Genomic DNA, 122,044 nt, shown 5'->3' with positions numbered 1-122,044 from the left:
TGTAGGTCCTTTCATCTTCCTGTCATCAGCTGTGGCACCTGGCAGACACTGGATACCACAGCTTGTAGACAAAGACCTGGTAACTCAAGAAGCTGCCTGGCCTCCCTGCCCAGTCCCATCCCAGAAAAGCTGTAGGCCTCTGATTTCTTTAAGGGGCCCTGTGTGGAAGTGTCTTTTGTCTCCCTGGCGTCAGGAATACCATCACGTGCCTGTTGGTTAGGTGAGCCGGGCGCCTTAGTCTCTTAGGGAGGGGTGGCAATGTCCCCTAAGCAGAACAGGGTAGCGGCGGGTAAAGTCCCTGACTGGGTGCGGGGGGGATTTTCGGACCAACCCCTTTCCTTTAGAGTTGGCCTCAGCCTATGGGCCCTATGACAGCGTTCAGGGGGCATCCCATACAAGAGTTCTGTCCGGGCTGCAGCCTGGCTGTCGGGCTCACGGCCGAATCCCCAGCCCTGTGCCTCGCGCACACACGGGGCTCAACACGCGTCTGCTGAACGACTTGGGGTTTCCCTGCAACAATAGTTGTTTTAGGCCTGGAAGCCTCTTCGGAAATCGATGGTAAGAAATATGGGTTAAGAGCACCAAACTGTAGTAAGGATCACGTCCTGGCTCTCTCTGCCACTGAACCGTTGGGAACCTGTTCCTTCACATCTAAAAGAGAAAAGGGGTAATGTCCTCATGGGTTATTGCGGACAGTGAGCTAACTCATGTTAGGTTCAGTGGAGGACAATGAGGCCCTGAGTAGACTCTTAGAGCAGTGACTGCAAAACCCAGCTACCTTCTTTCTTTGAGCCCCAATACACCATCTTGGAAAGCGAGCCGCAGCCCCTCCAAGGACCAACCCTACGCTCTGCGCACACACTAACAGTTTCTAGCCTTGTCAGGACTGGGGTCTTTCATTTGGCTTAGGACAGCCCCTGCCTGAAGGACCCTGGCAGGCCGCGGAGTACCCCACCCATCCAATACCCCGTTCCCTATGAGAACCGCAAGCAGCTCTTTTGAGAGTGGCGGTAAGAATCAAGTCCCTCCCCCTCCCCGCCGTGCCCGCCGCCCCTCCGCCCGGCCCCGCCCCTCCGGCGCCCTGGGCCCGCCCCCCCACCTTTTCCTCCGCCTGCCGTCAGGCGAACTCCGCGGCCAGCTTCGCCGGCTCTGTGACGCCACGGGCCCCGGGGTCCTTGGCGCCTGCGCCGCTCCTATAAAGGCCGACGCCGCGCCGCGCCGCTGGAGTGGCCTTGTTCTCTACCTTTTTTCTTTCGTGTGTCTGCTGACGCCGCCCCGCTCTCGTCAGCCTACGGCCCGCTGTCTCGTAGAGACCGAGCATCGTGAGTAGCCGCTCACCGAGCTTGAATGGGTGGTGGCGTCGCGAATTGCCAGCTGAGTGGCCGCACCGCTGCGGCTTTGACCTGCCCGAGGCGGGAGGCACCTGGGCCTGGCCCTCAGGCCCGGTGGAACCCGTTTCTGATCTGGTTCTCTGGGAGCTGCCGGCGGGCCCCGTTCTTTCACCCCTCCCCTCGGCGAGGTCTCTTCTGGCCGCGCGTCGTCACGACTCCCTTTGGGCGCCCGGGCGGGCGGGCGGGCGGGCGGGAGAAGTGCGAGCTGAGCCCGGGATTGGGCCTTTTTAGCACAGAGCAAGCGTCGGCCGGCGCGGAGCTCGGCTGCAAGGCCCAGACTGCGGCCCGGGGCCTCCCTTGGCTTTGAGCCTGTCGGCCCCGGGGACCCAGGTTGGGGGTGGCGGTGGGGTTTTTAGTGGAAGGTCCCCTGGCTGTCGTGAGCATGGGTGCGTCTGTGTTTGTTTTGGTGTCGGAGGGAGTGTGGCGGTGGTAGTCCCGGGGATTTTGAATCTGGCTCCCATCTTCTTTCCCTTGTCTCTGGCGCCACTAGTCCTCGGTCCTCGATAACTGATCTGGGGCCGAATATTTGCAGATAGCCGCCTGCTCCTTCTGAATATTTCTATTATTTTGCCACAGGCTGGCTTTGCTGAAGCAGCTATTAAAATAGTAGATACCATCGTGTAGTATGGTGTGACTTTTAGGGGCTCTAACTCTGTAAAACGTAACTCCAGGTGTCCTGCTTTGGTTCTCTTTTATGGAGACTTAAGGTTTGGGTTTTGGGGTCATGAATTTTTTATCAGAGCGTCACAATAGAACGTATCTGTGTCATAGAGCAATGCAGGCTTCTCCACTGCCTTCTGAAAGGTGTCAGAATTTCGGGTCACTTAAAACACAGTTTTTTTCTTTATGATGTTGATAGAATCCACTTCATGCCAGCCATGGAGGGTGATTTAATTTCCAAGACCAGGAGTCTAAAGAATTGAAGGAATGGTCTTGGAAGCATGTCAATCAAAATTTCGTCTATTGCTACCTAAAAATTTTGCGCTGAATTCCAGCTGTATAACACTAAAAAAGTTCTTTTTGAATATTAAGTTTAGGGTTACAAAGTGCATCAAATTACAGATGAGCCGATTGCCTCCGTGCTATTTAATAAGATCTCAACTCCCTTAAGAGTAACCTAATACACAAATTTAACTATGACTAAGCAGATCTTGCTATTTATTGAGTTTGAAAGAAATATGAAATGGTCGTCTTGCTTAAAGGTAATTTTATCACCTGCATTGCCAGACTTGTGATTCTGGAATGTTCATTCCAGTACTATAGAACATAAAAAGAACAGAATATTTTGTGATTAAAAATTGGGCTCACATTAAAATATTTGTTTTGGGAATATCTTTTGTTATTGCCTTGTCATGGGGAAGGTCCTCTGCTCTGGGCCCTCTGCGTTATTGGCGAGCACTGGACAACATGGAGAAGCAGACATATTTGTGAACTGAAAAGTGAAATTCGATTCTTTCCAACCATGGATGAGTGAAAGCAGGATATTTCAACCCCTAGTTTTAAAACATAGCTTTACCTTTTTGCTTCCTTTCCCTAACAGCTTGTCTGTTGGGGGATGGAGATCATTGTCTGGGAAAAGCTGAATGAATATTTTAACTGATTTAATGAGTCTTAAGTCTTTGAACCTAAAATTGGTGCCATGGATGTTTTAAATGCCAAATGCTCCACTTTGAAGTTAATGGTGGCATCACAGGATTATGAATACCTCAGGAGCACAGGCCTTTAAAATCTATACTTGAAATTTGAAAAGGTTTTGAATTAACCTTTTTAGTCAGGTATTGCTGCCCTACCCCCCTCCCCTAACCTCCCCAAGAATCTGAAGATGGTTAAGAAGTTGCTGGCTTAGAACTGTTAAGTTTAAAGAGGTGTTTTTGTTTTTGTTTTTTCCCAGAACTCAGGTCCTTTGAAGTTAATTGCTTAATTAACTTTTATATAAGGTGTCTTTTTGCCAATGATTCATAATTGATCTGAGTTAATAAATACACTTTTGGAGCAAGTAATAGGTTATTACTATGAGGATTTTGGCAGATCTTAAACTTGGACACCTGGACAGTCAGTAATGAAAGATAAAAAGGACTCTGAAATTTAAGTTCCATATTTGGTTTAGGGAATTAGATTGGCATCTGCTTCTTCTTAAATCTTTTATTTTCTAGTATGTGGTCTTGCATTGAACCAACCATAAATAAGTATATCCTGATCTATTTGGATCGGAACTCAATTTTCACTGGTAGGTCTTAGTAGGAGAAAATTGTTATCTTATTTGATAGCTTTGTTTTTTTTTGGACTGATCTCCCTCGGGTTTGCAGGTGGTAAGTTGTGGCAGTTAACTGTTCAAATGGGAGTAGTCAGTATTCAGTGAGAGCAGAAAGACAGGCAAAAAGAGTAAATAAGTCCATTGTACATATATTTTGCACCAAAAGTATGGAATGTAACTCTTAAGTTTATACCAGTAATGAGTTCAGTAGGGCAAACCTTAAAAGCTTCTGTTTCTAGGAATTATACTTTGAAAAAATGTTATAAGAATACTTGTATGCTAGTTAGCCTGTGAATAACCACTTATAGTGTTTTACAGGGCTATATACTACAGGTCCTTAGGATTTGATAGTTTATTAACTATAACTTATAGAGGGCTTCTAACAGACTGTTATAGAAATGCCATATAGAACTAATCTCTTATATTTCAAATTCAATATAATTCCTTTTTTTAGATGCCTTCGATTAAGTTGCAGAGTTCTGATGGAGAGATATTTGAAGTTGATGTTGAAATTGCCAAACAATCTGTGACTATCAAGACCATGTTGGAAGGTAAGTTTATTTAAAAACCTGGGTCAGGGGAAAGGGGAAGAAATAAGCAGTTTGAGATAACCTGTGAACATCAACTTTATACAAGTAACAAAGCGCTCAAGAGTATGAAGGGGTGAAATGTACCTTTTTTAAATTCGAAATATTAATTGCATTTTTTGATACAGGCCATCCTTTTTGCATTGTCTGAATTAATGAAGTTTTTTTCCTTATTAAATAAATAAGACCATAAGCTAACATTAAAATGATTCCCAAGCTTCAGACAATGGCCAATTTCTGTTTCAAGTAGAATAGATTCACCATTTCTAATGACAAAAATTAAGCCTTTGGAAAGGAGATCCCTTCTATATGTAGCTAAATAGAGCACCTTGTTTCAACAGAGGGAGTAAACTGAGTAGATTGTAAACTGAGTAGATATCTGTTTTTTTTAACCAAGTTTTCCCTTTTGTCTATTTTGTCATTCCTCTGAAACTGCTGCAAAGTGTACGTGCAGCACAACAAAGAAGTAAGGTACAAAAACAGGCTCTTAAACATTTTGCACCTTTTATTAGTTAACATTGATCTTTTAATATTATCAATGGACATAAATAGTGTATGGAGACATACAAATCAGTTTCTAGAATTGGTTAAAAAAAAAAAAAGACCCCAAAACAAAAAACTTTGTAAGAATGTTCTTCAGTACTCAAATATCAAATGTTTTTATGTAGGCAAGATCTGTAGCTTATAGATGCCTAAGTGATACTTAAGAGTTATGTGCCAAGCGCTAGCTACGAGGTGTGATAGAAAAATGCAATAAATGTTTAAATGAAAAAAGTTATTACAGTAAAAGACATTGTTTTTAATCCCCCTCAAAATACTCCCCCTTGCTTTGAACATTTACCCCATCGTTCTTGCCACTTTCTGAAGCAGTTCTGGAAGTGCTCTTTCGTGTCTTTACTTCATCCTCCATCATGACGATGCTCCGTGTCGCATAGCACTTAGAGTACGGCAATTTCTGTCAAATCAAAACATTACGGTGTGTTCTCCTCCACCCTATTCACCGGATCTGGCACCGTGTGACTTCTGGCTCTTCCCCAAAGTCAAAATGATTCAGGACATCGAGGCAGTGCAACTAAAGACACTCCCGAAGAGGAATTCCAGCACTGTTTCAGAAAGTAGCAAGAACGTTGTCATAAGTGTTTGAAACAAGGGGGCGTATTTTGGGAGGAATTAATGGCAATGTGTTTTTTACTGTGATAAATTTTTTTTAAATTGAAACGTTCACTGTATTTTTTAATCATATCTCGTATATATGCCGGTGAAAAGTTGAGTGAGAAATGGTCTTTGCCCTTGAAGGATTTACAAAGTAGAAATACAGACACCAAGCAAGGCAAGCTGTCACATGGTATAATTACTGCGTTAATAAAGTTGTGTGCCAAGTGGCGCTGTGGGAGCGTCTTGGCTGATGTTATTCTTCAGGCTTGTTGAGAGATTGCAGTGCGTAGTCCTAATGAGGTGATATTTCAAATCTAGTAGAATTAGGATGTTTTGAGAGATCATTCTGAGGTAGAGAGGACTAGAGAAAAGTAAAATTGAAGTTGTTAGTTGGGGTTTTTGGGTGGAATGAGATTGTGATGCTGTAGTTGGTAGAGCTAAAGAAAGGGTTTGAGAAGAATGGAAAGAAAATGGCTTTGAGCTTAAATGTGTTGTTTGTGTTTGAGATCCCTTCAAAAGCTCTTTGTAACAGTCTATAGGCAGTTGACTATGTGGGTCTTGGTCCCTGAGTTGTAGACTCCTAGAGATAAATACACTTAACTTTGTATGGTGGGTTATGAGAATATGTATCTGTGGAAGTAAGTGAGGTTGGCAGGTGGCCATGTTGGGGCAGGAGTGTAGAAGTCAGAAGTGGAGAGTCAGTGGAGTAGGATTTTTGGAAGCCAAGGGAAGAGGGAGGCATTTTGAGGTGACCAAAGTGATTGTCAGATTTATATACTGCAGACTGGTCACTTAGGATTTCACAGTTAATAATTTAGAGGACTTCAGGCAGCAGATATTAGGTGTGTTAGAAGCAGAAGCTGAATTGTAGAGAGTGTGTCTTCTGTTTTCGTAGTTTGCTGACAGAAGCTAAACATATCATTCTTTTTGGTAGTTAATACCAATCATGTGGCACTTGCAGTCCTGTATCCTGGTAACTTACATAGGTCATTTCTATTAAGTTGTAAACCCCTTGGTACATCCCACAGTCACTGTTCGTTCGTCAAGTACCTGTTGAATGAAGACCTATGGTATGGTCACTTATAAAAGAGTGTGAAAGCAATCCAAGAGTCCCTAAAGGCAGGTGAGTAAGGCTTTATCTAGAAGATTTAGAAACTGATAGCACAGTTGCTGCCTGAATACTTTCTTTGGCAATGAAAGTGTTCTTTATTTCATCTTAGTAGGTGCCTGGCACACTAATCTGTCCTGTGCTGCTTCAAAGAAGCATTTGCCAACGTAAGAACATAGGGCTTCTTGAAGGTTTTCCACACCAACTTTGATCACGTAATCAAGTGCACTGATAGACAGCAACAGTTAAATGATTCATTTCCTCCACAGCATTTGGGCCTTATCTTAAGTACCAATGGTTTATACAGAATTTTAGCCTCTTGAGAACTGGAGTCTATTGAATTTGGCAACTTACTGCTTTCCTTGTTTTGCATCTGCAGTATCTCTAGTTATGGTGCGCGCGTGCGTGTGTGTGTGTGTGTGTGTGTGTGTGTGTGTGTGTGTGAGACTTAGAAAACAAAAATAAAACCCTTATAGGACAATCAGAAGTGGAAATCTTGGCTTGTGTACAGGTGGACTGACTGATTTGTTCAGGTCCAGGGTGTGGTATCAGGATACGGGTGTTTTTCAGAAGTCCTTGAAACTAAATAGCTTAAAGGAACGACTGTTGTACATTCAGCCTAAAAGAAAAAAGAAAAAGAAAAAGCAAATCCTTAGTTTAAATGTTAGAGGAGTAATCCTTTACAACCATAAGGCACTTATTTTTCATGTGACTTAAGCCTTCTTCCAAATAACATTTGGGATCTAAACAAACTGGTCTTTTGTATTATGTTTCCTCTAAATCTTCCCCAAACCCAAGTATTTTGCATAGTGTAACTTTTTTCTCTCCCCTCTGATTAAAAATATACTAATTCAGGAAAACATAAGTAAGTGGGTTGATCGAAGTTGAGATATTACCATTTTATAGTTTTACTCTAGGCAAGAGATGGGATCAGGGCAAGACCTTGGTGGGAAGGAGGAGAGGGGAGACAGGTGACTCCATCCATACTGGAAAATAATAAGATACTTTTTGAATCTATACTCCCTTGAAGCTGCATGTTAAGTTCATTGACCTCCATGTTGTATCATCTGTTTCATTTCTTGTTTAGACCTGTTGACATCATTTGAGAGTTGATCATTCTCTTCTACTTTTGGCTTCCAGGATACTTATTAGTTACCTCACAGCCTTCTGTCTCCCTATCTTTAAAGCTTGCAGTTCCCCAGGGCTTGCTTAATCATTAGACCTCTTCACTGTTCATCTCCTCGGTCGTTTCCTTGGTCATCTCGTCTAGACTCATAGTGTTACAAATCACCTATACACTAATTCCCAAACTTACCTACAGTTCTGATCTCTTCTTTTGATTTTTAGGTTTGCGTATTTAACCACTTGGTCTACCCTTCAATATCTAATTGATATATCAAACTTAGGAAACTAGAGTTCTTGATTCCCTGCCCTCCAAAATCATAGTTCTGTGACAGCCTTCCCCCATCTCAGTTAATGGCAGCTCCATCCATCTTGTTCCTCATGTCATAAACCTTAGTCTTCCCTGACTCCTTTCACATTCTACTTCCCATCTATTGGCAGGTCATATTGCCTCTATCTTTAAAGTGCTTATTGAATTGGGCTGTTTCTTTCCTCTTCCATAGCTATAAACCTTGTCTAGGCCACCATCTCGTACCTGGATTATTGCTAGCCCCATAATTGGTTTCCCTCTTTACCCCGTGCTCTGTACCATCTCTTCCTAATACAGTAGCTAAAATGCAGTAATAGAAGGACCTATTACTATTGGCCCCATTATTGATCTTATCTGTCTATTCACCCTTGCTAATCCTACTCTAGCAACACTAGGTTCCTTAGTGTTTTTAGAATATGCCCGACACTCCTGTTAGAAGGCATTTGCATTTGCCATTTCCTTTAATTATGTATTCTCTCCTCTTTTAAGATTTCACTAAAATGCTACCTTCTCATTGAGGCACCCTGATCAACTCTATCTAAATTTGCAACAGTTCTTCCCGTCCTTCTGTATTCCTTCCTGAGTCTCCACGGCCTAGGACAGTACCTGGATATATCAAGGACTCAAATGTTTGACTCAACACTGACCATGTCAATATAACTGATAGTCTGCTACAGTCAGTATAGCACTGTAGTAACTTTTGACCTCCAGTCTTGGTACATGCTAACTTAACTATTAAGTAACTTTCTTTGGCAGCGCTTTGTAGTCTTGTAGAAACTGAAGGATGGGCCCATTTGGTTTGAAAAAATATTATTTAGAATCTTTAAGTAGCAATGGATTTTTATGTTAAGTTTTATCTTTGGAGTTCATCAACTACTATGAGAATCTGGAAGTGAGGCCTTTTTACCAGAAAAACCTGTAGATTCAAAATTTTAGGTAATATGTGTGTGATGAATAACACTAAAGGGTATATGCCCTGATACTAAGTCTCAACCCACATTCTTTAACTTCCCTAGACATAATATTGTTAACAGTTCCTTATGTATCTTTCTGGAGCGTTTTTAAATATAAATATATAAGTATATCCCATTTTTGTTCAGATAACATCTTTTATATCTGGCTTTAAAAAACTTTAATCTTGAAATTATACAAGTATGTGTGGAACTGCCTGCTTTGTTTTCGTCAGTGGCTGCATGATCTGTTGTGTGAGGTTCTATTACTTGTAATATACTTTGTCATTGTTTTATTTTTCTAAATGCAATCCATCTAGAGAGTTTAGTATAAAGAATAAGGATGAAGGTCCGGCTTTATTTCTTTTTCCAAATGGCTGCCCAGTCATCTCAATTACACTTATTAAATCATTTTTCTCACAGTTACGAACTCTTTGATACCATATTCCCATATTTGTCTACTCAAAACTTTATCTAATTTTGGGTGGTTCATGGACTTGTTAGGAACCACCAATTTTTAAATGCTGTTAAAAGAACTAAACTTAATAAAGTACGTTTTATGTAGTCCTTCAGACAACATGTCTTGCAAGTTACTTGTTTGAGAAATAGCCTGGTTGGTATAAATTGTTATAATGGAGTTAGGAAATAATGGCAGCTCTCTTCTGGTTTTCCTAGATTTGGGAATGGATGATGAAGGTGATGATGACCCAGTTCCTCTACCGAATGTTAATGCAGCGATATTAAAAAAGGTGAGGTAGCAAGCTACATACGTACATGTATTGTTTTCACGTAACAACATCCTGGCGATCTTTCTGTATTGATACAGAGGTAGTTTCCTTTTTAAAGAAAGAAACAAAACTCTACGTAGTATAATTAGGACGCTAAATGTTTGTTGTAGTTTATTTAACAAGGCTCTGTGAATATTTGAGTTGTCTAGTCTTTTTCATTAACACATTTAAATTAATGAAATATAATAGTATGTGCTTAGCAAAAAGGACATGTTTTTGTATTGTTTGTCCACTGAATGGGTGTGGCTCAAAGGGAGCTTGAGAATAAGAGATGTACTTTCGTTTTTGTTTTTTCAGTTGATCACCTTACTTTGTGTCTAAGCATACACAGCTCTCCACATTGAATAGGATTTTAGTGGTTCAGGGCACCTGGCTCCTTAACAGAGCCAGCTATTTCAGTTGGGTTCTCATCTGAAGAAACAGCAACCAGTTTCCACATTGGGAAGAAAACTTGCTAGGCTTAGAGATGGAATGGTTAACTCCAGTTGGCTCCTTCCTAAAGGGTGTTTCAGAGGTCATTGACCATGTACAGTTTCATCTTCTGCTTTCTTTTGACCCTGGTATGAGATGCAACTGCACTGCATGTTTCTATACTCTTGCCACGATTGGCATTTTACCAGTCTGTTTAATTGCCCTAGATTTACGCGATTCTTCCTCTAAGCTTAAACATTTTTTATATGTGTTATTTGCCATTTATATTTTCTGCATTGTCAGTTTTCCTTTGCCCATCTTTCTAATGTGCTTTTTTTTTTTTTTGTAAATTGTGGTAAGATATACACAACATAAAATTTACCATTTTAAGTGTATAATTCAGTGGCCTAAATGAAGTACATTTACTTAATGTTGTGCAATCACCACCATTAACCATCTCCAGAACTGAAGGTATTCTGGAGATCTTTTCATCATTTCATGCTAAAACTACGCGCCCATTAAATAATAAACTCCCGATTACCCCCTCCCTCCAGCCCCTTGTAACCACTATTCTGTTTTCTGTCTCTGAATTTGACTATTCTGGGTATCTCATATAAATGGGATCATACAATATTTGTCCTTTTTTGTCTGGCTTATATCACTTAGCATAATGTTTTCAAGGTTCATCCGTTTTGTAGTCTAGTAGGCTTTTTATAGGAGTTTTATGTAGAGTTTCTTCCAGTTTGCTTGTCTCATGTCAATTCATAGTATTTTATGGCTTTGAAACTTTATATTTTATCTAGTTAGTGCTGCTTTCTGGCTTCTGGGTGTTGTCTTGCCATTAACATTCTATTTTATAGTACTAATGTAAAATGCTTCTAAAAGGACTTTGGCTTGCAATCATTCAAATACCAGGCAATCCCCCCCCTTCCGCCGCCTCCTCAGGCAAGTTTTAGGTGAGGGAGGTACAGCGATGAACCAAAGAGACAAAAATCTCTGTCCTTACGGAGTTTACATTGTAAAGGTGTGCCGGAAACTTACAAGATAAAGAATATATCAGATGGAAGAGCTGTGACGTAAAAGTGGGTTGGTAGGTGGAGAGTTAATTATTATAAAGAGAAAGATGGGCAGGAAATGCTTTACTGAGAGGATGATCTTTGAACAAAGACTATGTGGGGGAAAAGAATTCTGGCAGTAGGAGCAAGTATATTGACTCTAAGACAAGATCATGCCCTACCTTTTGAGGCGGCTAGAGCATAGTGAACAAGCAAAGAGATAGTAAAGAAGGTCAGAGTTGATGGTCTGGGTGATACACGGCCACTTCTGAGAATAATTCTTTTTAACCTATTTGCACTATTACTTACGAATATTTAAAGGAAGTGTATTGAATAATCACATGATCCCAAAACTAAAAAGATATGAAATCTCGTCTCTTATCTGACCAGAAACCTCCATAAATAATAATCAGCATTAATTTCTTACATATCCTTGAGTTTTTTCATGCCTACATAAACAAATACTAATTGCTGTTTCTTTCTTACACAACTGAAATACTTCTTAAAAAGCTCTTGTTTATTTCATTAAAGCCCCTTTATGCTTGGCTTTTCCTTCTAGAAATAGTTCTTTCCCCTTTTTTGCATCCTGGAGGTATAATTCCTTGGCTCTGCCATTATCTCTCAGCATTGTTAGTAACCCCCAACGTTATACTATGAAAAAATTTTGATGATCCAGAAGAGTTGAATTATACAGCAAACAACGATTTACCTACTACCTAGATTGTACAGCTTAACACTTTTGTTGTTGATTTTGGTCTTTGTGATGGGACACATAGACTAGCTGATCAGCTTCCTGACACTTTAACTATAATGTATTCAGTCCCCTAGTAAGAGAATATTTGAGCTTTTTCTGCTTTGGTATTACATTGAATAGTCTTGTGCATGTGTGTGGGTATTTAGAATTGCTTGGTCATAATGTATGTACATACTCAGCTTCACTAGATTATAGTAGATTACTTTTCAAAGGAGTTACTCTAATTTACACTCTCCAGTAGAAGAGTTTGTTACTCTCACACTATTGCCAATAATTTGTTGGTTTTTAAGATTAATTAATCTAATTTGGTAGTCTAAAGTAGTTGCATCTGACCATAGTGTTAGTTTTGCATCTAATGATGCTGAGCATTTCTTCCAATTTGACTATTTGGATTTCTTGTGTAAATTGCCTGTTCATAGCTTTAGTTTATTTCTTTCTAGTGAGTTTTAATTTTATAGGGTAATCCATTGCTGGTTGTACATGTTGTAGGTATTTTCCAGTCCTTGTCCTATCTGACTCGATGTATCTTTTTGCACAGGAGCTTTTTAATGGGGTCAAATACAGTAATCTGTCTGCAGGGTTCACGGTTATCTAAGATCTCCCACTGTCTAGAGTTGTGAAGATTCAAGCTTCATTTTTGCTTTTCAAGCTTGGCTACAAACTTGATTATTCAAGTCAACTTCTAGCTAGTTCTTAGCTTGGTGTAGGAATAACCTGGCCCCAGCCCTGGAATGAGTACCGTGTGAATAAAATGCCACAGAGGAATGAATTTTTGTTGTTATTGTAGGTCATTCAGTGGTGCACCCACCATAAGGATGACCCTCCACCTCCTGAGGATGATGAAAACAAAGAGAAGCGAACAGATGATATCCCTGTTTGGGACCAAGAATTCCTGAAAGTTGACCAAGGAACACTTTTTGAGCTTATTCTGGTATGTTTTTAATGCATACTATAAGATTTCTCTAGTTCAGAGCCTTTGGCACTTCTTATAGAGTTAAATTTATTAAATTGATTAATATTGAATTTTAACACTCTATGAACTCAAATTGCAGTGCTGTATTTAAATCTACATATCAATAATCACATTACATGTAAATGGTCTAAATACCACAATTAAAAGGTAGAGATTATCACATTGGATAAATAAATCAAGACCACTATACTGTCTACAAAAAGTTCTCTTTAAAGATAATGACAGAACTAGGTTTAAAGGGTGGAAAAATATATATTATTCTAACATTAATTAAAAGAAAACTGGAGTGACTATATTATAAAGTAGATTTCAGAGGAAAGAATATTACCAGGATTAAAGAGGGGCATTACATAATGATAAAGGGATCAGTTCATTACTAATTTTATCTGCCTAAAAGCAGAACTTCCAAAAAGTTAAACAGAAAAAACAATAGAACTCAAAGGATAATAGATAAGCAAATCCACAATGATAGTTGGAAATTTCAACACCTGTTTCTAAATAATTGATAAAACAAGTGGACAGAGAAATCAGTAAGGATATCGAAGACTTGAATAACACTATCTACCAACTTGTCCTAATTGATATTTATAGAACATTACATCTAATGACAACAGAATACTTTTTTTTTTCAAGTGTATACAACAAAGGTACACATGTTCTGTGCCATAAAACAAATCTCTAAGTTTGAAATGATTCAAGTCACACAAAGTACAGTAGTACCTCGGTTTTCAAACGTCTCCATTGACGAATATTTTGGTAAAGCAAATGATTCGGTTTTCGAACACGCCTCGGAAGTTGAACGTGTCACGCGGCTTCCACTGAGTGCAACATCCTGAGGCCTAGCTGTCAGCTGTTTTCGAATGTTTCAGAACTTGAACGGTCTTCCAGAACTGATTATGTTCGAAAACCGAGGTACCACTGTATGTGTTTTCTGATCACAAATTACTAATTTTAACAGTCAGTAACAGAAAGCTATCTGGAAAATCTGCAGATATTTAAAAACTAACATCTTCTCAGTAACCGTCCAGTCAAAGAAGAAATCAAAATAAAAATTAGTGTTTTGAACTGAATGGAATTAAACAACACATGAAAATCTGTGAGATGTAGCTATAGTAGTATTAGAAAGGAATTGATAACTAAACACTTACATTGGAAAAGAAGAAAAGTCTCAAATCAGTCATCTAAGCTTTTGCCTTAAGAAACCTCAAAAGATGAAATTAAACCTGAAGCGAATGGTAAAGAGCAGAAATCAATAGAAAATGGGAAAACAGAAAAATCAAAGAAAGCAAAAGCTGATTTTTTCAGAAGATCAATAAAAGGTAATGCTATAACTGCTTATGTTTTAATTATTTAAATATTTTTGTCAGGATTTGGCATGTGCTTATGTACACTCAAACACACACAGCAGTAGTGGCCATTCTTTAACATATGAGGTAGTGTATATAGTTTGCCTAAGGTAGCACAAGGGCTCCGTATTATAGAGCTATAACAAAGGACGTACAGATATCTTTCAGAGAATAACTTGTACGATTAATTCTTCTCCATTTAATTTCTTAAAATTAACTAGCATTTTAAGTTTAATTAGATATGGATTGTCAGTCACTAACTTTGGATTTACTTTAAAACATCAAGTGTACTTTAATGAAAACAATCACTTTACAGGCTGCAAACTACTTAGACATCAAAGGTTTGCTTGATGTTACATGCAAGACTGTTGCCAATATGATCAAGGGGAAAACTCCTGAGGAGATTCGCAAGACCTTCAATATCAAAAATGACTTCACTGAAGAAGAGGAAGCCCAGGTAGGTAGCAGCTACCCACAGCTTGTTCTGGATCACATGCTTTTTAAAAGAGAATAAAACCTTACCATGACAGGAAAAGAAGTACCTGTATCAAGGAGTCTTGACTTTACTTGAGGTATAATAGGTACCTTTTGTATCCCTAAAATACTCTTTATTTAGAGACGGGACTGTCTCTGTGAGTCTCAACACTTAAATGATACTGCTTTTTTATAAGCATAAGAACAATTAGTTTTCAACCAAAGGTGCTCTTTGATACTTACTTCTTAGCAGTTACTAGTTTTGTCACCTGGTACCTTACATGTAAGCCGTAAGTAACTTCAGAAAAGCAGGACCTATGGTGGTTGTATGCTAGGGTACTTCTGAGCAACTTAGTGAATGGGGAAGAAGGGAATGACTAGGTCAGAATGATTTGGTTGACACAGCTACAGCTGAAATAATGTGAATGAACTATTTGAATTTGCTCTGTTGGCTCTGGTGACTGAAGCTGTAATTGCCCCACTTGCTTTGCTTTTTTTCCAGTTCTCCATCTGACCCACCTTGTAGGTTATTGAATTATTAGGTAGCAGTCTTAGGAAAGACTCCTTAAGGCACTTCCTTATGTCCATCTCTTCTTCTAGGTACGCAAAGAGAACCAGTGGTGTGAAGAGAAGTGAAAAGTTGTGCCTGACACTGTAACACTGTAAGGATTGTTCCAAATACTAGTTGCACTGCTCTGTTTATAATTGTTAATATTAGATAAACAGTAGACAAATGCAGCAGCAAATCAATTGTATTAGCAGAATGTTGTCCTCATTGCATGTGTAGTTTGGGTACAGATTCCAAACCTATGGCTGAGTTTCTTCCAGTATGATCAAAAGTTTCTTTTTCCTTTGCTCTGAATAAAACTGAACTGTGGGTTCGCTATAGAAAGTGGCATTTTGGGCTTTCCCTCTTTCTGTAAAGCGATTTCTGCCTAGTTTGTTGTCCAGTTAACTTTAGTTTAGTGACCTTTTAAAAGTTGGCATTGTAAATAAAACAACTTGCAAAAGTTTTCTGAAATAGAATTAACAACGTATTATCTTTATTCATGAGTTTGGAAGCTGGAAAAAGCCTTCTTGAGGTAAATGTTCTGACGGGGGGTTATTAGGATGTCATCCAGCTTCCTGGAGTCAGGGAGCACCACTGGTATTGGTTAGCGCGTATGTAGTAGGACTCCCCTAATTGGACCTGAGGACTTGTTTTTGCATTTTTAATTCTCTCAGCTTTGAATGTGTTGGCTAGAGACTCAGTTACTACTCAGTTTGTAGTTTAGGGGGAAATATAACTAGACAGCTTTTCAATTAAAAAAAGACAACCCTTGTGGTATGTCATCTTTTTATCATCAGTGATCCCATGTGGGGAAAACTATTTACACTACTTGCATGTAAAGAAAATTTAACTTTTAACATTAACGTGTTGCAAAACCCAGAAAGCATCCATCATGAATGCAAGATACTTTCAATAAAAAGTAAGTTACATAGTAGGTAGTAAATGGTTTGCTTTTGTGTATTAAATGTGTCTCTTCACTTAATATTAAATGAGTTAAATTTATGTATGGTTCTTCAACTGCAAAAGACTTGTCAACAGTTCCTGTCCTATCTCACTGGAGGCTGCTGACAACAATAGGGTTCTGACAGACTTTTGTCTCTTCTCATTGTCATTGAAAGGTTCACTGGAGCCATTGCTTCCGTGCTTAACTGGTGTACTTAGGCACCCGAAACTGCACTGCCATTGTTTCCAGCCTCTCCCCTGCAGTACAGTGGAGTTTTCTTGATGGCTTGAGATACTGTGTTTCCCCGAAAATAAGACCTAACTGGAAAGTAAGCCCTAATGCGTCTTTTAGAGCAAAAATTAATATAAGACCTGGTCTTATTTTCGGGGAAACACGGTAGCTCACAATTTATTTTTGTTTTTTCCTCCTTGTGCTTCCTTTTTTCTTCCTTTCTCAGCCTCATCTGTATTCACATGTAGCCTTATTGTGTTCTCTTCATGTTTACTGTTGAGATGTTATGGCTCAGGTTATTACTTGACAGTAGTTTGCCTTTACTTCACCCCTTATTTGCCCCAAATCTACCTTATTTCATAAAGTCCCATATGCTGTCTCACAGGAATTCCCATTTGTTGTCTACACCAGAAATGGCAAACTATGTACAGCCTGTGTATGGGTGAAATCTAGCCCGCAGCCTGTTTTTTGCAGTCTAAAAATGGTTTTTACATTTTAAAAGGATTGTTAAAAAATATACACACAGAGACTGTATTTGACCAAAAGCCTAAAATGTTTACTCTGGCCTTTCACACAAAAAGTTTGCCAACCCCTGTGACTACTTGTGGATCCCAGATTCCCTTTATGCTCAGGAAGTAAGCTTGTTTTCCATTTGTCCTGGTTTTAGTGGGGAAGGTAGCAAGAGTTCAGTCCTAGCTGGAGTGTCTCATAAGCTAATTCCTGTTATAATGGTCAGCTCTTGCAAAAAGCTTAACCACCTCAATTGTATCCTTAGCAATATCGTGACAATCACAGCTCTTGACTGAAAGTCCAAGATTATTAGCATATGCTATGTTTAGTTTGGAAAGAAGGCATCAGCTTCTAGGAAACGAGCGTATTAGCTCTTTTTTTTTTTTTTTAATTAAAGTTTACTGGGGTGACAATTGTTAGTAAAGTTACATAGATTTCGGGTGTACAATTCTGTAATACATCATCTATATCTCACATTGTGTGTTTACCACAAGGAGTCAGTTCTCCTTCTGTCACCGTATATTTGATCCCTTTTACCCTCATCTCCCACCCCCCACCCCCTTCCCCTCTGGTAACCACTAAACTATTGTCTGTGTCTATGAGTTTTTGTTTCTTCATTTGTTTGTCTTGTTCTTTTGTTGTTTTCAGTTTTATATACCACATATCAGTGAAATCATATGGTTCTCGACTTTTTCTGACTTATTTCGCTCAGCATAATCTCAAGATCCATCCATGTTGTCACAAATGGCACTATTTCATCTTTTCTTATGGCAGAATAGTATTCCATTGTGTATATATATACCATATCTTCTTTATCCATTCATCTATCGAAGGACATTTTGGTTGTTTCCATGTCTTGGCCACCGTAAATAAAGCTGCAGTGAACATTGAAGCACATACATCTTTACAGATAAATGTTTTCAGATTTTTTGGGTAGATACCCAGGAGAGGGATTGCTGGGTCATATGGTAATTCTATTCTTAATTTTGTGAGGAACCTCCACGCTACTATTAGCTCTTGATTTGTATAATCCCTAAGAATTGTTAGAATTATAAACCTTACTACCCATATTTAAAGGCTACTGGGATCTTTAGGTAAGATTGAGTGGACAGACAATATAGTAGTTCAAATTTTTGTTCCCTTCCTGGCTTTACAGACTATGGCCCTAGTCTTTATTTATTTATTTATTTATTTATTTATTTATTTATTTTAGTTTCAGCAACATAATAGTTAGACATTTATACCCCTCACAAAGTGGTAGCTCCCCCATCTGCTACCCCTCTGACATCATATATAGCTGTTACAATTCCATTCTCTGTGATTTACTTTACATCCCGTGATGATACACACACACACACACACACACACACACACACACACAATTATAGTTGACATTCCACATTATTGTACTTCAGCTTCGGGTGTACAGCACAGTGGTCAGGCATCTACACATCTATGACGTGATCCCCTGATAAGTCCAGTGCCCCTCTGGCACCTTACATGATCTTTACAGCATTATTGATTATATTCCCCATACTGTATTTCATATCCCCGTGACTATATTGTGACTACCAATTTGTACTTTCTAATCCCTTCACCTTCTCCCCCGTCCCCGCCCCTCGCATCTAGTAACCATCATTTTTTTCTCTATACCTCTGAGTCTGTTTCTGTTTTGTTTGCTTTTTATTCTGTTCTTTAGATTCCACATATAAGAGATCAGGTGGTATTTGTCTTTCTCAGTCTGACTTATTTCACTTAGCATAATATTCTCTAGGTTTATCCATGTTTTACAAATGATAAGATTTCATTCTTTTTTATGGCTGAGTAATACGCCATTGTATAAATGTACCACAGTGTCTTTATCCACTCGTCTACTGATGGGCGTTTCGGTTTCCATATCTTGGCTATTGTGAATAGTGCTGCAATATGTGGCCCCAGCCTTTAAACAAGCAACCTGATAATCTAAACAAAAGTCCTGATAATGTTAAACTCTCTCATGTTTAATAGAGATCTGACAGCTCATCCAAGAGTAAGTAGGCTATTTGTGATACGGTGTACCCAAATAAATCATAGGCATGGTGTTAGGAGGCCCTTCAAGCTGGCTGCCATACCGTATTCCCTCTTCCTGGCTGTATGCTCACTATTTCTTTAATGTCTACCAAGAGTTTTCATGCTCTCACCCAGGAAAAGTGAGTAGCCAAACCTGTCTTCAAAGGTATCCACCGTCTCATTTCCCAACTATTCTCAACTAATACTGTGGCATGAAGTCATGCTGCGAGACTGGAGTCCTGCCACTGCCTCTCAGTGCCTACACGGACTGGACAAGTTGGAAATAGTAGCTGCCTATAGTGTGGGGCTGCTGGTGATGAAGACTCCTCTGTGATAGGCCTTTGGCTTCTCAGCTTTTCATTGACTATGTCGCTTGTGATCAGAAAGTAAACAAAACCCCTTTACTTCCTCCCTAACATTGTCATGGACTAAGGATGTGCCCCCTCAAATAGATTCTAATCATTCTTAAATTGTTGAAGCAAGTTACTTCTTTTGAAGTGGTTACACAGCATACCTTGTTTGCTTGCGCTTCACTTTATTGCACTTCACAAATGTTGCGTGTTTTCAAAATGAAAGCAAGGTCCTTCCACCAACAGAGAGACTACAGCTTGCTTTATTGCATTACTTGATTTATTGTGGTACTCTGGAACCAAATCTGCAGTATCTCCAAGATATGCTTGTATTTCATTAGCTTGCCTTCATAAATCTACCTTTAACACACAAAGTAGGTATTGATTTACAATTTTTATATTTTTCCAAAGAGTCACAAAGGCATCCCTTTAAGTTACAGATGCCTGAGTGACATTATAGCTGTGATTGGTTTATTCTACAATTGTTTGAACACGCCAGCTGCTGGAATTAAGCAAGCTCTATATTGTAACTTGGTGGATTGCCAGGGCTATAGCCCCGTAACATGATGTCATGGTAACACTGAGCTTAGCTGGGAGCTAGCTGGAGGAGGGGAACAACAGTGAGTCACTATGGCTGTCATGTGACTCAGGGCAGGCAGATATTCCAAACCACATAGTCTCTTCATTTACTTAAAAATTGACCAATTCTGTAGTCTTTTTTGATTCAAGTAAATTAAGAAAAAATTATAGGTTGCCGAGGCTCTTCATAGGGCAGTTTGAACAGGCATAAGGTGGCTTTCACCAGGAAGGAGAGAGCTGAGAGCAGCGGACCTCTTGCTCTGAGTGCCCTTTACATATCCACTGCCATCAGAATCTTACTCATCTTTTGAGGCTTAACTTCTGCTTGCCACCACTGCCATTTGAAGATCTGTGTTATTTTTCTCTTTCTGAAGCTCAGTATACATTCCGGTGGGAAGAAATGAAACAAATGTTTTCCCTACAAAGTTGCGTGAGCTTTAAAAAGATGATAGTTTTCAGTCATGTGGATTTGTATTAAAACTGATTTTTAGACAGGGAAGAAGAGAGTAAGGGAGAAGAAATGAAGTACAGGGAAAACACATGAAATGGTTGAATACCTAAAGTGTAGCTCCTGGCTTCTCCTTGGTAGGAGATAGAAGACATGGTTAAGGAGGCAAAGCATAAATACTGCTGGGATGGGATGAGTAACTCTTAGTAAAAATGTTCCTGGACCAAACAAGACTAATGAGCACATGGGGGCTATAGGGCTGGAAGGGTCTAGGAGAAACTGATTTGGTTTCAAAAGTCAAATTGGATTTGGTTTGGAGTGAAGGGATACCAAGTGAGGCGGGGAAGCAGTGCTCAGCCTGGAATTGGCAGCAGAAGGTTAGGTGTTGGTAGGTCTGCCGACAAATACAGGCTGGAAAGAGACATTAGGCCAGATTGGTGATAGAATTTTGGTGATGCTCTAGGAAGAGTATTCATTAGACTAGACCCATGTCAAGCATTGCAATTTTTGAGTGTTTGGACTAAAACGTTTTCTTTTTTAAAGTACTGGACTGAAGTATTCTGAATATTGGAGGTTTTACAACTAGAGTCCTGATGTCTTTTTCTTGTTTACGGTTAAAAATCACTATCTCCAAAGGGTAGAGAGAATGAGAGAACTGGATGTAAATATCAAGAAAAAGAATGATATAAGTAGTTTAGAACGTGTCCCTTGGCCCAAGATTGAGCCATTTGGACAAATAAAGAGGATTTGGGCATTCAGTCCTCCTGTAGAGTGATCAGTGGTTATGAGCAGTTTTGGTGACAGAAGGTGTTGAAGGTGTTTGGGTTTTTTTTCTTTTTTAAGGAAGGCGCAGCTCAGAGTGGCTCATATGGGGATTGAACTGGCAACCTTGGTGCTACCAACACCACACTCTAACCAACTGAGCTAACCAGCCACCCCTTGAATGTGTTCTTGTTTGACAGATTTCCATTGTGGGACTTTGAGGATAGTTTAACTCATGGATGACTGCTGTTTTGCAGTATTTTGCACTGATGGCTGCATCTGGTCTGTGCACCAATACTGACAGGCATTTTGTCGGAGGAATATAGTTGCTCACAGTAATGCCTGCTTCCACGTCTCTAGTTCTCATGACCTTCTGATACCACTCAACTTGACATTTTCACGAAGTATTCACTGAGCTTCTAACCTGCTATATGCCAATCTCTTTCACTCAGAGGATCAGCCTATTCCATAAAAGTGCTCTCACTTGCAATGCTTCCCATGTATGATGCAAATTCATATTTGTTTTTTCTGTGCTGAGTGTACCATTTCATAGCAGCAACCTCTAACTCTTACCTGCTTCAAATGGTTTGCAGATAGTTGTGTCCCATCAGGCTTACAGGATGGGTGGAAATACAGAGAGCAACACTCTCAGAAATCTGTATCCAAGAGGAGTGTCCAGAGTGTCTTTTTTTCTCTTTGGGGAGTGGAACCTGATTCCTACTCCTCTGTATTTCTTTCCCTACCCGACATTAATTGCACATGCTTGAAAGAACAACACTTCAGATAAAGGAATGAGAGAATACCTGGATGAAAAAGTAAGCCCGGGTCCATAGTCCAGAACTTCTGGTGAACTTGAAGTATCACCCTGAACTAGTTAACTGTCTCCCATATAATTCCTAGCTGCTGAAATACTGCTTACCTTGTATTGCTAATGACCTCATTCATGAGGACTACTAGGGACAGGGACAGGATAGTTCCAGCCCAGGACAGAATGGGCCCTTTTCAGTTCTCTGCCCAATCCCGTCCTTAACCTCATAATCTCTCCTGACCTGAGTTAGGCTTTTATTCCAGGGAACTAACTATGGAAATATCCCCATCTGTGTTCTGTCTTAAAAGTCCCTGTTTGAGTACATGCAGTTAGGGCTCCTCTCAGACCACCTTGCCCATTGTGGACAAGTAGACCAGTGAAAGTCTGTTAGCTGCTCCTGACCAGTGGGGAGCCCAGGAGCCTGAGGTAGAGTCCTACAGTTATTGGAGATCCGAGATAGATTGGAATCATTGGGATTGGGGGAGTTGACACAACCTAGGAACTAGCGTCTGCTTGCACGGTCGGCGCTGTTCAAGGACCCATGGTGAACAAAGTTCTCAGGAGACCTGAGAAACAGCCAAATGCTAAAGCAGCCTTTTCAATCCAAAAAGCCAATTCAGTTGTTTTATGTTATGAATGAGTTTTTGGTCTCGTCTACTTTGATGCACAGGCCTGGCAAGTCCTTGTTACCCGTGTCCCTTCCGTGCTGTTTTTCTAGAAATGCATGCAGGAACCCAGTCCTTTGGAACAACGTAAAGGACCATTTTCTTTGCCTCCACTTGTGGCCTTCCTGTCCAGGTTTATTGTACACTGACAGGCTGTGCTTCTGGGCCATTCAGAAGATGGTTATAGCTCAGAAGACAGCCTAGCCATGGGGCTGCCTGTGAAAGGGGACAACACGTTGGCAGACTTGGGAAGGCCTGCTAACTTGCTGGGCTGAGCCGTCACCAAGTCCTCTGAGCACAGGACGGCAGCGGGAGCCGCTGCAGCAGGGGGTCAAGATCTGTATTTCAAGCGAATCTTGCAATTGTCTGGGAATGTGTAAGGGAGGTTGGGTTATCTTATGTCTCAGAAAACGGGACTGGTTCTTGGCTGGCAGTGAGGTGGGACTGAGGTGGTATTTGAAGTTGAATTGGGGGCTGCCCTCTCAAGTCACCCTGCGACCTCACAGGAATGTGCTGCTGTGATCTGGGCGAGTTTCAGTTTCCTCTTTGAAGTCAGTGTTTTTTTTAAAGGCTGGTTTGATTTTGACAATGATGCCAAAGCCCCCCTTCTCTACTCACACACACAAAGGCTGCATTGTCCCTGTACCCAGTGTGCTCTAAATAAGACACCAGATCAGATGCAGCAGCCTAGTCTTGCATAAGCCTTGGTTAGAATGTAGTTTTTTGAAACAACTAGGCCAGTAGCCAGAGCGGGATTCTTTAAATGGGACAGATGTCAAGAGAAATGGCTCGTCTCCTCTAGCACTCTTCCAGAAAAAAAGCAAGTCTGGGATTACAACTTCCAGTGCCCTACTTTAAATAGACACTACTCTGGAAGATGACTTTATTTATAAATATTTGAAAAAATCCAAAAAATACCTGTGAAAATTACAATGCGTGATGGTGGCCCAGTGGCTGCTTGTTGTATACAGTTCTTGCCCAACATTTGTACCTAATGGTTGACTGACCTATTGAGGTGGCTTTATGACACCTTTTGCATTCATGATGGGTCTCAAGAAATTAACAGTGTATTTTAACAAGCTGCTGTGTGAAAAGTGGGTTGTAGATCTATCAAACTTCACAGGCTTTGTATAAAAATATGAAGATACTTCAAGCATTAATCAATACCTTTGGGAGGGAAGGGTACTTTAAAACACCTTTTGGGTTTTATACCAGGTTATAAGACTTGTTTGCTCATTTTCCTCATAATAGTATACTTACGGAGTATTTTCTTTTCTCTCAGCCCAGAGAAAATGGAGCCTAGTGGTCATGTGCACTTTGTCTGGTTGGATTGTCTTAGGGTCTGTGGGTGGCAGTTTCCAACCCATTGTCATGAGCAGTGGATGGGGGGGGGGGGGGCGGGTAGACTGGGCCTGTGCCTGCACCAGTTGAGGTCAGGATTGGCGGGGGAGGAGGGTAAGAGCAAGGCTTGGGATGGGAGCTTATTCCCTGCATGAGCCTGGCTGGGGCGGGGAGGGGGTTGGGGCAGGGATAGTAGTAACCGACTTTTGTAGGTTGAAAGTCTTGAGAACATGTGTACCAGTATAGAGAATAAACCCCAAGTTTTGCGGTTGCAGAGGAAAGTGTCATGCTGTTGTTGAACAGCTTGCTCCCCAGGGTCAAGCTTTGAAAAAGAAACCCAGTAAAAAGTATCTTTATTCTCATATTAAAGTTTTTCTATGACGACGCATTAACAATACAAAAATATTTGAACACTACAATGGTCTTTTTCTCAAGACTTCCTGCATCACTACCTTAGAATATATCTTTGGATTCTGAGAAGCCAGTGGGTCAAGAACTAAACAGGCTTTTGTCGATGGGGGTGGGTGTAGGGACAGCCCTTCTTCCTTGGATTCACACTATGTACAGTGAGGAGGAAAAAACAAGTTAAATTAAAAAAGAGTTTAAGGCTCAGGGTTGAAGCTTGGCTCAGAAAGGGGTTGAAGTTGGCTGTGGTGAACACCCACGGGCTGCCACTAGAGGTGTTCTGGGCTCCTCGCTTTGGTTGTCATGGTCTTCCTGCCTGCAGCCCCATAGGGAAACTAACGCTGGCCTGGTTTCATGCGGGAAATCAGACACTGGCTCTGTGAGGTTTGGTTTGCCCTCTTGCAACTGCCCAAGAGCTGGCTGACTGAGGTGGGTAAGCTGGAAATGGAGCTGTGGAAAGGGTTCTCAGAACGGGAGGGGTGCACACTGGATTTAGGGCCACGCCTTTTTTGAACTGTTGAGTCTAGCCACGTGGGACAGGCCTGGGGCTTTGGTATCGGGGCTTCTTAGGTGGTGTCTCAGGATTTCCAAGATGAACTACAGCCAGATACCCCCACCACCCACACTTGCCTGATAAGGTAGTGTCAGGTTATTTCTGTCGCCTAGGGTGATAGGCCTAAACTTAATCTATTCCATCCCCTCCTTACAAGGTCCTGAGAATGTGGCAGGATTCCTTTGGTCCAGCTTCCAAATGGTAGCTGGTTTTCTGTAGAACAGCTTCTCTAGGCCCTTAGGAGAAGCAGCACTGTCTTGAGCTTTGTGGTTGTGACCATGCTCCCATTTGATAAACCAGCTCATTCTTGGTCCATGAAGTATCTGCTATGGGGACGATGTGGTAATGGTGGGGGTAGGGAGGCAGGGTAGGGAAAACAGCTGGGCTCAGTCCAGCCCATCTGTGATCTACAGCAGGAAAGCAGAGAGAGGCAGGAGCACCTGCCTAGCAGGAGAGATGCTCAGAACAGATGCAGGCTGCCATAGGCACAGGGACAGACACCCTTAATCAGGTAACACAGATCTGATGCACCACTTGGAGCAGTTTGAATTGATGGCTGCAGGTTCAGGCAGATGTTGTGCAGCCTCTACAATCTCCAGGGCCTGGACCCTGAGAGGGAGTCAACAGGCCCCCTGGCCGGTTTCCAGGTGTTTTGGGGCTCTGTCGCTTCTTTTCAGAGGGTGGGCTCCTGGAGGCCAGGTGTCCTGTGCACGCTAGGCTCCCTGGCTCCAAGACTGCTGTTGCTGTATCTGTGTATTCTGCAGGGCATTGCGGGGGGCCTGTGGGGGCCCAAGGGGCTGCGAGGCTGAGAGCGGCCGAGAGACCTGGTGACGTAGGCCCTGGCTCTGCAGGGCTAGCAAGTAGTGCTGTGGGGAAGTGGGGCAGCAGGAGGTATGAGGGCGAGTCCTGGGGGGCTGGGGACCCAGGGCAGCCTAGAGCACTGTCATCGGAAGGAACGGGGCTGGGGCAGCGGCCTTCTCCGGGTAAGTACCGAATGCATTTCTTTTTCCTCCTAGGAATAGTGAAGAGAGTTATCTGTAAATAGAGGGTGAATTCATAGTCATACACCACAACCGAAAACTGCTGTCCTTGCACTGGCCTAGCTAAAGTCTTGTCCCCTCCCCAGGACTTGGTGATGTGCTTGTGCCTTCAGGCCTGAATCAGCACTGCAACTCTGCTTGGCCTGGCCCTGACGTGGGACAGGTGCAGTTCCCAGCACAGCCACACGGTGGCATAGGGACCTTTTGGAGCTAGGCCTGGGGTTGCCTCCTGTTTTCCAGGGAAGCCATCTCCTAATCTGGGCCTTTGAGTCTTGGTTCCACCTGTGTTTGTGGGGCTCAGATCTGCATTAATGCAAGGGTCTGCAAGGTTTGTGGCTTATTGAACTGAGCAATCCCAATGCGCAAAAGTAGGTTAGAGGCAGAGAAGGGGAAGAAATGGATGGTGATTCTTCTCGTCCATTCTTACCATCTAGAGTTTTCTAGACAATTTGTCTGAATAGCAGGGCCTGGGTGGAATTAGAGCCTCCTCTGAGAACAGGGTTACCTCCCATCATGTATACACACATTTGCTCCCCTGCCCCCCCAAATTCCTCTTTGCCTTTGTACGGGGGAGCATGGAGGGTACTCTGAGGGGCTGGACAAGTAAGTATTCCTTGGAGTCAGTGAACTAACTGCCTGGAGCAGCCTCAGCCTTGGCCCTACCAGGCCTTGGCCTGAACCTAAAACAGGCAGCTTTTAGCCATTTGGTAGATAAGCCTTCTTTTCGCATACACCAGCATTTTCCCGTTGTATGGTGAAACATACATGTTTAAAGCTCCAGCGCCTGAGGAGGGCCCCTTGCTAGGCCAGCCCTGCTCCTCTCCCTCTCCAATCATCTGGCCTCATAGTCATGAGTCCCGTGATCACTTGATGTTGAGGTTATTCAGGGTATCTCTATACTAGTCACCTTGTTTTACCTAGATTTAAGGGCTCAAGCAGGGCTCCCAACTTGAAGTGATGGAGCTGGTGGGCCATGATGACATTGAGACCTGGGAGCAGAGGCTTGGGCCACCTGAATGGTGTGTGAGATTTGTCTGCTGAGGACCAGCTAGGCCTGGTTAATACCAGAGGAGCCTAGGCACAAGAACTATATATATTCCTGAGTCTGCCTTTCCCCTCTAGAACATTCTCTCCCCACCTCCTTTCACCTAGACCCAAGAGATCTTCCCCACAAGCTGTGTTCAGTATTCATTCCCCTTCTTAGGAGGCATTGACCCCCAGTCTGCAGGTGTGCTGGGGTGGGGGTGGGGTGCAAAGGAGGGCTGCAGGCCCAGCAGAACATGTGCAGAGTCAGGGAAGCAGCTTAAAGCAAAGGGAGGCTGGTGGTGGGGACAAACCCACCTGCACGGACCACACCAATCCGTCTGCTGGTTGAGGCCAAAGCGAGCACGGCATTTCTTAGGCGAGCCGGGTTCTGCTCACGGCCATGCCAGAGGGGCAGAGCAGGGCAGAGGGCGAGCAGGCAGGCAGCAGGGCAGAGCAGGGCCCAGAAAGAAGAGGTAACATCAGTGTTAGCCAGTCACAGATACTCCACAGCCCCCACAGGCAGAGAGCCTCTCCATGGCACAGCCAGCCCCAGGGGGAGCCCTAGGGCCCAGAGCCAAGGTATCAGGAAAGGTGGACACCCAGCTGGGCAGTAGAGGCAGTGGGAAGAATGGTGGAGATGGGAGGGAGGGGACCCTGTCAGGCTCGTTCCTCTCTGGCTTGTGGGGCCCCTCGCTGCCCATGCGGAAGGGCCCAGGGAGGCCTGTGGGATCCAGCCTCTTCTGCCTTAGGGCTGCCTACCAACTCCCTGCCATTTTATCCAGGTGTTTGTTTTGCTTTTTGCATTTTGGCCAACGTCCAATCTGTCTTACCCACATCCCCTCATGCTGTAGCTTAAGCCTGTTCCACACACTTCCAGATGGAAAGTAAGGTCCATTCCTCAACCTCAGAAAAAGGGCTGAGGACTCTACCCTGCCCCAGTCCTAGCCTCCAGCTTCTATGTGTGGGGGTGGCATAACAAAGTCCTTCATGAATGTGGATCAGGGTTGGGGCAGAAATTCACCCACAGGAAGACTTGCAGTAGTGTGTGTGTTTCCTGGGTCTTCTACGGAGGACTTGGCACTGCCATGAAAAGCGGATGGGGGGCGGTGAGAGGCTGTGTGACTGATGGGCCTCGGCCCAGACAGCCTGCCGACCACCGCAGAACTAACCAGGTGCAGTGTCTGGCTTAGCACTGGGTCAGTCAGGTCCTCGCTGCGTTTCTCTGACCGGCCGGCTATGAGCAGAGCTCGCTAAGGTGGGGCAGGTGCGGGAGGCCCGCAGGCCACTGCTGTGATTGAGCCTTCCCAGGGACTCAGTATAGCTGTTCCTCCTGTGGGCATTTGACTTAGGAGATGCAGGCCTTATTTCCAGACGGCCCAGGCCCTGAAGTTTCGTGGCTGAGTATCTGCCCCGCCGCCCTTTGGGCCAGAGAGGTGCTGCCCATGAAATGGCCTGGAGAGGAGCGTCCACTACTGCTAACTAAGGGAAAGTCTCACCTGTGGTGGATTCTTGGTGCTTTTCTCTAGACCGCCTCTTCTTCTTCCCCTGCAGGGAACAACGGGAGGGATGCTCAGGTCTGGGAGCAGACGCTATAACTCCCGTGAGCCAGTAGCTGGGACACCGTAAGCCTAACGCCTAGCCTGGCTGCTGCTGGGCTTTCCAGGCTCATGGTCCCTTCTTACCTGGGGGCCCTGGGGTATTTTTTTTATTTTATTTAGATTTTATTTCAATTATAGTTGACATACAACATTGGCGCTGCTGTTTCTTGATAATTTTTGCTAGGTAACCATCACAGTTAGGGGCTCCCCCTCCCTCCCTTTCCCATGCTGGTCTCTGTTTTGAATGGAGGAGGTAAATTCCAGGCTCCTTCCTCCCCTTCTGCCCATGTGGCCCAATCAAATACTGGGCAACAGCCCTGCGTGGGAGTGTATCCTGGGTGGAAAACGGGACCTGGGCCGGCTGCCTTCAGGGGCAACTCCGCTTGCCAGCCCTCTGCTGAGCCAGCCATGGGAGCCTTAGACCCTCCACTGCACCACTGCCCCTCATCTGTGCCTTCGGGAGAGGAGTCCTGCCTGCCTGCCCTGCTGAGACTGGCCTGGGGCACGGCATCTTGAAGGCGCCCACCCGCCCGTCCCTGCGGTGCTGCCCACTCACATAGTTGTCCCGCGCCGACCAGCCTGGGTAGAGCTGCATGTGCAGCTGCCTCTCCTTGCGGGCCAGCTCGTAATACTTGGCCTGCTCTTCCCGCGACAGTGCGTGCCACTGCAGAGGGAAGGAGGGGCAGACGGGCCATCGGTGTCGGCAGGCTGCACTGGGGGGAAGGAGCCCGGGCCACCCCTGCCAGCCCGCCAGCCCGCGGCCTCACCCTGCGGCCCAGGATCTGGTTGATGGCGGCGCTCTCCTTGAGTGTGCACTCCGCGATGACCTTGGCTCTCATCTCCTTCATGTACAGCATGAAGGCGTTGAGCGGCTTCTTGATGGTTGGCTTCTTGGCCTCCTTCTCTGCCTTGGATTCTGCCTGTGTCTTCCTGAGGGGCACATGTCCAGACCACTCGGGAGCGGCCACAGTGCCTAGCTAATGCGACCACCCTCCTCTAGTGTGTGGAAGTGCATGCATGCTTGGGTTTTGCACATGGAATCTTTCTCAGCAGCCCCAAAATGCATGAGAAGAGTTAAGTAATTGTTCCTCACAGGAATATTGTAGCTGAGTGAGAAAAGCCTGGGTAAGAACCTCTCAGCCCCTCCTGTCCTGGCTTAAACTAAATCCTTGTTCCCTACTCCACCCTCTCCCTCCTGCTTCTGAGGATCAAACAACAGTGATCAGTGGCAAGAGCCACAAGACAGTTTGACCAGAGGCCTCTGGCCATTCTTGGAGCTTCCAGGCAGCAGCCTTGGGCGGGTGGAAGGAATGTGTATCCTGGCTGACCAACAGACGGGAGCCTGAGGCCTGCTCCCCTGTCCCCGCCCTCCCCATGGCCCTTCTACTCACAGGCTGCGATCGTAGGGCTGCAGCTCCTGCTTCCCTGAGGGAGGCACAATGGCCGGGTGGGGGATGGCTGCAGGGTGACCAGGTACGCCAGAACCTAGCATCAGGGATGGGTGGGTGAACCTAGAGGCAGGAGGAGAGGAACATGAGCCGGGTGTGTCCAGGCCAGACCTGTGGACACGCGCAGGCCCTCGTAGTACACACGGACAGGTCAGCAGGCCTGCATACAAGGACAGAGACGCATACAAATACCTGCTCCCAACACACTGCACAAACACTGCAAAAACCCACATGCCATTCCGGTGGTTACTAAGTCCTAAGTAGCTTTCAAATCTGTCCCCTTGTCACCTCCTGCCCTCACGAGCTCAGCCTCATGAGCTTGTGACTGCCCTGTGGGCTTCCGCACTCTTCTGCTTGCCTCCTCCAGGACTCTCCACACGGCAGCCAGTGACCTTTTATAAACACCCGAGTAGTGCTGGTTGAAACTGCCCCACGGCCCCCAGACCTGCATGACCATCCCTGCTGACATTTCTCGCCCCACCTTTTCCCATTTCCCAGCACTTCCCACCCACAGCCATCCCCAACTGATGCTGTTCCCTCTGCTTTCCCTGACCCGTCAGGTCTGGCTGGGGCCTCCTTGGGCTTCATCACCCACATGGCCCATTCAGCTGCTGGTGTGGTGTGTGTACCGCCTGCCCTGGGCAGGGAACGGCTGCTGAATGCCTCCTCCCATACTTAGCACGGGAGTGAGCTAAGGGAAGGGACACGTGTACACACACCTCCCACTTTACTTTCTTGTTGTTCTATGGACACCACTCTGCCCCAGGCTGCTTACACAGGTGTGGGGTCAGCCCCTAAGGGCCAGACATTGGAGACACCTGTAAAAGATGATGCCTCAGCTTGCGTGGAGCTCGGGATGCCCAGTAGAGTCCTGACTGGCCCTGCCCTCAGCAGGGATGCAAAACAGGTGAGTGCATACACACCTGCACACAGACTGACACATGGACAGAGGCAGGAGCTCAAGCACACGTGTGCGTGCACTGCCCCTGGCTGCTCTGCTGCACAGTGTGGCCTGGGCTTAGGCCTCTTGCACTCCCACTGGCTTCGTTCTCAGGCACAGGGCAGCACAGGGCTGCAGAATGACAGACGGACGGATGGACAAACGACTAGCACAGGGCAAGCACTGGCCTGGGCGTGGCCCTGTGTGGGCACTAAAGCCTGGGCAACAGGAAGCAGGAGCCTGGCTGCAGGGCAGGGGACTCACCTGGGGTAAGGGGCGCCAGGGGCTGCAGTGGGGGCAGGGAAGTGCTGTCTATATCCGCAGGAAGGGGACAAGGGGTAGAGAGGAGGGCTGGGCCTGTGGTTGGGAGAGACAGCTGTTAGCAGTCTGGCTACTAGCCAGATGTGGGGAAGGACTTCCCCAGAATGCTTAGGCCTGAAGCAGAGAAGAGGCAAATCGGCCTCTGCTTGGACCACTGCTGTGTGTGTTCTACACATCTGCCACCAGAGGGCAACCTGTGCTACATTATTTCCCTCTACAGGCTTGTACCAGTGCTTAAGGGGTAGAAATGGCAGCATTCTCTGGGGACCCAGCTTAGCAGGCCCCAGGTCCCCTCCAGCCTGCCTCCTGAAATGTCCTCGAAGTACAGGCTTGAAACCTGCCCTAGGGCCTTTGCACCCATTGCTAACACTGTCGGGACTGTTCTTCTGCAGCTCCGGTCATCCTTCAGGGCTTGCTTGGCTCGACCCTTTCTCCTGAGAGCCCCTGAGATCCCAAGCTGCATGTGGTGCCCCTCAGGGCTCCCACAGCCCCAGTCAAAGCACTGGTAACGGTGCCCTGTAATCGGCTCTCCTCTTGCCTGGGTTGTGCACGAGGCGGACTGAGCTCTGAGGGTGGGGACCTGAGGATTGCTCAGCGTCAGCAGTGCTGCTCTGTGCTCCGACCCCCACCTGGCACACGTCAGTCCTGGGGGTACTGGTGGGGGTGGTCCTGATTTGTATTCAGAGTGGAGCTTTGTCCAAAGAGAATCCAGAAATGGTGGGACGAGCTGAACATGGATATAGGGTAAGTGGAATGGGGCAGGTGGGCCTGAAGTTGGGCCTCTGGCCTGCCCTGCCTTCCTGGGAAACCAAGCTTTTCTGCTGTTGAGTGACTGCCCCAGGCCAGAGAGGCTAGAGACCTTCCCAGGTCACACTGCAGTTGATGAGCAAAAGGCCAAGTAGCCTGCCCTGCCGAGCCCCAACTCCAGACGAAGACAGGACTACTGACTCGAGGTCCAAGCAGACTGGCCAGGGGCTGGGGCTCAAGCAGGTACCATCGGGGCAAGGAGGGACCCTGCCCCTCAAACAGCTCAGCCAAGGAAGGGACCAGCCAGCAGTAGGCACTGGGGCTAGTGGGACGTATCCCTCTACCCATCAGGTGGCTGAGAATCAACAGCGTCTCCTGGCCGTTCATGCTGTCACCTCCTTGCTCAGGCCTACCTTGTCTTCCTTACGTACTCAGATGGCCCTGAGCAGCCCAAGGTTCTCCCATTCAAGTCTCTCAGACACTGAGACAGAGTTCAGGTGCGGCAGGGCTGGAACCAGGAGCCCAAAGGGAATGTGTCAGGCTTCCTGGGGAGTGGCTAGAGGCTGGCCCTCCCTGCTACCTACAAAGCCGGCAGCGGGGTGCTCGGCACAGGACAGAGAGGAGAGAGTTGGGGGATGCCATGGGCAGGCTGACTGGCCTTACTGTGCTAGGAGGAACACGAAGGGCAGGTATATGGGCTCAACCAGTGCAAGGTGCCCCTTCCCACTGGGCCCACACTCACCAGCTCACAGTGTGGGGGAGCTGTCCCATGCTGCCTGAGGTCAGAGAGTAGAAGCCGGAGAGGTCCGGAGTCTGCAGAGTCCTGTGCACTGCAGGAGGGGCCGGGTAAGTGAACCAGTGTGACCCGGAGGCCACAACCGCTGACGACTGCGTCCCAGAGCCTCCCCGCGCTGCGCTGGAGGACCAGACATGCTGCTTTGTGCAGGACTATCCCGCTGTGATAACAGCGCCCCATTTACAGGCTAGGGAACCAGGGCACAGGGCTTGGGTGCCTCCTGAGGACACTGGCTGGCCAGCGGCGGAGTGGGAGTCATTCAGGAACGGGACAAGGCCTCACCACGTCCTTGGCCTCTGCTAGTCTGCAACTGGGGCCTCTCTGCTGGGGGCTTTGGCCTGGCTTTCTGGGCAGGAGGCAGGCCCCCTAGTCTGGGGGAACCTGGCCTGTGGAGCCAGGGTTCTGCCCCCTCCCCCCACTTTTGAGTCAGCAGGTTTCCCACAGTCGACATTGGCTGATTTCAGAATGACTGCCTGAGGCTGAGGTGAATCAGCCATCACAACCACCACTTTCCATTTTCTCACTGGGGGGGAGGGAAAGGCTCTAAGTTTTATAGCTACCAGCTTTACACAGATGGCTGCTCCCGGACTGGCACCGGGAGGTCACTCAGAATGAGCTTCCTACCTCCAAAGGAAGCCTTCAGACTGACTTGGCACCAATTTCCTCAGCCCTCTGGTCCACTCAGGCCCCCCACACTCCCTCTCTCTGGCATGTTGGGGGGCCTGATTCTGTACAGTTCCAGGTTCTCAATTTGTAAAAAAGGGCCCTGCCCCCTGGCACCAGAAGCCAGGGACTTGGCACCTAGGCGCTAGGTCTCCTTGGGCGCGTCCCCATCCCAGGTCGGTACCTTGCTTCTGGTTGATGTCAGCAGGTGCAGATGTGGGGTGTGGGCTGCTGAAATGTTCATAGAGAGGAGAGAGTTGGGGGACGCCATGGGCAGGCTGACTGGCCTTATTGTGCTGAAAAACAAGAAGGGTGGGTGAATGTGGGGAGACCTGAGGAAGACAGAGCTGGGGCTATGCACACAGGCAGAGCTCGATGAACTGTGTGGGCAGCCCAACTGTCAAAGGAAAATGGGGGCAGTCAAAACCACAGACCTCACAGGAGGGGGCACACTCAAGGCAGCCTGTGTCCAGTGGTGCAGCTCTCCCGCCCCCCCCCGCCCCCACCCCCGTGACTTTGACCAAGCAGCCCCACCTCACAGACAGCCTCTCAGTTTTTCTGTGCACTCAGGTGCAAGAGGCACATCTCCCCCGTCCAGGAAAATCTTCCTGCCTCCCAGTCTCAGAGATCCCTGATTTCTCGGAGTACTGTGGCTTGCTCACAACCTCTAGCCCCAAGCATCTGAGGACATGTCCTACCCAAGCACAGCCTGGAGAGCTTTCCTATCCGGTCCCCAGACTGGAGGTCTTGAAGCTGACCCTCTGTCCATCCCCTCAGGCTTAATAGGATTTGTTGACACAAGGAAGAGCCCCCTCAGGGAAGGTGGGGCCAGGCTCCCCCTAGGGCCAACCCACCCAGCCCCCGCACTTCCTGTTTCCTTAGCACCGCAGGACTCTTACTTTTCACACCAGTCACATGGATCTGTCATGAGATGACTCAGGCAGAGAAGGGGGCTCCCCACGACCCAGCCACGGGGAGTTGCTACTCGGAGCCAAAGACCAGCTCTGCCTGTCCTCAGCGCACACCTGGAGACGTCAGCTACCACTGAGGTTCAGCTTCTACTCAGAAAAGTCTATCTTCTGTGGGGATGCTGCTGGCTGGGAGCAGAGCCCAGTGACTTCCGCACCACGGCACAGAAGAAACGGGGTGTCTTTGGGGCAAGACAGTAATGGCAGGCTGTGGCCTGGGCGCCTTCCATCCTTCGCAGTGGGTGAAGTTTCCCACTGGGTGACTTCAGCCAGACTCTTGAACATCTCTGGGCTTCAGTTTCCTCTCCTGGGTAATGGCTGGGGTTCATGACCCCCTATCACCAGGTGTAGGGAAGGTTAGGGGCAGCTCATGGTGGCAGACCTGGCACAGGTCCCTTGGCACTGGCTGTCAGGACCCCCTGCTGCCATCTTTCCCACATTCCTGCCTCCAGGGGAGCTGAGGCTAGGCTACAAACTGCACCCTTCCCCTCAGGGCCTGGGGAGGGTGCTGACACTGCGTCCTCTGTCCTCTGCTAGTCCGTCTGCCCAGCAGGAGCAACCTTACAGTGATACCAGGGCCAGTCAGCCTGCCTTGGGCCTCAGGTGGACGGCCTGCAGTCTCAATAGCGGTGCTCCTCTGCAGCTGGTCTCCACCTGGCTGGGAGCACAGCTCCGTCCTAAGCCTGAGGCCTCCCTTCTGACTAGAGCCCCCGCCCCGCCTGGCGGCCTCCTGGGGCAGGGCAGGCTGGCAGCCCTGTGGGCCCTGGGCAGGGCAGGGCTCCCCACCATGAGCTTGAGGAAGAGCGGGCCGACCACGTGCAGACCCTAGTTCGAAGTGTGGCCTTCAAGGACTTCATACGTGAGCATCCATTTCCTTGTCAAACAATCACAAGGTGGTTGTGAGGATAAAGCAGGCAAGTGCGAAAGAGCTCAGCTACTCAGATTAGGGGATGAAGGAGGAGCACGTCAGAGCCCCTCACGCACAGGTGTGGGGGAAGCGCCGCCGTGCTCCCCGCCTCCGGTGCCGGCCGCACAGGAGTACGCTGCGGGTGTTGCCGGGAGGTGGCAGGCACTCCTGGCAGCATCACCTGGGGAGGACGAGGACAGGACCACGGCGTCCCCAGGCCCTGGGTGCTGTGGCTTCCCTGTTGCCTGAGCAAGCTGGGGAGGCTCATGCCACTCGCAGGCTTTTCCTTTATCCCCAGCACTAACGCCAGATGCCACGGTGACAGGCTGAGAGTGCGTGGGAGTGGCAGGTGGGGTGTAGGATCCTCAGGCCTGCAGGTGGCTGGCAGGCAGAGCGGGCTCGTGAATCCGTCACATACCGAGGACCTGCCACATGCCAGGCACGGCGCCCTGCACTGTAAGCCCAGGCTCATTCCCACCAGGGTCCCAACAGGCTGCCATCTGTCTCCCCTGTAAATGCCCCCGAGCTACCACCTCATGTTTCACCCCCTTGACTACAGACCCCAGCAGAGCTGCCCCCACTCACTGCCTGCAGTTCTCGGCTCTCGTCCTCCCACCAACCCAGCCAGTCTCTGCCCTTTCATTTCACCGGCTGACTTGTCAAGGAGCCCAGTGACTCGTACATTGTTGCTGAACAACGTGGGCAATTCTGTCTTCCTTTTACTTGACATCTCGGCAGCCTTGGACACAATGGATTTCTCCCTCCTCCTTGAAAAAGTTTCTTCCTTAGCTTCCAGAATGCTACACTCTCCTGATTTTCCTCCAACCTCACAGGCTACTCCTTTCTCAGCTTCTTCTCTCCTCATCCTCTTGCTGACTTGACCTGAAATTGGCTCTCGGATCTTTACCTACCCTTACTCCCATCCAAGCTCACGTCTTTAAGTGTCTTCATCAGAAGACTGTACATTTGTATCTCCAGCCCCCACTTCTCCCAGAACTCCTCTCCAAATGCCCACGCAGAAACTCGCCTGAAAGGTCTAAAATACTACTCGAACTCAGCGTGTCCAAAGCAGAACCTCTGACCTCTGGCCTCAAACGCTCCTCTCCACCTTCCTCAGTGAATGGCAGCTCCATCCTTCCAGTTGCTCAAAGGTTTGGGAGTCATCCTTGACTTTTCTTTCTCTCTCACACCATTCAATTTGTCAGCAAATCTTAATGGCTCCACTTTCAAAATGTATCTAGAATCCACCCACTTCCTCCTCCCTCCCGGTCCCCCCCCCCCAGGCCAAGGCAGTTGCTTCTCACCTGGATGAAGCAGCGCCCCCTGCCCCGCCATCAGGCCTCCATCCGCCAACCTCATCAATCAGACCATGTCATTCCTCCGCCTGGAGGCACCAGCAGCCTCACCGGGGCCTCCAATGCTCTACATGCTCAGGCCCCCACTCCACTTCGAACCCCGTTACCCTGCCCTCTGCTCCGTGCTCGCTATGCCCAGGACTTCCCATGGGTGCTTCAGCCTCCAGCCTCCTTCTCCAGTCACTCCAGGAATCATTTTTAAGTGTGCCATGATGTGAAGTCGGTTGGGAAGCCCAGCTCTAGGCTTGCTGACCTTTGCATTGACCTTGTCACTACAGGCTCCGGGGCCAGTCTGCCCCTTGTAAACTGAGGATGAGAATATCAGCCATGCCTACCTCACTGATCACAGAGGCAAAACTTCTGCTGTAATCCTAGAATTTGGGGGAGCAGGAGACGAGGGCCTATGAAGGTGGGAAGCTTTCTGGAAACCTCGGGGGCCTTTTCATCCTGATAGGTTCCCAGCACAGTGGCAGCCCTGCCCAGGCTTCATGGCAGCCAGAGACGGACTCCCTTAGAAACCTGCGACCCTGGTAGCAGGCATCCCACCATTCCCCACCTGAAGGCACAAACACCTGGAGCCACAGCCCAATAGGTAGAATGAACACCCTCCACAGGTCCCTCCAGACCAGGGGACTTTCGAGTCTAATCTGCTTCAGAGAAGGCCTTGCCATCTAGCCCTGGCTCTGGCTCACTGGACCTCAGGGCTGTAAGACTGGCTGCAGCTCTGTCCCTGGAAAGTCTTAGTAGCAGAGCCTGGGGTCCAAGGTGCCAGCTCTAGGAAGGCAGTCCAGAGTCCCACTCTGCCCACAGCGAGGTTTCTCAGCAAACCACCCTCCCTGAGGAGGGCTAGCTTTGGCCAGGAAGCCCTGAGAGAGGGCTAGAGCTGACCCTCTTGGCCGTAATAGTTAGTCCCAGGTTGCAGCACAGCTCAGGCCAGGCCTAGGAGACCGCAGAATCCAGCTGAGACTAGACTCTGGCCTAGTACGTATGGGCATGACAGGCAGTGGGGAGGGGCGGGGGCACTGCCTGGTGGACAAAGGGCTCATCCTGCAAACAGGAGTCTGCAGCCAAACCACAGGAAAGGTGCCAGGTGGGCAAGGGTTGGGCAGAGAGCCTGCCGGCAGCTGGAGGCCCCGAGGTGGCCAGGCCTCCAGGCCAGGGGGCCGAGGGCCTGACCAGTCAGTCCTTCTCACGTTCATGCAGGCTGCCCTTCGGCCTCCCTCCCCGCTGCCTCCGTGCCTGGGGATGGCAGCCAGGGGGAACCGTCTATTCAGCCAGTGGAACGTCCCGCTCTACGGCCTCAGCACAAGGCTGTCCAGGGCCAGGTTGCCCAGACAACAAAGAGGGGTCGCTTAAGGCTTGGTCGTGTGTGGGAGCCCAGTGACGGAGCTCCCTTCCGCTCCTTCCCGCTGGTGACTGTGCCCGGCCTCCAAGGAAAGGACCCTGAGCATCTCGATGGCACCGCGTCATCTTCCTTCCCTCTGAGTGCCGAGTGCTGAGCAGAGTGGACACTCAGTGCCCACAGCTTAGTGGAGGGAGTGTATACATGCAAGAAGGACACAACAGCTGTCCATGCTCCTTGATCAGACACCCCGGGGCCCCGTCCCCGTCCCCCTGCCCCCCCGACTCCAGGATGGGTCCCGGACTCCGAGACCCTGGGGCCATGTGGCTAGTCTCAGCAGAGCTGCCCTTCCTGCTCTTCCCCAAGCCGACCCAAAAGCGACTGTCCCAAAGATGGGCCTCCTCCGCCTGGGGTATGTTCGTTAGCCCATGCCCGGAACCCCCTCACTCTGGTGCCCCAGCATGCCCTCTTGCTGAGCAGACTGGACCCAGGAAGGGGCCCAAGGGCAGGGCTGGGCCAGCAGAGGTGGAAACGAGGGACTCCTGAGGTAGGTCTCCTCTGCTCTGAAGTTGAGCCTGGGCCTGGCTGGGCTGCCCCCGCCTCCCCTCCTCACCCCCTCCTCCACTTCCTGCAGGCTCAGGTGAAAAATAAACACAGTCTGCATTTTCCCTGCAGACCGCAGCAGCGGTCTGCTTGCAGGCTGTGTGCACCGAGAGCCCTTGCCACCGCCAACAGAGAAACTCCCTTGCCTCCGACGGTTGACTCTGAAAACCCCCAAGCGCTTGAGCCCCACAACACTTTCCCAGCGAAGAAAGTTGCTGCTTCCTCTGGCCTCAAGCCTGAGGTTGGGGGAGCATGTCAGGCCTGACCAGGCTTTCCCGAGAAGGCCTCCTGTGGTAGGGGGCTGTGCCAGGAGAAACCCATCCATCCGCTCCCACCCGCCACACATGCACCAGGATTCTCCTTGATCGCTGTTGGCAGACACATTCAATCAGGAGGTATTTACTGAGCTCCTACTATGTGTCAGGCTGAGAGCAGCATCTGCTAATGACAGCTGCGTGTTTACCATGTGCTAAGCATAGTTCTGAGCACCTTACAGTTTAACTCACATACCCTTAAACTGAACCTATGGAATAGGTACAACTACTATCCCCATTTGATAGATGAGGAAAGTGAGGCACAGAGAGGTTATATAGCTTGCCCACGGTCACACAGCTAGTAAGTGGCAGAGCTGGGATTCCACCCACTCTACTGCAAAGGTCCTGTGGTTCTCATAAACTGAACAAGGGGAACAGGGGAGGGGGTTCCCGTCCTAAACCCAGTCTCTTCCTTTCTTCAGCCTAGCTGGTCAGAGTTACCAGAACCAGTGCTTCTCTGACCCTAAAAATGCTCCAGCAGGTTCTGGGACCCCTGGGATGGGGCTTCTGGCCACACCCCCTGCCTGCCAGGGCTGCTGGCACCAGGAGCCCGCCTGATGGCGACCATTGGACGCGGCCCCCAGGGCCTTAGGCCACATCTCCCCTGCTCACCATCGCACAGCTACACCCCTGCCATGCTCAGCCTCAGGCCTGCTCTTCTCCTGCCCAGGTGCCCAGCTCTTGTTTCTTAGCACCTCTACCCAGCCCTTTCTCCCTCTCCTCACAACTTTCCATACTTCCTCCTGCTGTCTGCAGACTGGCTTCTCATTCTGACTTCAGTCTAACAGTCACTTCCTTGGGAAGGACTGTGACCCGAGTGGGGTTCCACCAGCCCAGCAGGCAGAGATGCCCCCTTGCGCAGAGGTCAGCCTGGGGGTCCCGGAAAGCAGACTCGGCTTGTGAGTCACTGCTGCCTGTCCAGATTCTGTCCTCAGCACGTTCACTACGACTCGTGGAATAAAGGCCCCTAGGACTCCTGCATGCCTCACCCACTCATCTGCCACAGAGCTGACTCCAGTGTCTCAGCTACTGGCTCCTGGGGGTTTCCGATGCCTTCTCTGGAGCTGGGGCGAGGCTCTTGGAGACAAGCCCACAGAAGGAGTGGCAGACCCACACCTCAAGCCTCACGTTCCTTCTGGGGCAGAGGCTGACTAGACAGGAAGGTGGACTATTGATAGTTATTGTTCTGCCACGTGCGGAGGTGGCAAACTGAATCCTGTAAGTGCCACATGTGACAACCAATTCGAGGCTGGCATTACCCTTCCCATTGTACCATGATAGAAGTGAGGTTGAGAAAGTTGTCTGTAGTCACACAGCCCCCCAACAAGTCAGTGCTGGGGGCCCCTTTATGGGCTCTTGGGGTCTTCAGCGACGCCAGGGAACCAATCTCATTTTTCCCCTCCTCTCACTCTGTGCTTCAGCCAGTGAGGGCTGCTGGCCGAGGGCCATGTTCCCTCTGCCTGGAGAACTCGCCCCCGCTTGGCTTAGCCAATTCCCATCCATCTTCCAGGCATCATCCTAGATGAGACTTCCTTCTGGAATCCTTTCCTGCCCTCCCTGTTCGAGCAGGGGGTCCCCTGCTAAGGACCGCTGGCTCTAACACTGACCTGGCTTTGCTGTACTGTACACCTGTCTTCATGCCCTCCCTGAGGTGTCTGCGATTGTACCCTGAACTGTTTTTTACATAAATTAAAGCCGGGCTCTCAAAATTGGGTGTGTAGTAGTACAGGTGGGTGGGGCCCTCCCAGTGTGAGCCAGCGTTTAGGGAAAATGTGGCAGCACTGGACAGCACCCGGGCTGGGGTGGGGGCTGGGCACAGGGTCACAGCAGCACACAGGCGGGGAGGAGGGGACACTGCTTGGACTCAGGGACATCCTGCCTGGCACCTGACATCCCAGGTCTCCTCCTACCCCATCTTCTCCTGCCTGTAAAGTTTGGGAGTCAGCATAACCAGGCAGGGGTGGCTGGTTAGCTCCGTTGGTTAGAGCGTGGGGCTCGTAACATCAGGGCTGCCGGTTCGATCCCCGCATGGGCCGCTGTGAGCTGCGCCCTCTACAACTAGATTGAAACAACTATTTGACTTGGAGGTGATGGGTCCTGGAAAAACACACTTAAAATAAATAAAAATTAACAAAAAAAGAATGACCAGGCACAGTCAAAGCCAGGTCCACCACTAGTTCATATGCTGCCCTTGTGCTAATGAGAAAAAGTGCCCCTTCTTCTAGACAGACACCCAGGCCCATGCCAGCACACATGGATGGGGGAGGAGCATAATGCAGGCTGGGTGTCATCTCCTTGGCCCAGGGGCCCTCTACCCCCGCTTAGTGGCCCTGCTCAAAAGGTCCCCACATTGCCAGGCTCCATCCAGAGCCCAGCCCTGGCCGTCTACTCTGCCCTCGATGCGTTCCTCCAGGCTCCTCCCTGAAACAGGGCCCATCAGGCAGCCCCACAGCTCCCTCGGACCTCTGTGTCTGGAGCTGACGTCTACTGTCCATCACCATTAAGCACCACTTGCTTAAGTGCTAAGGAATCTGTCCCATTGCTGAGTGGGAAGCTTCCCTAAGGCCTGAGACCATGAGGATGAACTTCCCAGAGGGGAGCAGGCCCCCAGACCTTTCAAAAGGGACTCGCCTGTCTGTCAGGCAGGCCTCGATTTATGGGCTCCTGCAGATCTACCGCAGCGAGGTGCATGCCCTTTTATCCCCAACCCCCGCTCTGGGCCCTGCTGCCCAGGACATGGTGCTCTCCTGAGGATGGCCCGCCAGCTCCCCGCCCACAGTGTGCTGGACACCTTGTGCCAGACGCCCACCACAGAGCACGGAGCTGCGGCGGGATGGCCCGGTGAGCTGGAGGGCTGGGGGATGGCTGGACTACACCCTTGTGGACCAGGAGGCTTTGGTCCCGCCTGCCAGCAGAGCTGTTGCCATGGTTGTGCAGAGCCCTGCCAGGTGCGTGTGGCCAGTCCATCAGATAACAGGGCCCTGCCACAGCAGAGGTGAGGACCGGAGTCCCTGCATGCAGCCTTGGCAAACCACAGGCCTGCTCTAGACCCACCCAGCCCCGAGGCACCCTCGGAGCTGGCTGAGCCTCACTGAGCTGAGTGGCCTGGCCCACGGCCTCCCGTGGTTTCTATGCATTCGTTTGTGTTTTCCTTCCTCCTCTTTGAGGTGAACGCCCCTCAGGACAGGATGTTTTTAGAGGAAAATATAAGCTTCCGGGAGCTGTTGCAGCTGAGCTGCGAGCTGATGCTACAACACACTGTCTGGGGACTCTGCAGCAGCCTGGGGGAGCCCCCCGCTGAGACAGTCACTCACCCAGCTCGCCCGCAGTGCCCGGCCAACCAGGAGCCCGCCGTGGGCTGAGGCAGTCCAGGACACGTCAGAGCAGTAGGGCAAGCAAGGCTCTGGGGAAGGAAGCATTGGAGGGACTTAGAGGCTTTATTCCCCTGGGAGCAGAGTCATGTGGCTTTGTAGAAAAGGCAAGAAGAAAACGGCAGAGGTGCAGACTCAGAGATGGCAGCCCCCACCCACCCCAGCCTGCTGTGTGCCTAGCACGCAGCGGTCCCTCCCCCACAGGAATCCCACCAGCCTTCCCCACCGCTGTGTCGTGTGTGTGCAGACTTCGCAGAGGAAGAAATGGAAGCTCGGAGAGGTTCAAGGACTCGTTCGAGGTCTCCCGGCAAGTAGTGCCAGATCCGGGTTTGCATCCAGCCCTTGGGTTCCTGGGCAGAGATCTTGACCCCTCAGTGACAGACCTCCCAGGCCAGCTGGCAGTGTGCCAACATGGACACAGGTGAGGCCCGGGAGCCACGTGGTCTCCCGATTCCTTTCTCCCCTACACTGGCTCTCCAGGCCACTGGGGAGTTGGGAGCACCAATTTTGCCAGCAACACCCTGCCAAGAACGTGGCTCTGATCCCCACCTAGCCCTATGTGAAGGGAGCCTTCACCCCGTCCTCGTAGGAGGGGATTTGGGTTCTCAGTCCTAAATGACTAAAGGAAACCTGAGAGGTCATCTTCCTGCACGGTCTGGCCCGTGCTCTCCCCTTCCATGTGTGAGAAGCAGGGATGGGACAGCCACTGGCAGCAGGGGTGGCTCTCCCCAGGGCTTGTCTAAAAGGGTAAGAGTGCCACCTAGGAATGAGAGCTGGGACAGCCCTGCCAGGGCCCAGAGGGGTGGAGGCTAATGGTCAGCAGTGGTGCGAGGGTGGGAGGGAGCAACTTGGAGATCTCATCCCCCGTCTGGGCACTGCATTCCTGCCAGCCTCGGGGGAGCAAAGACAAGACGGGGTCCCAGAGCCACCTGGTCTGTCCAGCTGCCTGCACCAGCCCCAGGAGGACGCTTCTGGCTCGGGGTCATGGATGCTCACACGGATCTAACCCGTGCAGCTACTGCCAGCTAAGGCCCTGGGGGCTCGGCCTGGACTCAGGCCAATGGTTTAGCTGAAGGGAATGAAGGCAAGAAGTGGAAAGGAGCTGCTGGAGGCTTCAGGCCCCAGCGAGCTCCCAGCCAAGCCCCTCAGCGTTGTGTAAGCGGGGAGGGCAGGGCTGCTCCAACTGCCACAGGGGCCCTCTTGCTAGAGTAGAGCCTCCTAACGAGGCTGAGTTAAGGGGTCCCCAAACCACACCAAACAGCTCTTACAGATATACACCTGGGTGTAACAGTATAAAAATACAAGGGAGAGGGCAAAATGCCAAATTCCTAGGGGTGAGGTGTGGGGAGGGATGAGGCGGGGAAGCCAAAGGGACCCAGCTGTAGCTCTAAAACCCCTTTTATCAAAAACGAGTGGACACATGTTGCCTAAGCAGCAAGGTAGCCTGGTGGTAAAGGCAGGGAACAGAGGTAAATGCCTGGGTTCAAGTCTCTCGAACAGTCCTTAGAAGGTGCCAGTTTCTCCGTGCCTCAGGGGCCCCATCTGCACAATGTCCACATCTCATGGCACTGATGTCAGGATTAAGTGAGTTCATAATGACAAAGGCAAGCATGTCCCTAGACCAAGGCTTTTCAGGAAAGCCAGCCTTTCTGTCAAGCTGGGGCCGCCGGCCCCCGGTTTCCTCTGGACTGCTGCCCGACTGCTGTTGGGCCTGACTGCTGAGCTCCTGACTGGCCCTCGATGACCAGAGGCAGGGAGCAGGAGGCAGAGGAGGACAGTGATACAAAGAGAAACTGCTCTCGAAATGCCCAGGGGCCTGGCAGGCAGCTCTGATTCCCAGCTTTCCAGTTGGTGGGAGCGCGGCAGGGGGCACACTCGGGGGAGCCCTGGGCTTCCCCAGTCCAGCCGTTCTCAGTGACTCAGGGCCTAGAAAACCCTCTAACCCCACCCCAGACCACACAGAGGAGGGCACCTTCCCCAGAGAGGTCCAACAGTGAGCTCTGAGCTAAGCTAGGACCAGGCGCTGTCCTTGTCATGTATCAAACCTGATTCAATCTTAAATGTCATTTATAAACACTTTTCCAGGTAACGTTTATTCTGGAAGCCCTGGTTCCTGCCTCCAACCAAGAAACACAAACTTTCTGGCCCTGGGATGGCTCTCACTAGGGCCAGGCGTCCAGTGAGGAAGGGTCCAGCCCTGACCCAGACCCAGAACTATGAGGCCACACCCAGCGGGGGCCGTGAGGGCTGAGTCTTTCCTTGGAGCCAGAGGATTCCAGCTGGTTCCAGATCATAAGCCCAACAGGAGTGGGGTAACGCTCAGCTTCTCCGCCTGCAGTGCCCGTCTCCACACATTCAAGAGCAAAGGGCCAGAGCAGTGAGGAGCATGGGCTTTGAGATCAAAGAGACCTGAGTCCAAGTCCTGACTCTGCCAGGTACTCGCACATTCTAGATTAACCGCTCTAAGCCTCAGTTTCCCCGTCTGCAAAATAAGAGAACTACAAGTATCTCCTTCCTTGGCTTCTTGTAAGGATCTTGATATTGGAATTAAAAACCCCTGGCACAGGAGGCCTGGCACTCGAAGTTCTAGACACATGCGCTCCTGCTGTGGCTGTGCCTCTTTCAACAGCTGTTTACTGAGCACCTACCGTGTGCCGTGCCCTATGCTGGGCACTGCGATTCCAGCACTGAAGAGGACACATGTGGGGACACATGTGGCCCAGGCCCTGCACATCCTCGCCAGCCCTTTTGATCTGAAACAGCATCCCTGAAACCACACCTCAACATTGCCATCAACCCTGCGGCCAAAGCCATCCCAGCTTCATCTGTCCCCACACCCTGTGGACTGTGGTCACCCCCCAGCCCCACCCATGGGGTTGCCCACCACAGCTGGGTGGCTCCTGGGCTGCACATTGATTCAAACCCTGCCAGCAAGCTCTGGGGTGGCTGCCGCAGCCTGGCACACACTCAGTGGCCACGCCGCCTGGACCCCCGGCTGTCCCCACCAGAGACCTCAGTACTGCTGCAAAGCTCTCCCCGGGCTGCCTCTCTCAGCGTCCCCGAGGGCCCACCCACCCTCTGCCTGCCTGGCCACCGGGCAGCCACAGAGCCATCTGATTTGAATGAAACTTCAAACTTAATGACTTTCATGCTGGTTATTTAAAACGCAATGTAATTTTCTTAAACACCCTATTATTTCCTTTGATAGCTACAAAGCTTCCCCCAATCCCATAAGCATGTTTATTTTTAGGGAAAAGAGTGGTTTGCAGTTGGTCATGGAGACCATAGGGAGAAGGAACCCACAGAAAGCAGGGCAAAGAGTCAAGCCTAGCAGCCTGGCCGCCCACAGCCGCCCTCCCTTCCTGCTGGGCGGGCGCTCCACCACCAGCACTGGGTCCTGGGCAAGCCCCTGCCCTTCTCACACCAGCACATTAGCCAGTGGCCCTGCTGTCCAGCATCTGACCGGAGCCAAGGCCGCTTTTCCTGCTCCCCCTCCACAGGGCCCTGTGTCCTCATGGTAAGATGGCTTCAGTGGCTTCCCATGAGCTTCTGTCCCCTGGGCATTCCAGGCTTGGATGGTGCTGGGAAGACAGTCCTTGGGGCCACCAATCACCCTCGGCTGCCTCCTCCTGGCTCCTCCAGACAGGCTGCCCTGGGTAAGGCCTTGGGGCCTGAAGCTCTGACCAGCTAGATGAGATCTGTGCTCAGATAAAGTGCCCCCAGGCAGTGGCTGCCCACGCTGGGAGGGTGGGTGGGTGTGGTGCTGCCAGTTGGGGCTCCCTGGCAAGGGAGATGGCCTAGTGGTGGGTGTGCGTGCAGAGGTCAGTTGAGCCTCACCAATGCGGGGCGTCTTCTGGGAGTGACTATTTTTAGATCCCAGGCTTTCATGTGGCCGAATGATGTGGAGTTTACAAAGCATCTGTAATGCGTTTCAGATGGCGGCCCAGCAGACAGAGAGGCTGGGCCTGCTGCCACCAGAGCCAGGTCAGAGTTAGTCAGAATACCCTGAGCCTGGACTCCTGTCACCTGTCCCTCATTCCCCACCATCCCTTCTTGCCTGATGAGGAGGATGGCCCTGAAGCAGCCCTTGCAATGCCCAGCAAGCCCACCTGAGGCCCAGCCAAGCGGCAGGCCCCTGCAGCCAATACTAACTGAACCCGAGACCCTTCAGGGCCAGGGGGCCCCACCCCCACTTTAGAGGAGGAAACTGGGACCTAGAGAGGTTAACAGATTTGCTCAAGGTCATACAGCCAGAGAGGTGGCCCTGGTGCCCTGGCTTCCTTCTCCATCATGACCCTGGCCTCAGAGGCAAACAGGGTTTTCAAGGAAGAGACAACCTGCCACCCCCGGCTAGGCCAGCGCAGACGTGCAGCCCTACGTGTGCCAACCCCACTGCCCACTGCTCCCTGGGGCCACAGCCTGCCCACCCATGCCTGCAGCCACCGCCGTACACCCGTCCTTTGGAAGCAAATAGTGCGGGGCCCAGACAGCTCTTGTCCTGGGAGAAAGAGTTGGTCGCTCTAATGGGGGGTGAGGGGGACAGAGGAGCTTCTTTGGCTTCCTCGGATCTCGGGGGAGCTCTGGCTGTGGAGGTGGCCATGGCATGAAGGCTGTGTGTCACCAGCCTCCCTCTGGGCTTGAAAGCCATGTCTGCTGACAGAGCTCAGGCAGGCAGTCACCATGGGTGGGACAGGCTACCCGGGCCGCCTCCCCAGAGGAGAGGGCCGGACTCACGCCCTTCTCAGCCCCACACCAGGTCAGGGCCCCTATCCAGCAAGGGACAGTCTCTCCACCCACCAGGGGACTGAGCCAAGAGGAGCCCCATGTTCCACAGGATCAGAAAGGGCCAAACCCTCTGATCAGAACAAACCCACCCAGCTGCAGCTCAGAGACTTCCTGTGAGCCAAGGATGATGGGGGCCACACCTTTTTAAGGGAGGGAGGCGGCACCCAGGTCCGAAACCCAAGCACCATAGGTCAGCGAGCCAAGGCAGCAAACGGCCTGAAGGAAGAAGCTAACAAGGTCCTGGGTTCTCAGAGCTGCCCCTCCCCAGACTCCTGGGAGCTGGGAGTCCTGCTAGAGACACGCTCATGAGAGGCGCTCTCTGCACCCTGGCTGACTGCTGGGGTTCAGTTCCCCTCAGTAAACAGGGGGCTAAAACCCTGGACTTAGGACCCTGGAGAGAGAGAGACTGCGAGTCAAATGAAATTATACGCAATGGAAACTTCCATTTCTGAGGCCCTCCTGCCTTGCGCTCGCCAGCGCGCTTAGGTCTCCCCGAAGCCTACCCCCTTGTACTGCTCCAATCACCCCTGTACTTTCTAGCGCCCACCCTGTTCCAGCCGCAAGCTCTGCCTGCCTGGCCCTCCATGTCCAACTCAAACCATCTGCTGGTGGGCACCCCCTGCCCATCGTGCTGCCCACACCCCGCATGTGCCCACGAGCCCCTCCCAGGCTCCGGAACCAGCAGGGCCTGTGCACGAAGGTCACATGCTGGGCCCCGGTGTTGGCCCCCTCTCTCCAGCCTCACCTCGTGCCCCTCATAGACCTGCGCTTCAGGCCGCCCTTCCAGTGACCAAGAACATACTGATATCTGCCTCACCCCTCAGCTCAAGCTGTTCCCGCACACCTAGAGCATTCTACCACTCGCACCTGCACAGACCTCCCTTTCAGGAAGCCTTCCTGGCTGCCCCCCCCCCCCCACTGGCCTCTCTCCCTCCTCAGCGCCTTTATCAAACTTGGGCAGAACCTCCAAGTCAATTCTGAGCCTCCAGGAGTCTCTGCCTCACCTGCCAGGATAGCCCTGGGAGGGCAAAGGCGGTCGCCCTCTCTGCGCTGAGCCAAGGCCAAGCATCCCAGTGCGCGTGGGGAGCTCAGTAAACGCCAGCAGGATCTGGACCCAGGATTCTGGGTTTAGCAGGCAAAGGGCGCTGACTGGCTGAGGGAGGGGGCGCGTGACGGGCTCCAGTTCAGCCTCGGCTTCAGGAGCACCCCGCCCACTTGGCTCGGCATCCTTCACAAGGGCCACTTTCATAGGGGCTTCCACTCAGGAAGCACCTACTATGTGCCAGGGACTTCACATACACTATCGCAGTCCATTCCACAGTAACCAAGGAGGAAAGAACCCTCATTAGCCTCAGTTTTAGATGGGTAAGGAAACTAAGGCCCACAGGGCTTAAGAAACTTACCCAGGGCCACTCAGCCAAGGACGGGCAGATATGGTGTTTGAGGGTGGACCTTCCACCCCTCTAAGGGGCCTTGGACAAGTCCCTTTCCTGAACTAGTCTTACTGTCCCCACCTGCAGAAAGAGGGCTGTTACCCGAGGATCTGGGCACTGCCGTTGGGGGAGGAGGGCCCTGTGACCTGATAAAACACCTGTTTCCTCCAACGGAGTCTTGTTTGTACACAGCGGCAGGAAGCAGCCAGTCACAAGGTACGAGGGAGTGTGACTGCATGGCTTCAGGACTGCAGTGCCGGGGGGGCTCAGCAGACTGGCTCCCCTGCCCCTCCACGGGGCTCTCTGCCCACCCTGGTCGAGCTTCACCTCGTTGGTTATTCGACGTGAAGACAGTGCCTCTGTAGTCCATTCTTAAAGCTCAGCTAAACCTCGTTTCTTGCAGGGGTCGGGTGGGGTCTCAGGAGACCCAGGAGGGCATGGGCGGCTGGCAGCCTTGGGGAGGGGCCACCAAGCCCTCCCCAACTTCACACCTGCCTCTTGGGGCACCTGGGAAGGTGGGCAGAGATGGTATGAATGCCCCCATTTGACAGCTGTGGAAGCTGGCCTGGTGAAACCCTGGTAGGGCCAGGGGAAGAATACCTGGGTCCTAGTGACCAACCCAGGGCTTTCAGCCCTTCTACCCTGCTGAGTTAGAGAAGTGGGCAGGTGGCCCGAAAACTGCAGCCCCTGGGGACAGGGTGGGACAGAGGTCTGCAGGACGAGCCTCCCTCCTGGTGCTTTCCCGGCCCTGTAAGGCATCGAGGGGGCACTCATACCCCACCTGGGGCGCTGCTGAGGCGGGCTGCAGACTTTCCAAATATTGCAGCCAGTATCACGCAGCCTCCCAAGTCAAAAAAGAATGCAAGTCAAAGGAACTTCTAAGCCCCACTGCCACCACAAACCTACTAAATGAACAACAAGAGAGGGAAGTCCACGTTGGCCAGGCTCAGGCTTGCACAGACCCAGCAGGAAACTGGGCCCGCAGGGAAGCAAACGCCGGAATTCTTCCTCCCTCCTGACCCCGTAATTCTCCTTGAACACTGTGCTCCAGGAAAATGGCAGCTGAGGAGTGATTTGTACCGAGCATCATTCCCACTGGTAAAGAAGGCAAACTATGAGCAAACTTGAAGCCACATGAGGGACACAGTCCACAAGAGGGATAAACCCAGACGCTGTCCATGGGCAGTCAGGGGGGCACTGCAAACACGCACCCTCACACCCAAGGAAGCACGGGGCAAGACACGAGGGCTGCGTACAGGCTGCGTGAGCAAAGGTCTTAGGATGGCTCAGAGGCCAATGACCACATGGGTCTCTTCCCTTTTTTTTCTTACAAAACAGCTTAAGCCCCCAGTATGGGAGTCCACGCGGGCCTACCAATGGCCCCAGAGGAGCCAGGACAGCAAGGGAGAAAGGATCAGCCATGGCCAAAGCCCCACCCCGAGTCCAGGCCACGCCAGCACCTTCCTGGGCACCTCCTGTCCTCACTCAGACTCTGGAAGGAGGGCTCACCACTCCCCGTGTAGATGAGGACACTACAGCTCACAGGTAACTTCTGACAGACGGGCTACCTTTGGTCTAAGCATGGCAAGTGCATCATAAAGCAGTGCCAACTGCTTGGCCTGAAGAGCTGCCAGGGCGGCCAGGCAGCCAAGGCCCAAGGGCACGACAGAGGGCACCACTCGAATGGTCAGAGGTCTCGCTGAGGAAGTGACATGTGAATTAAGCCCTGAATAAGGAATGAGAAGGTGGCGGCCAAGTGAAGAGCTGGGGAAGAGACTTCCCAGCTGAGGAGACGAGGGCAAAGGCACTGAGGGAGGGAAGACACTCGTTGGCTGTAAAGCACATCACGGCACTGGCGGCTGCTATCGAGGGAGCGAGGATGAGTATGGTGCCGACAGGGAGGGCTGGCCACCCAGGCACTCGGGCTGTGCTGAGTGGCTTGGACTTCACTCCAAGAGCAATGGGAAGCCATTGCAGGAGTTAAGCAGCAGAGAGATGGGATCTGAGTTATGCTTTTACAGGACCCATTTGGCTGCTCCGTGGAGCCTGGATTGGGGGTTAGGGTCGGGGTTCGGATGCAGAACAAGGCAGGGGCAGGGGGAGCCTAGAGGAGGCTGTAACTGCCATCTGGGTGAGGGATGGCGATGCTTGGGTTTGGGGGTGCTGACTGAAGTGCAGAAGTGGATGACTTGGGATGTCTGGAGGGGAGCCCAGTGCCTGCCAGGCCCGTCTGCACCTGTCGGACAGCTGCACCTTCAGGAGCTGCTCAGCAGACCCGCTTCCACAGCCCAGGCCCAGGCCAGCTCTGCCCAGGACACCCCCAGCCAGACCTTCTGCAACTCCACTCCTCTGGCCAGGAAGGCATCTGAGGCAGAGGCTGGTTCTGGTCCAGCTGGGTGCCCAGCCTGTGCCAGCCTCCCTTCTAACAAGCTTCACTCCAACCAGTGCTGGGGAGCAACCATCACCAACCCTCGTCAGCAAGGCTGTGCAGCGCTCTCTGAGGGTGGAGGACGGTGGAGGCTGGGTGGTGCATCTCTGCAGAGCTCCCTGGATAGGCTGCCCATGCGTCAGCAGCACTTCCTTCCTCTGAGTCTTGCTCAGACCCTCACCTCCTGTCCTCCAGGGCTTGGTGGTACAGGCTTACCTGGACCTCACACCTTGGAGTCAGGTGACATAAGCCCATGGCTAGGAGCCCCAGCATGAGTCCAACGATTCATTCAACTGGTCTCCCCTACCCTGTAGCTGATGCCTGACCCCTCGCTTGGGGCGCACCCCGGGCAGCAGGAAGGCTGTCAGACAAAGGGAACAGTCCCAAGTGCCTACAAGAGTCAAAGACTCAGCCTTTTCTTTTTTTAAATACTGAGATGTAATTCACATACTATAAAATTCACCATTATAAAGTGTACAATACAGTGGCTTTCAGTATATTTACAAGCTTGTACAACTGTCCCCACTGTTCTCCAGAACCTATTCGTCACCCGAAAAAGAAACCCTATAGACAGCAGCAGTCACTCCCCAGTCCCCTCTTCTCTCAGCCCCTGGCATCCACTCATCTGTGACCTGTCTCTATGGATTTGCCGATCCTGGACATTTCATCTAAATGGCAAAAGGCTCAGCAGCCTTCCAGGCCACAGGTTCCAAGTGGAGCCCAAAAGAGGGACCAAAAGAGCGACGTGGCCTCATATTCTTTTTGAGATGAGGATTTGCAGACCGCCAGTCCTGCATATCCAAGAGCCTGGGTTTCCCTAAGGAGCGATGTCTTACTCATCCCTAAAGCCCCTCAAAGTCTTGCCCAGAACCAGCCCACTGCCCACCTCCCCACCCCATCCCCACCCAGGTTTCAGAGCGAACAAAACAAAACAAAACCAAAATAAGCAGGGGCTACTGCTCTAGACGAGTAACTGTCTGCAAGCCCACATTAGATGCCTGACAAACATCAGTCATAAAATAAACTTTGACCTAATTCCCCTTCCCCAAAGGGAGTTTACAAGAAGCCAAGTACCAAAAAGAAACAAACTTTTTGGAAAAGGAAACCTGCCTCTGCCTAGTGGCGGTTGTGAGGTTGTCACTTGGCCCATTGCTCCTGGCTGTTTGAGTATGGCCGTTCTGAGGGGCCCAACGTGGTCGCCACATGGGGGCATTCCACCCATACGTGGACAGAGCGGACAGAGTCCGTCCGCGCCATGGATTTCCCTCAATGTCTAGGGAAGCGATTGGCCTTGAGTTCCTCAGCATAACTGCTGACCATTTGGATTTTCTCAGAGGCCCAGTTCTTAAGGCCCACGGCCAGGGGCTGGGCAGCAAATCATCTGTGCCCTGAAGATGGGCTCAGGAAAGCCCAGCTTTTGGAGAAAACCTCCTCAGGGCCGCTGCAAGGGGCTTCTGACCCATGTTAAGAGTACCTTTTTTGATTTCAGACACATGAACCTTGAATCCCATGATAAATGTGCTCCCAAAGCAAGGGATCAATCAATTTTGCTTTTTAAAACCCAACCGTATTTTAAATGTTGTTACAACTCTTCGCATAACACAAGCAACCGTTCTTACTTGCTATTTGCTTATAACTATCGAGTTTGCTTAAAAGAGGCTCTACTACATTCATGCATATCTTCCGCACCCAGTGTCACCCCAACTTAGGCCCTTGCCTCTGTCCTTGTCACCACCCACTGGAGCAGCTGGCACCAGGGCACAGAAAGTCAGCGCCAGAGCCTGTCCTGTGTTCCCAGAAGCCAGCAGTGGGAGGCTGCAGCTGGCTGGGGAGGAGGATCGGGGGATTCATCCTAAGAGATGGTGCAACACGTAGAAATGCACCCGCTGTAGTGTGAGCAAGACCCCAAAGCTAAGAAAAAATAAATGATCCAGGCCAGGGGAATGGTGCTGGGGCCGTGTCGCTGCCCCCCTCCCCTTTCCTGACTGCTAGAGTTGGTCCTCCATCCGCCTCCTCTTTGACCAGTGTGAGTGAAGACACCAAATGGTCCCATCACCACACCCCTAGAGAACGAGGCCGTCCCTCTCTGGGCTCTCTCCCACCACTTGCCCACGCCATGAAAGGAACTCAGAAACACTGCTTTTCCTGCAGCACTGTGAAGTCACAAGAAGCTGGAAGGGAGCCCGCCCTGCTCAGCCTGTTCTCAGGCCCAGGCCTTTTGTCTAGTCACGGCTACCACAGTGCTCTCAGCCCCTGACCAGCAAGCAACTCACCTGCCAGTAGTTTGGCAGTGGTGGGGCCTGTCAACTTGGCCCCAAATAGAAGGGTTTACTCTTTGGAGGGGGCCCAAGAAGCATCTTTGTTAAGCATCTGGAGTGGAGGTCTCTGGGGAGAGCTACTCCATTAGGTGGAAAGGTCAGTGGACAAACCCTCTCCCAACAGACTTGGAAGGAAGCAAACACCTCATAGATGGAGCCAACCAAAAGCAGAAAATCAGATAGATAGAACACTCATTCAACATGCTCCTTCTACGAATGAGAAAATGAGGGTCCAAAGGGCAAGGCCCTCATTTCCTGAGTCAGCAGTCTACCAGGCTTTCCATCCTGGGTTTCTGGAGAGAAGCCTCAATGTCTTCTCACTTTCCACTAAATTCGGCATGAAACAGCTCTCAGAACCAACCCTCCTCATTCTGGATTGGAAACAGTCTGGCAGTCACCCTCCTCCCTCTGGGTGACCCCACCACTAGCCATGTGAGTCTCCTACCTGCACTGGGCCTACATTTGCATCCAACACCACCCACCAGAGTCCCCCAAACCTTTTATGTACTCTAGGAGCTCTCACCTCACCCCCAACTTGGGCCACCGAAGGACAATCTGAAACACTAATCTGAATTTTGTTTCAGTGCAGCTTTACTGCTCCAAAGCACTCAGAATAGGCCCTTCACATTTGAGGTCAACTGCACCAATGGGCAGAAAAACATGGTTTGTAACGATCACGACATCTTTACAAAGCACTGGGTACTTAAAACATACTTAATTTGCAAATTCATTCAACAGGCTCCTTAACAACACTACTGATTTGAAACACCTCTGCAAACCCTTCCTGGTGCGTTTGAGACCAAGCCAGCTTCATAAAAACCCACTTTCCATACATGTTCAGCATCTTTCTCTGACAAGGAAGGGTGCAGTCATGCCAATAAGGACAGGACAAGTAGAGCATGTTTCTCACCACCACCACCCCAGGAGAGCTGAAGCCCATCAGCTTTTCTGGCGGTTCCTCTAAGCACCAACGCTTGGGGCATTGGGCTTTTGGGAGAAGGCTAACTACAAAACTCAGAGCTGGGACCACACTACCCACGGCCACCCTCGGGAGCGTGGGGGTGGTGTGGTTTCAGCTCAAAAGTTCTCCGAGAAGACCCCACCCCAGCATCACCTAGCACCAGGACAGGGCCTGCACCTGCTTGTAAGAAAGCAAGGAAGACAAGAGCCGACAGCTGGCGGGTACCCTGGGCCATCCCTCCTGCCTTCAGCCAAGTACTCTGGTTCAGCTCCCCTTGCGCACCAATGGGAAGAGAGACCAGAGCAGAGTTCTCACCCATCTATTTTGTTGTAGGCAAAAGTCACTTCGTGCCCACGCCTCACGTACCTGGTCAAGGAGGCAGCAGGCACAAGGCGGGCTGGGCTGCAGGGGCCACTTACCAGTGGGGGTTGCGGCTGGGGGTGCTGCCCTGCTCCGGAGGGGGGTGGGTAGTGCATGAGCAGATTGAAGGCAGAGTAGACGGTGTCTTTGTACATGCCGCTGGCGCACTCAGGGGCCTTCAGGCCTGGAAAAACCACAGCTGGGTCAGACACGCCAGCCCGGGCGACTCGGGCTAGACTGTCTGCTCTCGGGAGAAAAAAATAAGAATTGCTAAGGGGACGCCTTCAAGTTCGCGACTTGAGAAGGTACGGGCTGGGGGTGCAAGCAGTGCCAGGTTTTGTCCCAAGAACCCTGAGTCCAGGCCTCCCCCAAGCGGCCCCTACTTGACTCCCACCCTGCCTGGCGGCCAAGGAACCTCTGCCAACGCTTTCTCCTCAAGACAGGGGATTAGTCAGTCACCTGGGCAGGAGGGGAGGCGGAGATGGCGGGGGTCTGTTTACTCCTATAAAGGTCAGGGCACCGGAAGTGACTCGAGCCCGGCGGCGCCCGGGAAACCCGCCCCCCACACTCCCACCCCCTCGGTTTTACCGCCTCCTGGAGCTGTAGTTGTTGGGGAGGCAGCACCTCGGCCCCCTCCCTCCCATGGAGGCCGGGGCCTTGGGGGTGGAGGGGAGCCAAGCGGTGCAGAAACTCACCGTCCTCCAGAGGTTCTGGAAGTTTGTCGGGGAAAAGTCTCTGCGAAGTATGTTCCCGCCCGAGAGCCTGCGGGGAGATACACAGGGGCCGTGAGGGGCGCAGGGAGAGCTGGGGGCCAGGGACAGGAGGGGTTCTGAGGGATGGAGACTCCGAGAGCCGCGGGAGGGAAGGGTGGGTCAGCGCGAGCCGAGGCCCGATCGGCGGCCAGAGGGGAGGAGCGGTGCGCAGGCCGGCGCTCACCTCCGCCCCGACCTCGGCCTCGCCGCGGGCCCCTGCGCCGGACCCCGGGACCCCGGCGCCGCCGGCCGCACCCTCGGACTCATTGACTAGCGACGACTTGAGCTCGGCCAGGTCGCGCTCGGGGCCCGCGGCGTTATCGCGGCTCTTGTCGTCCTGCTCCTCGCCCTCGTCCTGGAAGGCCAGCAGCTCGTCCGGCGCGCCGAGGTCGTCGCCGCCGCCCGCGCCGCCCCCGCCCGAGTCCAGCTGCGGCATGGTGCGCTCCGCCCGCGGAGGCGCGGGGCACGGGAGTGAGGGGCGCGAAGCCGGCCCAGGAGGCGGCGAGCCCGGAGTCCGGACCTCCGAGCCCGGAGCGCGGGCTGACTCCGCCGGGGCGGGCTGCGGGCGCGGGGCGCGGGCTCCAAGCTGAGCGGCTCCCAGAGCTGGCGAACATCAAAGGCACCGCCGGCTGAGTCGGGGGGCGGGGCGGGGACGCCGGGGGCGGGTCTGGACGGGGGGCGGGGCCAAGTCGCCCCGCCCCTCCTCTCTGGGGAGAAGCCACGACGCGCCCAGTGGGCATAGTCTTAAAGGGCTCGCTCTCCCTTGCGTTACCCCAGTGATGTGTTGGACGAGCCTAAAAAGCATCACCTTTTTCCTGAAATGCTGGGACTTTAAAGGAGATAGCGAATCCCCTTCCTCACCTAGTGATTCCCGCCCCGCGCCCAGGTTTCAACCCCAACTGCGGAGAGTGCAGGTCCCCTAGGCTCTTGAGGTGATTTGGAACAGGAGACAAGGTGTGAACTGTGTCTATCTCCGGGCCCAGTACGTCCTGGGCTGGGAGCTGGAAGCCTCCTAGAGCTTGGGGCTGCTCGGAGGCTGTGCCCAAACCACAGATTGGCAGGTTAGGCCCCCTCAAAGTCCTATTCTCCAGCTTTAAGCCAATCTAAGACCTCTTTCCAGGCTGCCCACTCACAGCGCGAACACAAGCGTATACTCGTCACACATTTATTGAGCGCTTGTTGCATGCCGGGCTCATACAGCACACATCCATGAGGGCCTCTCAGCCATGTGACGGCTCCGAGGCGCGAACAGCCAAGTGGACTAGGAGGAAGGACCCCGCCGCCCCATGGGGTCACGCCCTTCCCGTCCCACGACTCTCCCAACTCAATTCCACACCTAGAACCTGTGGCCCCGGGATTCCAGGCTTCAAGCAGACAGGTGGGCTGCGGGTTTCGGAAGAGATGTGGGTCGTGCGAAGCAACAATACGGGAAGTCGCATTCCCGAAGAGCCCATTGACTCCAAACCTGGTGCGGGGGGTGGGGGGTGGGGGCTCGCAAGATCCGGGATGCAGGGTGGACAGCCGGCGGAGCGCGGGAACCTGGGCCAGCTTCCACTGCATCTCTAAGGCACCTGGGGTCAAGTCCACGCAGGCCTCCACGGCATGCTTGGCCTCGTCTCAGCATCTAGGAGAGACACCCGCCCCTCTGGATCGCAGTGCAGCAAACCGCAGCCCCCAGCAGGTTTCTGTGCTGGATTCTGTGTAGACGTTCCCTTCTCTCACGAGAGCAATTGGGGCAGAAGGTATTTGGGAAGGGACAGTGTCTTGGATGCTTCTCCGGCTCAGAGTAGCACAAGGACCCCTGGCTGCGGCGCAAAGCCAAACGGAAGAGGGCCACGCCGCCCCTCTGGGTCCAGGTCCAGCCTGGCTGGCTGCGGATCAAAGAGCCAAGGCCGTCCTTCTCCGCGTTCAGATCCTATCTGCGCCAGCCCAGCGGGGCGCCTCGGCCCCCCACCTCAGGGCTGGAGTGCCCTCTTTTCCTCCCTTCCGGGAGTTGAGGGGGGTGGTGAGCACAAACACTCAATATGGTGATGGAGATGTGGGGAAGACCCTGCCTGTTAGGTCCCCCCCCATACCCCGTCTCCTTTCATGGTGTCAGCTTGCTGCTCAGTCTTACCTCAGCCCTTGGGGAGGGGGGAGGACTCCTGCTAGACTTGGCAGAGTCGGGAGGGAAGAGGGTACAGGAGGAGGGACCCACGACCTTTCCCCACCTAAACCCCAGAGGTTTTAAGTTCTGGCTTCCAGATGAGCCTCCTCTGGGAAAGCTGAGTGGGAATGGGGAGCTGCCTAATCCAAAGGTTTTGGGGGTCCTCCTGCATTTGAGGGTGACCCCAGCTGAGCAGGAACCTCCTCCAGGACAAAGTTCCCCAGATTCATGACACTCCAGGGGACTCAGACCAATGCGGGCTGAAGTTTTCTCCAGCCCATGGACAAAGGAAAGAAGTCAGGGTGACTGAGGTTTGTTTTTCTCAAGAAGGCTAAATTTTCTCAGGATAAAGTATTAACCTTTAATCAGACATTATGAACTTTCTGTTTTATTGGTGTGAAAACAGCTTTACTGCAATGATGGTGAGAATTGATTTGTTTTTTTGTTTTTTTTTTTTAACGTTCTTATTTGGCTAAAGAAAAACTTGGCCACTCTCTGTTCATTCTCCAACCCCCAAATTTCTTTGGACATTTTATAGGACTGAAATTCCAAAGTCTGGGAACCACTGCCCTATGGAGTCATGGCTCCTACCTCTTGCCCTCCTGGGTGGAATCACAGATGGGGGGGGGCAGGTGAGTCAGGAGAATAGGAGTGTGAGGAGGGGACAGGGAGAGAGACAGGCTGAGTCTCAGACATCCACAGCCACACTAAGATCAGCCTGAAAGCCTGCTGAAGGAGCATCTACCCTGTACCTAAATCTCAGGCTATGGAGAGGGGAGGGACAGAGGAGGCCACTCCAGGAGCATTGGCTGCTTGAAAAGCTGAGAAATCATTAGAGTCAAGTTTGTTGCTAGATTAGTCTGTACAGACCATGGGCAGAAGGAGCTCAGATAATGGCGAGATCAATGGGGCTCGAGTGGTCAGGTTGGCTTCCTGGAGGAGGTGGAATTTGAGCCTGGAAGGCTCTGTAGAGCTTGGAGAGATAGAGAGGAAAAGGCTTGTCCCCAAAAGGCAGGTGCAGCCCTGTAGCAGCCCCTTGTCTAGTTAGCACTGATTCTATCATCATCCTCCTCATCCTCACAATGACTTCATATTACTGAGTGATTACTATGTACCAGGCATCATGTCAAGAGCTTCACACACATTATCTCATGTAATCATCATACCAATCCTATGACGTAGGGATTATTGTCCCCATTTATGAATGAGAACTAAAGCTCGGAGAGATTGAATAAGTCACCCAAAGTCTCACAGCTTGGAAACGAGGGTATCTGAATTCCAAGCCCAGGCAGTCTGACTCCTGAGCCCATACCTAAACTATTAGACTCTAGAGTTCCACTGTGTCCTCTACAATTTCAGAGGGGGTCTTTATCTACTTTGTGGACTTTGCAGACAAATGCTGATGAGTATCTCACTAATAGAGTTCTGACTTTCTGGTTGGCTCATGCTGCATGGAGGAGTCACCAGGAGGATTGGAGCATCTCACTGGCTGGTCTGTATAGGGTGGCTCAAGCCCTTTGCTGGGTGAGAGGGCTCAGAGCATCTCCCCTGAGTCAGACCAAGCTCAGTCTGTACCATCTCTCCCCTGGGCCCACCCTAGACTGCCTGCTCTGGGTACTGACTCAGATCCCATACCGAGACAATAGGCCCTGGGGTTCTTCCATGGAGTGGTGAGTAAGATCTGCTGTGGCTACCCCCTTGGCGGTGACCATGGAGTTTTGGGACCAGGGCCAGCTGCAGGGAGGCCCCAGAGTCTTCTGAACTTATGCAGCCCAGGTCAGAGCTGGAGATTTAACAAGGCTTCATCTTCATGCAAATGTGCTGTCCTCAGATGCTGGATGCAGCTCAAAGAGCTCCAGAGGGTTGAGGCTTGGAGCAAGAGAGCCCAGCTTTGGATTTAGGCAGACCTGAGATTTTGTCCCTGCCCTACCACTTACTGGCTGGAGGACCGCAGACAAATCACTGACCCTCTTTGAGGCTCTACTTCCTTGTAGGTAAAATGAATATCACACTGAACCTGCCTCGTAGGAGCAAGGTTGAGATGAACCACGTATCCTAGGAAAGAGCTTAGTGCAATGCCTGGCACATTCCAAGCGCTCTAATAAATGGGTGCTCTTGAGCTAAAAATTTTTCGGAAGTTGTTAGGCTAATTGGCTCTTCATGTAACGTCATGTAAATCATCTAAGTGTTCTCATGGCTTGAGCTCACTTAATCACAGCTAAGGCTGAAAATATACATTTTCTTTCAAATTCCTTTAACATGAAAGGCCCATGTGAACTCTGACCTTCCCTAACAGGGAGACCCTTGAAAGGTGGCATTTCCAGAAAATGGCTCAAAGGAGCCCCAGATGGATTTGGTAAATTACAACGGGGAGAGGTTCGGAGTGGCGTCTCTTCCTGCCTGCCAGCCTGCCTGGAATCCTGTTGGGGCTTGCCAAACGCTGCCTGGAGGCTGGGCTGCCGGCTGGAGCAGGAACACTTCCCATGGAGCCTTGTGTCTCAGGGCAAAGCCTGGTCACACGTCCTAGAGGCAGACTGTGGTTTGTTACTAGAAACACAGTTTACTCTCTGGAGACGGTAGTTTTGCTGCATGTTCGTGTGTGTGTGTCCGTGTGTGTGCCTGTGGGTGGTTCTGGCCTGAGAATGGCAAAGACACACAATTGCTGTGATGTGACTTCTCAGGGTCATGGACTAGGCAAGCTGCCTTAAAATGAAGCAAGAAAGATTTGGGATCGTTTCTTTCTTCTTTGTAATCTTCTGTGGGTTCTCCCCACCCCCCCACCCCCAATTTCGTGCAATAACCAAGGATTGCTCTCAAAATAAAAATTTAGTAATAAAGCTACATGCTAGCTATTCCTGATGAAACGCCCAGGAAGTTTGGCCAAATTGACTTAAGGGGTAGTTGTGGTAAGATTACAAAGAGAGCTGCCCCACATCTTCAGGGGGCTTGCTATGACAATTTCCCATGAGTTAATTTCCCACATTGTGCCAGCCACTGTTCCCAATGAATGGGGCTGGGATTTACTCACCAGGAGGAATAAACAACTGTGGGTTTCCACAGGAAAGGATCTGGAGTCAAAGGGACCAAGGTGTCAGCAGCAAAGGCAAGCCAGGAGTAGCTGCTGTGTGCGAAGCACGTCGCTACCAAGGTACACTGATCTCCCAAGAGTTTGGTAGTGGGAGGCCTGTATCCTGCTCCACACTCCACTACTGGCCTGCTGGTTGAATGCAAGTAAGTCCTCTGCCTTGTCTAGGCCCAGTGCCCCTTACCTAGTTCCAGGGATGCAGTGAGGAGCCCAGCCATGAGACCAGAGGTGAGAGACAAGAGACAAATGCAATAGGAAGTGGGGGACGCTGAGTCCCAGTGTCCATGTGGAAGTTTCCTGCAGTTTAGCAGAGGAATGTGGTCACATGCGCTCCTGTTTAGGATGTGGGGACAGCCCCAGACACATTTACATAGGAAAGGACCACGAGAGATCTTTTCTTGAGACAGGGCTATAAAGTTTTGCTGCTTATCCCTAGGGCCTGGCATAGAGCTGGAAAACTGCAATGCTCAGAAATTTTTGGACAGTTGACTGGATGGATGGATGGATGGATGGATGGATGGATGGATGAATCATTCACAGAAGTGATCACTTAGGATCCAGGGAGGAGGCAGCAGGCTTAGTACCTGCTTTCAAGGAACTTGTCATCTTGTGGGGGACATCAGCCCAGATAAACGTTCCAGGAGCCAGGGGTTCAGAAACATGGCTATTGTACTCTGGTCATGGCATGCAACGTGGCAGTCAAGGAGGGCTTCCTGGAGGAAGAAGTTCAGCCCAGAAGGCAAGTAAAATTTAAGAGGATAGGGCCTTCATCAGGTGGGACAGTAGCCACACTCTGGGTTATGGTAGACTTTGACCCCATACGGTCTCTGGGTCCTGGCTGAATCGGGATCCTGGGGGAGAGTTTGACCATCTATGAGCCTTGCCTAGAATGGCACATTGTCGTGTCCCAATTCCTACAGTCCCCCCACCACCTGTCACCTGAGAGAATTCCTTCTAAGTACCCCATCCCCAAACACTGGCTTTCCCTATTTGCCCTTCTCCTAGAACAGACTACCTCCTGGATGTGTAACTCACCATCTTGCACTGGGCTTCAAGGCTTTCCTGCTAAGTGCCCCATGGAGAGTGCCCCCTCTGGTTTCTAGCAGCTGGGTCAGTGGGGAAAGAAGCAACTAGGCATGGGGGGCAGGGAGGACTTGAAGAGGACCTGTGCCAAATCCCAGTGTACACAGTCAGGAAAGACTCTAAGAAGTCCTGCACCCGAGAAATCCCATCCAGCTTCCTTCAGCCCAGTGTCCCCCCAAACTTATTTGACCATAAAACTACGTTTCCATATGTGGTTTTCCAAAGAACGTGGTTCCTCTGAACATCTTCTAGGAGGATGCTGGTCTCCCCAGTTTCAGGAGGCCGGGAGGGGCAGTCCTTATCCAGTTTGTGTCCCTGATATGGAGGAAGTCACCAATAGTTGAAACCCAAACTGACAGTCACAGCTCTAGCCAGGCTTCAGCCCTGCCCTGCTGGGTGCTCAACGTCTTGGGACGATGGAAACTCCACCTGTGCCCTTGCCGAGTGCTCACAGGGACCACGCACAGTGTGGTGCTTCGCAGATGCCTGCTGCCCATGGGATGGAGTGCTTGTGTAAGGGTCCAGCTCAACCCAGTTCCTCAAGCTATGGAGGGCTATTCCCATTGGTCTGTTACTTGGGAATTCTGCAGTATCTGAGACGCCTTGTTTTGTCAAGGCTCATATCTGAGCTCCCCCTCCTCCAAGAAGCCTTGCCACCTACTCACATCCACAGGGATCTCTCTCCCTTCCAGACTCCCATCCCCTTTGGAATTGGAGCCACTCAACATCCTGAGCTGTTTGGTCTCTCTCCTGTGAGTGAGTCTCCTGTCCCTTGACTGCTGTCTTTGTCAACTGATGGTCAAGAGCTGAATTTGAAAATCACAGCCTGTGTGTGAACTGGGGTTCTCCACTTACTCATTGTGGGTGGGAACTTGGGCCAGTTACCTCCCTCCTAGAGCCTTTGGTTCCTCATCTGTTAAGTGGGAGCAAAAATAATACTTGGCTCGAAGAGCTGGGAGGATGGGATGGGTTCCTGCTAGTACAGTACTTAGCGCGATGTTTAGTACAGAGTAGGTACTTGCTAAGTGGCAACCAGTGTCAATTATTATTGTTAGCAGCCAGCAAGGATGTGCTTGGGAGCAAGCCCTTAGAAGTGCTTAGCAGAGCCTGTCTCTACCATCCTGCAGTCTTGTTAGTCGTGGGTGGAGAGCAGAGACTAGGATGGAAAACGCACCAGGAACCTGCCTTTTGAGACTAGGCTGAGGCCACCAAATGTTCAGCCCAAGTGGAGACGCCTTCTGCCAAGAGATGGCCATCTCCAGATGTCTGTAGGCCAGAGGGAGCCGGCTGGACTTTGGGGCCTGAGGGCAGAGACAGAACTAATGGGAGGAAATTACACGGAGAGATCTCATCTTGGCTTGAGGAAGCCCGTCTACCAGTCAGAGCTGGCCAACTGTGGCCCGCCCAGTGTGCTGACAGAGGCAGTGAGCTCCCTGTTACCAGAGGTGTGTGAGCAGAGGCTGGAGGCTCCCAAGGCAGGGAAGCCGGTGAGGGGGTTACTACCCTCTAGGCTCTTCCGAGGCTGTGGGCAGTCTCTTGGGCTTCCTGTGCAGCTCTGCCCCTCAATTGGCCCAGTTGAGCCGCTGCAGGCTCTGAGGTGAGTGTGAGGGCACAGGCTTGGACATCTCTCTGGCTCCAAATTGGGGCTGGAGGCTTGAGGGAAGGATTACTGCAAGAGGCTGACCTCAAGGGAGGCTAATAACATCACCTTTTGAGGGAAGGAGCTTAATGCAAAGGCTAGCAGCATGGAGCCTGAGCCGGTTCGGTGGCCGGGCACCCGCTCAGGCCTGCTGGGGTCAGGGAGGACAGAGATTGGAGGTGGGAGAGGGCTTCTTCTCAAATTAGCCTCCCCTCACTTGCTTCAACTTCTAAAACCAGGGGCTAGAAGGAGAAACATGGGAAGAAGCAGCAGAGGAGAGAGCATGGGTTTCAATTTTGGCTCTGCCAGTAGGTAGCTCTGTGACTTTGGGCAAGTCACTTAACTTCTCTGGGCTTTAGTTTTCTCATCTGTAACACGGAATGACAATAATACCTATCTCATTGGGTTCTTGTAAAGATTAAGTGAGTTATTGTTTGTAAAATATTTGGAAAAGTTTGTGGTCCATAGTAAGTACCATGTAAGTATTTGTTAAATAGACAAAAATTAATTGAGCAACTTACCTATGCCTAGCCTAGTAATATACAAGGGACTTTACATCATCACCTTTAGTTTTCACAAAAGCGTAATGAGGTTGAAAATACTATTATTAGGGAAGTAAATCTGAGAAGGTCAAGTTCCTTGCCCAAGGTCACACAGCTGGTGAAAGGCTTAAACTCAGGATGGTCTGCCTCCTGGACCTGAGCTCTCAACCACTCAACTCTGTAGTCCCAGGGGTTTGCAGCCCCTCTAGGGAGGTCAAGTGCCCATGAAAGCAGGGTGAGGACAGATCAGCAGGTAGGAGGGGGTCAGAGAAGCCCCCCCCCCCCCACTTGCTCAGGCTGGAAGCCCCCTCTCTTTGGCTGCCTGGGAGAGATTTCTCTGACTAATTTGTGGAAATGTTGCTGGGTGACTCGGATTACAAATTGCAGCCCTGGGTTCTCCAGCTGAGTAATCTCCATGTAGGGTCCAGGAAGCAGCCAGAGTTCTGGGCTGGCTGTGTTTGCCTTGGCGGTGACACTGCTGAAGGAGCTGGCCACCCCCAGACAGCCTCCAGGGACAAGGGAAAGGAGCTGGGAGACCTGGGTTCCCCACACAGTCTCTCGGGGTGTGGATGGGCTGTGGGCCTAGAGTGTCCAGCTCACTCCCATCTCCTCTTCTCTCAGAGCAGGACCCTCCATCTTGCTCCCGACTGTGTTCCCTGAGCTGAGCCAGGGCCTGGCAGAAGGTGGATGTTTAATAAATATGTGTGGACCCAAGGACGTCTTCAGACACTTGCAGTGCACTTTACTATTTACAAAACTCGCCATCTGTTATCTCATCTGATCCTCCCGACAACCCCGAGAGGTAGGTCTTTTAACCCCATCTTACAGACAAGGAAACTGCGGCTCAGAGAGAGGAAGTGACTTGCCCAAGGTCACATAGCTCAAACTCTGGTCTTGGGGCTCCAAATGAACTCTAGCTCTGCAGTCCACAGAGAGGTCTCCCCTTCAGTGAAGGGCAGAAGGAACCCCAGGATGGTGGAGGCCTCCCATGGCCTCCTTCAGCAAAGAAGTGCTCCTCAGAAATGGTCAGGGGAGGTGGTGTTTTTGGCTACCAGGGGGACAGCGTCATAGCCTCCAGGGCTTCTGATGGGGGAGAAGTGCTTAGGGATGCTGAGGTCATTTATTCAGGAAGCAGGTTCTCCCCCAGTCTCGCCTGGGAGCCAGGATAGACAGGTCCATGCCCTTAGGAGCTCTCTGTCAGAGAGGTGGGTCCAAGTTACCGTCCCAAAGGTGGGGCAGCGGAGCTCTGCCTCATTGCAGGGAGTAGCACTCTGTTTCCTGGATACAAAGCACCAGAGAGCTGCTGGGGATGCCCCCTTCACACTCTCCAGCCTCTGGAACTGTCCTAGAATCTGTTGAGCTGGCCTCCATGCTGCAGAGGTGAAAGTGCTTCTCTGTACCTTTGGGTCTCTGGTGGGCCTCTGCTGACGACTGCGGTTTTCTTTGTCAGCTTTGCTGTTTTTACTTTTTGTTCACAGCTCTATTATTACTGACATCTTGAAGGGTTTCCCCTTCTGGTCAAGCTTTGCCTTTTGTTTGTAATTTTAGAACTTCTTTCCTCTCCCTCTTTTCTCTTTTTCTCGCAGCCCATGGTTTTGGAAGATGCTGAAACAGGAGTTGGGAGCTGGTTTAAAAGCAACTTCCCCTACATCCCTGGTCTTCCTGGCCCTGCCCCCTTCCTGGCAGGCCTAAGGGGCTCTGAGCGTGGGCCCAGCTCTGAGAGTAGCATCCGGGGAGACAGGTCTTGCCCCTCTGAACTGGAGATGCTTTTTCCTGTTCTAAGTGGGAGCTTTGGTGCCTCTAGCCCTGCACATCCAAGCCCCCTTTTGCCAAATAAGTCACCTCACTTCTTGGGGCCTGTAGTACCCTGGGAAACATGGCAGATGCTGACCCTTCTGCTTATCCTGATTCATTTTGGGACTATGTCTGTGGCCCCAAACTCCCCTTCTGAAATTTACAGCCCCTCTGGTTTGGGTGGGGGGATTTCTTCTGTTGCAGCAGGCTGGCTCCTTATAATGGATTCCTGGCCACAGCCCTGGGGCTGGGACAGCCCTTCCATCCTGACTGTGGAGACAGTGTTTCCGGTTGGTTTCTGGGAGGGCAGGTCTGCAGAGCTGAGACCCATCAGGCCCTCCGAGGTTAACTTGAATTCCTGCCTCCTCCTTGGAGCCAGAGAGATGCTCCCTGACTCCAGCTGAGCCCTGCACCCAGGACCTCAGACTGGGGAAGGTCAGAAGTCCCAAGTTCCTCCTCCTACAAAACAGGAGGGGCGAGACCTGGCTAGTCCCTAAACTGCTCATGTTTGTGTGGCTGAGCTCTAACGTTTTGTGCTAGAAGATGAGATTCAGATCTGTAGGGGAAAAGCACTTAAAACCCCTTTGGTTTCTGGGACTTGTACATGAGATAGACCCACAATGCACCTGCACCCCAGCGTGGGAAATGCTATCTTGGCCTTTCCTTTGTACCCACAGAAAGTCCCAAAGGTGCCCCGGGTACTAGCTTGAAGGCTCGTCTGGAGCTGAGCTGTGACTGGCACAGGGAGGGCTGGGCTGGCTGGTCCACAGCTGGTGCCAGAGCCCCAGAGAAGGGGTGAGCGTCATGGCAAGTTAGAGAATTACACTGTATGGACAAGGGCCTGGAGTAATTAAATGCCCAGGATGGCAGAGTCTGCGTTGTACAGGCCCTCAGAGGGAGGCGTCCAACAAGAAACTTAACTTCCATGGCTGAAAGGCTTTTTGAAAGAAAGGGTTTATTGGCCCATATACTAGCAAGAAAAAGGACTAGGTCCTGGGCAAGAAGTCTAAACCAGCAGCAGGAGGGTTAGATGGAAAGGACAAACATATCAACTGTCCTTAAATTGACGGGCTCCTGTATACGTCAAGTGGGGGGTGGGGGGAAGAAAGATGTAAGTTGTGACAAGAAAAATTTCAGAGATATTCTAAATTAAAATTACACTGGCTGGAGAGTGAGAGAAAGAGACAGACAAATAGCTGTGGACCAGCTGTGACAAAACACTGCTCACACTCCTGTAACCTGTTAGAAGTTAGGATAATTTCCAGGGGGCTCTTTCTGCGATCATCCAAAAGAGAGAACAGCCAGGCGCCATGGAACCCCAGGAGCCTCCGCCTCTGATTTGCACATGAACTTCCCAGTCTGCGGCCCACAGCTAATCCACAGGGCGACACTTCTTCTGCGCCTAACCAGGGACTTCCCGCTTCACCTTCTCCCTTCCCCTGTAGCTCTAGCTACTGTAAATCCTTTCAGAATGCCTTATGTCTTTCTCCCCTACCTGATGTATAAAAACACTTGTAAAACTCCAAGATGACATGTTGTCTTTCCTACCTAGTCATCCTACTGCTGGTGGGTTAGACTCCAGGCCCCAAGACCGTCTTCTTGTTTTTGCTCGCAATGGCCTAATAAACCCTTTCTTTTAAAAAGACTTGCAGTCCTGGAAGTTAAACATTTTTTTGTGTTAAGAGCTGTTTTGAAATAATTGACATTGGCTATAGATAAAGGGGCTGGTTCTGTAAGGTGCAGAGTTCGTAAGTGTTTGCTCTTTAGGATTAGTTGTGGGCAACAGTCCTGAAAATTCATGCATATCCAGGATGCAGTGGCACCTGGGGTTCAGTGGCTGCCTGGCTATTCTCTTTTAGATAACCGAGGAAATAGCCACCTGGAAGTTAATTCAAAGTTCCAAGTACACTCAGGAATGTAAGCAGTCTTTTGTTGGTTTGGCCCTGCAGTTGTTAACTGGTTAACCCCTTCTTGTGTTTTCCTTCCACCGTCTGGCCCGCTGTAATTTACTTTAGGACATCTCAGAATTTTCTCTTCATCAGAGGAGAGCAGTGAGGACCACAGTGGTGAAGAAGAGTCCCCGGAAGAGAGGCCTGAGTTGCACACTGAACAGCAAGTGCAACGGGAGACAGGGAGTTGGGGAGCCTTGTGGAGAAAGGTTGGGGGTGATCCCCCTCTGACCAGCCCTGAGTACCCCGGAAAGCCTGACCGCTAGAGCTCAGGATATTGCAAGGACCCCCAAACATGCAGACAGGGAAACTGAGGCCTACAGAGGTAGGGACCTGCCTGGGTATCACAGGCCATTTGAGCTCCGTCCTCCACTCCATAGCCTAAAGAATTTAGGAGCCATGTGCCCTAAGTTCAGGAAATCTTGAAACATGCAGCAAAACAAAGACAAAAATCCAAAGCACCCATTTAGTGTATTGCTTTTGCAATAAAAATAAATAGATAAACCACGTAATGTTATTTTCAAAAATGCAGGTGGAAATAAAAACTTTGGGTCCAGGTGAGGCTTGGGAAATTGCTCCATTACAAGCAGTTCACTCACTCACTGCCCTCGCCCAGGGTGACCAGGTGGCTCAGTACTGGGGAGGACCTGGTTCCGCAGGACAGCAGCGGGGGCTGCGCACAGGCACCCCCTGGTGGCTGGCTCTGGAAGAGGCTGTGCCTGAATTTCAGGGATGGGAAGAAAGGAGGGCCATACTCGGGCACTGGGTCCCTGCCTCCCCTACAGCTGCTACCACTGCATATTAGAGGATCTCACTGGCAAGATTCATCTCCCTCCGTTATCAGGGAGCTGTGACAGGGTTCTCTCCTGGGCTCTGAAGCAGGCCTGGGGGCCAGATGTGCGGGTTCAACGGGGCCTCAGACGAGGGTCTTGTAGAACAGTCTCTCGCGAGAGTTCTAAAGGGGATGACAGGCTTCGTGAGAGCCTGGAAGCCCCCAGTCATTCCTGAGCTTCATGCTGGAGCCCCACCTTCAGTGTCGGTGACAGAGCTGTGACACACAGCTGGTGAGGCCCCACAGTGAGGGGCAGTGCAAAGGTGTCCCTGAGAGTGAGTGACTGGAGTTCCAGCTCTACTCTGGCTCAGCTGCTCAGGCTGACAGGATAAAAAAGATGGTAATGGTAGAGACCATGCTGGCCCGTGTTTGCTGAGTGCCTCCCGTAGACGGAGCCTCACAATAGTGCTATGAGGCAGGGGGTCTTTTTTAAATTTTTTCAAATGAAAAATTGCAAACCAAGATGGAGAGAATAGTACGCTAAACCCACATATATCCCGTCATCCCACTTTCACAATTATCAGGAGTTTGCCATGATTGTTTCACTTCTCCTTCCCTCCGTCCTTCCCTCCCTCCTTCCTTTTTCTTTTTCCTTCCTTTCTTTTTCTCTTTCTTTCTCTCTTTCTAATTTTTTCTTTCCTTTTCCCTTAATTCCTTTCTCTATTTTTCAATGACAGTTGACATTCTCTCTCTTGTCAATGAAGTATTTTAAAAAGAATGCCAGACAACATGTCATTTCACCCTTGCATGCTTTAGTGTGTATTTCTAGAAATAAGGTCATTTTCTTACATATCCACAAAGCCATCATCACATCCCCAAAAAAGTGAATAACAATTCTTTGGTGATCTCTAACACCCAGCCCATGAAATAGGAGCTCACCATTTTACAGACCAGAGACTCTGAGAAGACAAGTAACTAGGCCCAAGGTCACACAGCTTGTTAGTGCTGGGGAAGGGATTTGAACCCAGGGCATCTGACTTGGGAGCCCACCCTCTAAATCACTCTTGCTGGGCCTCAGTTTCCCTCTCAGTAAAGTGAGGACTAATAACGACTGTTTTGCTGCTTCACAGAATAATGCATGAGTGTACTAGGTTATATTTGCTTCTAACAACAACAATCAAAATAATAGTGAGATAAAGCAATCAGAAGAATCAATCGAAAGTCAGCATAATTGCAAAGAAATATGACAGTTCAAGGAAATGAAGGTTTGCTGTGTCTCCACTGATATGTCAGCTCTCGCTTGTCTCATTTAATCTTTATCTCAATCCTATGTTTCTTAACTGACAACTTCATTTTACAGGTGGGGAAACTATGGACTCAGAGAGGACCGGCCTCCCTGAGCTCAGGGCACTGGTGGCTGACAGGAGCGGATTTGGAGCCAGGCTGGTCTGCTGGGGGTGGCAGAAAACCCTGGGGTGGCCTTTGCTAAGGACTTCAGGGCATCCTGCCATTGCGGGGCATGTGCCATTTGGGATTACTGCTTGTAAGCAACAAAAGTCAGCTTTGGTGGTCTTGGGCAGAATAGGAGTTTATTGGAAGAATATGGCTCACAGGATGGATTGGAAGGAGGGAGCCAGGCTGGGAAAAGATGGGCATGAAACAGCCGTGGGGCCTGGAAGGCAGCAACTACTCAGCCGTCCCAGCTGGGCTCCCCCTGGGATCAGTCCTCTTCTGCCTATTTCTCTGCTTAGATGTACTTTCCCAGAGCTAGAGCCCCAGGAGACAGTGTCAAGGGACCCAGCCTGGGTGGCATGGCCCCTGCCCACCATGGCTGGGAAAGCATGGCACTTGCTTGGAAGGTTCCAGAGTGCTGGGCCACGCCAGGACTTTTGAAAGGACTGAAATGGAGAGGGAGCTGAAGGGGGTTCCCCAGAGAAGATTCAGCGGGCTCTGGCTTTCACACTGTAATTTTGCTTCTGGCCCTTGGTGTGTGAGTCACATGTGAAAGTCTCTTGTTATGTGAGGCCTGTGTTTGCTGCCGCCACCACCTTCACAGCGGCTGCCATTTCTAAGCAGGAGGCCCAGACCACGCGCAGGACTTACTTTCTGCTATGGGTGCTGGAGCCATGGGAGCAAAGCATTAGGGACTGTAATTTTGGGGCCCAGTATTGGAGGTGATTTTCCATCCTTTGCATCATACCAAATAGAATGCAAACAATATGCAAATAAGGGGGTGCCCTGGAAGCCCAGTGGCTGGGTAAGATGTGAAGGGGACTTGGCTCTGGCTGGTCTGTGCCTTCCAGAAAATGCTCAACTCAGCTTATCCCCAGGGAGATCTGTGGCTTCCTACAGATCCATTGCCACCTTCTCCTCCTCTTGGAAACCTGCCTGGACACTGCTGGGGTCTGTACCCCTTGGTCCTCAGTTCTCCCCTACTCCCCGAGGGGCCTCAAATTCTTGTGACAAGTGGATAGGGCTGCAAATCTACATTAACAAATAAAAGCATCGTGCTGCTTCTGTTTTCCCTACCTGTGGTGTCTGCACAGGACTGGGCATGCAGGGCCTGCTGGATGGGCCCAGGGTCAGCCCAGGGGCCAGGCTGCATATGCCAGCGAGGCCTGGGAGATGTGAGACAGCTCCCTTCTCACTCGGCCTCAACCTCTCCTGGGCCTGCACCACAGATTCTGGTGAAGCCAGGAAGGTGAGTGGCAATGGCTGACTCCTGGCAGAGCCCCTGGAGACACCCCACATATGATGCCCTGTTCCACCCAGGCTGCTCAGATGAGAAGACGAGCCAATGGGGAAATGAAAAGAAAGGGGGTGACAGGGACCCCATGGGCCCCAACTTCCTCACCATATCCCTGAGAAGCAGGAGGGCTTAACTTCTGTGACATTAAAGGGCTGGTCCCATCCAGGGGCCATTCTATGGCTACCAGTGGCCGGCCAGAACCGTCCCCAGCCAGGCCCACCCGGAGGCTGGCTTTTTCCGGTGGCTTAAATTACAGTCCCCCGAAAATTCTCTATGTAAGAGTCTGGGCTTACCTGAGGCACACCAGGTCCTGAGCTGATGGTTTCAACGAGTTCTGTCTTTCTTGCCTACCTGTCTACTTTCCCTCCTCCTCCCCTCCATTCCCCTCCCACCGTCTTCTCTTCCTGAAGCTCTGTTTCTCCCCTGCGGCTGAGTTTGACCCCTGTGGGGGTCAGGCGTGGGTATCCCCAGAATATGGCATCCTGTCATGCAGATTATTTAGAACTGAAGTCGATTAAAACTCAAGAAACTCAGGAAGAGTTTTTTGGTTTTTTTTACCTCCCCTTTTCTTCTTAAAGAGATTCAGATAGAAAAACCTGGGGCAGGAAGGGCAGCTTAGCATAATCCATTTTCACCTTAGCATTAGACAGGAAGACCCCAAACGGGCCTGTCAGCTAGATTTCCCCGCATCCCATTGTTTCTGAGTTGCCTACTGGGGGATTTGTTTGCCACTCTCTCTGCTACATGTATATCACCCATTTTCACTTGTGAAATCTAAGATCCCGTTCCCAACTTTTCTCCACTGTCCAAAATGACATTCATACTCAATTTTGCTTGTCTTTGGAATTTTCATGCTTATGTGAATTCTCTGTGCGCACTTATTAAAATTTGATTTTCTCCTGTTAATCCGCTATATGTTATTTGAATTACTCAACCATCCGGAAGAACTAAAGGGGTAAGGGCAAAGTTTCCCCAGCCCTGACAGCCCCCGCCGGGACTGCCCTAGCAGTGCCCAGTCTCCGGCCTCGTCACCCTGCAGGATCTGAGCCCGGAGTCTGGCCTGGCTCTCCCACCACTGCCCCTGAGTGGACATACACTCCAGAATCACAGGCCTTCAAATATAACTTTGAGCCCAGTGCAGCCTGGCTGGGTTGTTTTCCTGTCCCTGATGGACTAAAACTTGGCCCCTTTGGACTTTACTCCCTCCCCTTTGCTTCAGTCTCTCTGGGCAAGCCCCCAGGGGTGAGGGTGGGCTGGCTCTGCTCACCATGACCTTGACTCCTTACTTGTGGAGGCTGCAGCTAGCTGCAAGGACACGATCAGGACAAGCGCATGCGGGAAACTTCAGAACCCTGGGGACAAGGATCTTCAAGCAATGAAGATGGGGCTGGTGGTCAGGGCCACACAGGGCACCACCACCTTTCCAGGCACAGGGGATGGGAGGGTGAGACAGGAGCAGTGTCAGAGGCTGGCAGAGGATTGGTCCAAAAGACAGAAATCCTTCTGTTGGCAAGACCTGTCCTGGGCAGGTCCCAGTGGGAAAGCCCCCAGGAACCGGAACCACAGTTGCCAGAAAAATGGGACAACAGCCTCTTTCAGTGATTGCTGGCCCTGTTCTGCACAAGCACATATTCTGCTCCTGTCTCCCCCACCAGCCCAGAGAAGCACCACCAGGCCCAGTCACCAGCAGCCCCTCCACCATGGATGTGGGTATGTAGATTGGCAGGGAGCAAGCACCCTCCAGCCTGTGGAATGACTCAAAAGGTAGGCTGTGGGCTTCCGGTGAGTGGTGGCTTCCCTATGCCTGAGCCCAGCTGCGACTGGAAACATAAGCTCACCATTTCATCATCTGAAGATTTATTTTAAAGAGTTTTGTGTTGTGGCTGTTCTGGGTAAAGTTCTTAATGATTTGATTTTAAAAGCCTTTCCCCCTTGGACCCTTAGTGAGTTGCCATAGAGATGGTTTAGAAGCAAAACAGAGCTAATGAGCTTGGTTGGCCCTTTTGTGTTTCTGAATGTTTTCCATTCTGAGCCCTTAACATATAATTAGGTTATTTAGGATGGACTTGTTCTTTTATTGTAAATTAATTTCGAAACCAAGTTCTGAGGTTAAATAATGATTGTATTTCTTAATCAGTCCAACCTGCGTTTCCTTCCAAAAGAAAACAGATGACATTGTCAAAATGTTGGGAACAGGATATTTGAGAACATGGGGGTCTCATTGATTACAGCCACGTTAGGGTCCTGACAGTCAGCACTCACCTGTGTTGATGTCCTTTTATTAGATAGGGTTGTGTTTTGGAAGAGGTGAAACTGGAGATGCTGCTGGGATATGAGCTGGGGGCCATGAACGTCCAGTTAGGGGCTGGGTCCCAGGAAATTCACAGCTTCCTGAGAGGGCGCTGCAAGCCCTTTGGCCAGGCTTTCCTTCACCTGCTCGTGAGCCCGTAACTATCCATCCAAACATGGTGAGGTGGGTGAGAAGGGATTGCCACTTAGGCTGAGGGACAGGCTAAATCTGCTGGCAGTGTCTCATGCCTCTCCAGCACTGTCTGTTAGAGAAAATTCTGGTGTTTTTCTCAGGGTTTCTCCATCTTGGTACTATTGATGTTTTCAGCTGGATATCCTTTGTTGTGAGGGCTTTCCTGCGCATTGTAGGACATTTAGCAACATCACTGACCTCTAGCTACAAGATGCCAGCATCACATGCGCCCTCTCCCCGCAGTTGTAACACCAAAAGTGCTTCCAGGTGTTGCCAAATGGCCCCCTGGGAACAGAATTACTCCCAGTTGAGAACAGCTGAGTTAAAACATAATGCATATTCATTGTAGACAATAAGATAAAAATAATCTATAATTCCTGTATCCAGCTTTTGGTGTACTTCTTTCCAGATCTTCTTTTCCATGCATATATACGCATTTTTGCTTTTTCATGGAATCGAGGCCCCACAGTATGCTGTTTTGTAATGTGCACAGTGAACGTGTCCCCTCATCTCCATATCTACTCTACTGTACCTCTTTTTGAGCCCCGTTGGAAGCACCCCTCTTCAGCAGTGGCTGGCTGGAGGGCCTGGAAGAGTGTGTGAAGCTCCTCAGGATCTCATTCTGAAGCTTTAAGGGTCCAGGGATCGATGTGGTCATTCACCCAGAGGTGATCTGCTGTGGGGACTGACTCACACACTAGTGCACTACTTACAAAAGGTCACCCAGACCCATTTCCACTTGGGCTAGAGCCCGGGCTATGCTCTGTGTGGACTTGTGTTGCCCCAGCCCTTCCCGGCGGAGGCAGGAATCCAGCGGTGGCCTTGGGAGGCCCCATCACTGTGTGCTCTGCCCGGGACATGACAGCTGTGGGGCTGGGGCAGCTCCTCCCCGCTCGGCCCATTAGTGATAAGGTTTGGGGACATAGGCCTCCTGGTGGGGAGCGCAGAGGCAGCTGCCCCATTTCATGTCTTTTCCATTTTCTTCCGCATTGACTGACTACAGAGTTTGGACTGGGAGAAGCTCTCTGTCCTTGCTGTGGTCTCTGACCTGGACTCTGGCGAGAAGAGAGGAGATGTGGGGCAGGTCTCTGTCAGATGCTCCCACCATCTGCCCATGTAGCCAAGTTGGGGCCTAGAGCTGGCTGGTCTTGCAGCCAAGCAGGAAGAATCCAAGCGCTCCAACTGGAAGCGATGATTCGTGATTGATGCGATGAGGTGGTGCTCAGCCCCGGACCTCTCTGCTTTGAGTCAAGTGGTGGCGTGGCTGCAGCCCACCCACCCACCACTGGCCCGGACAGTCCGGGGTCACACAGCCCTGGTCGGTGGGGCACCATGATGGAGTTAGAGCTGTGGATTGTGGGAAAGGAACAGTTATCCTCAGGTGAGGCAGGCCGGGGATTCCAGCTGGGGGACTTTCAGAGGCTTCCCAGAATAGGGAATGACCAAAAGGAGAGGGGCTGCCGTGGTCACTTTCTGTCCTTCTCTGTAAGGTTGTGGCCCAGCAGCTGTCTCTCCCTTGGGGGAAGGCTCAGTCATCTCTGGACAGTAGGAAGCAGGGCCTTCACCCCTACTCCTCCCACATCTCTGTGGGTGCAGGTCTCTGCCCTGCATGGAGGCTTATGCTCTCCTTCCAAGCCCACTGCTTGAGTCTGGTATGAGGAGCATTGATGGGAAATCTGAAATGCTTCCTTCTGCCCACTCTGAGGAGTCTGAAGTCACATCTGGGAGGTCTGCGCAGGCCCCGTGAAAAAGTATCGCCAGCCACCTGGGAAATTACAGGTCTGTAGGGGTTGGGCTGAGATGGGATTCTCAGCTCTGCCCAGTGTAGGGGCAGCCTGCCCCAGCCTGGAGTCCCATGGCCTGGCCTTTGTCCTTGTGGACACACTGTACACACATGTAGGGCAACTATGGCACAACTGTGAGTGCATGGGACACATGTGGTTACATTGGGGACACACACACACAAACATGTCAGTGTTGTCACCATGCACACCCTCCTCACCATGCCTCAGTACTTCCCAATACATGAACAGCCAATGTGATTAAAAATAGGCAGAGCTCTTACCCACCACAGAAGCTAATGGCTTCCCCCAGGGCATTTGAAACAGGTTCCATTTACATCTAACTTTTCAGGATCATATCCAGCTCTATCAAGTGAGCTGCACCTGTGCTCCGATGACTCACACCTACATTCAGGCTTGCCAAGGGCCAGGGCAGCGGTCGTTCCCCACTACGGCAGATTGCTAGTAGGTGTATGACGCAGGGTCAGGAATCCATAAATCACCTTTATCCCTTGGAAGGATGACTGTGCATTAGCTCAAAAGAGGCCTTTGCTGTGGGTGTCTTTGGAACACACTGATCAAAGCTGTGAACCATCAAACAAGGAAATTCCAGCAGGTCTACGGGTTCCCAAGAAGAGGCAAAGGCCGTAACCAAGAAAGAAAGCTTGAATGAAAATCTGTGGTAACCTATATCCCAGTAGTGAATTTACGGAACTGTGTATCCATGGTATAAGTATAGTACCTCTGTCCCTTCCGGGTGGGGGGCCAGTGGGGATCGGTGGAGGGAACTTGCCTGAATGGAAGGGTCTAGAATCAGTGTTGGAGATCGCCCAGAGAAACCTGCACATCTTCTAGATGAAGAAACGGACCCAGAAAGGTCAAGACATTATCCCAGGATGGAACAGCATGTGAGGGGCAAAGCCAGGACCCCAACCTTGGTCTTCTAAGCCTGCCCCCTGTCTGGGAGCAGCTCCCTCTTCCAAACAGAGAGAAGCCCAAGACAATGACTCAGAGCCCCCTTGGCAATTTTGCTGATAGATTTTTTTGTTTGTTTTGAAGTAAGATCTGCCTCTATTAAGGTCTTTAGGAAATTATAGTGATTCTGACTTTTTCAGACATGTTTGAATTACTCACAGTCTGGAATTCCCAGGTTGGGGGGGGTGAAACCCAGAGAGTCTGCTGAGAAGTTAGGGGCACAGGATTGGGGATCAGATGGAGCTGAGTTCGAATCCCCACTCTGCCACTTACTAACTATGTGAGTTAGCTGCTCTGAGCCTCAGTTTCTTCATCTGGTTTTGGTAACTAACGCCAGCACCTCGATCAAGGCTTGCGGGGACGCTAAATGGGGAAACAAGCACAGAGTGCTTGGCCCCTAGGAGGCCTGAGTCAGTGGGCACTGGGGTTATTCGCTGCACACCTGCCCCAGTAGGAAGGCCTGGGTCTTCCTCGGCGAGCACTGCATCAGCCTGCACAGGGGCCTCAACCTGTTCGATCAGCAGCTGAGCTTCCTGGGTTCAAATCCAGCTCTGTCACTGATCTGGGGCTAAAGGACTTCTCTCTGAGGCTGTTTTCCTGAAGGAAAAATAAAGGCGGATGAGACTGCTCAGGTCTGTTGCAAGGCCCTGCCTGTCTAGTGCTTAGAATGGTGCCTGGCATACAGTTGGTGCTCAGAGATGATCATTTTATCACCGTCCCTGCTCTTTCTGCCAGTACCTGTGTTTCCGGCAGGGTAGCAACAGCTCATGTGTCTGCAGAGCTAGTGGGAGAGTTTCCACAGCTCTGTTTCTGCCAAATATGGTGTGAATGTGTGTGTTTCTTATTCAGTATGTGGCTGAGCCTTTACCCATGCTGTTCCTTTGCCAGGAAATCCCTTACTTCTCCATTCCCATCCATCAGCATCCTTCCAATGCCCAGCTCGCAAGGCTGTGGGATTAACTTTCCTGATCTCACCAAACAGAAACATTCATTGAAAGTTCAACCAATATTTATTGAGTGACTTCTCTGTCCGAGCTCCATGCTGGTATTAACCTCTCCATTCTTTTTTCCCAGCCCATTTCTGTACTTGAGCAGTTATTTATTCAGCCCTATCCTGTAGCATTAATTTTCTCTCGAGTTTAGACAGTAAATAGCCTTATAAACCTGCAGAGGGTCCCATGGCCAATTTGTGCCCTGGCAGCCTCTCTGTCCTGGACTTTTCTCCTTGACCACAGACCCACCCAGGGGCGACTATGTCAGTCTCCCATCCCTGAGCCAATGGCAGATAGATCTGAGCATGCTCAGTAGGTCTACGTGGTACCACCACGCAGTTGGGGATTCAAAGTCCTTGAGAGGTAGCCCCCAAAGGAAGATGAAGGCTTTCAACTGTTGTTGTCAGTGTGTCTTCTCCTCCGTGGGTTGCGTGGAGATCAAAGTCTGAAGGAAGTGGAAGGTTGCTCTCTGACAAAAACACCGTATTTTTAGAAGCACTCAGTGGTTTAGGGTGTTTGCCCCAATGCTGCCTTTCAGTGGCAGAGGGTGGGCTGGTGGAGGCCAAGGACCGCGAACTCCAGCTGAGGGTCGGTGGGAGTGGGTTCCCAGCAGCAGAGGGCTTGAGGGAGGAGGCTGAGTGTGGGAGGAGAGGCCACATCACTTCTCTTTCCTGAAGATCAGAGCCCCCCAGGCCATACACTTCAGGACCAAGGGGAGGGGATGCCTGGCCTGTCTGGCTCCATCTTCTTTCAGAGATGGGAATACTGAGGCCTAGAGAGGAGCAGAGGTTTGGCCAGTCTGCACCCCACACCCACCCCACTCCCATTCCCCATCTGGGGATTTGGGACTTGCACACATGAAACCGTTAGAGAACAATGCATGCATTCTGTAATCAGGGCTAATTGGTGTGGTTCGGAGGAGGAGGAGGAATGCCAGGCGTTTGGGGGCAGGACATCCGTGGGTCTCTGAACCACCCACCCAGGAATGGTCCATGGAGAATTAGAATAGCTCCTGGGATCTGGGAAGGGTAAAACTTGAGTAGGTGAGAAGATGGCCCAGCAGCATGGGCAAAAGCTAGGAGCTATCTAGGCCTGAACATGGGGCACGATGGGAGACGTGTGGCGGGGCGGGGAGGGGAGCTTGATGAGACAGGAGATGACCTGTTCATGCTCCCAGCACTTTGGAGCCTGCCTCGCTAACTTCTGTTGAGGCTCATTTTCAAAGGTGCCTTGGAGAGGTGAACTGGCTACTCCCCGGACCCAGATGGGGGCAGTGAGAGGCATGTTGGGGGGCTGCTCAGCCCTCCCCACCTCTCCCCAGTGCCTCTACCTTATAATCAGGGTGGCCCTTCCTTAATGTTTATGCCAAGATCCCAAACAGTCAGGCTATGATGGTGAGCTATAATTTATATCATTTTTCATATGGGTTATAGTCTCCAAAGGCTCAGACTCCTTCAAATGGGAACCACATTGGAGAAGGGGTAAACTGAGAGGACGGAATGTTAAGAAATCTGGTCCCAGGAAGCCACCTGCTTCTCATTTGGGATGTGCCTGGGTTTATTGTTTGTTTCCAGTGCCCAGCTGGTTTTCAGAGATGGCAGGGCAGCCGTGGATCACTGCCCTTGCCAGGCGTCTGTGCCGAGGCTGGGGTGAGCCCTGTTGTGAGTCCACCCCGCCTCCGGTGTGCCCCCATGGGGAGCTCTGCGGAAGCAGTTGGGAGAATACCGCTCTTTGTCCTTGCCTGTCCCCACAGAGCGAAGCCAGCTGGAGACAACTGAGTCTGGGCAAGGCCCCAAACATTGTGGGAGGCCTGGTGCCCCCGGCTGGTTCAGGGAAGTGAGGGCTCTGGGCTCCTTCAGGCACTGACTCTTGCAAACCCAGAGGCAGTGCACCAAAGGAGGCCAGGAGGCAGGCTGCAGTGAAGATGAATGAACCCCAGGTACACACAGCAACATGGCAGGATGTTAGACATGTGGTGTTGAGTGAGAGAAGCTGAAAGAACACACATGCTTGATTCCATTCGTATATAGTTCAAAACCAGGCAAAACAGTTCTGTGGTGTTAGGGCAGGTAAGCTTAGGGGATAAAACTAAAGTTGGAAGTGATTACTCTAAAAGCTGGCGTACCTTTAGTGAGCAGGGAGGAGGAAAGGTGGGGCGTGGGGAGTTTCTAGGAGGTAAGCCCTGTTCTACTCCTTGATCCTGGAAGAGGCTGCAGGAGTATTCGTGCGAATAATTCTTTGAGCTGTACATTTATGCTTTATGTACTTTTCTGAATGTGTGAGTTCTCATCCTAGAAAAGGTTAAGAAAACAAAACCAGAAGGGGATTGAACGACTGGGCATGGCATTCACTGCCCTCCCCAGTTTACCTCTTCTCTCCATCTCACTACCACCCACAGGTCCCTGGAATGCTCGCTCCTTCCCTTCCCCTATGTCCATGGTCAGCCCCCTCCCAGCTGTCCCACTGAATATGGCTCAGGCCCAGGCCTTCCTTGGTCCTGATGGAGTCACAGGCTAGGGGTCTTCCTGACCCCCAGGAAGCCTGGAAGCTCAGGGGCCTGTGGTGTCCCCTTCTCAGTGGCCCCTGGGCCCCCTGGGCCTAGCCTAGTACTGAGCCCCAGTGATGAATGAATTCCCTGGTTCAGAGAGATTCCGCCTTGTTCCTTGTCAGGTCAGGAACTGTCAGAGCTGCTTGGACTTCCTCTCCTGGGTTCCTGCAGGAACAGCCCGCAGGCTGAGTAAATGGGCCAGCGGACCTTAGTGGCTGGCCACTGGGTGGCCTCTGGCAGGAGGCCTGCCCTGACAGTACAGCCCTCTGAGGAATGCCCTGGAGTCCCTTCACTGTGAACCGAGGTCCTATCTTTAGAATATGCATGTTTTTTGAAAAAAGCGAAAAATCTCTGATCTTCAAAGTTCTGTTTGCTCTTTTTATTTTCTTCAAGGAGTACTGCTAGATGAAGGCAGGTATTGCTGTTCATGGGTAAGAGGGATCCCTCAATGTTGATATTGAAGAAACGGTGGAGAAAATGAAGAGGGGTGTGGGGGTTCCTAGGTGGGAGGAACTGGCTCCCTCCACTCTTCCCGTTTCTGGGGCCAGGTGAGTCTCCCCAAGGCGCCCAGGCCTCCTGGCTCCTTACAGACCTTTCAGGTGAGAAACTTTCCATTGTTGCCTTATCTCGTGACAATCCACTTTACCTCCTTGCAGAGACCACAGGTGCACGCAGATCTGAGGCCCTGATCTGTTCCATTCTTTGTGCCACACTGAGTAGGGGATGCAAACCCCAGCATGAAACGGCACCCACAACCGCAAGCCCGGTGTGCGCCCTATGAAACTGTAGGTAAAGACAATTACCGGCAATTTCCATAGCATGGTTTGTTTTTTGTTCAAAGGCCATGGAGGCATTCTCAGCAGCAGGCCCAAAATATATAGTATTCCCACCGCATGCCGCCCTCGTGAATGTGCGATAAAAGCTGTGGTTGCTTTGTCCTGGCTCTTACTTTTAACAGTCAAACCTTCAAGTTTGATGTTGAAACTGCTTTTTTCTTAAAGTGTACTTTGATGGCCCAGATAACGCTCCACGATAAGGAACTGCCTTCAAAACCACTCACTGTACCTCGTGCTTACCACTAGGATGCACGTCACAAAGGAAAATCGGGCGCTCGAACTTATGAGAAGTGAAATAGGAATGTGCTGAGTCTGTGAAATTCTCCTCTCTGCTGCCTGTATTAGAAATTTTGAAAGAAAAAAAAAGAGAGAGAGAGAAAACCAGGCACTGATCAGAAGGGGGTTTTGTGAGAGGAGAGAATGGTGGGCAATGTCCTAGAAACAGCACTCTTCCCCGTGGTGAAAGTTGCTGAGAATCCGTGCATTCATGCCCGCCAGTTTTCCTTAATTGAAAAGAGTCTATGAGGCTGATGTCAAGTGGCCCAGAGAGCCTGGGTCTGTCGACGCTCCTGGGGAGGTCTGGAGGTCCTGGAGTCATCAGCCACTGCATCTCCTGCGGTTGAGTTGAAGCTCTTCTCTTTGCTCATCAATGTCTGGAATCTACCAAGGGCTGCCCACACTTGGAGTCATTACAGCACCATAGGAACAGACCCTTGTGTTGCATAAGCGTTGGTTGTTGTTTTTTCAACACACCTTATGTCTGTTATCTCATCTCCCATCCTCGGGAGAAGGTTGGCATCAATATGGCGGCCAGCACAAACCCCTGTAGTGAATGATACCCATTTTACAGATAAGGAAAGAGTGACTACAGCAACAATGGCAGAAAATACCCCAAGACCAAGGGAAGGGTTTGCGGTGGCGGTCCCATAATTGAGACCAGGCATTTTCAAAGACCTCTAAGCTTTGGACTGAAATCAGTGGCTTCCCAAGTCTCTTAGGAGATTCCATCTTGGCTCTTGACTTCATTCTTAGCTTTGCCCTGTGCCCATGGACCCCAGAGATCCCCAGCCTGTGAGGCAGAGGGATTAGAGTTGGCTTGAATCAGAAAAACTAAGACTTGAATCTGGCTTACCAGCTGTGTGACTTTAGGTGAGTAACTTTGCCTCTCTGGGCCTCAGTTTCATCATCAGAAAAATGCGGTATCATAGTAATAGCTCTTTAGGATACCTGCCATGCATTACAGTCCGTGATTTTTGTGATTCTATGAATTACCTTGGATTTGCATAAGCATAGCATCTTACAGGTTTCGAAGTACTTTCACATACCTTTTAGTAGTTCATTTGATCTCGGCCACAGCTCTGTGAGGTGGGCAGGGAGGCATGCCATGTTTTCATATCCCCATTTGAAAGATGGAGAAATTGAGGTACAGAAAGATGAAGTGGCTAGACATAGGAACCCTGGCCAGGACCTGAGCAGGCCTGTGGGGATTTCTGGACCATCTTGTAGGCACCCATTCAGTCAGGGATCCCACCTGTGCCATCCTGGAGGGAACTGAGATGTGGGCCAGAGCTTCAGGATCTGGCGTGAGTGCCTAGCCTTCTGGGCCTCCTTAGCATGGGCAGGTCCAGTTGCTGGGCCCTGAGCCCCACACAGAACTCCTGGCAGCATCCCAGGAGATGCGTTTTCCAAGGTGGAGGCAGGGAATCACTCCTCCAGCAGGTTCTTTCCCCCTCAGCCCCTTTCCTATGTGTCAGCACACCCTGCCTTGGATCACACAGGTTCCCCTCCTGGGATCCCCCATTGCTCCTGCCAACTGAATTCCTAGATATCCTTAAAGCCCAGCCTAAAGAACCCTCCCTTGAGCCAAGTGCTGTACAGACATTTTCTTATTTAATCCTCTCTGTTTCCTCATCTATAAAATGGAAATAGCAATACCCTTTGTAACACCATTTATCTCCCATTTAGCAGATGGAGAAACTGAGGCTCAGAGGGTTAAGCCACATGCCTGAGGTCACAAAGCTGGTAAGGGCTGGAGCCAGGATTTAAAGCTTATGACCTAAAAAGGACTGTATGCATCACTTGGCACTGATTTCTTTATCCCTCTCACAAAGCACTTGGGGACCACCCCTTCCTTGTCTGAGGGCTCCCAGCCTCTGCTGAGTATGTGTTTCATGGGTCTCTCTTGTCTCCCTCTCTGGGCTCTGAGTCCTGCAGGTCAGAAGCTGCATCCTTTTCATTGCCATCCCCTCCACACACCTGCTGGCACATAGTTTGTCTTGGTAAGCCCTTGCTAATTGAAGGCTCAGAGGAGGAAGATACCTGCTACCGAGGAGGGCCAAGGCCAAATGGGGCCTACAAGCCTGGGGGCTGCTTCTCCTTCCAGGTGGTGCCACAGGCCGGCTGCTGACCGTTCCAGGACTCTCTGGCCTAGCACTTAGACCACAGCAGTGCCGTGGGATGACCCAGTTTATTTTTCTCAAACTTGGTCCTGACCACAAACTTGGTCCTGACCCCTCTAACCATGTCGCATGAAGCGCTGCTGAAAAGCACAAGGTCAAGTTTGGACACTCTCTCCCCCATCAACGGGGTGACCCAGAGTAAGTGGCTTTCGTGAAGCTAAGACTCCGTCCTTCGTAAGCTCCCACCAAGACAGCGAAAACACTCCCTTCCAGTTAAACTACACGAAGCCACCAACTGGAAGCAGTATCTCAGTTTCAGAGATGTTAAGAGTTGTATAGACACTCCACAAAAAGAAATATGCGAATGGCCAATAAGCACTTGGAAAGAAGCTGACTATTATCAGTCATCAGGGAGATGCAAATTAAAACCACAATGAGATACCACTACCATGTTCATCAGAATGGCTTAAAAAAATACCACCCCCAAACTGACCGTACCGGCTGTCTGTCGGTGAGCAGGGGAAGCAGCTGTACTGCTGATGGGACTATAAACCCACTTTGTGTAAGAATTTGGCAGTTTCTTAAAAAGTTTAAACAAATATCTATTTAAAATGACCTAAACATCTACTCCTTAGTACCTACCGGAGAGAACTGAAAACATATGCACACAATAATTTGTATGCCAATATTTACAGCAACTTGTTTTGTAATAGCCCCATTCTGGCAACAATCCAAATGTCTACCAATAAGCGAATGGATAAACAAATTGTGGTACCCGCATTCCACGCAGTGGAATCGTACTCAGCAATCAAAAGGAGTGAACTACTGCTATGTGCAACGGCAAGGATAAATCTCGCAATAATCACGATGAATGGGAAAATCCAGACAAAAGAGAGCCCATACTGTATGACTTGATGTATATGAAATTCTAGAAAACGTAAAGGAATCTATATGGACAGCAAGCAGGTGCCTGGGCCTGGCGTGGAAGGAGGGAACCATGAATTACAAAGAGGCATGAGGAAATTTTGGGGGGGCAATAGGAGTGTTTGCTATGTTGATTGTGGTAAGGATTGCGTGGCTGTAAACATGTCACAATTGTTAACCGTACACTTTAAATATGGGTTGTATAGTATAGTTCAATTAAAGCTCAATAAAGTTGAAAACTATATACATTTTAGGATAGGATGGTTTCCTTGACTGTGACCTGGGAATATTGTTGCAAGGCTTAAATGAGATAAGATGTTAGTCCAGTGTCTTATATTTTTACCTCTGTAGATGGCTGGCAGATTTTTTTTCTAATATGAGTTCCCTTTTCAGCCAGGGACCTGGGGCTAGGAGAGGTCCAGGATCCTGCTTCAGGTCCCACAAGGAGTTGGTGTAGTGCAGGCCAGCATTCCCAGTCCAGAATGGGTCCCCAGCCCTGTGGCATCTTGCACTGGCCTGACCCCAAGAGGGACCAAAGGGGACAATCCCAGGCTCCAAGGGCCTGGGAATGGTCTGGCATTTGGGAGCCACGGCTAGTGGGCACTGTCACTTGAGAATAAATAACCTCAGTATCTGAGGTTGGGTGCTTATCGAGGGTGATCGCGCACAGTGAGCGGCGTGCGTTACTGTCTCCCACCCTGTGGCCTGCCTGGGTGGATGCAGCGGTCTTTCTACAGAGCCCGTGGGCCCCTGCAAGTGAGTGATTCAAAGCCAGTCTTCACAGCAAGTGTGAGAAGCCCCCACCGCAGGCCGCCTTCAGGGCAGGCCAAGATTCTACATTACTCACAGCTTCCAGTACCTGCCTGAGTTCAAACAGGAAGCCTGGTTTTTCCTCTTATGTCAACAACAGCCTTTATTTGTCTCTTTCTATTCTGGCCTCTGGGCTCTCTTGTGGAGTGGGTTTCTTGGGGTGAAAGTCTGGAGTGTCACTGGCCTTTGGGGCCCCACCGGCAGCAGATGCCTCAGCCAGAGCGTCCTCACCAGGGAAGGCCCAACGGAGAACACTGTGCAGCCGTGAGAATGACCTGGCTCCTCTATGGCTCTGTAAGCAGAGGGAGCTTCTGGCCAAGCACCTAGTGGGCCCTTCATACATGTTGGCTCAACTGATCTAGATTGAAATGTAATATGTCCCCAGACCAATGCAACACCTTTTACTTGAATACTTCCTTTAGGTTCCTGGCTCAGCAAATATCACCTCTGTCTTCTTCCCTGGGCCAGACATGCTGCAGGCTCCTGTCTGGTTTTTCTACTCCCTCATTCCCACCCCAAGTGGACACTGAGTCCACCTGTCCTTCCTCAGTGTTTCGCACATCCATCCCTTCCCGCCCACACTCTCTGATAGTCCAGACCCCTGTCTCTCTCCACGCGATGCTGTCACTCTCTCCTTTGTCTTACCTGGCCCCATTCCACCCACAGACCACATGGTGGCCAGAGCCATCCTTCCTAGACGCTTGGGGGACCACATCACAAATGGACCTTCTATGCTTACTATCCTTGCACACCCTGAGTGGCGAATCTACAGTCCCTACTGAGGCCTATAAGGCCCAGGGTGACCTCCCATCTCTCACAGCCCATCCCTGCTCCCAGAGTGTTCTCCATGTGCTGAGGATACCCAGCCACTTGGGGTTCCCTAAGCAAGCCACATCTTCCTGGCCTTCCGGGTTTTGCATGATGCTCTGAACAGGCCCCTGCCAGGCCTTGGACTGCCCAGGTCAACAACACTCACCCTTCAGCTGAGCTACCCACCTCCCCCATCCCCCCAATGCACACATTCCCCTTTGTCTTTCCTGAGAAATAGCCAGGGTTGACTTCCTGTCTGCATGTGTGTGCCACTCAGTTTTACATGTGTCGCTCATGTATATCTCCAGTCTCTGAGGGCAGAGGTCTGACGTAGTTCTGTGTCTACAGGCCAGCCAGCCCTGTCCAGTCAAGGAGGGTCTAGCACAGAGCAGGGGCTTGGCAGGTGTGTGCTGGACAGCGTCCCTCTGTGCCTCTCACCTCAGGGGAACTGCCTGTTGTCTGGAAGCAGCTGGCATGTGACAGTGACTTCCATATCTCCCCTGTCTCCAGGCTCCCAGATACAGTTTGCTTTATAAGGCACACATTCTATGGAGTTGGTAATTAGGGGGCAGGGCCAAGGGGAAGGGTCTCTTCTCAGGGGAGTTTCTGTGGACACTAAATGCCTTTTATGTCCTTTGCCTGTAGCTGGAGCTCTGACTGTGCCCAAGGCTGGAACACTCAGCTTCCATTTTTGCCAAGCTCTGAAGAAAGTATTCCTGGACTCCTGGAGAAATGACCCCTCTCCCCATGGTTGGATGGATGCTGGGAAGGCAAAAGGGAGGCCTATCCCTTCTCTGTGCCTCAGTTTCCTCACATGTGCAATGGGGAATACCCGCTTCATGAGGTTATTATAAGCATTGAATGAGTGAACATGCATAAAGTTCTTAGAGTTGGACGCAAGGTAAGTACTCTGTATGTTGGTCTTGATGATGGTGATGATGACGCAGAAGGTCCAGGGGCATCCCAGCACGGAGGGAAGTGTCCAGGCCACAGGGTGGGCAGGCCAGGCCCTACGTGGGGCTGAGCCACAGCTCCCGCTCTCAGGAGGGATCAGTTCTGTGAGGGTAGAAGCTGCCTCTGGCGCACAGGGGATGCTCAGTAAGGGGTGTTGAAAGGATTTAGAGTTTTGATCCCTTGCAGGGTGGGGTAAGCATTGCTCTTCTTCAGCTTCCTTTTTAAAAGTCCAAGTGCTATTGGGAAAGGGGAGCCAAGAGTCCTCCCACTGCCGAGTAATTGGGATGGGTTTGGGGATATTAGGAAGGGAAGCAGCCCTGAAGGGGTAAGGCAGCTGCAGATACTCTGTAGGTTAGGCTGACCTGCCTGACCAGCAGCCCCTCAGGCCGCAAAACCTCCTGCCTTCCACTGTGTACAGTGCTTCTTCCCTCTTCCTGGGGTGACCTGGAGTTCGTGAGCTGTGAGCAGAATTCTGGCGCCTGACACACCAGGTTGCAGGACACCCCAACCCAGCATGCTTGCTTTTTGGTTTAACTTCCTTTTTCAAATTAGATTTCATTTCATATGTTTTATTCATTCTTTAAAATTGACTTTTAATGAGGTAAACAATGCAGATATTGGAAAAAAAATAAACAGCATGGTTAAAGCTAGAGTTCTCTCATCTGAATTCCCTACCTGGGGGTATCAGTTGGGTGGCTCTTCTTCCAGTTTTTTCCCAATACATTTTCATGTAGATGTATGTACATACAAGGATAGATAGTTTGTTTGGTGTACATTTTTTTTTACATGAATATGAATTCTATGTATTATTTAGCAACTTCCTTTTTTACTTAATAGTACACCTTGGAGATCTTTGCACACCCACCTCATTCTTTTTTGATGACTGCCTAGTATTCCCAAGTGTGTATTCCCATAGGTTATTTACCCATTCTCTCACTGATGAACATTTATTCACATTGTTTCCGAATTGTCACCATCACAAGCAAATCCTTGTATGTGACTCTCAGCCTATCTCAACTCAAGGATAGTTTGTAAGTGAGGAGATCGCCATCAGAGGAGGCATTCAAGTAAAAGGTGAAACAATAAGTCTTCCTCACCTCAGAACACTGATGCTTAAACTGTATTGTACAGAATCACCTGGTAAGCTTTTAGAGATACAGGTTGCTGGGCCAGACCCCTGGAGTTTCTGATTCAGGAGGTTTGAGAATTTACTTTTCTAACAGGTTCCCCGGTGAGGCTGCTGATTCTCAGGGACCTTTGAGAATCACTGCCTCAGGGTGTTGGCTGTTCAGCCTCCATTCACCTGAAGGGTCATCTCACCTTTGGGAGGCAACATTCAGGGAGAATTCACCCTGGGCTCCTCCCTCTGCTGAGAAGTGGGTGTTCTAATGGACATCATGCTGGGAGGCAGGGCCCTTTAGGCCACTGGTAGTGGGTCCAGAATTTGGGTTAGCAAGACTGTCTGAAGCGAACTAAGTCAGACAAAAAGTCGAGAGCAATATGATTTCACTGATATGTGGGATATAAAACTGAAAGCAACAAAGGAACAAGACAAAGAAACAAAAACTGATAGACATAGACAATAGTTTAGTGGTTACCAGAGGGTAAGGGGGGAGAGGGGATCAAATATATGGTGATGGAAGAACTGACTCTGGGTGATGATGACACAGTGATATGCGGATGATGTATCACAGAATTGTACACTTGAAACCTATGCAACTTTACTAACCATTGTCACCCCAGTAAACTTCAATTTAAAAACAAACAAAAACAAAACAAAACAAAACTAAAAGACTGTGTGGTCAGATGTTCCAGCTGGCGCTGGAAGCCGGGGGTCTGTGAACTGTAGACACAGGCTGCAGGACCCGCCATTTCTGGGCACCAACCTCCAACCCCGGCACCTCACCCGTTCTTCCCTGTGGAGTTTAAGGAAGGGCTCTGAGGCTTTGGTGACCTGTTTATACAACCTGATTGGGATGTGCTCTGGGTTTTCATAAAAGAAACAACAGGAAGGAGACCGCATTCCCAGAGAGGCCCTTCTAAAGGTCTTGAGGTTTCAGGACCTGACCCGGGGGCACTCTTTGTTCCCAGCTGGACTGCAGGGGGTCACACTGTGGCTGGGGAACAGCATCATTGGGTGTGAGTGAGGGAACCTGGACCCTGGACCCTTGGGACTAAAAAACATCCCCCCATCTCAGCCCTTCCTGGTGGCTTTGAGAGGGACATTTCTGTACCCCGAGGATGGTCAAGTTGCAGGCAGAGGTTCAGACCTCAATGGGCATTTGATCAGTGCTTTCACCCAGAGCTGAATTTAGAACCCCTACAGCGCACCAGGCTCCTTGCCCATTGATCCCCAGGGTGCTGCCCGTGAACTTCAGCAACCTGGGTCATCAAAAGCTTCCTCTGGACTGCGGGCTTCTTTGTCGCAGGTATCAGAAGGGAGGACCAAAGAAGCCATAGCCGCCATGCCACAATTTGGTGGGCGGGAGGGGAGCATCTTTGGAGCCCGGGAGAGCTGCTCCAGGTCCTTTTTCTTAGGGGGGTACAAAGTTTGGATGCAGCTCTTATCTGGTGCAGGAATATTGTTTGAGGCAGAGTGGTGTGCCTTTCTTTTTCTTTTTTTTGGCGGGGTGGAGGTAGTTATGTCTAAAGTCTTGAATGTTTTATCTGATTTGTTCATGATTGTAATCCCAGCACCTAGCACATAGTAACAGACCCATGTTGAATAAATGAAAAATGAATAAATAAGTATCTTGGAAGGTGTCTTCAAGATTGGCTCAGACTGCTCCCTCCCTGTAGGACCTGAGGCTAGACCCCAGGGCCAGTTACTCAGCTATTTGATGCCCTGTCTGCGACCCCCGCAGCGGTGGGGTGCTGGATCCCACCGCCAGGAACAACCTCAGAAGTGAAAGACGCCCTGGGGAAAACTCTGCCTCCTATGCAGGGGTTGCCAGGGCAGGGGAGTGTGGAGAGCAGGAACTAGCTTCCCCTTCCCACGGTGAAAGGGGTGGGTGGATCTCCGAGCCTGACCCAAGGTGTGGCGGCCCGCGCTCAGCCCAAGGCCATGCTGTGTCCAGGATCCCATCACCCACCCCTCCACCCGCCTTCACCCACGAACTCTGCAGTAATAGTGGAACTGCGGGGAAGGGGTGGGACAACTTTAACCCTTTCAGACTCAAAACTCAACTTCTCATTTCTTTCAAGACACTCGTTCCTAACCCCAAAAGCGAAAGCCGAGGCTGGGGGAATTCTGCTCGGTGGAAAACCTCAGGGTGTTACTTTTGGTCGGCGTGGGGATGGTCTTCGGGCGTTCTCCACTCGCATCTCGAACCCAAAGTGCCTGAGACCGGGGGCGCCGAGGGTCTGCGGATCCCAGGGTGGGGCTGAGCCGGGGGCCGCGGAGTGAGGCTCCCCCCGAGGTTGGGCAACGAGAGTGTCCCCACCTGCCCTGCGCAGACTCGGCCACGCGCGCCCCTTCCGGGACCGGTGGGGAAGGGGCGCCGCCCTTAAAAGGCTTCCCTTTGTGGGCCCCCGAGCCTTGCTCTTTCCAGTGCGGACCCCAAGCGGAGCGCTTTGAAGTGGCCGAGCAACCAGCCCCCGCCTCCCCAGCGCGGCGCCGCCCCCGCTGTTTCCGCACCACGGCAGTGGCCGAGCGCTTTGCATGGGAATGGGCCCCGTGGCACCCGCTGGGCACTGTGGAAATTCATCCCCCGGAAAGCCCGGCCAGGGGCCACGCCAGGGGAATTCCCCTCCGGGGACCCCACGCCGAGGAGCTTGGGGTTAGCCCCCCAAACCTCTGGCCTTAGGGTGGGACAGTCAGAGACCCCACTTGTTCCTCTGGAGGAGGTGGCCTGGGCGGGACCTAAACACCGAGGGGGCGGCCTGGGGTGGGAGATGCGGGGACCAGCTTTCAACGAAAATTCTACGGGCCATTTTGGCAACGTATTTGTACCAGTATTTAAAAACCGTGCAGACCTTTGATACAGTAACTCCAGCGCTGCTAGGAAAATAATAGATATTTGCAAAGATGTCTGTACATATAACACATTGGAACTGTTGAGAACTGGGAAACTGTGCAAATATACAGCAGTAGAGATTGGTTATATTCATTAATTAAGGAGTTTACCATGGGCCTGATACCGTTGGAAAAATCCGTGACATCAGAGCGTTAGCTATGATGATATAGAAGACTGTTTACTACCAAAAATGCTCTTGGTATTAAATTAAAGCAATAGCTATATGTAAGTGTATGGGAAAAAAGACTGGAAAGTATAGCATACCAAATTATTAGTAGTGGTTTTCTCTCGTTGATGAGAGAATCAGGCGTTTCTAAAAAAGTTTTAATGCTGTGTACCATAATCATGTAGTTTAAATTGTTTTTAAATGACACTTTAGTTCTAAGACTGTAAAACAACATTTTACCAGGTTTCTCAATAATTTCTGAATTTGACCGCCACCTTACGTTAAGACGCTTTAACATATTTTTCTCTTTTGTTTTCAAGACAGGCCTCCAGCCTGGGAGGTGGGTGGGCAATGATTGTTACCCCCATTTCACAAGAGAAGGCTGACGCCTTGGGAGGTGATGAATGGCTTGTAGGTATGAGGCAGAGCAGGGCCAGACACTGGTCCTTCCATAGCCAGAGCTCCTTCCAGTTTGCAGAGCGTGGATGGAGTTAGGGAGTGGAAAATGGAGTAGGGGTTTGTGAAGCGCTGGGCCGTCCTGAGCAGGTTCCCTTGGGCTCTGCCCACTGCAGGTCACATATCCCCTTCAGGAGCAGCAGAAGCCAGGCGTTCTTGGCTTCCCTGCTACATTCGGTTCGCACACCACTCCCATGGCAAGCCAAACCCTCAATGATGGAGCAGTGAAAAGCGCTAGAAATGTTACCAGTGAGAAACATGACCCCAGACTATAGTCTGGTCTCCCAGAGGTCCTGGGTCTCATTTTTTCACCCTTCTCTTTTCTCTGATGCTACTCAGGAGAACTGGAGTGGTGGAGGGAACTTCTACAGGTCTTGGACTTGTCAAACATTTAGCTTTCTTCCTAAAAAGTGGTGATTACCTAGCTGTATGAGGGTCTCCCCACCTCTGTATGGTCAGCATACCCCTTTGGCCCCCCACCAATCCATTCATGGCTGGCCCCTGTTGTGGTTAAGAATAGTCCTGAATTATTACGGCATGGATGGTTGGGGAGAAGTGTTGAGGGGAGAGGTCTGTTGTCTTGGAATGTATTCAGAGGGGTTGAGCCCAATTGAAATGGCTACAGTCATTAAAATGGGCCCCTGGGTCTTCACCATAAGGTTTAGAGAACACTAAAAAAAATTTCCCTTTTCTCTAGTTAGCTTTGGTGATCTTTTGATGTTCTTCTAACTTGGAAGTTTATTACTCTAAGTCATTCTCTTCTTCTGATTCCTTTAACATTCATCTTTGCTTTCTTCTGAAAGCACAGTAAAACCTGGGGGGCGGGGGGAGCTGTGTGGGTGGGAGTTTTGCTGGGGCCTCCACAGGGTACTGCTACTAAGTAAAATTTGCTTTTACTAAAACTCACAAAAATCACCTCCCAGAGAATTCTATTCTAAATTCATGTAGATTAATGTACCGATTCAACACAGAGATTTTAATAGATTGAAAGTAAATGAGAAAAAGAGACCAAGATGGGAGAGAATAAGCAGGTCAGACACGTCTAGTATCAATTTCAGAAGAAGTCAATGGAGATAATGGGAAAGAAGCGAAACTCAAACTACAGGCAGCTACTCATTTTCCTGAACTGGTGGATACATGGATCCACAGATTGAAGTGGCACAGTGATTTTTCTGAGCAGAGAGAATAAAGTCACTGTCTCCCTCAATGCATTGTCGTGAAACTTCATGAAACCAAAGGCAATGAGAAAATCCTAAAAGAAACCACAGAAAAAAGAAAAATTACGTACAAAGAAATGATCATTAAACAGCCTTCTCATCAGCAACGGAGGTGAGAATACTGTCTTCAAAGCACTGAGGGAAAAGAATTGTCATCCTTCAATTCTACACTAAGTTACATGTTGTTCAAGAATGAGGGCAAAATATAGATATTTCAGAAAAAAGGGATTGAGAAAGATTTTCATTTACATACCCTCATTGAAAGAACTGCTAAAGGTGTTCCTCAGAAAGAAGGAATTCAACCCTGAAGAAAGGAGTGGAATGAAAGAAGCAATACTGAGGGGGAAAAAGGTGTATGTGTGGGGAAGTCTAAATAAGCCTTGTATATAAAAAACAACAACAATAATAATGGCTACTAACTGTGGAGAGTTTAAAAACAAGAACGAAAAAAGTACTAAGCAACCGTAATAGGTAAGATGGAACAGGATCATTGGAGTAAAACATTCTAAGATTCTTTTGTTTTGGAAGAGAGTAGAGCAAAAAGCAAATTTATCAGGAAGATAAGGAAGCATAAGTTACAGAACTAATTTTTTACTCTTTTTCCTTAAAAAAGACTCCTAAACTGAATAAGCTTCCGGTCCAATAAAACCTGAATCTGCTTCTAGAATAGGGTTAATATTTTATATTTAGATTTTATTAAAACAATTATATATGTAAAAAATGTAAAGACAACTATTAAAAGTATAAGAAACAAAATGCATAACTTCTAACCTGATAGGGGCAATAAAGCTAAAACAATTTGATCAGACCAATCCAAAAGCAGGAAAAGACAGGAAAAAAGAAGAAAAATTTTTTTAAAAAAAGACATTATAAATAGAAAACGCAAACTAGAATGGTAAATGCAGCCAAAATTATCGCCTGACCCTTGGTATCTGTTCTCTATTCCCCACACGGTAATAGAATTTTTAGCCAAACAGATTTAAAATGTACATGTCATCCTTCCTTACAGATAGATGTGACCAGTAGTATGTGACTAGAAGTGGTGTTGCAGCTTCTGGGTTGCCATTAAAAAGAAGGGAAAGTCCCTTCTCTTTTTCCTTGTCTTCTTGCAGTATCTCTGGAATTCAGAGCTAATAACATGAGCTACATCATCTATCTGGTATCATAAGATATTAGGATGCGTAGTGAGGATGACAGAGCCATTGAAAAGAAGGAGGCTGGCCCTTGATAACTTTGTGGAGAGCCTCATACCAGCTAGGACTTTCATGTGAAAGATAAAAATTTCCATCTTGTTTAAGCCATTTTTAATCTGATATCTTTGCAAAAACAGCTGAACCAATATACTAACTTATTTAGTATGCATAGATATAAATATGTTCGAAATGACAGTAAAAGTAAATAGATTAGACTCGCTAGTTAAAAGATAATGATTTCAGGTTAGAATAAAAGAAAATCAAAACCAGAATAAAAACAGCCACACTCATTTGTTACGTATTGTCTATAAGCTGCATTCACAGTAAACCACCAGGGTTGAATAGTTACAACAGAGACTGTATGGCCTTAAAAGTAAAAGAGAATTACTACTTGGCCCTTTACAGAAAAAGTCTGATGATCGCTGAACTAGGTCATAAAGCAAACTTTAACAAATATGAAAAAATAGCTACCATACTGACCATATTCTCTAATCTTAATTAAATAAAGTGAGACGTCAAAAGCAAAGAGATAGCCAAAATAACCCCATTACCTTTGAAAGTGTGTCTAAAGAATTCATACGGAAAAGAAGAAATCATAAAGGAAATTACTAAATATTTGGAAGTGGAGAACATTGAAACATCATCTAAAAAAAATGTGTGGGAATCAACTAGAGCAATGGTTAGAGAGAAATTTATGTCTTTTAAAAATATATTAGAAAAAGAAAAAGACTAAAAGCTCATAAGCTGACTATCCAACTCAAAAAGTAAGAAAAAGAATAGAATAACCTGAAGAGAGTAGTGAAAAGGAAATAAGAATGGAAGTGAACAAAATGAAAAAGAAAGAAGCAATATAAAGACAAACAGTAGCAAAAGTTAGTTCTTTGAAAAGACCAAGACAAACCTCTGGTAAGATGGACCAATAACAACAACAACAAAGAGAGAGAGAGAAAGAGAGAGAGAGAGAGAGAGAGAGAGAGAGAGAGAGAGAGAGAGAGAGAGAGAAATGAAACAAATAATATGAAATTAATTTACTACATGAACCAATTTAAAACAAGTGAAGGTAATAAAAGATACTGAAGAGATATTTTTGAATTTTTAGAGAATACGATCAGCAGCTTTATGCTAATAATTTGAAATTTCAAAAGAAATGGATAATTTTCTAGAAGCATGTAAATGTCCAAAACTGATTCGAGAAGTTATAGAAAAACAGAATAGTTCTATATCTTTGGTATCAGTTATCTATTGCTGAGTAACAAAAATCACCCTAAAACATAGTGTCTTAAACAACCATTTTATTAGCTCATGATTCTGCGGGCATTATCCATTTAGCCGGGCATTATTGTGAGAGCAGATCTCCTATTGGTCTCACACGGAATCACTCAGGTAGTGGCAGCCACCTGGCAACTCTACTGGGTCTGGATGATCCAGGATGGCTTCCCTCACATGTCTGGCAGTTGATGCAGGTTGTCAACTGAGTCATATATCTCTGTCAGGTTATTCTGGGCTTCTCATGTGAGCAGAAGGATTCCCAGTAAGCAGCAGAATGGGGCAAGCCCCAGTGCACAAGTATTTTCAAGCCTCTGCTTGTGTCATGTTTTCCAATGTCTTATTGACCAAACAATAACAGACGTGGCCCAAGCAAGTCACTGCATCAACGTGGGAGGGATTGTACAGGGTAAGAATACAGGGAGAGGTGTTCAAAGGGAGCCCGTTACTATAACAAGCAACCCAAACTGCTGACATAAAATCAACCCTCCTTAGATATAATGTGGTATTCCACATTGGGTGCTGAAAAAGGGCATTGTGGACTAACTGGTGAAATCTATATAAAGTCCGGAGTTTAGTTACTAGTAATGTGCCGATGTTAGTTTCTTATTTTGACAAATGTACCACGGTTATGTAACTCTTATATTAGGGGAAATTAGGTGAGAGGTACAGGGGAATCCTTTTTGCTATCTTTGCAAAACTTCTGTAAATCAAAATTATTCCAAAATTGAAAGTTTATTTTTCAAAAAGCAACAACCCTCCAATGTGCTGAAAAACAACTGGCCCAGATAGTATTATGGGTAATTTTTGCCAAATTATTCCAGGAACAGATAGATATCCTTTTTTTATTTAAACTGTTCCAGAAAATTGAAAAAGAAGGAATGTCTCCTAATTAACTTTATGAGGTTAATATAATCTTGATATGCAAGCTGGCCAAGCACAATATGAGAAAAGTATAGGCCAATCTCACTATGAAAAGAAAGGCAAAAATCCTAAATGAAATATTAGCAAACTGAGTGTACGACTATACATATATAATTGACCCAGCAAGGACAGTTTAAAATTAGAAAACCCAAAGTAATTTACCTAATTAACAGAGCAAGAAAAGAAAACCCACATAATCATCTCAACAGACGCAAACAGAAAAAGCATTTGATAAAAATGTAACATCACGACACAGCAATCCCTCTTCTGGGTATCTACCCCAAAAATCTGAAAACATTTATCCATAAAGATATATGTGCTCCAATGTTCATTGCAGCTTTATTTACGGTGGTCAAGACAAGGAAACAACCAAAGCGCTTTCGATAGATGATTAGATAAAGAAGTTGTGGTATATATACACAATGGAATACTATTCGGCGGTAAGAAAAGATGAAATAGTACCATTTGAGACAACATGGATAGATCTTGAAATTATTACGCTGAGTGAAATAAGTCAGGCAGAAAAAGTCGAGAACCATATGATTTCACTGATATATGGTATATAACACTGAAAACAACAAAAGAACAAGACAAACAAACGAAGAAACAAAAACTGATAGACACAGACAATAGTTTAGTGGTTACCAGAGGGTAAGGGGGTGGGGGGTGGGAGATGAGGGTAAGGGGGATCAGATATATGATGATGAAAGGAGAACTGACTCTGGGTGGTGAAAACACAATGGGATTTATAGATGATGTAATACAGAATTGTACACCTGAAACCTGTGTAATTTTACTAACAATTGTCACCTCAATAAACTTTAATTAAAAAAAAAGTAATATCACTCATTCTGAAAACTCTTGACCGACTCAGAATGGAAGAAAACTTCCTGAACCTGATGAAAAATGTCACCATCCCCGATGGTGAAATATTTGGGTCATTTCCTTTAAAATCAATTATGAGAGAAATCTACCTGCTGTTGCTGAAACCACACAACTTTGTACTATATGTTTTAGCTAGCAGAGTAAGACAAGAAAAAGAAATAAAAAGAACGAAAAGTACACTGGAAGAATAACATGCAATTTTAGGGCAGATGACATGATCGTCTACCTAAAAACGTCCAAGAAATCTACAGGCAAACTTTGAACTAAGAAGAGTTCAGGAAAAGGGGAGGGGTAGGGGGTGCGGGGGTTGTCTGGCGTCATGATGGGATTAGGTTGGTGCAAAAGTAATTGCAGTTTTGGCAATTGTTTTTAACCTTTTAAATCGCAACTACTTTTGCACCAACCTAATAGCACAAAAGAATCTACCTAGTTCTCTGAAAACTCTGGAAGCCCTTTGCTTTGGCTAACCATGCTAAAACGACTCGGGGATATGTCCATGCTCAAAAGGCCCGAGGTGTCAGCTCCCATTAGTGGGGAGCTTTTGACATTGGCCCCCAGGCACTGTGAGCAAGGCAACTCCAGGCCCTGGGTGGGGGCACATCTTGGAAGGCAGGGGTATGTCTCCTGGGGTTCAGCACCCTCTGTACATGGCAGGCTCCTTGGCACTGGAGTCTCCTGGAGTTTCGGTTGGAAGATACGGGCTTTGAAACTCCACGAGGCTCTGGTGCCAGCAAGTTTCCTCTTGGCCTGGAGCCAGGAGAGACCTGCGTCAGAGCATGTCCAGGCCTTCCTCTTGGGTTTGCACCCCTGAAACTGGGCCTTGGCTCTGTGGCTTGGGAGCCTATGAGCCTCCCGCTGGCTGGCAGGGAGGGAATCTGTAAGAGCGCCCAGGCTGCTGCTCCAGTCTCGGCCTTTCTTTCCCCATCGCCCCAAGCCTAGAACTCTGTAGCTCCCTGCCAGCATTGCCGCCTCACAGGCTGGCAAAGCCTGCTCGGATGGAAGGCCTATAATTTGTGACTCATGGCTTGTCACCGACCATGGGCAGTGCTGAGTCACTCGGGCTTGCCTGTTCTGCCAAGGAATGCCAGAGGCCCAGCCCCTCCTAGGCACGGGGGGCAGTGATAAAACCCACCCTTGACTGCTAGGCAGAGCTGGCCTCAGCTCCTGGGAAAGGGCAAGGAGTGGGTAGAGCCTGTCTGCTGGGGCCGGCTGGAGAGAGGCTGTTTGAGAGGCCTTTGGAGCCCAGGCCAGTGTTGCTGTGTCAGGGGCCTCTGCCTCAGGAAGTCCCTGCCTGCTCGGGTTCCTGAATTCCCGGGGACTCTGCTCCCCATTGGCCCTGACTAGAACATAGCCAAGGCTGGTGCAGTGGGTGGTCTGCCCAGCGTCTCTCAGGAGGTCTTAAGAGTCAGGGTCCCAAGTCTGACAGGGACAGCCAGGCTGCTATCCCTTGCAAACAAGGACAGAAGGGAAAGTAGGAAGGAGCACCTTTTTTTTCTTTCTTCTGCTTATCAGAATGGCAAAAAATTTAAAGGACTAATAATACCCAGTGTTGAAGAGAATGTAGGGAAGCGAGTACTGTCATATGAAAATGGCAGGGAGCAAGGCGGCCCAGCCTATTTCTGAAGGGCCATGTGACAGCATTTGCTGGCATTTAAAAGACATATATACTTTTGACCCAGCAGTACACCTCTGAGAAAAACATACACAATTTTTATATAGAAAAACGTACACCCTGATACAAAAACATTTTGCAAGTCCAAGTATTTCTATAGGTGTATGTAAAACAAAAGGTTAGTTCAAGAGTGTTCACTGCAGCTTCGTTTGCTACTGTAAAAAAAAAAAAAGATGGCAATAGGCGTAATGTCCACCAGTAGGGTGATGTATAAATAAACCTGATTCTGTGCTAATGAATGCTCACAGCTGCCAAAAACAATGAGGTAGGTCTGCATGTACCGACTGATATGAAAGAATGCTTATCACATATTGTGGCGTGAAAACAAGTCACAGGACCATGTGTTTAGTGTGACCCTGTCAAACAAGCAAAGCTGCAGCTGCTGTGTGTGTGTGTGTGTGTGTGTGTGTGTGTGTGTGTGTGTACGCATAGGAAAAGGTCTGGAAGGATGTTAATGATGGATTTCTCTGGGAGGGGGCTGATAATCGAGATAATGGGAGACTTTCACTTTTTAATCTATATATTCCTATATTGTATGACACTTTTACAAGTGTGCATTTACTTTTAAATAAAAGGAAAAAAACAATTAAAACCAAAATTAGTAATCGTCCTTACCCATCGTGAGGACCCGAATGCATGGTGTGTATATGTGGGCACAAATGTGAGCCAGGAGAAGTGGGTGAGAGTTATCCCACCTCCCCCAGGGCTGAAAACGTCCTGTGGCCCATCCACCCTCAGGTCAAATCACCCTGTGGGAACCAGACGGAGGTGGGTCTAACTCCCATTCCCAAACAACTTCCCACGGCTGCCCTCCATGCTTTCTCGTGACTTCCTTGGGGACCTCCCTGCTCCCATTTGTGCTCCCAGAGCCCCCTGCCTGCCTGTCCTCTTTGTGGACACTTCACACTTGTTGCCCCCACCTCCCCACCCCACACAGCTACACCTTGCGGGGAGGGGGGATCCTGCCCCTCTATACTCTTCATATGCACAGAGAGGGGCCTCAATAAATGTTTGGTGAGCGACAGAAGAATGACTACTAAAGGAACCATCAGAGGAAAACTGGGCAGGAAGGGACCTCTGAGATCACCGGGCCCACTTTCCTACCCAATGCCCAGTGCCCTCTGTTGGACTCCTCTAGGGATAGGCCTCTGCCATCCAAGGCAGCTCAGTCCCCTTCCTGTGGGGAGGAAGTGGCTTCCGTGGGTTAATCAGAGGAGGGATAGTGGCGGAGGCACTTCCCAGGTCAATTTCAAGGCTGTGGTCAGTTCTCAGCGGGCAGTAGAGAAACTTGACAGGGTGAAAATGAAATAGCTCCCCTTTTGCAGCCAGGGGAGCCCGAACCTGCTGCCTGTGGTACCTGCCTGTGAGACCTCATCCAGTTCCAGCAGGTCAGCCCCACCCTAACCACCATGTTGGCAGAGTAAATTAAGCATTAAAAACAAACTAATTAGTACTTCAGGGTAGCTTCATTCAGAAAATTACCGCACTAGGGAGGAGGTGTCTCATTTAGAACCGACTTAATTAAAAGACACTCAGTAAATTCCTGTAACAGATGAAGACAGCACTTTCCAGAAATGCTGTAAATGAAATGTTTTACTGTATATATCAAATGGTGATTAAATCTTTAATATCATAATTCCTTAAGAATGCTATTGTCAGTGACAAACAGTAACCCTTGCAACAAAGGACCTAATTGTTCCTTCCTCCCGGCTCCACAGCCCACAGGAAGTCATAACTTCTCTGTTGTACTTCGTTCTTTGCATTTTTAGTGCCTATAAGTAAATGCCTGCTCTAGGAGGAAACCGCCATAAAGATAAAGAATGGGCAGAAACACTGTTTCTGACTGGTTGACTTGTGGTTTAGAAAAAGACTCAGGCATCTTTCCCAAGTGAGGTGGCACCTTGTTGGTTGAATATCTGCCACAGTGGGTGGGCTGTGGCCTGGGGTAGCACAGAGATACTGAGTGACTTGCTCAAATTGCCCAGCAAAGTGGAGGTTGGAGAGAAAGCCCTGCCCATGGGATCAGGGCGTGATCCTGCCCTGAGAATGTGGCCTGAGGCAGGCAGGAGGGAGTGCCCACAACCTGCTCTGTTCCCCACCCTGCACCCTGACAGGCTTCCTCCCAGCCCACCTCCCTGGGACTGACTCCACGCAGGCCACCCTGAGCTCTTCTTCCCACAGGATGGGTGCCAGGCCTTCTCCCTGAAGCACCTGGCCCTGGCATGGCTCATAGGAGGAACCTAGAGATTGATGGAGGGACGGGCAATGAGTTCATTGACAAATTAACAATAGGTCCAATTTCCACAGGAAATTGATGGAATGCAGAATTTCTCAGGCTTTGGTGGCGGGGGGTATGGGTTAGGTTATGGAGGGGCTTGTGACTAGAGTAAGGGCCTTTTTGAAAGGAACTGAAAATCATCTTCTTGCTGACTTGCTGGGCAAGTGGCATGACCACTCTATGCTTCACCTACACAAGAAGAAGTGGAAATGTTATGAGGGCCTGGGTTTGGAGTCAGAGAGATCTAAGTTCAAATCCTGTTTGGTTATGAATTGTGAGATTTGGGTCTCTGGTTCTTGCAAAATGGCAGAAGCCCAGGAAATGCACATCGGCGGAGCTCAATATATGGATCAATGTTAATTGTTAATACATTTTCAGCTGGGTTTACAGGAAGGGGAAAGAGAGATGGAACAGATGGTGTCATATCCAGATGGTGAGCAAGGGGCCTCGGCTGACTTACCCAACATGGCTCTTACAAATAGGCAAGCCCACAAAAAAGAGCTGGGAGAACAAAGAGCTGGAAGAGTAAGGCAAAGTGAGGAGCTCTGACTCTGACCTGAAAGGCAAGTTACTCGGAAGCAGTCTTCCTATTGGATCAGTGTTGGTTATTCCGGTCACCCGAACCAGTGGAAGCACCCTAGGGCAGGGCGTCTTCTCTCTAGCCCCAGCTGAACACATGGTGGGTGCTGCATATAAGTATGTGAATAGAGTAGGGGGCCTTCTTGGCCCTGAAAGAGCTGCTTATAGATTCTCACAATAGACTCTGCCTCAAAGCTGGATGGGACATTGGAATTGGCTAGCCAATCCCTCATCATATAGATGGGGAAACTGAGGCCAGACAGGTTCCCCTCCAGAGAGCCATGAAAGAGTTGGAGTCAAGGTCCACCGCCTGGCTCCTTGTCCAATGCTTCTTCTCCAATTCACTTTCACAGTCCAGGCAGCCACTGGCCTGCCTAGGGCCTTGGAGAGAACTGGAAGAAGGTGCTCCATCCTGCTAGCGAGAGGCTGAGGCTGGATTTTGGACTATTATCTCCCTTGACCACATGCCCTCGTGCAGGGCACAACCCACACACTATATGTGGCACACTACACTGCCCACTCTTCCTGCAGCAAGGCTCACACGTGCTTTCAAGAACCGCCCAGAGGCCTCTTCCACCAGAGACCTTCCCTGATCCTCTAGACAATGCCCCCCCCACACACACACAACCATGGCTCTTTTGCTGGGGAATGGATAGATCTTTATCCATCTGGGATAAAGATGGGGAGGGGAGTCCGCATCCCTCCCCTGACTCCACTACCCACTTGCCCAAAGCCAATTCACCAAAAAACAATATGCTCAGCAACACCCTCACTTCCAATTTGACATGTGTCTAATATTCCATTTAAAGAATTTTTGCATCCTTTGAGTTTTTCAAGGAGTCTCTTAAGCCAGTTCTCATTAGGACAGTTCTGTCTTCACTCCAGGTCCACCAGTGCATTTTAGAAGCTTCCAGGAAGAAATGGAAGATCTTAAGAGAAAGTCATTCATGAGTAGAAGAAAGGGCAATCACTCCCCTGTAATTAGAAGAACACCAGCCTCGTATTTCACACTCTCCTTATTTCACATTCTCTTTCATCTCTGCCCCTGCCCAAGGGAGAGAGGGAGGGGACATTTCCGGGGGTGGGGGGCTTGGAAGTGTAAATGGGGGGCCTCTGTTCAGCACATCCCCAGAGGATGTGCTGAAGAACTAAAGGGTTGAATAATTTAAAAGCAAACTGTACAACTACTAGAAAGCAGAATCATTAACTTCTCTGGAAAGGGAAGGTTTTCAAAGCTGGAAACAGCAGACAACACCATAAAAGAGAAGGTGGCGAATATAATACATCCAAATTTCCAAAGGTAAAACAAAACAACAAAACATAATTGAGTGAAAAACAATGTCTCAAAAGCTTTAGAAATGCTTTCACCCTTTGAACCAGTAATTCAGTGTCTGGGAAGCCTGTGTGGATGCATAGCCTTGAAATACGGACTTAGGTTATGCATGAAGTTGTTTATTGCAGAATTATTTATGACAGTGAAAAAAAAAAGCCCAGAAAATAACCTAAATTTGTAGTGATTCAGAAATGGCTAAGTCCATTTAAAAGAATATTATGAAATCATTTTAAATGTTGTTTCTAAAAATATTCACTGAGAGGCAGTCATACATAGCTTTAGCTATGTATTAGGCTTGTGGTCAGTCAGACCTGGGTTAGACACTCAGTGTCACCTGTACACCCTTGTGACTTAATCTCTCTCTAAACCTTAATTTATACATCTGTAAAATGGGGATGAGAATGGTACAGACCTCCTAGGGTTATTGTGACTATCATATGAGATGATATACATAAAGTACTCGGCACAAAGTAAGCCCTCAATTGTCACCTATTATGATTAGTTCTTATACATAACATAGGAAAATATCTACGTTCATTCTTTCATTAATTCAGCAAATATTTATTGAGGTCATATTTGTGCCAAGTACTGCTCTAAGTACCAGAGTTAGAGGAGTAAATAAGTTAATTAATGCTCAATGACAAAAACAGAAGGCATGTTTGCAGCATGAGCACAATGTGTTAAAAATAAAAAGCTGCCCAAGGGTAAAAAGACTAGAAGGAAATAGACCAAGATATGAGCCGTGGCTGTCTTTGCATGGTGAGGCCATTGGGTGGTCTGTCCTTATGTCCCAATTTTCTTTAATGAGTATGAATTTATTATATGAGTAGTAGTGAGGTTTCTATAGATGTAAAAAGTCAGAGAAAAAGGATAGTGTGTATTGATTAGCCTTTTATGATCCAGTATCAGTCTGTGATATGAGTGCTGTGAAAAGCAGGGCACTGGGGCCCGCCTGGTGGCTCAGGCGGTTAGAACATTGCGCTCTTAAGGCCGAGGGCGCCGGTTCGATACCCATATGGGCCAGTGAGCTGCACCCTCCACAGCTAAGATTGTGAACAACAGCTCTCCCTGGGGCTGGGCTGCCATGGGAGGTCTGCGTGAGCCGCCAGCAGCCAGCAGCCAGCGAGAGCTGCCCTAAGCTGCCCTGAGCTGCTGTGAGCCAAGCGCAAGGCTCATAATACCAGCATGGGCCAGGGAGCTGTGTCCTACACAACTAGACTGAGAAACAACGGCTTGAACCGGAGTGGGAGGGGGGGAGGCGGAAGAAGGGGAGAAAAAAAGAAAAGCAGGGCACTATGGTCAAGCGCGTCTCTGAGACCCCAGCACAGGGTCCTTCCTCTATCAAGCCAGCCTCACCGTCACAGGGAACAACGTGGGGTCATGTGTTGATTTGACTTGCATGTCCACATTGCAAAAAAAGGTGTTGTTGCAGAAAAAGGTGTACAGAATCAAAAGAGAGAACAGAAAAGCAAAAAAGGAAAGACCCGACCCAGACCCAAAGGGTTGCAGCTGATGTTTGGGTCTGCAGCACCCTGAGCCATGAAATACTTCTTGGCGATATGACAGTGAGGAGACAGCCTCAGTGGTTGAGGCTGGGGGAGGCCCTGGAATTTCCTCCTGGGGGCTGAATGGAGTCCCTGGGGCCTGCAGATGGACAGGAGGGCATCTTTTTTCTCTCCTACAGGGGTGGTCCTCGGGGGCTGGCTCATGCCTCCGGCCCTGGATGCCTTCCCAGTACCAGGGAACCTCTCCTCACCCCACCCCGACCTCCTGTTTGGAGAGGCTTTGGCAGCACCTCTGATGTCGCCCCTCCTTCCAAGCTGTGGGGACACTTACTGAATCTCTTGCTTCTCTGTGGGTACCCCATGGACCTCCTACCTGTGTGTCTGTAGTCACACAACACCCAACCCTTTAACAACCAGGTTTCTCCCCTGCACCAGCAGGTGGCTTTTCAGGTAAAAAGTGTGCCTTTATTTCCTTCTTGAGACCCACTTAGGTATCCAAGCCATCATTCCCTGGGGAGTTTTCAGAAAAGCAGCCACCCCACTGCTCTGGGGAGGGGCAGGAGAAGGGCTCCAGGGCTCCAGGGCTCCAGGGCAGTATCTTGGTTACCAGCATTGCTGGGTCCGTGCATTCACCCCTTCCCACTCCAGGCCCTCACTTCTGATTTCTAAAGGTGTGGGATGTGTTGGGTGGCTAAGATCATTGCCGCAACTCTAACAGTGCAGCCACAACACAGGCCCTTTTCATCCTCAAATCAGGTTACGTGGTGTCTTCATCATTACCCCCACTTCACAGATGAGAAGACCAAGGCCAACGGTCATTAAACCACATGCCCAAGGTCTGTCCGCTAGTAGGTGGTAGAGCTGGGATGAAAAGCAAACCAGGTGCTGTTGACCACACTGTTGATAGTGCATTTTAGGAGACCAGCGTAAGTTTTGGGGGAAGACCTCCTTCTATTATATCCTGGGGTGCTATCTAAAGGGACCCAGAACTGGGAGGCCTGCAGCCTGGGTTCTGGCCTTCGCTTAACCCCTTTAGACCTTGGGTAGGTCCTTCTATTTCTGGGTGTGGTAGGCAGAATAATATTGCCCATCTTCCTGAAATATCCTCATCCTAAGCCCCAGATCTTCATATCCCCAGAACCTGTGAATATGTTCCCTTACGTGGCAAAAGAGACCTCACAGATGTGATTAGTAAAGGATCTGGAGAGAGGGCGCATTTCCTGGGTTATCCAGATGAGGCCAAAGTAATCACTGGGGTCCTTTACGGGGGAGGCAGGAGAGTCAGTCAGAGGAGTTATGACAATAAAAGCATAGGTCTGAGGGAGATTCGAAGATGCTGTGCTGCTAGTGTTGAAGAGGGAGGATGAGGTCATGAGCCAAGGAATGCAGGAAGCTTCTAGAAGCAAGAAATGACAAGGAACTGGTTCTTCTTAGGCCCTCCAGAAGGAATAAAGTCCTGCTGACACTTTGCTTTTAGGACTTGTGACCTCCAGAACTGTAAGGTAATAAATGTGTGTTGTTTTGTCACTAAGTTTGTGGTAATTTGTTATAGCAGCAACAGGAAATGACAATACTGGGCTTCAGCTGTCCCCCCTGTAAACAAGTGGGTGGCTGCCCAGATGGGCTCTGCCTGCTGTGCTTTCTCAACAGGTATTGTGGTTCTAGGCCAGCGGAGCCTGGAGCTGCTTTGACTGATTTTGTGGACTTCCTCTGGGAATCTTGGTCCCTGGGCTGTTCTTCCTCCCCCACGGAAGGCGCTGTAGCTTTCCCTTCTGTGGCCCTGGGGGGTTTGGTCTGTGATGAGTGAGGTTGGGGATGGAAAGAGTGGAGCTTTGCTGGGCAGCCTTGTTGGGGGTTGCTGGGCCCCTGGGCTGGGTCTTGTCTTGGGACCAGCTCTCCAAAAGGCCCAAACTGCCCTGTGGCTCCCGGGCAGAATTCCAGCTCCCTGCACAGGCTGCCCTTCCCCAGAATGGCCGGGGAATGCCTCACACAGCGAGGGGCTCCGTGAGGACTCTGAACTCCATGTGGCCCAGTCCTCTTCTGTGTTCCCAGCCCAGGCCCAGTGATGTACGCAGAGCAGGTGCTTAAGAAATGTGTGTTGAATGAATGATTCAATGACACAGACACACATAGCTCGGCACATCACACGGCCTGTTCTGTACCTAGACACACACCTAGTGCACACACACAAACACACCTGCATAAGCATGTCCACACAGATACACAGAGCTGTGCACACACATGGGCTGTTGAGCCCATATTCTGAAGGAAAAGAGGACACTTCTGTCCCATCGAGGGAGCTGAAATGTCAGCTAGCACAGCAGAGCCTTGGAAAGTTTTATGACTCCATGGGCAGCCTGCAGGGGCTTTCCTGCGGGGCCCAGCACCAAGGAGGACCCAGCAGGAAGGATGGAGTAGATCTCCCACTGATAGGAGGCGGGGAGCCAGATGCTGGCTGCCGTTGGTGGGCACTACACCTGCATCTGACTGGAGCTGGAGCTGGCACAGATGTCTGAGTCTGCCCCCTGCAAGGGGAGATGAGCCTCTGAAGTTTAGGCCCTGACTCACAACCCACCCTGGATCCTGGGGAGGCCCAATTCTGGGGCTGACGTAGAAACGAGGACATGCAAGCTACAAATGCCACTGGTTAAGTGAGAGGGGTGGGATGCAGGGTACTGAGTAAGGAGGGCCCCTGCTCTGGAGTTGGAAAGGCCCAGTCTGTCACTTATCAGCTGTGTGACCTTGGGCTGGTTCATTAGTGTCAGCTTCATTTCTGATATGCGCTAATGAAGGCACCTACTTACCAGGGCTGGAGAGGGGATTAGATGAGAGTCAAGCATTCAGCTCATTGCCAAAAATCCAAAAAATGGTAGCTTAGGAAAATAGAAGCACTGAGTCCAAAGTCTGTCTAATCTATCCTGAGCCAGAGTAACCAGGAAGGAGGTGAGGAGTCCTCTCAGCCACCTCCCAGCGGTCAGCTCCACAGTCTGGAATCCTCTTCTGTGTTCCCTGCACTGCTCAGTGACTGACATGGAACAGCGCTGGGTGGGATGATTCCTAGGAGGGGTATGGCCCCATGCTGACCTGGTGCTGGCTTGCTGTGTGACCTTGAGTAAATTGGTTTGCTTCTCTGAACCCCAGCTGCCTCCTTCTCTCCAGCTTGGAGAGTTGTGAAGCTCAAATGAGACTGTGCATCTAAAACTATTAGAAGTGAGTAATCCTCACTTAGCTGGACACATCTCTGGCCATCTCTGGCCATTCCATATTGATGATGTCACTCTGCAGGCCAGCTGACCTACCATTCATCCTTGAGTCCCCGACCACGGTTCTCTTGCCACCTCTTACATCTGGTTCATAGGTGTTTACGGAGGCTGTTGACAGGATTCAATAGCATCAGCAGGGCCTCTGTGGTCAGCCTTCAGATGCCCCCATTCCCTCATCCAAACTCAGAAAAAGGCCCAGGTAGGGCCCCCTCCCAGCACATCTCTTATGGCACACATACCCTGGGTGCCAAGAGGGGAACCCCAAGATGCCTGGAGTGTCCTGGCTTCTGCCTTACTGTGTGCTCCCTCCCAGAGATGGAGGCCTGGGGGAGCCTGGCTTCATCAGGAAGCATAAATCTAACAGGCAGGTGAGACAGAGCCTGGGCAACCCCCATGACAGCACCCAGTGCTAAGTGAGACCCTACTGTCTCACCTGCTGGCCAGGAGCTCCCATGGGACAGGGCCCAGGTCTGCTGCACCTTGTCCTAGCTCAGCATGGGCCTGGGGACTAAAGGGATGCTAAGATGGAGAGGAAGCTGGGACTGTCAGGTCCAGAGTCACTGGGTTTCATTCCTATTGCTGTGCCCCACATCCCCACCCCTCCATGCTAAGGGAGGAGGTCTGGGTCCCTATCAGAGCCTGGTCTCCCACCAAGGGCGATTGTGGGGTGGCCATGGCCTGAGCCCACTGCAGCGGCTGTCTGCCCCAGGCTGGCAAGAGCCGGGTCAGTGGGCGGCCCTGTTTCTGAGCGCACCACACCCTCCTTGACTCATTCTGAGATAGCTTTGCCACGAGGGTTTCTGGCCTCTGAATTCACCTTTGGTTTGGTTTCTGCTCGGGCAGCTCAGAGCAGTTTTGTTTTTAAGTGCAAACCCACAAAGTTGCTTTCCACTTTCTTATTCCCCCAAACAAACAAAGGATGTTGGTCGCATTTTGGTTTGTTTTGAAGCTGAGAGGAAAGTAAGGGAAACGGGTCACCTCAGGAGCTTTGAGGGTGGCCAGGCCAGTCAGGGAGTGTGAGGGTGTCTAGGGAGGGGTGGGTGGTGGCAGGGATGGCGTCTCCCTCCCTTGGAGGACAGGCTCGCCAACCCACCCTGGGTGGGCCTTGCACCCATGGAGTTCCCCTATTGCCAACAGGGATGCTTGGAGCTGGGGACTTCTCACAGGGCCAGGGGAAGCCCTGAGTGGAAGGCAGGAGGCCTGGGTCAGAGGCAAGGTTCTGAGGCCCCTTGCTTTGTGACATTAGCCAAGGCCTACCCCTCTCTGACCTTCAGTTTCCTCCCTGGTGAAATGAGGCACCGGGCTCTATTTCACCCTGTTTCTCCCTGTCCCACTGACAGAGGGTGGGGGAGGCACCACTAAATCCAATGCCATTCATGGCGCTGACTTCCAGGCCCACCCTGAGCAGCCAGTTCTGGGTCCATTGGAAAATCCCTTTACATCCTGCTGGGACCTTGGCCATGAGGCTGGGTCTCCCCCAGCCCCAGCTTTCCTCCTCCATCTTTCCTCTGGTCAGGCAGTGGCCCCACACTGTCTGGGGCCCATGATTCACGATGTGCCCCCATCGGGCCTGTGACCCCTCCAATAGTGTACTTCAAAGCAGGAATGATTAGTTCAAAGAATTTTCAGCCCGCAGGCAGAGGGGTCTCTTTTCTGTCACCTTCCAGGGAAAGAAGTCACCTGAGCAAGGTGAGCTCCATCAAGCCCAGAGCCTGCGGGTGACCAGGGGTGTTTAGAAGGAAGCCCTGGGCTGGCCAAGTCCTTGAACCACCAAGGAAAGGGGCTGGCAGTGGGGTGAGCAGTAACTGGATCCCAGATATTTTGAATTTCTTTATTAAAGTCCATCTGTTCTGACAGTTCTTCATTTTAATCTAATGAAAACTATAGACTTTCCTTTGTGGGGTGTGGGGTGCACAGAATTTTGCACTAGATTAAAGGGGTTCATAGCCCTCTATGTTGAACTCTTCAGTAGTCAAGCTAATTCAGGGAAAAATGACTTCCTAGAGTGCCCCTCTTTCTCTTTGGGGATTAGGCACTGCTGGGTAACTGGGTTTTTCTTCCAAGGGCATTTTGGAGAGATGTGGAGCCAGTGGCTTCTTTTAAGGTGTGAGCGCTGCCTGCTTAGAGGTCTGTCTCTTGGTTGCCAAAAGGGCAGGTAACTTTCTTTGTGGACCCAGGGAACGGAGGCTCCCCTACCCCTGGGTCCTCGGAGGGGCCTCTTTTCGTGTTCCTGGAGCTCTGGTACCTGAAAGGGGTGGGCTGGCACCCCTTTTGTTCCCTTCGTTGACCAGATCATAGATGCATGGGAGTTTGCTCTGTGTGTGGGGGTGGAGGCACTGCTTCTGGGACAGGGCCCCTGCAGTCTAAGGCCCACCGCCGCTCCAACCAGGAGCAGCCTGGAAATTTGGGGGAAACGCCTCTGGGCCAACATCACACACTCTTTGGGTGAGAAAAGTCCCTACTGGCTGGAGGCTGGTGGCTGCACCCCGAATTCCGAGGACTCCGCTTCCTCCCAGAGGCTGGGGTTTGCGAGACCTGCAGCAGCTCATGGCTCTTCTTCGGTCAGTTTGTTCCGCCACCTGGTGGCTAATTCTCTAATAGCAACCGGGCCTCCACGAGGCCGCAGAAGGTTCTCAGTCCAGGCCGCACGGTAACATCCTCACCAGAGGGAGCTTTTCAAAATACAGATGTCGGGGAGGCCATCCCTGACCAAATAAATCATCATCTCTGGGGTGCGGCCCGGTACCACTGTTTTTTAGAGCTCTCCCAGATGACACCGACGTGAAGGAAGGGTTGGAATCCCTGTGACACCAGTAGGTTGGTCCCCCGGTCCTCTGCCAACAAGCAAGGAAGGGTGGGCGGGGTGGAGAGGAGAAATTCCGGACGCTTCCTGAAGAACATGCTTCATTTCCCTTGTGAGCGCCCGCTCCAGTGTCTGAAAATTCAAAGGTACACAGATCAGGGAGTCGTGCCCATGACAATGGAGAAAGCTGTAAATAAAGAACTGGTCTGTGATTGGGCCTTTACATTAGTGTCTGTGCACATTTCATGGGGGTCCACATGCTTTCTATGGGCATTTGCTCATTTTGTGTCTTATCTCAGTGATCCCATCCAAAAGTTAACATAGACACGCCTTGCCTACCTGGAGGGCTGTTCACTGACTCCCGAGGTTTTGGTGTCTGAGGTAGCTTTGCAACTTATTGATGCCAAGCAGAACTGCTTTAATTGTCAGGGGTTAATTAGCAAAGGGTGAAAAGGCTTAATTGTTGAAGGATGTGTCTGAACCAGGCAAAAGCTCAGAGAACATTCCAGAACATTTTACAAATGAGGGTTTTATAGCAATTTGAATTAAGAGAGGGCTTGGGAGAATTGAGTCATCTTTTCAAAAATCTTTTCATGTTTGCAAAACAACACTAGTTATTTTGAACTCCTAAGCACCTGCTGTCCCACACATATTCTCATTGCGAGTGATGTTTGGTGGAGGTGGGGAGGGGAAGGAGGAGCGATTGGCATTTGGACAAGAAATAAAGTCTCCATTCCTGAGCATGGCAGGCAAAACCCTGTAGGCCCTGCTCCTGTCCTCCTTCCAATCTCCTCTCTCACCACGCCAGCCACACTTGACTTTTTCTGCGTCTCAGACATGTCAAGCTTGTTCCTACCTCAGGGCCTTTGCACTCGCTGTTTGCTCTGCCTGGACCACTCTTTCCCCAGATATTTACATGGTTTGCTCTTTAAGTTCTTTCAGGCCTCAGCTCTAATGACCAGCCTAACTAAATTAGGACCCTTGCCTAATTCTTTCCCTTGTTCTGTGTTCTCCATCACCCTTTTTACTATTCGAAATGTATCCTTTAAGTATTTTCTTGTTTGTGAACTTCATCCATTGTAACTCCTTGAAGGTGGAGGCCATAGCTAGCATTGACTTCAAGGCTCTCAGTCTCTGGCAGCGTCCCTCTGGTATATAGGTGTGACTTAGGAAATACTCTTTAAAACGAACAAACAAAAAAATCAAGTCTTTTATTTAAAAAAATGTTTAATTGTAAAAATACTGCCGAGAGTTCAGATATACTCCCGAGAGTTCAGCTTACTCTGTCAATATCACTATAACCATAGTACTGATGTAGGGAAGAGGCATGAGGACTACTTTTTTTTTTTAATTCTACAATCTACTTTTATTTATTTATTTTTTAAAAGATTTTTATTCAGGAAGGGGAACAGGACTTTATTGGGGAACAGTGTGTACTTCCAGGCCTTTTTTCCAAGTCAAGTTGTTGTCCTTTCAATCTTAGTTGTGGAGGGTGCCGTTCAGCTTCAAGTTGTCCTTTCAGTCTCAGTTGTGGAGGGCGCAGCTCAGCTCCAGGTCCAGTTGTTGTTGCTAGTTGCAGGGGGCACAGCCCACCATCCCTTGCGGGAGTCGAACCGAACCGGCAACCTTGTGGTTGAGAGGATGTGCTCCAACCAACTGAGCTACTTGGGAGGCAGCTCAGCTCAAGGTGCCATGTTCAATTTTAGTTGCAGTGGGGGGAGCCCACCATCCCTTGCGGGAGTTAAGGAATTGAACTGGCAACCTTGTGGTTGAGAGCCCACTGGCCCATGTGGGAATCGAACCGGCAGCCTTCGGAGTTAGGAGCGTGGAGCTCTAACTGCCTGAGCCACTGGGCTGGCCCATGAGGACTATTTTTACAAAAGAAGGAACTAGGAGGTTGGATTCAAAGCCTGCTGCCAGACACAGAACCCCAGTGGATGTTAATTACTCACACAGAACAGACCATCCAAAGTCTATTGAGCAAATAGTTTCCATTGTAATGGTCATTCCCATAATTAAACCTATTACGAATTAGCCACAGGCTGTACCTTACAAAAGTTAAAGGTAAACTTGCCCTTAGTCTTCTTGTACCTTGCAGAAGTTCTCCAAATCAAGAAGTTTTCATTGGAAACAAACACATATAAACCCCAGCCCAACAGATGAAGGTGGGATCTGTCTTCCACTAGTGATTAGAGACTATCAACTCTGTTTGTGGGGTGGCCTTTCCTTTCCTTTCTTTCCTTGCTTACTCTCCGCTAAATAAATTTACTTTCACTTTAAACCCTATGTCGGCTTACATTTAAATTCTTTCCTGTGTGAAGCCAAGAACCTTCTTAGCCCAGGGTTTGAGTCCCCACTCTGAGGGGGATTCACCCCTCTCTGGCATTGGTGCAATGATCCAAAAAGGAATTAACATTGATCCAGTTCAATTCATTCATCTGCAGATCTTTGACCCCATAATGTCCTTTTTGTTTTTCTGGTTGAAGTTGCAATCCAGAAATTCCAGCTTGCGTTTAGTTGTCATGTCTCTTTAGTTTCTTCCAGTCTGGGACAGTTCCCCAGTCCTTCATGATCTTGACACTTCGAAGGAGTATTGGCCAGTTATTTTGTGAATGTTCCCCAATTTATGTTTATTTGATGATTTCCACAATTAGACTGCATTTGGGCAGGGGTACCACAGATGTAATGACGTCTCTTCTCAGAGAAGGAGCACAGGAGGCACGTGTGTCCATAAGTCTCGTTACTGGGGACGTTAACTCTGATCACTTAGTTAAGATGCTGTCTGCTGGTTTCTCTACTGTAAAGCTATGATTTTTACTCTGTAATTAAAATATATCTCATGAGGAAATACATCGAGACTATGTAGGTATTCTATTTCTTGTCATAGTTTGGCTTCCTAATTTTAGCATCCATTGACAATTCGTGCCCTGCAAGGATTACTATGGTGTTTGGCGAGTGGTGCTTTTCTATTTCCATCAAGTTCTTCTACAGGTAGTAATTGGAATTGTAATATAAGGAAGACTTGTCCCTTCTTCCCCATTTATTTATTTAATAGATTATGTATTATATCAGTATGGATTCATAGGCATTTATTTTATTCTGTGAGTTATACTTTATTCATATCATGATTTATTTTGTTGTTCAAATTGTCCTATGTTTGGCAATCGAGAGCTCTTTTAGGTTGGCTCCTATGGGCACCTATCCTTTCTCCCCCCTCTCCCCCCAGCAAATCTGTGATTTCTGGAAACACCAGGTATACCACGCTCATCTTGTATTTTCTCTTCCTCAGTCCTGGGGCCTGCCATTTCTCCAAGGAGCCCTGGTTCCTTCAATTGGAGCATGATGCTTAGAAACCAAGATCTGAGTACCAGGTGGGCTCATCGTTACTGCAGCATCACTGCTTCTCCGCCCTCTAGTGGACAGAGCCTGGAAATACATATAGCTATGGACACATCACGGTCTATTTCTCTTTCAAAAAAATAATCATGAATTTAAACTGACACCTCTGATCCCAATTCAATACTATAGGGTTTATTTCACCCCTTTCCTCATTTGTAACTCCTTTCTTCAAAAGTAAGAAACCTGGCCCTCTTTATCCACAAATATTTACTTATTTGCTCAATCCTGATATATTAGGTTCCTGAGGTTACCGCAACAAATGACCACAATCTGGGTGGTTTAAAACAATGCAGTTTTATTTTCCCACAGTTCTGGAGACAGGTAGTCCCGATCGAGGTGTCAGCAGGGTTGGTTCCACCTGGAGGCTCTGAGGGAGAATCCGTTTTATGTCTCTCTCCTGGTTTCTGGTGGCTGCCGGCAACTCTTGGTGTTCCATGCTTTGTTTCCACATGACCTTTTCCCTTGTGTGTCTCTGTGTGTCAAATCTCCCTCTCCTTTCTCTTATAAGGACACCAGTCATTGGATTTAGGGCCCATTCTCATCGTGATATCTTTAACTTAATTACACCTGCAGAGATCCTATTTCCAAATAAAGTCACATTTGTAGGATTAGGACTTGGACATACCATTTTTGGGGGACACTAGTCAATCCAGTGCATACATAAAGTAGTTTTCGAATTGCTAACTGATACTCTTGTGAAGAACAAATCTACTAATTAAAATATATGTGTATAGTTCTTTTTTTGTCTTTAGTCTTACCATGTATATCAAAATAATGTTTTCCAAAGTTACTTAGAGAACCTCTTTTTCCCCCCACTTCTTTGGTGTGGCTGGACCTGTTATTTATTTCTGATGTAGCTAGCTAGATTCATTTATTACTATTTTTATTCTGTTTGGAGCTCTTCCACATCTTGGTTGGTTTTAATGAATTTATTTATTGGTATGTAGGTGAAATATTACCATGGTTTTACAAAAAGAAGTGTACGAAAAGATACACCCAGAGAAGTGGCAGTCCCCCATCGTTATATCTACCCAGTCTCCTTCCCTCTTCTCACCACCTCATTCCCACTTTCCCCTGTCGGTAACCCATCTCATTAATTAATAGTTTCTCCTCTCTGTTTCTTTTTGCACAATGAGCAGATACAGGTATGTTTTCTTAAATTCCCTTCTTTCTTACATGAAAAGTAGCATACCTAGATACTCTTTTGCATTTTTCCTTTTTCACTTAATATCTCTTGGGAATCAGTTTGTATCAGTTTCCTCAGTTTTATTTACAGCTGCTCCATTCTACTCCATTATGTGGTCATACCACATTTATTCAACCACTATACATGCACACTTGGGTGGTTTGCTAAATTTTGCAATCACAAACAATTCTGCAATGAAAAACCTTGCGCATGCATATTTTGTAATGTTGGAGGTATATCTAGAAGGGTTGCTGGGTCAAAAGGTAAGTGCAGAGGTAGTTTTGTCAGGTAATATATTAATTTCCTAAGCGTGCGGTAACAAATGTACACAAATTGAGGGGCTTAAAACAGCTCAAATTTATCGTCTTACAGTTCTGGAGGCCAAAGTCTGAAATGGTTTCACTGGGCCCAAACCAAAGTCTTGTGAGGGCCATGCCCCCTGCCAAGCTCTAGGAGAGAATCTGTTTCCTTGCCTTTTTCCAGCTTCTAGAGCTGTGTTCTTTGGCGCATGGCCTCTTCCTTCATCTTCATAGCCAGCGGTGTAGCATCTTCCTGCTTTGTCACATTGCCTTCTTCTGTATAGAATCACCCTCTGTCTCTCTCCTTATATGAACACTTGCGATTGCATTTAGGATCCATCCGGATAATCCAGGTTAATCTCCCCATCTCAAGATCCTTAATTTAATCGCATCTGCTAAATCCCTTTTGCTGTGGAAGGTCACAGTCACAGATTCCAGGGATTAGGACCCGGATATCTTGGTGGACCCAGGAAGGACATAATTCAGTCTACCGCAGGCAATCTGTGCTATTTAAAACTAACTTAATCCCTACAGATTTACTCCAAGTCTTTATTTTCCCATCTAGAAAAGACAGGGATAAGACCAGAAGGTCTTTAAGATTCCTCCCTGTCTCAAATGCTCGGGTTTAGTTCTCTCTTGCTCATCTGGACTGGTCAGCAAAAGTCTGCTTCTAAAGCTGACTTGATCCCCACATGAGGTGGTTATCTAGGGCTTCCTTGGGACAAAGTGCGGGGTCTTTGTAGTCTGTCTCATGAGTGACAAGTGGTGGTAATGGAAGCAGTGGCTGGAGCACTTTTCCTGTTGGGTCCCTTTCATGCATTTAGCACAAATGGAGAGCTGAGGGGAAGATTTTTCTACCCTGAAAGCTGTTTGTCTGAACTTCCTTATTATTAGAGCTGTCAAACAGAACTTTGTGAGGTAGTGAGTTCCCCGTCACTAGAAGTTCTGAACAGATGCTAAATAACCATAATTTATTGCAGGGGGATCTGTGCATTGTTTAGGGCTCATTATCCAACATGGTTGGCACTAGCCACATGTGCTACTTGATGCTTTAGGCTTATTTCATATTTTGAAAACTTCTAAAAAACTTTTAATATGAAATGATGATACAGTTACAGGAAGTACCCTTCATCCAGTTGCCCCCAGTGATGACATTTGACATTATTGTAGCAAAATATTGAAACCAGGAAATTGATGTTGTTACAATGTGTATAGTGCTGTGTCATGTTCTCACTCATGTAGATTTGTGTAACCACCACCATAATCAAGATACAGAACTATTCCATCACCACAAAGATCTCACATGCTACTGTTTTATGGTGCCACCTACCATCCTTTCCATCCCTAACTGCTGGTAACCACTTATCTGATTTCCTTCTCCTTAATTTTGTCATTTTGAGAATGTTATGTAAATGAAATCATACACATGCCTTATTTAAATTTCAAGTTTAATTCATTAAAATTAAATAAAACAATTTAGTTCCTCGGTCATACCAGCCACATTTCTAACGCTCAGTAGCCACACTTGGCTAGTGAGTGACTATCATATTGGGTAGCACAGATACACGACCGCTCCATTGTTGAGAAAATTTCTTTCTGTAGGTCAGGAGATCAAGACTGATTCAGCTGTGTGATTAGGGCTCAGAGCTTCTTATGTACTTGCAGTGAAATATTGGGCAGGGCTGCGGTCATCTGCAAGCTTGTCTGGGGCTGGGGATTGGCTTGCGAGTGGCTCATTTATGTGACTGGAAAGTTGGTATGCCTGTGAGGGTGGCCATGTGTCTCCATTTGGCCAGGACTGAGAGGTTTCCTGGAAGGTGGGCTTCCAGTATAAAAACTGGGGCCGTCCTAGACAAACACAGCAGTCATTGGCAGGAGAATTCAGATCCTTCCAACACGAGCCTCTTCCAGGGGCTGCTCGAGTGTCTTTGTGACGCGGCCACTGGCTTGCCCCAGAGTGGGTGATATGAGAGAGAGCAGGGCAGAAGCCGCACTGCTTTTCTGACCTGCCTTGGAAGTCACTGGCATCACTTCTGCATTTTTTCATGAAGAGCAAGTCACTAAATCCTCTGGTCCACAGTCAAGGAGAGGGGAACTGGGATCTACCTTTCGAAAGATTGTGAAAGAAGAAGTGGAGATATTTTAAACCCTGCACACTGGCATATGCCTGAGATCTTGACTGGGCAAATGGGGCAGGGCGCCAGAATTTGTACTTTATCAAGGTTCCCTGATGACCCACGTGCAGTCAGGGTTGCCCGCCACCGAGTTGCCTGGTGGTCGTCCTCAGTAAGCACTCAGAGGAGGGAAGTGGGGACGGCAACTCCAGGCCGTAGAAGCTGCGTGTGATTCCTGGAGCTCTGTCAGATTACACGGCTCTCCCTTGTCACGTAGAAATGAACAACGATTGGGGAACCATTTAGATAACCCTCGCCACACTGAGACATTGAATGCTGTTACAAATGATCGTCACCAAAGTACATAGCAACATGGGAGAAAAAAACTTACGTACATATATCAGGGGTGCCCAAAAAATGTAGACCCGTGACTGGTATTCATCTTTTGTTATCGGTATATATTGAGCACGACAATTTTAATACCGTTTTTTCCTTTCTTAAAATGTATTTACATTGTTTTGGCCCCCTCTGTACGTAAGAGATGGTTGAAATGCTGTAGCAATACAGGGACAAGGCCTGGAGATGAATTTATTGTACAAAAGAGCAATGTTGCAGTTGTGGTAAGTGCGTGGGGAGAGGACTCTGAGTAATTTAAAGAAATGCCTATTACTGTCGGTTACATGGTCTTCTCAGTAAAAGAGGGCCATTCCTTCCTTGTACCTTAGCTCAATTCTTATCTCTTCAGAGGGCTTTCCATCCTTCTTGGTTAAGGTTGGTCCCCTCAGCATTACGTGGTATCTTAGCATCTTGTTGGTCCCCACATAGCACTTGTCACGTTTGCAAATGCATTGTTGTCTCTCCCTTGTGCCTGTGAGCTCCGTGAAGAAAGGCAGGGACTGTGTCTGTTTTTTTCCTCATGGTCTCTCCAGGGTCAGCATAATGCCTTGGATGCGTTTGCTGTTCAGGAACTATTAAGTGCATCATGAATGAGGTGAGATCTGAGGGAAGAAGGAAGGGGATGCTGCAGGTGAAGGAGACAGTGGGAGGCCTCTCACGGCTCCTGGGGGAGCGGGTGGGGGAAGCTGGGGATCAGCCTCCTCCAGTGGCCCCTGACCCAGGGATGTGTAGGACTTCCCGGGCCATTGACTCTTGAGAATCTGATTAAATCAGTGTTTCTCAGCCTCAGCACTGTTGATCTTTGGGGCTGGATAATTCTCTGTTGTGGGGGCTGTCCTGTGTAAAATCCCTGCCCTCTGCCTAGCAATTGCCAGCGCCCATCCTTCCCTGTCGTGACAACTAAAAATAGCTCCATATGTTGCCAAATGCAACCTGGGAGGTTGCCCTTGGGGCTGGATCAGAAAACCAGCCCAGCACCTTATTGGGCCTGAAATCTTTGCGTGAAGATGTAAATGTGGGAGACGGATGCCTGTCCCACACACTGGAAAAGCCCTTGAGAATGTATTATTCAGAGCCTGTGGGTGACAGTCACGGAGTGTGCTGCCACCTGCTGGTAAAAGGTGGGAGTGCACCCATGGCCGCATCCGCCCAGGTTCCCAGTGAAGCAACTTGCCTGGCAGGTCGGCTGCAGTTGGGCTGGCCCAAAGGGCCTCTCCCCAAGAATGGGCCAGGGAAGCTCCAAACAAGGCCAGCCAGGGTGTGCAGCAATTAGGAGAGTCAGTGGGAAGGCGACATTTTCCTGTCATTTTGGTCATCTGTTTAATGATGTACTTGTTGGAAAAAAATCAGGCTGACTTAATTTATTTCCCTTTCCCTTTCTCCTACAGACACTCTGGTTCCTCTTCCTCAGACTCTGCCTGATTTGGGGCTTCACCCTCAAGAGTTTGTGTCAGGACAGGGACCCTGTGAGTTGGAGTGATGCCCAGCTTCTCGCTGCTCAACTACTCCCCTTGGCCAGGCGGGAGGCAACCCTCTCCCCCAGGCTGGGCTTGGGGGAAAAGGCGGAGGTCAGCACCTCTAAAGGCCGAACCCAAACTCAGCATCTTTCCTGCCCCTTTCCCTCCTCAGTGCTCCCAGCTCAGTAGGGACAGCGACAGCCCCTCGTTACGCAGCCAGAAACATCACCTCTATCCTGCAGGTTCTACTTCCTCACTCAGTCTGCTTCATCCACTCTCGCCACCTCCACTGCTGCTCGCACCACTGTTTGAGCCACCCTCCTCTCAAGCCTGAGCCAGTGCAATGGCTCAGTTGTTCCTCGTGGTATTGCCTGGGGTCACAGTTGTGGTTGCATTTAACTGGGAGCTTGGCCAGGGCTGGAATGTTCTGGATGGCTATACTCACATACCCGGTACCTAGCTGGCTGGGGGTAGGGGTGAGGGTGAGGAGGCAGGTGGGCCTCTTTCTCCAGCAGGGTAGTTGGACTTCTTATTTGGGGGCACTAGGGCTACAGAAGACAGAGAACAGAATGGAAGCTGACTGGCCTCTAAGGTCTAGGCCCACAATTGGCATAGTGTCCCTTCTACCACATTCCGTTTGTCACAGAAAACCCAGTTGTAACAGGAAGGGACGTAGACTCAACATCTTGATGAGAGGAGTGGGTGGGCATAATCGATCGCCATCTTTGCAGACAACCACCCTCAGGTCAGGTCAGACCCTCCATTAAATATCTACTCACTCACTTCATTCATTTCTGCTCAAAAGTCACCTCCTCGGAGAGGTCTTTTCTGACTGTCCCCCACCCTGACTCAATTTTCTGCAGGACACTTAGCAACACTTGACGTCACCGTCCATACGTATTTATTTGCTGTCAGTCTTGTCCCTGAGATAGTGAGCGCCAAGAGGGGAGGGACTATGTTTAGCTCACTGCTGAGTTCCCAACACCTAGAAGAATGCCTGGCGCTTGGTAGGAGCTCAATGCCTATTTGTTGAATGAATCAGTGTTTCTAATACTTTCTTTCATAGCACTTATCAAAGTTCATCATTACATGCTTATTTGTATGATGATTTGAACAAAGTCTGTCTGCTCCGCAAAGAGAAGGGACGGTGTCTGTTTCCACCCGCCATTATATTACATCCCCAGTTCGGAGTTCAGTGTCGGGAAAATAGCAACCTGCAGTGACTGTTGGCTGAACGAATGAACTCTGAGTGGGAAAGACAGGATGGAGGGCCGACAGTGAGGCATCCTCCCATTGACTTATCCCTCTTCACAACACAAAGAAGACGCTGGATCTTGGAGAAGAGGGGTGTAAATAAAAATGTTCTCAATTGATTTTTTTCTAACCCCTATGGGAGCTGGCATTCAGAGCAGCCACACCCTGAATTTCTTTCTGTGAGGCTATGTAAGGTCACACAGCCTGTCTCCGAGCCTGCTGCTTGTGAAAAATGCAGGTCCTGGACCCACCCCAGACATACTAATGGGAACCCTGAGGGGCGAGGCCCCACCACCTGCATGGCCCACCAGTCCTCCTGGTGATTCTCATGTGCACCACATTTTGAGAAATATGGCCTTTCTGTCTCTGGGTTCTCAGTTTGGATTTTCTTGGGTTGCTCTTTCCTTCAGACCACCTTGTGATTCCGAAGACCATGGTAGCTTTATTTATTCATTTCCCTCAGACGGCTTTGTAAACAAGCAGACTGCTCGCTAATCCCTGGAAAATAAGATGTTTCCTTACCTTTTGGGGAACCTGATGCTTAGGGTCGTGGAAAGGTCATACGGTCCAGTCCCCTGTGGTTGGACAGGATCACATTTAAACACCAGGCTGGGAGGAAGCAAACTGGGTTCTCTCCTTCTTCAGATTTACTGTGTGGAATTATGAGGTTTGTGTTTGGGGCTTAGGGAGAGAAGAAGTGGGGTCCCTGATATAGGGGAGCCTTTACACAGTCAAGGGGAAGAGAGCATTTCCCCCGGGGTGAAGAAGAGCTGGGGAGAGGTAAGGGAGGGATGAAGGGCCTAATCTTCTTACGTAAGAGTCATGGAAGAACTTGTTTTGTAATCCCAGGGCAGCAGGGCTGCTAAGTTTAGATTTTAACCTGAAACTTCTGAACTTCGAGAGGCATCTGAGGCGGCTGCCGCCTTGGGCTATGCTGGCAGGGGCAGGAAGGGCTCTGTCTGTGGCTCCAAAGTCTCCTGTGCAGCTGGGGGAGATGGTGGGTGTTAGAGGAAGGGGGCACCTAACAAGTTTTAGGAGAGCATTTCCAAAGAAAACCCTAGTGGTCAGCTCCCCCTTCCCCAATTGCTCCTCCATCAAAGACCAGAGTCAGTCATGCACCTGGGGGGGTGGAGGTGGTGGTGGGGTGGGGGTTGGGGTGGGTGGGGGGGCAGGCATGAGAGGTGAGAGGCTGGGGTAAGGACGATGACGTGGACACTTGGACTCAGCAGCCAACTTGGCTGCTGATTCGTTCTGTCTACCTGTCACTGCCCACATTGGAAAGAAAGTCCTTCCCATCTGCCAGGACAGAGGAGGAGGCACTTGTGGTGGGGCCACTGAGGGAGCAACTCCTGGAAGGGGCCTTCTGGGACTAAAAACTAGTGGGCAGTGTGGGCTCAGCCAGGGCCAGTGCCGAGTCTGACAGCAGAACTTGGTCAGCTGGGAGAAATTAGGAGAGAGTCGTCCTGGTATAGGAGTGTGTGTGTGTGTGTGTGTGTGTGTGTGTGTGTGTGTGTGTGTGTGTGTGTGGTACTGCAACACCAGAGGGAGTGCAGGCAACAGGCCACTGCTGACACCAAAGGCAAGTTTGGGCATCTCCATGACCACCCTTAATTTGATAACTCACTGGCAGGACTCGCAGAACTCACTGTGATACTCACAGTTATGGTTTATTACAGGGAAAGGGGGCAGATTAAAATCAGCCAAGAGATGAGATGCATGGGGCAAAGTCCAGGAGGCTTCCAAACACGGAGCTTCCTGTTGTCCT

The 122,044-nt window shown here is 49.5% G+C and overlaps 2 protein-coding genes across 9 annotated transcripts; one reads left to right on the top strand and one right to left on the bottom strand.

Moving 5' to 3' along the window:
• The first annotated feature begins 1,162 nt into the window (after window positions 1–1,162).
• On the top strand, window positions 1,163–16,171 carry SKP1 (S-phase kinase associated protein 1). Its single transcript, XM_019740395.3, has 6 exons — window positions 1,163–1,322; window positions 4,100–4,196; window positions 9,553–9,626; window positions 12,673–12,816; window positions 14,521–14,661; window positions 15,279–16,171. The coding sequence occupies exons 2-6, from the start codon at window positions 4,100–4,102 to the stop codon at window positions 15,312–15,314; spliced, it is 492 nt and encodes a 163-aa protein (XP_019595954.1). The 5' UTR covers window positions 1,163–1,322; the 3' UTR covers window positions 15,315–16,171.
• An 8,079-nt stretch (window positions 16,172–24,250) lies between these two features.
• TCF7 (transcription factor 7) lies at window positions 24,251–55,982 on the bottom strand. 8 transcript variants are annotated; one of them, XM_088798608.1, is made up of 12 exons: window positions 55,533–55,982; window positions 55,292–55,358; window positions 54,656–54,780; window positions 33,636–33,747; window positions 32,735–32,822; window positions 31,189–31,281; window positions 29,928–30,047; window positions 29,304–29,466; window positions 29,093–29,200; window positions 28,435–28,483; window positions 27,254–27,326; window positions 24,251–25,884 (listed from the first exon to the last, which is right to left on the bottom strand). In XM_088798608.1, the coding sequence occupies exons 1-12, from the start codon at window positions 55,782–55,784 to the stop codon at window positions 25,437–25,439; spliced, it is 1,698 nt and encodes a 565-aa protein (XP_088654734.1). In that variant the 5' UTR covers window positions 55,785–55,982; the 3' UTR covers window positions 24,251–25,436. The 8 variants fall into 8 exon arrangements, with proteins under 8 accessions (XP_088654734.1, XP_074169616.1, XP_074169611.1 ...); XM_074313515.2 differs by lacking the exon at window positions 27,254–27,326 and having other exon boundaries at window positions 55,533–55,560; window positions 55,675–55,982; XM_074313511.2 differs by having other exon boundaries at window positions 25,770–25,907.
• Window positions 55,983–122,044: the final 66,062 nt, after the last annotated feature.

Source organism: Rhinolophus sinicus, chromosome 5 (genome assembly GCF_057876585.1).
Source record: "Rhinolophus sinicus isolate RSI-liver-muscle chromosome 5, RSI-T2T, whole genome shotgun sequence".
Classification (NCBI taxonomy): domain Eukaryota; kingdom Metazoa; phylum Chordata; class Mammalia; order Chiroptera; family Rhinolophidae; genus Rhinolophus; species Rhinolophus sinicus.
The sequence above is the reverse complement of the archived record's forward strand: the minus strand, read 5'-3'. Positions and strand labels throughout refer to the sequence as shown.

Coding starts and splice junctions, on each gene's coding strand:
- SKP1 (XM_019740395.3), top strand. CDS start 4,100: ATGCCTTCGATTAAGTTGCAGAGTTCTGATGGAGAGATATTTGAAGTT. Junction 12,817..14,520: donor CACTTTTTGAGCTTATTCTG/GTATGTTTTTAA, acceptor ATCACTTTACAG/GCTGCAAACTACTTAGACAT. Junction 14,662..15,278: donor CTGAAGAAGAGGAAGCCCAG/GTAGGTAGCAGC, acceptor CTCTTCTTCTAG/GTACGCAAAGAGAACCAGTG.
- TCF7 (XM_088798608.1), bottom strand. CDS start 55,784: ATGCCGCAGCTGGACTCGGGCGGGGGCGGCGCGGGCGGCGGCGACGAC. Junction 31,282..32,734: donor CTCCCCCACACTGTGAGCTG/GTGAGTGTGGGC, acceptor TCCCAACCACAG/GCCCAGCCCTCCTCTCTACC. Junction 28,484..29,092: donor GGTCGGCGCGGGACAACTAT/GTGAGTGGGCAG, acceptor TGTTCCCTGCAG/GGGAAGAAGAAGAGGCGGTC.